Source organism: Chionomys nivalis, chromosome 17, assembly GCF_950005125.1.
Source record: "Chionomys nivalis chromosome 17, mChiNiv1.1, whole genome shotgun sequence".
Lineage (NCBI taxonomy): Eukaryota > Metazoa > Chordata > Mammalia > Rodentia > Cricetidae > Chionomys > Chionomys nivalis.
The window spans coordinates 16,117,486-16,239,056 of NC_080102.1; the positions used below are offsets into that span (position 1 = coordinate 16,117,486).

Below are 121,571 nucleotides of genomic sequence, written 5' to 3' on the forward strand. Positions count from 1 at the left end.
TAACTTCGGAGCTCACGTTCCTATCGTTGATGACAACATAATGCCGCCCTTCAATGAGCGTACCAAAAATCATCCAATTAGAAGAATTAATTGTATGAACCCACCCTGCAATGCTCTGAATAAACTGAGTAACACTCTACAAAAGCATGTCCGTGTACACACCCAAAGCCCAACCTGTATGAATACGCCGAGAATAATGTTTCCCCAAGATTGCGAATATAACTCAATCCAAACCATATTGCAGGGAACTTTCAGTCAGTAGAATTCTGGCTGTGTGAGCACAGGGATGCAAGAACTCACATAAAAAGCCAGGCATGGTGATGTGTACTTGTAACCCTGGTGATGAGGAGGCAGAGACAGAAGCATCCTTGCAGTTGGCTGGCCAGGCAGCATAGCCTGATAGGTGAGCCCCAGGTCAATGAGAGACACTGTCCGAAGAACAAGATAAATGATTCCTGAGGGGCAATGCCCGAGGTTGTCTTCTGGCTTCCATGTGAATATGCACATGTGTGTGCACGCATGTACACACGCACACAAAGATTGAGTGAGAGCAGAGAGAGAACATTCTGTGCCCAAACAGAGAAGGGTGTGCTGCGTTCTAAGTCATATCCAGGCAACATGCTCTAACCTGCAAAGGAAACTTGTGCTTCCTTTCTAAACAGGATGAATTCCAGGCCATTCATCCAAATTCGTGCTGGGCTTGAATTGACAGGAAAGTTGTTCCCTCCTGCAGCCATTGGACATCCACGCTCATGCTTGGTAAATCGGGGCTCCCAAGAGGCAGCATGCCCATGCACAAACTGATACCACGAGCCTCTGCTCAACCACATGGCAGAGTGAATGGGGGGACCTGAAGAAAATAATAGCTTCCTTTAAACATACTCCCTAAAGAGATCCCTGACTTAAAGCAAAACAGATGTTCTAAGAAACAGTAACAGGCTCAAGGGGAATCATGTGCCTTGCTAAAAAACCATCCCCTAAATCAAACCATCCCCTTGACCACTGCTCCATTTTGAATCTGCTTCTTCTTCACGCTTTAGAAACACATCCAGGCACATGCATGCGTTTGGGGACCAGTAGTGCTATGGGAACTTCCTTACCATAAAATCGTGGGATGACAAGAGTCTGCTGGTATGCAGCCAATTGTCCGTGCATGACACATCCAACTGAACACTAAATGCACAAACATCCTGGCCAAGTGGTTCTCAGAGGTGTGCAGCTGTGGAGATGGAGGACCACTGTTCTGGTTTCTGGTTAAAAATAATATTTTTTGACCAAATATTACTCGGGCGAGGAAAGGGTTTATTTCTTCTTATACTTCCAAGTGACTGTCCATCAATGAGGAGTCAGGGTAGGAGCTCAAGGCAGGAATCTGGATGGAGGAACTAAAATAGAGACCATGGAGGAACACTACTTACTAACTTGATCCCTTTCAGCTACTTTTCTTAGATAACCCAGGTCCCCATGCCCAAGGACAGAACCACCCACAGTGGGCCGGGCCCTTCTCCATCAATTAGCAATGAAGAAAATGTCTCCCAAAGACATACCCACAGGCCAATCTGATTGAGGTGATCCCACAACTGAGACTCCCTCAGATAATTCTGGATTGTGTCGAGTTGACAACTGGGGCCAACCAGGGGAACCACTCAAGTTGGTATGCTCAAGACCAGGCAATGGTGGCCCTATGACAAAACTAGGCTGTTGGACTCTAAATCCAAAGCTCTAAATGTCAAACTCAACAACCTCTCTAGGATCGTTTGACCAAAATGGCTAAATTTAGTCTAATGACTGAAACTTGGTAAGTTTCAGGCATAGAATACTTGGTTCCCTGGGTGGCTCTCTGGGGAGGACTAGGTGTAGCCTTGTTGGAGGAAGTATGTCACTGGGTGTAGGTTTTGAGGTTTAAAAGATTTGCACCATTTCACCTTAGCTCTGTTTTCTGCTTGCAGTTCAAAATGTGAGCACTCAGCTGTCCCTGCAAACATGTCTTCACTTTACGATTATGGTCTCCAGTTCTCTAGAACAGTGTTCCTAACCTTCCTAACGCTGCAACCCTTTAATACAGTCCCTCATGTTGTGGTGGCCCCAACCATAAAATTATTCTGTCACTACTTCATAAATGTACTTTGCTACTGTTACGAATCACACTGTAAATATCCGATGAGCAGGATATTTAATATGTTGGCCCCCAAAGGGGTTGCGACCCTCAGGTGGAGAATTGCTGCTCTAGAACCAAAGTCCAATTAAACGCTTCATTTTATATAAGTTGTCTTGGTTATGATGTTTCAGCACAGCAGCAGAAAAGCAACTAACACCACACAAATACTATCATGGCTCCTTTAAGATGTACAGCTGTAATGGGAATGGATGACAAGGTGGAGATTTCAGACGGTCAAGGGGAGAGCCCACAGCATTGTAAAATGTTTATGTATATTCTTGAGTTATGATAATTGTGTGCCGATTTGGCTGGTGTTTGGGCTTGTCTGCCTTTGTCCTCACTGTCTTCCCGCTTTAGACCTGCTCTCTTCCTACTCTTCTGTCCACGGGATCTCTGGAGGTGTTCCAGTTCCAACCCTTGAACGCTTTGAAAACATTTCTTTCATTGGCCTATAATCTCTGCAGTTGCGAAAGTAGGGCAGGAATAAAGTAGGAAAATCAAAGGGAGAAATGTGGAAGTTGATTGATGGCTGTGTGAAACCCTACCAGTGGGACTGCCATGAAGAATAGCTATTTATGCAAAGTACCAATTCAGAGCCTTGTTTAGTAGAAGAATGGGGTGGTGTGTGGAGAAGAATCCTGAGGCAACATCTTGACCCAGTAGAGGGAAGAAATGAGAATGATTCATGAGCTCAGTGGAAGACCTTGCCTAGCATGCACAGGGCCCTCGGTTTGCTGCCCAGCAACACAAAATAAAAATGATTGTATAATAATTTACAATAATTTACATTAATGTTTTAGCCTCTTTCTGTGAATCACAATTTATAAAGAGCCCCTGAGCAGGAAGGCGATCTGCAAAGCTGGGTTCCGACAGCATTATAAAGCAAGGGACAGTCATAAGCAGATGGGTAAAGAAGAGAACACATACAAGCACATGTGTAATATAAACCAGGAAGAAAAAGAAACATTGATAATTTGAGGGTAAAGTTGCTTCTCATTAGAAATAAACTAGTATTTCCTTTTTTTTACTTTTAGTGTGGAAATAGTGCAATGTTTATAGTAATAAAATGTGATGAATTTTTAAGAACAAGACAAACGTTTTGGAGTTAGTTGCTGTGGTTGAAACAGAGATGATGAAATGGAAACATCACCTGCCACATTGTTCTTTAATCTGCTGTAAACCCTGGCATTCCTCCAGAGAAATCTCTGGTTCCCGAGGAAATAATTTTAAATGATTGTCAAGTTCTTTGATACTTTGATTCTTAGAGAGGGCAAAAACCTTTCTAGACAATTAAACCCATCTCAAGGAAAATGAAATCCTTTGCTGAATGTTGCAGAGGGAGGGCTGATTGTTCATCCTGGCTGCCCACCTAGCTTAGCTCTGAAATAATCACACAGAAACTATATTCATTAAAACACTGCTTGGCCCATTAGCTCTAGTTTCTTACTGGCTAATTCTTACATCTTAATTTAACCCATTTCTATTAATCTTTATATTACCACGTGGCAGTGGCTTACCAGGAAAGATTCGGCATGTCTGTCTCTGACGGCTCCATGGCGTCTCCCTTACTCTGCCTTTCTTCCTCCCAGCACTCAGTTCTGTCCTCTCTGCCTACCTAAGTTCTGCCCTATCAGCTAGGCCAAGGCAGTTTCTTTAATAACCAATGAAAGCAACACAAAGACAGAAGGACCTCCTACACCAGCTGAAGTTTATTTAACCATCCTCACCCACAATTAACCCACCATAGGCCAAAACAGGCTTCCAATAGCATCATTTTTCTAGGAGCCTGTCCATCAAAACAGAGAGTTTCCTCTGCATCTTCTGTGGTCCAAGGTGCCTTCTCATCTCAGCTGATCCCTGATCCTTCATCCTTTCTTATCCACTCCAAACAGAACATAGCCCTACTAATGCTAGGTTAACTCCCTTTCCTGATGCAAATGCAGCTTCCCTTGGAAGGTATTTCATCCTCATCACAGCCTGTAAGTTCTCCTACTTCTATGATGCTCCAAGACAATGATTCTCAAACTACAATTGCTGATACACCTTCTGAGGTCTGGAAAGCCAAAATTGCTTAATTTCCTATTCGTTTTCTCATGGCATGAGTGGCTTATTTGTGGGACTTCAGATTCCACATTGTATCTCCCCTCTAAAAGGACGCCAGTGGTTGAGATCTGATGGAGCTTTAAAGGGTGACTATAAATATCTGAGAAGTCTATTAGAAGGCTGGTCCATTTTTGCAGCCACAGACCTGTATGTGGACAGCTTCTCCTCATATTGATGAGCCTGAGATGGGCGGGCAGGGTCACACACATCTGAGATCGGTACACAGACAATGCAAGAGAAGATCCAAGTCCAGAAGTTGCTAAGCTAGGAATCATGTCCACCAATCTGATTCTACAGTAAATTCTTTCTGTAATAGGTGGGAACAAGGCTGGCAAAGGCAAGCAGGTCTATTTGAATGTGGGAGACAGCATTTGAGTTCTCTGAAAGAATGGGACTTGCCTACAGCTACACCACTCTGAACCTCCTTATCTCATATAACTGAACCATACTTGAAGTTCAGAGATCCTGTACCGTCTCCAGTTTTGGCTTCAACTGTTTTTTTGTTTTGTTTTATTTCTGTTGGTGGTGGGGTTGCCCATCCGTTTGCTTTTTTGAACCTCAGCATTGCCATTTCAACTTCCTGGCCAAAGTGTTTACTACTGGTGTGTTTTCTTCAGAATGTGTTTGGGAGCATATATCATTAAGCAAAAATTAGATTCTGATATGAAAGGAAAGAATACATATACTTCTTTGACTGGAATAAGCACCTTTGAAGTCTGGGTTACCCTCTTAAAAAGCCCTTTCGCTAATCAATTTCCCCTCTTGCAGAAAATTCCTTTACACTGTGAAGATGCGTCACTGTGACTAGTTTAATAAAAGGCTGAAAGACCAATAGCTAGGCAAAAAGAGGTTGGGCAGGACATTGAGAACAGAGAGATCACAGGGAAGAAGAAAGATGGAGTCACCAGTCAGACTGGGGGGGCATGACCAGCACAGAGAGATGAGGTAATAAGCCATGTGACAAAAATATAAATTAAAATAAATGGGCTAATTTAAATTATAAGAGCTTGTGGTATGAGCCTAGGCTATAGACCAAGCTTTCATAATTAATAATAAGTCTCCTTGTCATTATTTGGGAGTTGGTGTTATAGAGGAGGACTCGTTATATCTCCACTCTTTCTGCCCACTCTGCCTGGTGGACTCCTCCCCTTCCGGAGCACAAAGGCTTCCTTCTAGCGCACTGCTTGGCATATTGATTTTCAAACATCCTGCTTCTACGACCACCTGTCCTTGTAGATTCCAGTCGTCTTGAGGACTAGGTCGGCACCACCCTTTCATCTTCGCTGAACCTCTACTGCTCTCACTGGTGCTGAGTGTATACAATAGTCATGTGAAACTCATTCAGGCAAATACACTCCCCAAAGGTCTAAGTGGCCCTTCCATTTCCTTTGGAACACAACAATCAAATACCAGGTCCCTTCATAGAAACTATAAAACCAAAGGGACAAATCACAGCACGATCACTGTTCAACTGACTAAATTACTTCGAATTCTCAAAAGCAGAATTGCTGAAAGTCTTTTTTTTAAGTCAAACCCTACATTAAAATAGCAACCCAATACTGTTAATTTTAAATAAATCTCAAACATGGTCAAATTATGTAATATATTTAGTAGATAAAATTTGATTTATAGCTATAAAATTTCATTATTCTGCATAAACGAAGAGCTTTTTTGTAAATATCAGATTCATTTTGCATAAAAATGGTTTGAGGCCAGTAAATTTCCAGTAGTTTCTCTCCTTGAGGTGAAAAGCAAGGCCTGGTGTAATCACAGAGCCCAAGCAACGAAGGCCTCCAACTGGCTGTGTTTCAGTGTCAAAAAATAAGCTTGCCTTCAGGGACACAAGCAGACAGACAATAAATCAAGGAGAAAATTTTCCACTTAGTGCAGAGGGAAACATGCAATTAAAATCACTGAGACTAGGTGAGAACACTGTGAGCCCTTCATTTTGTGTTCTCAGATCCCTAGCATTTAGAATTCCTCAAGTTATTCTAATAGGGAGCCCTGGATGTAGGGGAATTTCCAATCCCATTCCTTCTCCAGTGACATCCTATACATTACCAACCTTCTTCTAGGTGATGATCTCAGCTGGTGACGATACTCTCTCTGTTTTGAGGCAGGGGTCCAACTTCATTCTTTTGCAACAGTTATCCAGTTGTCCCAGTACCATTTATTAAATGCCGGGTGGTGGTGGTGCACGCCTTTAATCCCAGCACTTGGGAGGCAGAAGCAGGCAGATCTCTGAGTTTGAGGTCAGCCTGGGCTACAAGAACTAGTTCTAAGACAGGCTCCAAAACTACAGAGAAACCCTGTCTTGAAAAACAAAAAGCAAACACACATAAAAAGATGATTCTGCTGTCTAATACCAAGTAGTCAGCTCTGAGATCATATACATACAAGTAACTTCACAGACCAATTGTTTGTATTTGTATATGTAAGAGTATATACATATGTAACAATAATTAAATAGGGCCATAAATTTGAGAGAGAATAAGGGGGTGAATGAGGACAGCTGGAGGGAAAGAAGATAGAAAATGATATAATTATATTCCAATTTCAAAAACAAAAACTTTTTTAAATGAATATTCTTTTGTTGTAGGATAATCTTTTTGTACACTGTGTAAAGATGTGTCTGTCCTTCCTCACTAAGACACCTTCTGATTGGTTTAATAAAGAGCAGAATGGCCAATAGCTAGGCAGGAGAGGACAGGTGGGACTTCTGGGGAGAGAAAGGAACTCGGGGGTGGTGGGGGAGGCTAAGAAGAATCTGAGAGGTGGGGATTCACCAAGCTGACATAGAGGAAGTGGGATGTAATGTATTGAAGAGAGATAACAAACCACATGGCAGAGCATAGGTTAAAATAAACAGGTTAATTTAAGTTATAAGAGCTAGTTGGGAACAAGCCTAAGCTAAGGCCAAGCTTCCATAAATAACAGGAAGTCTCCGTGGCATTATTTGGGAGCTGGGAGTCCAGAGAAAGTCCTGCTACATTCTTTCCCAGTGAATGGTCTTGCCACCCTGTCAAAACAAACAAACGAACAAAAAACAATTGCTTGGAAAGGTAAGGTTTATGTTTGAACTCTTAATTTCATTCCAATGAACAATATGTCTCTGTTTTTGCTTGTATTACAGTGCTTTGGGGTTTTTTTGAGGCTTTGTGGTATGTTTTAAGAAGTAAGGGTCCTCTGCATTGTTTGTTTGTTTGTTTATGGCATGTCATGTTTGTAAAATCAGTTGGACTCTTGGTGGGGGTTTCTTACACCTGTAGATTAACTTGAAGGATGTGATCGTTTGGGCCAATTGTCAACCTGACAATCCAGAAAAATATGTCTATAGGCATGCCTATGGGGGATTGTCTTGATTACATTAATTGAAGTAGGCAAACACATCAGGATTGTGGACAGGGCAAGGAATCTTTTGGCTCTGCTTAGTAACTTGTGAATTTCTAAGAACTTGTCCATTTTACAGGCTCTTTAATTCCCTAGAATGTGGCTATTGTGGTGTCCTCTTACAATCCTTATTGTCTGTGGACTGTTGGTAGGGATGCGTCTCTCCACTTTCATGTCTGAGTTTAGAATTTCATTTTTATTGGCTTGGTCAACCTACTGAGTTGAGAATTTTTCTAATTTTCTCCAAGAATCAACTTCTGAATCCACTGATTTTTCTCTATTTTTCCATTCCAATAATCTCTACTGTAATCTTCATTTTCTTCTTTATGTTAATTTGGGTTTAGCTTGCTCTTGCTTTTCAGGTGTCATAAGTTGGAAGAGTAGGCCATTAATCCTTCTTCATTCCTATGTATTTACAGATATAAGTTGTCCTCTAGCGGGTGTCTCACTGTGCCACACAGGTTTCAGTGAGACTCCCACTGCTTTCAGTTGACAGCATTTCTTCTTTTCCCTGGGCCATTGTTCTTTGGTTGTTGGTTATTTTTGGTGTGTGAACCTAAGTGTCACCTATGTGGGAAAGTCCAGACTTCTTTCTGGTGTTGACTTCTGACTTTAGCTCCATTTCCAGAGGACATCTGTGGTACTGTTTAGTCCTTGGAAACTTCCGGTGCCTGTTTTATGGCCTTCCTTGTTGTTTCAAAGGAGTTATGTGTACAGCATTCGTTGGATGACATGTTCCAGAGATGTCTGTTAGCTCCAAGCAGTTCATAATTTTTATTGGTCAACTTTTTTTTTTGGGGGGGGGTGCTTTACTGATCTGCCTATTATATCAACTGTGTTTTTGATGACTCTAAAATTGTTTCTCTATTTATTTCCTTCTAAAAAAATATTTATTCTACTCTATGTGTATGAATGTGTTGCCTGTGTTATGCATAAACACCACATCCATGCCTGGTGGCTGAGGAGGTGAGAAAAGGGCACTGGATCCCCTACAACTGGAGTTACAGGTGGTTGTGGGTCACTATGTGGGTGCTGGGAGTTGAGCCTGGGTCTTCTGCAAGAGCAACAAGTACTCTAAATGGCTGAGCCATCTCTCCAGCCCCTCTATTTTTTTTTAAATGCTGGGGACTGAACTTAAGACTTCACGAATGCTAGGCCAGCATTCCATCACTGAATCACACTCCCAACCTTCAACCTTGCATGTATTTTGGATTTCTATTGCTGGATATATATGTTTTTATAATTATTCTTATAGGTTAACTTTTTTTTACAACAAATAAGAAGAGCTCTATCACTATAAGAGTAAAATTTGACATTTAGGCCCATTATTGGCCAGATGTGTTCCCCGTTTTCTATGTACGAGCCACACTGTAGCACCTGCTTGTATATTTACCTCTCTGCTACTTTTTCCCCCTTTTGCCACCCACTCCCCTTCCTTTTCCTTTTGGAGACAAGATGTTTTAAGTAAATTGGACTGCAAGAGAAATCCTAGACACTAAGCTCTCTTCCCTTTTGCGGCTTTTCCTCTCCTACCTGTTAACTGACTTGGCTCTGGTCTTAATGAAATCTTATCCTTGCTCTTACCCAGGGATGGCGGTGGCTTCAGCAGAGCTCTCTGTCTCCTCTTCCTACTCTGTGCTATTACATCACAGTCCAGCTGTTGGGCTCCACCAACAGCCTGATGACTGTTCTCTCCTTTCCAACAATTCCCTAGGACATAAATTGCACCACACTTTGACCTAATTCAATTCAAGCAAGGTATTTTTTTGAAGCCAACCCTTGAGAGGAGATTTTCTTCTCCCTCTTCAGGAACGTTCGTTCTTAGTTCGTTCTTCATTGTTATCTTTCCCCAGTTCTGACTAGTAGATTAGCTGGCCTGGGGTTTTAACGTGTCACTCGCATACAGATGGTCTCTTAATTTCTCACTAAGTCTCCATTGTTTTAGAGAAAGGCGTGAACTTTCCCTCACAGTGTGTCAAAGAAGTTCATTTTTCTAAGAGGAGACCATTGCATCCCCTGTCCCTCCTGGCTGCCTTTCCTCACTGACACTGAGGCTGCTGGATGGTGGCCTGTCTCTCTTGGAGGGACACCTGTGCTTTATGAGCAGAGATCCAAATAGTTCACTTGCTTATGAGTGGGGACTGGATCAAGGTGGGAACCCCAATCTCCTGTCTGCACTAACCAGGGAAATAGTGAGCCTCTGTGAAATGTGGTTGGAGGGAATTTGAAATGTCTCCCTCGGGAGATACTGCATCCCTGGACTGGAGCCCAGTGGTCTGGTCACTCTATGTCTTGGCCATATCCGCCTGTGTGGAGTTTCAACTAAGGACCACTGATGCTTGTTGATCTTCCATACATGGATTTTGTTGAATAAATATTTGTTAGGTTGCCGAATGCTCTTTGAACAATTTTCAGAAAGTTCAAGTGGTTGTGGTCTTACCCTTTCCAGTAGTTGTGGCTGTTTCACTGGCCATTGGGTCTACGAGTCTCTTGATACTGTCTAGGGACTCTAAAAGTTACACCATTACTATCGTCATTGTCGTCATCATCGTCTCCACCATACAGGGAAAGGCGAGGCATCAGGAGAATAAACTAGCTCCTTAACGTCACACAGTTCAACCAGTGGTGGAGGCTGGGTTTGAACCCAGGCATTTGAGTTTCCACTGAACCTCTGAAACATAAAATGTCAGCTTTCTCATCCAAAGTGCATAGGGAGCCAGGCATGAACATATAGGCCTATGATCTCAATTACATAGGAACCTGAGACAGACAGATCAAAGACATATGATGTCACTGAGGGGCAGTGAGATCAGCACTGATGGAAAAAGAATTTCAAAGGGACTATGATGTAGTTCACTGATACAGAGCTTGCCTAGCGTGAGCCCTATCTTCAATCCTCAGGACACACAGAGAAAGACAACAGACAGACAAACAGACACACACACACACAGAGATTCCTAAGAGTGATGCTTATGAAATTTTCCTTTTTTTTTTTAAAAAAAAAGCTAAGGATGGAACCTTGAGTCTTTTAAATTTTCATCTACTTGTTATTATTACTGTGTGTGTGTGTGTGTGTGTGTGTGTGTGCGCGTGTAGTAAGAGTAAAGAAATGGCCAGCTCTAGCACCCTGCTTAGTCTTCTTGGGCACCAAGCATCTACTTATATTGAAGTAAAGACATTGACATTTACAATAGAACTTTGTAGCTGAAGAAAAATAGGCATGAGACTCGATTGTTCAATTAAGCCCAGAAACCAAATACTGACCTTTTAGGATAATAGTTGGCTCTTCTCGGAATGGAAAATAACAGCGTGGGAATCAAAACCTGATGTGTGAACTATCCCCTCAAAGGAAGACATTCAAAAGATGCCGGGAGCTTTCGCCAGGCGGGAATAGAGACATCTCTGTTTTCCACTCCCAAGTTGCCATTACTAATGTGAAGCACAACTATCAGGGAGTGATGCTCTCCTCCATGCCCCCTACTGCACGGAAGGACAGCGTCCATACTTGCAAGGTGGAAGGGGCATGCAAAGTCTGGAAACTCCACACAAAACGACTCTGTGCAAAGAAGTATCTGGAGAGCAGGTTTTTAATCAGGGCCAGGACAAGCCTGTATTGCATTAATAATAATGTAGAACACATGCTTCCACGCCTGTTCACTCAACCACAAAAATTGAGCAGAGCGTTCGCTTCTGCAAGAGCAGGAAGACATGCTCCACGAAGAGACAGCTGTTCCTGTAACACTATGGCGGCATGGTGGCTAGACCTGGGAAACTCAGATTATCTATCAACTTGCACCTGGCCAAGAAGGAATATTAAAATAACAATTGAAATAACACCAACCAACCAGCAAACCACCCATGACCATGATCCCCATTTTACTAGAGGACACTAATGTAACAAGGAACAAATGGAATGGGCACATTTATTCTCAAAGTTAGAGACTGTGTTTAGGTGTCAGCAGGACTTCCTTGCCGTGAATGGATTTCCCTGGGAAGGGGAAATAGATGAGATCTTCTGGGTAAATTGGGGGTGGGTGGGAACATGATGGATTTGGTTGGGTGGGTTGGGAGCAGGATGGAGCGGGGAGAGTAATGAAAGGGATGTCCTGATAGGGGAGGGGACGCTTTGGGGTTAGGGAGAAACCTGGTTCCAGGGAAACGCCCAGGAATCCATAGGATGACCACAGCTAAGACTCCCAGCAATAGTGGAGAGGGTGCTGAACTATAATCAGATTGGTGAGTACTCTAATTGTCATCAGAGAGTCTTCAGCTAGTAACTGATGGAATCAGATGCAGAATTCCACAGTCAAGCTCTGGAAATCCTACTGAGAAGAGGGAGGATAGTAGTCAGAGACGGATTGTTCATTTCCTGGCTGCTCTGACCCGAATAATCACACAGAAACTGTATTAATTACAATACTCTTTGGCCAATAACTTAGGCCTATTTCTAGCTAACTCTTACATCTTAAATTAACCTATTTCTATTCATCTATCTATCTGCATGAGGTTGCGGCTTACTGGTAAGGATCCGGTGTCTCTTTCGGCAGCTGCATGGCATCTCTCTGACTCTGCTTTCTTTTCTCCTCTATTTCTGTTCAGATTTCCTGCCTGGCTATATTCTGCCCTGCCATAGACCCAAAGCAGCTTCTTTATTCATTAACCAATAAAAGCAACACATATACAGAGGACTTCCCACACCTGAGGAGGGATTGTATGAGCTGAGGGATCCAGGTCATTACAGGAGGAACCCACAGAAATAGCTGACCCTCTGAGCTTTTGGGAGCTCACTGACTCTGTACTGACAGTGAGGGAGCCAGCAAGGGACCGATATAGGCCCTCTGCATGTGTGTAACAGTTGTTAGCTTGCTCTGTTTGTGTGGTTCCTAGCAGTGGAATCAAGGACCTGTCCCTGGCATGTGAGCTGGCTATTGGAAACCCATGCTGGGTTGCCTCACCCAGCCTTGATGCAGGGGGGAGGAACTTGGTCCTGCCTCATCTTGATGTGTCATGCTTTGCTGACCCCCATGGGAGGTAAGCCCCTTTTTGAAGGGAAACAGAGGACAAGTGGATGGGAGGGGGATGGGAGAAGAGGAGGGAGGGGACACTGTAAAATAAATGAAAATTTTTTTTCTCATTTTTTTTATTCTTTTTTAATTAAAATTTCCAACTGCTCCGGGTTTCCCATTTCCCTCCCCCTCCTCCCACATATTGCCCCCTCCCCCCGCTCCCCTCCCCCATCCCCACTCCTCTTCTCCTCCCCCCAGTCCACTCCCCCTCCCTCTCGATACTGAAGAGCAGTCCAAATTCCCTGCTCTACAGGAAGACCAAGGTCCTCCCACTTCTATCTAGGTCCAGGAAGGTGAGCATCCAAACAGGCTACGCTCCCACAAAGCCAGTTCATGTATTAGGGTCGAAACCTAGTGCCATTGTCCTTGGCTTCTCATCAGCCTTCATTGTCCGCCTTGTTCAGAGAGTCCAGTTTCAACCCATGCTTATTCAGTCCCAGTCCAGCTGGCCTTGGAGAGTTCCCAATAGATCAGTTCCACTGTCACAGTGGGTGGGTGCACGCCTCGTGGTCTTTTCTCTGTGCTGTCCCGACTGTCTTGAAACTCACTTGAACTCACAGGACTCTGCCTGTGTCTGCTTCCTATGCGCTGGGATGAAAACTGTGCACGCCTCGTGGTCCTGATTTCCTTAATGAAAAAAAAAAGACTCCCTCGCGGTGTCTATAGAGTATAGGGTCAGTTACTGTTGTCTGCTTTCCACTTTCTGGGCACAGGACTTTTAAGAACAAGAGAGCTCTCTGGCATGGAAGGCAGGACTCAGAAGCTTTAAGATGTGGAGAGTTTAAAATCCACCCTGGCTGGGGAGGTTAAGGCACTACTTACAAGTCTGGTGACCTGACACCAACCCCTAGTTTCCACAGGGCGCAGGAGAGAAACAACACCCCAAAGCTGGCCTCTGACCTCCATGAGCATGCCTATACACCAACTCTCAAACACCAACTAAATGAATAAATAATACTTAAAAAAAATGATTGGCTACCTATAATCTCTGCAGGAGGGAGGCTAAGGAAGGAAGGGAACTGAGGCAGGGAGATCAAAGGACAAAAGTTCACTAAAGCCAGATATCGTGTCACTGACTGCAAGTCCAGTACGGCTGCTGCAGGAGGATTGCAATCACTGTGAAGCCAGCTTATTCTATACAGTGAATTGTCGGTCAGCTGGGGCTACGGGGGGGAGGGAGAAGGAGAGGGAGAGACAGACAGACAGACACAGAGACAGAGACAGAGACAGAAAGCGAGAGAGAGGAAAACAAATCTTCATTTGAAATTATCAGAGCACAAGTGCAACTGGGAAGAGAAATTAAGAAGGCATCTGTATACCTAACATGGCTGCCCTGATGTCTCACTAGTTTATGATCGGGTTCAGACACAGGGTCAAGCTCCAGTTACACACACACACACACACACACACACACACACACAGAGTCATCTACTACTAGGCCAAGGCTCCTTGAAAGCAGGGCCTATGGATGCCCCTTCACCGGCCATGGTTTGATGTCTACCAACTCTGAATTTTGACAACCATGAAGACTGAAAAAGATCTAAAACCAACTGACAGTACTGTGAGCTGGTCTTGGCAGCCAGGAGGGGAATAGACGTGCTCAAAAAGATAAGAAAACAGTTTACAGTAAGTCAAAAACTTACATATTCAACGCTACAATATCTCGTCCAGACGTCCAGAGTGTATGCAGATAGTCTTTCTCTATCTAATGATGTCTTTTTCAAAAATTGAAATAAAATCAATCAAGGCTTTATTTAAAACCCAAAGTAAAGATTTTACAATCCATCTCGATGGAATAGTTTTAGGAGTTTGGCAGCTGCCGAGACACCTTGAAACAATCTTATGATTTTTCCATTTTCCAAAGACTTGGGCCCCACTGAGGTTGGGTGATTTCTTTCAGGCCACTCACAAAACTAGGAAATAGAACCCAGGTTCCCCCATTTTACAGGACTCAATCTCTCTACAAGGCTGTTTGCTCTCGCTGGTAAAAAGAAAAAACCAGCTTCTACTTTCATATTCAATTCAATAAATACGGATACCATGGTAAGTGCAGTGACTCGCGGTGGCTAAATTGTTAAGGGAGCTCAAGCCTCATAAACAGGGTAGTGGTGTGGTCTCTGTGCTCAGTGACTCATGATCAAATGGGAAGGGCTCTCTACACACCCAAGTAACATGTTTTGGTGTAAAAGTTTATCTTGAGAAATAACAAAAGTTTTTGAAAATGTCTGACTCATCTAACTTGTGGGAAAACATCCCCTTCTCTGCTATGTTCATGTTACTGAACATGTGCAAGTACCAGGTTGTCTGGTACAGAATCACTACAGGACAGGTGAAACACTAAAAAAGCCCTCCATCCAGAGGATGCTTCTCAATGGCTGAGAGTGGGAAAAGGAACCAAAATCTTTTAGGTGGCACTCCTTCATGCAAAACCCAGCCCAGGAATGGTACACTGGCATAGGAACTTGCAATTATCAAACCAATCATGAAAAACTATCATTTAAGTAAATGCATATCTGTGTTAATTCACCAGTATATCTCATAATACCACCGTAACCAAAGGATAGACATATCGAAAAACTAGAGGGGGCATGTGCAATTGAAAGAGGAGAATGGAGTTAATGCTGACTAGCATTGCACTTGAGGATGAGAATCTGTCTTATTGACCACTAGAAAAGCGCAAGTTTTCAAAAATGCACAAAGGCTGGAGCCATGGCATAGCGGTTAAGAGCACTTACTGCTCTTGAAGAGGACCTGGGTTTCGATCCTAACACTCACACAGTGGCTCTGAAGGAACAGAAACAATTGAATGAATACATGTATTAAAGGGGGATTTATTGGGCTGGCTTACAGGATGTGGTCCAGCTAGTCCAATAAGAGCATTCTCACATTGCAGAGGCTGAGGATCTAGTAGCTCTCAGGGAGGCTGGACATGAGGCTGGATGTCCCAGCAATCCCAATCCGACCCTGAAGACCTGGAAGATCCCTGGAGAAGTCCTGGTCTCAGTTTACACCGGCAGCTGGAAGAAGTAACAACAGCAAACAATACTGCAGGAGAGAGGGACTTGCAGTGAGAACGAGGCCAACGAGGAGGCAAAGAGCCAAGTTTCCTTCTTCCATGTCCTCTCATCTGGGCTGCCGCCAGAAGGTGCTGTCCACACCGACGGCTGGTCCTCCTGCTTCAAATAATCTGATCAAGAAAATCTCTCCCTCCTAGGAGTGGGTTGAGTTGTAGTTGACTTCATTTCTGAGGATTCCAACACGCTCTTCTGGCCTTTCCAGGGACTTCACGCATGCGGTCCACATATCTACATACAGGCGAAGCCCTCATACACATCAAGTAAATAAATGAAAACTTTTTAAAAGACTCTGCATGAATGTGTGGAAGAGAGAAACAAGTGGAAGGAGGGAGGAAGAGAGAAGGAAGAAAGGAAGAGGAAGTAATCATGGTTTGTTGAACGCTGGAACGGCCACAGGAAAGCAGGTGTCTGAGTGGAGTCTGCACTCCAGGCCAAGTGCTAGCAAAGAGGAAAGCAGTCCAGCAAGAGCCCCGCTTCCTGCTCCTGTGAGGCCACATAGGCTGTGCACTAGAGCTGACAGTGCCACCGTTAGGGACTAGAGGGCGCTGTGCACATGGGCTCCAGCGGCCCCGAGGAGAAGAAAAACTGCATAAGTGATTGCATAGTATGGCTACCTTCAGAACACTCCCACAGTCTGCAAATTAGGCTTAATGTAGCTGACTGCATTGTTCTTCCTCATTATAAGCTATTCAGAAGTAGAAGGCAGTGTGCTCTTCTAGAAATACAATATTTGCATTAAAATTATTTAAAATATTTGATTTTTTTTTAACTGCCATTCTTGTGTAAAGGAGAGAGAGTCCGAGTACCACAGCTGTGTGTATGGAAGTCAGAGGACGACTTCTGGGGGTCGGTCCCCTCCTTCTACATCTAGATGGATTCTAGGGATTAAACTGGTGTCAACAGGCTAGCTCAGGAAAGGCTTTCACTGAGTCAACAGTCACTGGCTTATACTTTCTGACCTTTCTACTTCTTTAGTTTTGTAATCTCAAGTTCCTTGAAGAAAAAAAAACAAATTTGTGTCATTCATGAATTTATCTCGGTACCTACACATATAATGTAACTAATAAATACTGAATGGATTTTAAGTACACATTTTACACTCACAACAGACTTGTAACTCCAGTTCAAGGAGCTCTGCCATCATCCTCTGGCCTCCACAGTGCACATACGTGGCATACACACACACACACACAAATAAAAACAAAACTCTTAAGCAAGAACACTACACATAGAAAGACTATACACTATACTCTAAAGGCCCACAGCTAATGGTGGGAGAGACTAAAAAAATGTTGTTCTAAAAATAAAAAAAAATTAAAAAAAATGTTGTTCTAAGGACTAGAACAAGACAAGAATTCACAATCCATGCTGGAGGAACCAAGAAAGGGAAAGAAGGCACCAAGAAGAAAAGACAGAAGTGAAATGTCACTGCTGCTCACTAAAGCCTAGGTAGAGAAAGCTGTAATCAATATGCATTCATATGTACATACATGCAGGGACACATGCCTGCACACACACATGTGTACACTCATGCATAATTAGAACTAATAAGTGAACATGGTAAAAGTGGAGGCTACATATCAACAATTAGCATTGTTTCTTCACACTAGCCTTATGTATAAAGAAAAAAGAAATCAAAGGAAAAGTCTCATTTATAATTATTACAAAAATAAAACCCTCAGCAATAAATTTACCCAAGGAGATAATAAGACCTGGACACAGAAAACTATAAACCGTTGATGAAAGAAACCAAAGACACAAATAAATGGTGATATTTCATGTTCACAGATATGAAGAGCTAATCACTCAAATATTCACGCTACTAAGATTGCTCTACATATTTAGTACAATGACCATTAAAATTCTAATGCTACTTTTCAAAAAATACTCCCCAATCCTTAAATTTCATATGGAACCAACCACAAAAGAAACCCACCAGTCAAGGCAATCATGAGAAAAAAAAAACACCACCACAAAGTTGGGCATCACATTACCCTTTAAACTATATTGCAAAGCTATGAAGAATTAGTACATAACTTTGACACATCAACCAAGAAGCAGGACAGAGAATCCAGATATAAACGTATGCATGTGAGGTCCACAGATTTCCAACAAAGATGCCAAGAACACATACTGACAGTCTCTTCAATACACAGTAGTGAAAACTGGGTATCTACATGCAGAAGAATGAAAGAGGACCCTGATATCATCGTATATATCAAATTCAGTTGAAGATTCAGATAGGTCAGAAACTGAAAGACTATCAGAAAGCAGAGTGGGAAAACTCACACGACACTGGTGTGGGCAATGATTTGTTTTTTAACCAATATTTTATTCAATACAGTTCAAGAAACACAAAAACAAAAATAAAGCAAACTCAAATCCAAATAGACAAGAGGTATTAAACTGAAAAGTTTCTTCACAGAAAAGAAAATTTAAAGAAAGAACCTATGGACTGGGAGAAAAAATATTTTTTTAATTAATTAATTAATTTATTTATTTATTTATTTCTTAAAGATTTCTGCCTCTTCCCGCCACCGCCTCCCATTTCCCTCTCCCTCCCCCAATCAAGTCTTCCTCCCTCGTCAGCCCAAAGAGCAATCAGGGTTCCCTGCCCTGTGGGAGGTCCAAGGACCACCCACCTCCATCCAGGTCTAGTAAGGTGAGCATCCAAACTACCTGGGCTCCCACAAAGCCAGTACGTGCAGTAGGATCAAAAACCCATTGCCATTGTTCTTGAGTTCTCAGTAGTCCTCATTGTCCGCTATGTTCAGCGAGTCCGGTTTTGTCCCATGCTTTTTCAGACCCAGGCCAGCTGGCCTTGGTGAGTTCCCGATAGAACATCCCCATTGTCTCAGTGTATGGGTGCACCCCTCGCGGTCCTGAGTTCCTTGCTCGTGCTCTCTCTCCTTTTGCTCCTCCTTTGGATCATGAGACTTCAGTCCGGTGCTCCAATGTGGGTCTCTGTCTCTGTCTTCTTCTATCGCCTGATGAAGGTTAATATTCAGGAGGATGCTTATATGTTTTTCTTTGGGTTCACCTTCTTATTTAGCTGGGAGAAAATATTTTTAAGCCAGACGTCCGGTTCAGGGGAAATATCCAAGATATATAAAGAATTCAAACAATAATAGCAAGATAACAAATAAACAAAAACAAAATCACCAGATAATGGACCTTAGTAAATATTTGTCCATGTAAGATACACAAATGGTCAAAAGTTATATGAAAAGAAATGGTGTCATTAAGCGTTAAGAAAATGACATCATCTCACAGCTCCTAGGATGTCCTGGGATCAAAAGGACAAAGACAGCCGGGCGGTGGTGGTGGCGCATGCCTTTAATCCCCGCACTCGGGAGGCAGAGGCAGGTGGATCTCTGTGAGTTCGAGGCCAACCTGGTCTACAAGAGCTAGTTCCAGGACAGGCTCCAAAACCACAGAGAAACCTTAGGGAGTAGAGAGGGGCCAGGGAAATGACCTAGTGGGTAAAGTGCTCTCCATGCATACAAATCCCAGGACTCATATAAAAGGGACAGACAGCATGGCTGTGGGCACCTGCAACACCAGTGTTGATGGGCAGAGACCGGTAGGTCTTGGTTTTCATTGCTCAGCCAGTCTAACTAGGATGGTGAGCACCATGTTCAGTGAGAAACCCTGTTTTAAAAAAGTAAGTTGGAGAGCAATGGTCACCCTCAACCTCTGGCCAAAGTTCCCAAACACAGAAGCACACACATACACTGCCCCCCCCCCCCCCCCGGGCTGAGCCATCTACCAGCCCACAACAGTTTTAAGGATCGGTGACTCTTGCTTTATTTATGTTTCTGTTGTTACAACAAACATTCTGACCAAAAGTAACTTGGAAAGATTTAATTCAGCTTACAGTTTACAGTCCACAGAGAAGCCAGGGCAGGAACTCAAGCAGAAACTGAAGTAGAGATCAGGAAGGAACACTATACACTTCCTTGCCTTCCACGGCTTGTTCAGCCTGTTTACATAACCCATGACCACCTGCCCAGGGGTAGCACGGCCTAGCACGGCCTACAATGGGCCAGGCTCTCCGACACCAGTCATTAATCAAGAAAATGACTTACAGGCTTGCATATAAGCCGATCTGATGAAGGAATCTTCTCAGCTAATGTTCCCTCTTCCCAGGGGGCATAAGTTTGGGTCAAGTCGACAAAAACTAACCACAAACTCTTTGACAACTGTATTTCTTCTTTCAAAGTTCTTTTGATTTGTTCCTCACAGTTTCTATGCTTTAGATCAATCATTGCTATCTTTGATTTCTCTCCAAATATTCTTCTGCTAAGAGTAAATATTTCCCATAAAGTCCCGATGTGGACAATATAAATTATTGTCACACTTGAAGGAGCAAATAACTGGACTGGCGAGACGGCTCTGCTGCAGGACATTTGAGCACTCAGTGTGAAGATGTGTCTCTGTCCTTCCTCACCTGCCTAAGACACCTAATGATTGGTTTAATAAAGAGCTGAAAGGCCAGCGGTTAGGGAAGAGGACAGGTGGGACTTCTGGACAGAGACAGGAACTCTGGGAAGAATCTGAGGTGGTGGATTTTGCCAGCAAGACTTGAAGGAAGTCAGACGTAAGGTACTGAGGAGAGGTAACAAGTCACGTGGCAGAACATAGATTAATAGAAATGGGTTAGTTTAAGTTTGGGGTTTTTGTTTGTTTGTTTGTTTTTTGTTTTTTGAATACAGGGTAACAGTCCTGGCTGTCTTGGAACTCACTCTGTAGACCACACTAGCCTCAAACTCAGAGATCTGCCCACCTGTGCCTCCTGAGTGCTGGGACTAAAGGCATGTGTGTGCCACCACTGCCTGGCTAATTTTAGTTTTAAGAGCTAGTTGTGAACGAGCCTACCTAAGCTGAAGTTAAGCCTTCATACTTAATAAGAAGACTCCGTGTCATTATTTAGGTTCAAAGAAAGACCAGTTACGTTACGTTACATGGCTCTGCGGCTAAAGGGCTGTGTCACCAAGTCTTTGATCCCGAGGACCCACATGGTACAAGAGAAGCTGTAAGACATTCTCTAATTTCCACAGTGCATTCCTGTGCACGCACGCGCACACACACACACACATACCTTTTTTTTGTCCACACACAGGGTTTCTCTGTGTAGCCCTGTTTGTTCTGGTACTCTCTATAGACCAGGCTGTTCCTGAACTCAGAGATACACCCGTCTTTGTCTCGAGAGTGCTGGGATTAAAGACATAAACCACCACACAAGACTTTAAATAACCTTTAACCATTTTCCCCTATTGTTAACATCTTATATTACAACAGTACATTTATCAAACCTAAGGAACAAAATGACTTAGTCCACACAGGTAGCTACATCTACTACAAGGAGCTGGGTAACTTACAAACAACAACAACAAAACCCATACTATTTCCCATTGTGGAAACTGGGAGGCTCAAGTTCAAGGTGCATGCAGGATCTTTCTAGCTAATGGCTGGCCCTTCTTCCTCTGTTTCCATAATCAAAGACCAGGCTAGCTTTTGGGGTCTCTTAAGGGTTAATCTTGCCTTGCCCATACAGCGGCTTGAGATGCCTTGCTTTCTTGACAACTGCAGAAGCCTGCCCCTTTCTGAACAGAAACAGAGGAGTAGATGGGGGAGGGGCAGAGGGGAAGTAGAGGATGCCCGGGAATGGGAGGAGGAGAGGAAACATGGGGTCAGGATGTAAAATAAATAATAAATGAAATAAATTAAAAGATTCTAAAAGGCTGGGGAAAAAAAGGGTTAACCCCATGGAGATTCAATTCCCATGCCTTAATCACATCTCAAAGCTCCTCCTTTTAGAAACATCATCTGGGAGAAGGCAGGCTATAATATGCAAATTTTTAAGGGACCCCAGCACTGGGACCACAGCAGGCACGCTGGGACATCAAAGGAGCTCCTGAGTATACTTGAATTCCAGCTGTTTTCCCACCAGTCTTCTTCCTCTTGCAGGACCACGCGGGAGACATACCGCATTGCTCTTCTCTCCGGTGACCTGAATCTCCTCCTTTCCCCCTTCCTTCCTACCACTGTCTCAGCCTTGAGGATTAACCATTATCTACTTGGGTTTCCGTTTTCCTCATGACGACAGACTCCATAGACTGAGAACACGAGTTTTCATCCCAGAGTGCCTCTCACCGACAACACATTCCGGAAGACACATTTTTTTCTAAAGATTTATATATTTTTATGTGTACACGTATTTTGCCTGCAAGTATGTATGTGCTTCACACGTGTGCAGTGCCTGAGGAGGCCGGAACTGGAGTTACAGATAGGTGTGAGCCGCCATGTGGGGACACGTGGGTACTGGGAACTGCACCAAGGTCCTCACAGACATCCCTCCAGCCCCGTGAAAGGCACATCAGTACAGCTTATCACGGCTGTTTACCACGGACAGGCGAGGCAGGATCTGTCAGTAGGCTGGAGGGTAAACTTACGATTTTTCCTTTTCCATATTTTATTCTTTGGAAGCAAGCCACTAGGGCTACACTAAAAGCCGATGGTGCCAGCGCTGGAAAACAGCTCTGTGCTAGCGTACATTTAGCTGGGGGGATTTCGCTGACCGACAATAAAAACTGAAGACAGAAGGGATGAGGAGCAGGGAGTGGGGAACGAATTTTCCCCAGCAAGGATTTCAGTGTGGATTAGCACGGCCTTTTTAAGCAGTCCGTGAGACTCTGGTGGCAACAGCTAGCTTGTCTGCTCTTTGAAAAGTCATCCCCATAAGATCAAGAAACAGCTGCAAATGCCAGTTTCCCCAAAACAAAGGAAAATGTGAAACGCAAAGCCACAGCACACAAGAAAGGGCTGCCAAGTACAGAGAAGGTAAATGGCAAGCCGATGGCCAGCTCGGCTGCTCTCATTCAGCAACAGAAAGAAGTCACACAAAAAGAGAAAAGAGAAAATTACAAGTATAAAAAGCTGTAAGATTGCCATTATTTATAGAACAGTGGCTTTGAATGCTGCAAATGAGCAATCAGCACAGAAGCCAAGCACAAAATCAGTATAAAGGAAAGAATATTCAAATATTCATACAATAAGAAAGATGATTTATACAGTATAAATGAGTTCCATTAGAACCTTTCTGTTCTGTGGTCTAAAATGTCAGCAAACTTGCTCAGTAACCAAGAGTATCCTTAGGCTTCCTGCCCTATTTCCTAAGTGTGAGTTCACAGGCAAGTACAACGACTGCAGAACTGTAAATGATAAATTACCCTATCGTGACTCCTAAAATAACTGTATTAATAGTAACAGCAACATCCCTAATAAGAATAACCACATTAAGGCATTATAGATTACTGCTGAACATCAGCTAGAAAAACAATTTGACCTATGTAAGTGCCAGGTCAGACAGGGCTGAAGTACAGTGGTTCTCAACCTGTGGGTCATGGATCCTTTGAGGAAAAAAAAAACAAAACCTTTCTCAGGGGTCACCTAAGACCACTGAAAAACATAGATATTTGCATTATGATTCATAACAGTAGCAACATCACAGTTATGAAGTAGCAATAAAAGTAGTTTTATGGTTGGGGAGTCACCACAACATGAGAACTGTATTAAAGGGTTGACAGCCAGTGCTATAGTGAGAGTATGTTTTAAAAAAAAATTATTCAATACTTCCCAGAGAACCTAGAGAATAAAGAGAACCCTAAGAGGAACATACATGGATCTAATCTACATGGTAAGTAAAAAAAAAGACAAGATCTCCTGAGTAAATTGGGTGCATGGGGATCATGGGACAGGGTAGTACAGGAGGGAGAAGGGAGGAGGAAGCGAAGAAAAAATATACTTCAATAAGAACAACAACAACAAAAATCCAATACATATTAAAAGGTAGAATTATAGGATTAGAAAATTAATTAGTGGTAATTTATCAAAAAGTAAAATTATAAGAATAGAAAATTAATCAGTCATAATTTGAGGTGACGTGGGTTTTTCCCCCACTTCCTTTTGGTTTTTCAAGTCAGGATTTCTCTGTGCAGTCCTGGCTGTCTTGGAAATTGCTCTGCAGACCAGGCTGGCCTCAGACTCACAGAGTCACCCGCCTTCTTCTCCTGAGTGCTGGGTTAAAGGCATGCACCACCATGCCTGGCAGGGTGAAGGGTATTTTGAGGGTGGTGGGACTGTGATGGTGGAAACGCCATCTAAGTATCTGTTAAAGCTAAAGAGTACGTGCCAGGAGGTGGTGGTGTACACCTTTAATTCCAGCATTTGGGAGGCAGAGGAAAGTGTATCTCTGTGAGTTCAAGGCCAGCCTGGTCTACGGAGCAAGTCAAGATAGCCAAGATTACAAAGAGAAACCCTGTCTCAAAGAACAAACAAACAAATAACCCCCCAAAAAACAAACCAACAAACAAAAAAGCTAAGGAGTACAGACTACAATAAATTTATTCTACATATGTAAATTACAAGCTAAAAGAAATAGAAAAAAATCTATGAAGCCATTCTGAAAAGTAATAAAGATCAGCTCTAGTATATAAAATCCGTCACAGTGGACAGATTCACAAAGTCTAAAAGTAGACCAGAATTTATAAAGAAACTTAGTATGTAATAGTAGTGTTGAATACACTGTGTTGAGTAGCATTTGGGAAGCAAAGAAAAACTGAATCGCTATGCACCTTTCACTAGTAAGCTCCAGGTGAATTCTCTCTGGATGAAAGAAAAATCAAAAACATGTAAAAAGTATTCTAAACAACAACAAAAGGAGAATTCTTCTAGAATCAGAATTATAAACCTTCTTACTATGACAAAGTTTTGAAACCATAAAATAAATTAAAAAATTAAACAATTTCTGCAAGTATGGATCATCTGCTACCATGAGTTTAAAAAGCTACTGTGTGTGCACGCATGCACTCAAAAGAACAAAACACTTAAAAAATGCCTCTGGGGAAGGAGACAGAAACACTGAAGTTTATGTTGACCATGTATAATTAGCAATTCTCAAAGCCAGAAACCATTTTACTGTCTATTATGAACCAGCAGCGTAAGTAATTTGGAGTCACCACAAAATGTTCTTTTGGAGAAGCATCCGGCCTGACTATCTGGCTTACGATTTCAGGGATGAATCCAAGTCCCAGTTCTGTGCCTTATGGAGATAGCGATTGCCTAGTATTACTCTCTGCAGCCAGGACACAAAAAATTCTTTTGAAATGTCAAAGTTCCAAAATTTATATTATGGTGTACACCATGTTATTGTACACCATAATATAAAACTTCCATTTTTCAAAACAAATTGGAGTTGGCTAACATGCAATTAATTTGAATTAGTAAGGGTAATTTAGGTCCTTTAACACCTGATCACAGGCCTAAACATGACGGTACACGTCTCTAATCCAGCTCTTGGGAGGCACAGACAACAGTTCTATGAGTTCAAACCTTCCCTGGTCTATGCAGTGAGTTCCAAGGAGCCAGAGCTGCATGGTAAGACCTCAACTCAAACACACACCACTTGACCACACTCAGTCCAGGTCACGCTCACTGCTCTCTAAATCCTGTACACACCTGTTGTGGCAATTCCTTCAGCCCATAGCCTTTAAGATACCAGTCCACTTGGGCGTAGTCTCATATACTATAAATGGAGCCCTAAAGCTTACATACATGCTCTCTCTCTCTCTCTCTCTCTCTCTCTCTCTCTCTCTTTTCCGGCTGCTGGATTCGGTTCCAGTTCCCCGTCCAGGCAGAGAACTGTGATCTGTGAGTCTACCCCTAAATAAATACTTTATTATACTCAGTTCTGAGCTACTGTGGATTTCTTTTTAGCATTCATCTTCACACACCCTTGCTCTAAAGATACTGTTTCTTCTGCTGAGACCTTACCCTCATCTCCGTCTACTGAAATTACCCTGCTACTGGGGACAGTTCGAATCCCTCTCCGTTCAAAGCTCTTTGCAAATGTGCTCTGGCACATTATGTACATACACCTGCCAGGAAGTTAACAAAATGATAAAGTGATACAAAGGCAGAATATTCAACTTAAAAAAAGTTATTTATTATTTAAAAGTAAAGCATTATTGGATCCCTTTTGAAATACTTATTCCGAGCATAGGAATTTAGTCAAACATTTTAGTAACAAGGGAAACAATAAAAACTAGATATGAAAAAAAATTTACCAGAGAACTTGGTAAATTCGGAAAAACAAAAAAATAACAAAAACAAAACACACAACCATACAAACTGTTAAAATAAGAAACCAAAACACCGCACATGTATTTTTAAACTATTGCTGGTATTCTCCAATGTGGGTCAAATTATCTATGTCCAAGCCGATAAATAACAAATAAAACACACCTTCTTAAAGCATCATATTTTGTTATATATAGTAATTTTCATTACTTTGCTTTTTTGATACAGATTTTCATGTATCTCAGGCTGGTCTTGAACAATGCTCCTACCTCTACCCCTCCAATGCTCGGATTAAAGGCATGTAGTACCATGCCTGCCTTATATACAGGGTAATTTTAGAAAAAATACGAGTTATGTGTGTAAACTGTTCACATTCAGCAACACTTATTTTTACATATGAACACATTCCTTTATACTTAATAGAAGACAAAACAAAATGTAATTTAAACATCTTGATTTGAGCATAATGGAGAGTCTGACTGTTCTGTTAAATTGCAACATCAAAATCACCAAATGTACTATCAAAAGATAGTTACTTTAAATGCTTTTAAAAATAATTTCTTTCCAAACTTTTTGTAATTTAGGATAAAAGGAAATATACAATTCTTAGCTCATAAATGATGGTACTTATTTTCTATGGCTACACAGAAGAGCAGCCAAGAGGGTTGAGTCCTACAGAAAAGCCTGCCTTTCCAGCAACGCCAAGTGGTGTTATTCAGCATTTCATGGAAATGCTGGGTACCACAGATCTGGCAGTTCCTTCTGCTGATGCCCCTTTGCCCATGACATCCATCAGCGGCTTCCACACATACTTGACCTTACAGTCCACGGGAGACCACATGTGAATGGGTCTGCAGGAGACATGAAGGCTTTTGTAAAAAGAAGTCATTCTGTGTTTTCAGGAAGAAACAAGGGATGGACCAGTTCCTCCTTAGACCCCAGATATACAAAGAGCAGAAATTGAATGCCCAGAACTCCAGTGCACTCCAGCTTCTCTGTATTCCCCCTTGCACCATGCTCCACAGAGGACCAGACTTTAGTAACACCATCTTCTGGGCGGGACTCTGGAGAGGGCTCTGCAGAGGCTTCAGTCTGAGAGGGAAGGCGAGCGCACAGACCTGCCGCTGGCAGGGCTGGAGAAGGCAAAGGGCTCCTTGTCCTTATCCTTGCTGTCGTGCTTGTGTTTATGCTTATGCTTGTGCTTGTGCTTCTTCTTCTTCTTCTTGTGCTCGTGGTGATGATGATGATGGTGCTCACTGTGTCTAGAGGACGTAGACTCCTTAGCAAACACTGAAAGTGGAGCTGCTACCATGGAATGCACACCCATCTCCAAAGGCTGCTCTTTACCTTCAAGATTAAAACACCAAATGAATTTCTGTTGATAGTAAGAAAGGACAACTATCCTAGGAGGATGCTGAGGACAGTCTCATGCAGTATCCAAATACAACAGCCAATAAGTTCAACAGAATTGCCAGCATCTTGGCCATAAGTCAACTAATTTAGGTCCATCTAGCCTATAAAAAAATTGCTAGTGTATTAGCAAATCATCCTTTGAATGTAAATATTTTCCAAGTATTATGATTAAACAATAATAAATACCTGTGCACTATATACTAAAGTCTATACTGGCCAATGAAAATAAAATTCCTTCAAATACTGTTCTGCCCTAAACTATCATGGGGGAAGGCTGTACTTTACTGAGTCACTTAGACTTAGAAAATTCCTAATGCACAAATATACTACCTCAGTTACTGATAATGGTATCTTAGTGAAAATGAAACACCCATTTAGTTGTTCAGACAGTTTCGGGAATATATAGGTAAAGGGAACCTCTTCTGAAGACCCAGGAGAGTAGGGAGGCTGTGAAAGGAAATGTTCTTAAAGACAGGAGTTATGTCAGCACAGAAGACAAGAACTGAAAACCAGGATACCGTGTTCTAGATGAGACTGTCCTGTTAACCTAAGGATGTGCTGAATCTCATCTAAGAAGCAACTTGATGTCCTCAAATACCCCCTTCAGTTCTAATAATCTGTTGACCCAGGAAACTATTAACAGTCATGAGACTGTGCTATGACATGATCTTAATTTCAGTCTTAAAGAATTAAGTATAGTCCTCATGCTACAAGTACAGAAAAATGGACTCAGCTCACAAGACAAAGCCAGGTATCAGGGAATGGGACAACGCTCACGGCACACAAACAACTGGGCTCCCTGCTCATTGTGTGCCGTTCTCCATCAACTGAGTCTGGAAACTGTCTAAACTATCTGCGCTGCACAGGTTTCATCATCACTCCTAAACAGCGGCCAAGCTGCTTGGAATCAGAAAAGCCAACAGTTACCCTCGAAGTTGGGCTTCCCAGCAGAGGCAAAGGCTAAACGGATGTGTGCGCTTTACTATTTCCTAGGGAACACCTACAAAGATGAACTCACCTTTACCTGCAGGTCTCATAACTCACATTAGGGTATCTTGACTACAAATCTTGAATTTTTCTTGACACAGAGAACACAGAAGTTAACTAGCTTTAAGACTCTGGGTGACAGGATCGACGGCTCCTGTGACAAAGCGCTGGCTCCAGTTTGAGCAGAATACTTATAAGATGAGCCTGGAGCATTAGATCCAACAGCAAGGAACTTCAAGTTCTGCCCAACCTACTCAGAAGTCAACCTTAAAAGATGTCTAAAGATATAGCAATTTCAATACTGATTGTGGATACTAAATATGAACTGAAACTGATCACCATTAAAGGATGCTGGCCAATGCATTTATTGTTTTAAAATTATTAACTGTACAGAGAGAGAGAGAGGCATTTCCTATATGGCTCACACCACTGAGTAATAATGTAGACAAATTTAGCTTTATAGAACTAATCCATCCTATAAATAAAAATGGAAAGATTAACTAGAATAGCATTACTTTGTAATCTTCAATGAGTTAATACATTTAGATCCTGAACATCCACAATAGTTGACCTTGGAAAAGAGTCAACCAGATAGTGGGTATTTCCAAATGGAAACATACACCACTGATAAACCTGAATCTAATTACATGTCTAGATAGGACTGTAATTTTACAGAAATTACAAAGAACTCCATTATGTTAACTCTACCATAAATAAACAGAAAAATTATATACCTTAAAACTAGATAAAAATATAACTTCTTTACTAAATATACTGCAGGGTGGAGAGAGAAAAAGATGTGAACTAGAATATAAATTTAAAGGTATAAATGTTAAGAGGACTGCAATGTGTACTTTCAGTGGGCGCTGGCTTAAACAAATGCATTCTGAAAACAAAAACCAGAGCCGTGGAGATGGCTCAGCATGGCTCGGTGTCATTCACTCTAAAACTGACAAAACCCTAGGTGATGTGAAATGCCTTTTCTATTTCAGATAGTAGATATAGTAGAGGAAGAGATAACACATAATTCAAAACACCATAATTTCTCCATTTTGTGTTATACAAAAGATATTCTGAATTATTCTTTCCAACGTAAAATCTTCCCTAAGACCATATTTGAACAAACAAGAAAGCTGTAGTCAACTTAACATTTGTAAAACAAATAAAAGTACTTAATAAAAGCCCAACTTGTAAGCTTTGCAGTACATTTGATACGAATGCTTAAGAAACAGTGAACAATCTACTAATTGTATTAACTTCTTTCCCATTAGGGAGGTATATGATCATATTTAAGACAAAGTCTGTAGTAGTTTCTATTATGGAAGATAGGAATTCTGCTCTTTGATTCTTTAGATCAAATTTTTAAAAAAGCTGTTGAAATACATCATTGTAATTTATAGATTAAATTAGAAAAAAAAAATCAGTCTGTTTTTCATGTTGAGTTCCAAAAGAAAAATCTCTAGGGAAAGCATCCAAGCTTTTTAAAACAAATTGTTTTAATTTCAAAGTAAGATTTCAAGTACCAGAATTGTGTTTTCTGAATTATGCAAGAAAGCATTACATAATCCAGCAGCCCGGGTGAGACAGCTGCAGGACTCCCCTCTTCCCCACAGAAATCACTAGGGAATTCCTTCTGCTCCACGTTCACGCCCTTCCCCTCTGCTCTTCATCCCTGCCATCACTAAATAAGCTTAGGAGAAAGTCCTGCTGCCCCCTCTTGCAGTGGTGGAGAGGGAGCTCAGCACTGGGAGGGAGAGGCTATAGGATGCTCTATCTGTCACTCACAGAACCACACAGCCCTTCCTGCCAGTTCTCCTTCCCTTGGGAAAAGAGGAGGGAAAGGTAACGAAGGGAACCATGCTTACACCGCTCCTTTGTCACCCTATTGCTTGCTGGACCTATTGCCTCCACAAAATCAACTCTGAAATGTCTTTACCTGCCCACACCCTGCCCCCCGGAAGAGTGTGTGTGTGTGTGTGTGTGTGTGTGTGTGTGTAAAGGAAGAGGAGGTGGTTAAAAGCATTTTATCACTGTCCTCTACTAACAGAATATGCATGTCTTCTCCATCTTACTTAAAGCACTGTTTTGTTTCTATCCCTCCTAGACGAGGTCTGTAAGACATTTCCACTCCTGAGAATCATCTTGCTTCTTGGCTCTAAGTCCTTGAGAAGTCGCCTCGCCTCATGAGATAAAGAAAGCAAGGGACCTACATCAACAGCTCTCAACCTGGGGAGACAACATAAAGAAGGAACACCACTAAAAGGGCCTTTCACTTAGATATTTCGAGAAAAGCTGTAACTCGTTGGATTTTTATATGCTGTCTATTCATTCTTAGGCAACCAGGGCAAAAATTTTTCTAAGTTTTAGTAACAGTGAATAAAAGAGACCTCAACTAGATATGGCCCCAAACCCCACATGTGCTCTTCAATCTACAGTCTGTAGACCTGGAGACCGTCCCTTCTCTTTCCACTGTGCTCTTTCAGGAACCTAACTAATCCTGCACCCACACATCCCCAACTCTGATAGAAGGCAGAGAGGAACTCCACCTCACAACCAACTTATTTGATGTTTCTTGGTTTAGACTAACACTGACTCTCTGACACCCCAGAAGCTGGATCTGAAAATCCTGCTCCTACAGGACACTGTTACACCAGTCAGCAGAAGGGCTCAGCACTTAGTGCTTACCAACAAGCCTGACAACCTGAGTCTCATCCCAGACCACAAGTAATAGCAGGAGAGAACTGACACCTGCAAACTCAGCTACATGTGCACTGTAACATCATAGTATGCACGCACACACAAATAAATGTACAAATGAGAAAGGAAGTAGGTCGATACTTCTATTGCTTGTCATCTGTTAATAAAAGAGCTTTTTGTTGTGTTTAGAAAAGCTACTTCATCCAATGTAACGATGTGTTATGAAAAAGCTATATTTGAAATTCAAAATGCACACGCACACACACACACATGCACACAGAGACCCCATTAGAATACTACCATTTGTAAAACACACTCTTCTAAATTAATATTGCCAGTGTACTCTTGCTTCCTCACATTGTTAACAGCTAAACCTCAACTTCTAGGCTTCTTTATTTCCCACCTCTAGTCCTGTATTTAGCTTCATCTGATCTTCCCAAATGATGAGACTGGACAATACCATAAAGAAACTACAAAATAAAACTGAAAATGTATTTTTCAAAGTAATACTAGAACAATAAGTGTTAAATATTTGCTTTTTATACCATTGACGTGCCGCATCACTTAAAACATTCAAACACATGTATTCAAACTCGTTTTGGAACAGAAACTGACTTGACTCTAGGAACGCAGAGCTGACTTTTACATAGCTAAGGAAAAGGTCAAAGAATCATTTTCAGACTAATGTTAAGAAATCTGAAACTCCTTCAGCTATAACTTAGTTGAGTAGACAACTCCCCATTTGTAGTAAACATTTAATCGATATAATGAATTAGTGAAATCATACCAAACCAAAGTCACATGCACACAGAGGTTAGGGATGGAGTTTAGAACAGCATGTAGAAGCCCTGTGTTCAGTCTCCAGAGACACACACAGTTTAGAACACACACACACATGCACGAGAAGGAGAGAAGGAAAAGATCAAAATGAGAGATGAGAGAAGTGAGGAAGGAGGAAGTAGGAGGAGGAGCCAAAGAAACAATCGCCAATCCCCTCATTCCTGAAAATGCAAGCCAAAGTCCCAGCTGGATTCCCTCTGACACACATGGTGTGAGTCTATTACACAAATGCACACGCCTCACAAAAGGCTGTATCTGTGGTCTTAACACTAAAGCATTCTGAGCTGTTGCTTTTGGCTGAAGCCTACTATTAATCACAGTTGGTCCCCAAGTTCCTTCCTCAGATCAATAAACATTACTCTTCTGTTTATATCATACAAAAACATACATTATACAAGCAAAATCCACCCACTGAAACATAAGCAGAAATCCATAGATGTTTAAGGTTTACTAATGACTTTTGGAAAGTCCTCAGAAGTGACTTGCTTATGTGGCTTTTTTCTTACTCCTTTTCCTTTAACACTCAAATACTTAATCCTTCCTCCTGGTAGTTCACAGCATCTGACAGCTGCTGTTTATTTAGAGTATACTCTTTGCTTAGGAAGCAACAACGGACACAAGAAGCTGAAAACATGTAAAGGAGTAAACACATAATAAGTACAACTGAGCTGACCTTTCTTAGGAAAGTCCAATTATTAGGGGATAATTTAAACCTGTGTGTGTGTGTGTGTGTGTGTGGTGTGTGTTTATGTGTGGCTCAGAGAACAACTTTACTTCTCTCCTTCCATCATGTGGGTTCTGGGGATCAAGCTCAGGTTATCAGGCTTGGCAGCAGCTACCTTTACTACAGAGCCATCTTGCCAGTCCTGTATGGAATAACTTTAAATGTAAATTGTGTATGTCTGCACTGCGTTTTCATGAATGAAACAGCAATCCTGAGCATTGGGTGAAAAATAAGGGGCTAATCTGTGGGTTATATAAAGGCACAATGATAGCAATTCTAAGGGTTGTGTTGAAATTGACGTCTGACTGTAAGGCAAGAGCAAACAGTCACAGGTGTTACAATGAGTGTGGAAAAGCATAATGAAGAGCGATTTTCCATCGCATCCATTTTTCTTCTTGCTGTTACTTACAAATTTTCTGTAACAGAAACACAACTTCTGAAACAGATAAACACTAACCTGAAACAGTCTTTAGACTTACAAAATATAAAACCAATGTATTGCAAGAAAACTAAGTTTTCTATCTTTTCAGTATTTTTTAAATTGATAAATTAACTCTGAATTTAGATTTGCTTGAGACAAAATAACATAAAACAAAAAACAAGTAACTGTACCTATTCCCTTTCGGGAGAGTTCCATACTCCACGGGGGTTTTGTGGGTGGTATGATGTCACAGCCTAATGAATGCTGGGGCATTAAAGAAGATCTGGAGCTCGATGGTCGATATTTAGAAAGCCCTAAAAGATCAAGTGAAAGGGAAAATATATTTAGCAGAGAAAAAGCTTGACAGGTTTCACGTGTTAGCTTTAAAACCAGAAATAGTTTAATCCTAGCAAAACTCTAATCATAAATGAATACAATATTAAGGTTATTAAAGATCACAAGTAACACTTTGTTCAATTGCCTCCATCTGAGGAAATTCATAGTCGAGTGGCAATAAACTTGAAAGACTTGCCGAACACATAAACTAGACCCCATACTCTGTTGCAGAAGCCATTTCCCATATTTTATTACTTTTTGGCATTTGCATATAGCTTGTAAAATTTTCTAAAAACATTTTAATTATCAAACTTACTGAATATATCAAAATAACGTAGGGATTACAAATGCATTTAAAGAATTAGCTTAGTGTTATAACATGAATAGGATTGTAACAGAATTCAGGGGGGTCAAACTCTAGTCCCAAACTTATCAAATCAGAAATGTGTTCTTGTACAAGGGACCTTGGGACTGTTATTTAAGATGGAGAGTAAAGGCTGCCTACCGATGACCTGAGAAAAGGAAAGTCAATAATAATAAAATCTAAATCAGGCCTGATGGCTTATGCCCTTAATCCCAGCACTTGGGAGGCAGAGGCAGGTGGATTTCTATGAGTTCAAGGCCAGCCTGGTCTACAAAGTGAAATCCAGGACAGCCAGGGAACACAGAGAAACTGTCTTGAAAAAACAACAGAAAAAAAAGGGAGGGGGTTCGTTCTACAAGGCATGGGGCAGGAGGGATGGGAAATACACAAAGGTGGTAACAATAATACAAAAGTTTCCTATTTTCATTTCCAAGGTCATCAGTGATATCAGCAGGATTTAACAGATTTTACCTGTGCTCCTGTGATTTTTACAGTTTTTTCTTTTTTAATTTATTTACTTAATGTGCATTGGTATTTTTGCCTGCAGGTATGTATGAGGGTGTCAGGTCTTGGGAGTTACAGACAGCTGTGAGCTGCCATGTGGGTGCTGGGAATTGAACCCAGGTCCTCTGGATGAGGAGCTCTTAACCACTGACCCATCTCACCGGTCTGCATCTTTTACAGTTTGATGTTGACAGTTCAGCAGTTTGTCTTCTGTTCTGAGTGGCAATAGAGACTGAACCCTCAAGACTAGGCTGATGAATAATAAAACCAGAAGTGTCCAGACCAAAAGAGGTATAAATTGCAACACAGAAATTCAAGAAAAATGAAAAACAAGGCAACATGACTCCTCCAAAAGATCCTAAGTCCTCAACTACTGAATTCAAGACACCGAAATACTTAAAATTTTAACTAACAAAAATGAATGGCTTCAAACAGATCATGAAAAGTAGATGAAGAAACTCAACAACACAAAGAAAGTAAAACAGGAACTGAGTGATACGGATAAAAAAGTGTCTCTTCTACAGCATTGTAAAAGATTAATTCAGGTAGAAAATTAAGATTTGAGAAAATAATGTTAGAAATGAAAAAAATGAATTAAGTACAAACTACACTGAAGTCACTAACAACAGAAGAATGAGTGTCAGGAAGGAAGACTAGGTTGACGGAGGAAAAGGACCCTACTGCACAGCCTAAAATCCCGACTATAATTCCTGAGACCCATATGATGGAAGGGAGAGAACTGACTTCTTCAAATTGTCATACAACTTTCACCTGTGTACTGTGAAATGTATACACACACACGCACACATACACGCACTCACACATATACCAAAAGAAATGCTGAATTCAAATACCAATAAATAAGAATGGGAAAAAATCCAAACAGTATAACCGCAATGTCAAAGAACTCTGCATATGATCAAGAGATAAAACCTAAGAAAAATATCTATCCACAGACTAAAAATAAAAGGAAGAACTGAGATAAAATACTAAAGACAGAAACTATTCAATAACATTACAACAGAAAATACCTCAAATCTGGAGAAACAGACATCCAAACACAAGAGGTATTTACAATCCCAGCTAGACATGAGTGGAGAAGAAATCTTTCCACGATATGTAACAGTGAAAATTTAAAAAATACATAGCAAAGAAAGAACACCGAAAGCTGCAAAAACTGACTTCTACAAAGTAGATGTTTGGCAGCATGTTTGCTTAGTATGTATAGAGCCCTGCATTCAGTCCCCACCTAGTACAAAACCAGACATGGAAGCTGGGCATGGCAGTGCAGGCCTTTAATCCCAACACTCAGGAGGCAGAGCCCAGACAGATCTTTGTGAGTTTGAGGCCGCCCTGGTTTACAAAGTGAGTTCCAGGACAGCCAGGGCTGTTACACAGAGAAAACCTGTCATGAAGAACAATAAAAAAAATCAGACATGGGTAGTCAACATCTATAATTCTAGTACTTAGGAGGTAGAGGAAGGAGGATAAAAAATTCATCATTGTCTATACAGCAAGTTTAAGGCCAGTCAGTGATACCAAAGATCTAGCATTTAAAGAAAAAAAAGTAATACATATATTAAAAGCGACAAGGGAGATAGTAACACATTTACAAAGAAAAACACATCAGACTCTCATCAGCAACCCGAAGAGCCAGGAAACACGGAAAGACACACTAAGCCCTGAAATCAAACAGCTGCTAACTATGACTGCTAAAGTCAACAAGGATTTTTTTTTAATTGCTAGGAGAAATAGACACTTCAGAGCATGCCAAACTAAGATAACTCATGATGACCAAAGAACCACTACAAAGATCCTTAAAGGAAGAGCATATACAGAATTTTCATGGAAAGATAATGCTCTTCTAGAAGTCATGGGCAAAGGAGAACCCCAATGCCAGGTGCAGTGCATCCCCTATGAGTTGTTTGTCACAGAGGCTGCAGATAACCCCGAAAGAGTAAAGGCTATGGGAATGGAGGATGGCTCAGCAGTTAAAAGCATTTGCTGTGCTTCTGAAGGATGCGAGTTCAGTTCCAAGCACCCATATCAAGAGGCTTACAACTTTTCTAACTCCAACTCAGGGGAATCAGACATGATCTTCTACTTCGGAGGGTACTTGCATAAACACACACATACATAAACCTAAAAAGAAGAATGCAGGCTTTGTCGCTGTTCTAGGTGGCCAGCCAAACTTTTTTACTGAAGACACCATATGCTTTGGTTGCAGGAGACAAAGAAATATAGAAGTGAATTAAAAGCTCCCTCCCTGCTTAGAATTTATGATGCAGGAAGGTGCAATGTAGGCTGCTGGAGAGGGAACTCACTCCTAGTCTCACCCAGCTTTAGACCTTGTGGGCTACAAAACTGACCTGTGAGGAAAGTATGTCTACTGGGGTAACAAAAGCATGACTATTTGTGGGATAACCAACTGTTTTGCAATAATAATCACACCCGATACTATAAACCTGGTCATAACCTATGACTGGGAGGACATGGGCTCAAGCAGGGAACACATGACCACTGTTGAACATGTCAAACTGTCTTCTAAATATTTATGTTTAGTCGAAGACTTCTGTGGCTCTTAGCCGGTGAAGGTAAGTGTAGATTCATAACTGGTCAGTGCTAGGAATAAATGGCAGAAAAAAGCTCATCTTAAAATAGAGTGTCTGTATCCCTTCCTTCTCCAGAGACGCACAGACATGACAGAAAAGATGGCAGAAAGAATTTAAGATCAAGAGTAACCATGGCACACAACAGCAACAGATATCAACACATTCCCATCATAAAGGAGGTAAAGCCCCATCTCTTTCTGTGGTAATTATTGCTAACAGCTGCTTGAGGAGGAGTATCATCAGCTAATGGCACAGCCACCAAAAAACCAGGTAGGAAAAAATAAAAGGTTCAGAGGGAAAGGAAATGGTGTGTGTGTGTGTGTGTGTGTGTGTGTGTGTGAGAGAGAGAGAGAGAGAGAGAGAGAGAGAGAGAATATATATATATATATATATATATATATATATATAAAAAAAACTTTAAAGAGGAAGGGTAGATAACTGGACTAGAAAACTTAGAGTCAACAATTGTCTCCAAGAAGATAACTCACTATCAGACAATCCCAGACAGACAATCCCGGTGCAGAAGTCAGCCTATTAAGCACAGACCGAGAACAAGCTGCTACAGCTCTTGTGACATCTGATGATGCACACCTCCAACCAAAACACATGAAGACACAGGGGGCCAGTTTAGCATAATAATAAAGGAAACATAAAGACCATTACAAAAGTACAGACCAGGACTAGAGTTGACTTTTCCGTTTGTTTTTCTCAAGACAGAGTGTCTCTGTGTAGCCCTAGCTGTCCTGGAACTTGTTCTGTAGACCAGGCTGGTCTCGAACTCAAGAGATCAGCCTACATCTGCCTCCCAAATGTTGGGATTAAAAGCGTGTACAACTACCAGCTGGCTTAGGATTTTAAGTAATCAGAAAAAAGAGCAAAAGTATTCAAGAGGGTAAAAAAAGAAATCAAACTCATAATAGAAAAAATGTTAAAAAAATAAATCTAAGCTGAGGAGTGGCTCAATCAATAATATACTAGTTTCATAGGCATGAGGACCCGAGCTTGGACCACCAAGACTCACCGTTATAATACAACAAACTAAAAGAAGCAGCACTTGTAAGTTTATTATTGTGTGTGCATGTATGTACACATGCATTCACATATGCAAGCACAAACGCATGCCATAATATGCAGATGGAAGGCAGAGATTTATGAGGTCGGTTCTCTCCTTCCACGTTCACAGGGTTCCAAGTGCCTTTACCCACTGTGCCATCTGGTCAGACCTCCAAAAAGTACTTTCTACAATTTATTATTTTGTCAGTGTAAATTATACTGATATAGTCTAAGAATTTTATATTGCCTTCCTGTTTTTATTCTGCTCATTTAAAATAAATGAACAGATCTTAGAATGGATATATGTCAACAGTCTCTACCTCCCCTGGGACCATGGTACATTATCCTTACCTGGAGTAGATGGCCTTTCAAGCATGTTCAGATGATGGGAAATGAAGGCCTGACTATCATGAACAGTATCCATATCAACCTCCTCCTCATCTTGAGAACTTGAAAACTAGAGCACACACAACAAAAGAACAGAGAGCCATGGCATCACTTTATGTACAGACGTTATCTTTCAGGACAAGTGGAAGAAAGGCCGAAGAACAGACCCATTATAACCTTAAGAAAAATAGTCTCTTTTCTTCAAAAGGCACTGAAACAAATATTAGGGGACCAGCTCCCAAAGCAGCTGGTAAGATATTATTGTGAATAGTAACTAAGGCCCTTGCATGTATTGTGAGAAGAACTGGTGAGCTATGGTGGAACGTGCTTTCCCAAATGTCAAGAAATATGCAGTAAGTTAAATACCCGGATGGAATCTTTAGGAGACCTAAATTCTTTTGATTTGGTGTTTCTGACATGCTCCTGCTTAGGAAATCCTACAGACAGTCCTACATAGCTAACACAGTACCTCCATCTCTTACTCGGATGGCAAGCTTAACCTCACTGCTAGCCCCCTCTTCTTCTCCAGCATCTCACCAGGCTCTAGTGGGACCCCCAGGGGGCCAGCCTGCTCTTCATTCCTGCTCACAATATTGTTGCACGCTTAGTACATCGTGATCCTGTGGCAATACTTAAAATCGAAAATAGATTTCTGGAAACAAGTAGCTTGTAGTACACCCGAAAGCTGAACAGCTATGACAACCACAGAGTAGAGCATGCCCAGTGACCAAAAGAGAACAGGAACCGATGTAAAATGTTTAGCCCTTTCCTGTCTTTTATAGAGGCAGAAGTGCCTATCAACTTTTAGAGATTTTTCCCCCATCTCATGTTTTTTTTAAAGATGTATTTTTATCCTTTTTAATCACAATTACATGTTTGTATCTGTGTGTTTATGAGGGATATTCACATGTGTGCAGTAACGGGAGGTCAAAAGAGGGTACTGATTCCGTGGGGCTGCAGTCAGAGGCTGCTGTGAGCCACCCGACAGGGGTGATGGAAACTGAACTCAAGTCATTTGGAAGAGCAGTAAACACTTTTAGTGGCTTAGCCATGGGTCCAGCCCTAAAAGGCTGCATCCTCTGATGTCATTTTCTCCGTTACCTGAAGTGTGCTCGTGGATATATCAATGCACGTGGGAAAGGGTTCCCACCCGAGAGCTCTTCAGAAGGGGACTTCCTTCCTTCGCATAAGGATTTGTCTTAGTACTCCCCAACCCAAACCTTAAACACACTTTATATTCCAGATAACAGAGTGTCAAGTGTCAAGACACCAGGAAGCAGGGAACGGCCAAGAGAACAGTCTGGTCTGAGTACTGCTGAAAACGGAAGGCTGGAGCACGGCAGAGACTGTCATCTGTATGAAAGTCATTTCTGGAAAATCCTTTTATGGAGAAATGATTCATACATACTCTTCTTTACAGAGACTGGCAATCTACAATGCAGAGTTACATTTTCTAAAGGCAAAACCACAATTTTTAAATATTATAAAATGTAATGTACCATCTCTTCCCAAATCATCAGATTATCCATTCATTCAATATTTATTTTCTTTTCAAAACCATTTGCCAGGAGCTTGTCCTGTTTAGAACTGCCCCACAACTCTAACTGCGCAGCAAACAACAACTTACAGGCAGGATCTCAAATTCAACAGTTTGCCATTGATACAAACAGACAAGGCAGGCTGAAGTATAGCAGGCTCTGTGAGCTGACTCTACATGCAGTTTATGCTGTACTATGCAGAGAAGAAATCCTATGGTCCAAAAGACTTTCACATCACCACACAAGCAGACCAGAGCACATCTGTTACAGTTAGTCACATGATGACAGTGACATTTTATGAATTGTAAAATGCTAAGCAAACACAAGCTGGGGGTTAAAAGGCAGTGACCCGAGGCTAGAGAGCTGACTAGTTCAAAGAAGACACTGTCCTCCTCAGGTGGCGCTACATAGTGAGGTTCTGTCTTCTGTACTACCGTGACACTCACAGGGTTCTGGAATCCAGCAAGCTGTGCATGACAGCCGGCATTACTCGCAGATTCCTGGGCGCCTGCTCCAGTTTCTGGAATTATAGTAGGATTCAAGACAGCTTTTTTCTCCTTGAGATTAAGAACAAGCCCGAGCTCTGGCAAGGGTAAACAGGAAGGTCTACTGAGGCCAAACAAAGTGAAGTACAAATCCACAGCACCACACCGTAACCTCCAGTCATGGGCAGTACCTAAGAGGAGACAGAGAAAACTTTGTTACCACACTGTTCATCTTACAATCAAATGAGTGAGTGTGTTTTGAGCACGTATGTGCGCAGGTGCTGTGGTGAAGTGTAGAAGTCAGAGGAGAATCTACAGGAGTCAATTCCTTCTCTCCATCACGTGGATTCCAGAGGTCAAACTCAAACCATCAGACTTGGTGGCGAGTGCCTTCTACTGCCATGCCATCCCGCCAGCACAAGCGGAAATCTGCTATTCAATAAGCTGTTCTGACTGTAAATAGTTCTTTCCATCCTTCTTCCTCAACAATTACTCTACATGCAGTCATTCTCTGCCCACTTGCTAGAACAACAGTATTCAATTACTAAGATATTTATCCTAGGTAGATATATATCCTGTAAATTCACAAATTGAGGTTTTAAGTATGATAACGAAATGGACTGGGAAGGTGGTTAATAAGCAGGCAAAAGTGTTTGCCACTAAGCCTGACCACTGGAGGTTGATCCCTGGGACCTACAGAGCGGAAAAGGAGAAATTAACTCCCACAAGTTGTCCTCTGAATTCTACACATGCACACAACACACTCATTTGCAAAATCACAAATTAAATATAGTATAAAAATTAAGTATGGCACAAAAAATGCACAACTTCTTGATATAACGTAATTCTAAATGAGGTTTATTATGGAGGAAGAAAATATTTTGTTCAACATTTTCATATTGTTTCTGAAGTCAATTAAGCAAATCCTCCTACACTTAGTTATTTTTTCCTCAATGGCTATAATGTTCTCCTCTACATACTTTAAATGAAACCAATTTTAAAAGTCTCCACACTCAAACCATTGCCAGCTGGGTTTTTTGTTGTTGTTGTTGTTGTTTTGGGTTTTCGAGACAAGGTTTCTCTGTATAACAGCCCTAGATAATCTGAAACTCACTTTGTAGACCGGGCTGGTCTCAAACTCACAGAGATCTCGAGTACTGGGATTAGAGACATGTGCCACCACACCTGGCTGCCAGCTGCTATGTTTTTGACAATCTCATGCTGCCCAGGCTAGTCTGAGCTTGCTAAATACTGAGGGATTATTTTGATTATGATACAGCTTCTGAGTCCTAGGATTAGAGATGTACTAAGCTTTTTTTGGTGTCAGAGATAAAAATCAGGGCTGTGTGGCTGTGTGCATGCTGGGCAAACCTTCTATCAAATGAGTCACATTCCCAGTCCAGTGTATTTGTTCTTGATATGAATTTATATATTGCCCCCAGATAATCCAGGAGACCCAACAAGGCACACAGTATTCAGCAAGACTTTATGACACATCAATAATGATTTAACTTTTTTGCTTATATCCCCTTTCTTAAAAGAACAACCATTAAGACGATGATAGAGTAGGAAAATCCTTAATGTTGTCCTTGAGGTAATAAGAGAATTCTTTTTTTTTTAAATTTATTTATTTATTATGTATACAGCATTCTGCCTCCATGTATGTCCACACGCCAGAGGAGGGCGATGGTTGTGAGCCACCATGTGGTTGCTGGGAACTGAACTCAGGACCTCTAGAAGAGCAGCCAATGCTCTTAACCACTGAGCCATCTCTCCAGCCCCAATAAGAGAATTCTTTATAACTTGCTATGCCTTCCTCAATTTTTTGAGCTATTATAGTTAGTCACATACTCTTATTAATATTTGAGGGGGCACATTTTTGTACAAAAGATTTACTGCTGCATAATTCTTTAAAAGTTTCTGAAGTTTGTGCTCATTCCCTAGATCTAAATAAGAGATAATGACAGCTTCACAGTAACAAGTAAAGTAGTAAACTCTGTGCATATATGACAACCTTCCATGAAGAGGGAACACTAATCAAAACCAACTAACAGTATCCTAGCTCAGACTAGTTTACACACTATTTTCTGATATTCATTTTCTTTTTTAAAAACAAAGTCCATCCACTTTCATTTTATCATTTCTTCAAGAAAGTTCTACCGGCATACTTCCCATGGCTACTGCACTATGCGAGAGTGTAGAAGTTATACAGTGCTTAGCGTTTCAGAAAGAGTAAGATAGTAAAGAGTAAATTTGGAAAATTTAAATATTGGAATTTAGCATTTGTGATTCAACAAGTTACCAATGGCTAGCATGGCAAGCTATTTTACATATTCTAGACAGAAAAAAAGCATCAAACTCAAAAATTTTAAGTATTAGAAAATAAAAAAATTAAATTGCAATAAATACCCACTCGTCTTGTAAAAACCATTTAAGCAAAAATAATTTCAGCCTAGCTTTTGATTTAGCCTTTAATCAAAAGCAGTATTACAATTTCAGTCTATTAAGAGTAATAACAAAAACTGTTTATAGAGTTATTGTTGTCTGAGGTTTCTCTCCTGCCCAGTTCCTGCAGTTGTTAAGTCCCAAAGAAACACAAGGAGGTCTACATTAATTATAAACTGATTGGCCAGTAGCCAGGCAGGAAGTATAGGTGGGACAACCAGGCAGGAAGCAGAGGTGGGATGGCAAGAACAGGAGAATTCTGGGAAGAGGAAAGCTTATTCTGCAGTTGTGACCCAGACACAGAGGAAACAAGAAGTGACTGCCTCGCCGAATAAGGTAACGAGCCACATGGCTAATATAGACAAGAATAATGGGCTAAAATAAGTTATAAGAGTTAATAAGAAGCCTGAGCTAACAGGCCAATCAGTTTATAATTAATATAGACCTCTGTATTTCTTCGGGACTTAACGACTGCGGGAACTGGGCAGGACAGAAATCTCAGACAACAGAATGGTGCCCCACGTTGGGCATCAAATTGTAGAAGGAGGGCCTGCTTGTTTGTCCCGGTGGTCTGGCTAGCTTAGCCTTGAAATAAACATAGAAACTGTATTCATTAAATCACTGTTTGGCCCATTAGCTTTATTATTGGCTAACTCTTATATCTTAATTTAACACATTTCTATTAATCTGTGTATCACCACAAGGTCATGGCCTACCAGCAAAGTTTCAGCACACCTATCTTTGGTGGCAGATTAGGGAGTCTCTCTGGCTCCGCCCTTCTTTCTCTCAGCATTCAGTTCTGTCTTCCCTGCCTATCTAAGTTCTGCCCTATCAATGGGCTAAGGCAGTTTCCTTATTCACTAAAGGAAATGACAGCACACAGAGGGGTCTTCCACATCAAGTTATGAGATTTATAAATTCATAGATTTAATAACCCAATTAAATAAAAATGACTTACAAACTACCGAGGCTGCTGAAAGTATAGCCAACTAACCAAGATTCTGAGTTTGATTCCCCAACACATTAGGAGAGAAACCAACTACACACAAAGCTCAAATATATGAGAAGCACAGCACCAAGTATTTAATGTGAGGTAGACACCATGCTTTACAAACATCAAGTTGTTTATTTCTCAGTTTTCAGAAACAGGTTTCACTACCTGCATCATGTAAACATTAGAGTTTAAACCAGTTATACAGAGTAACAACTGAGCTGAGGTTTAACCTCAGCAAACCAATTCTAGCACTAGCGTTCCTATGCATCATGCCCTTCCATTCCTTGATCTCACTCAAAAGGATGGAAACTCATACTACAATAAGATGGCATGCTCTCTGAGATTGAGAACAGGGAACAGTAGTATGCAGTCTTTACAACTGCACATTTTCTCTTATTCTACACTCACTCACTGTCCTGGAAAAATAAAAATAAAATTAGTTATCTCTGAACAAGGTCTCTAGGGGGCTAAAGAAAAGAGGTGGAAAGACTATGAAGGTTTGTGTTTAATAGCCCTTTAACTACTTAAAAGACATGCAAAGTCTGCAGTTTTCATTTCTGCAACCACAGTATGGAACAAAGTAAACACATTCTAACAGATGTTCTAACTTTAATGTAAAGACATCCTATTTTAAAGGGTGGAGAGGGGAGGAGCTGGAGAGTGTGTCACAGAGTGAAGTACAGGCAACTGTGCATGATGCCCTGAGTGTGAACCCAGTACCCATGTAAAAGCCAGGAATGGTGACATACCCCTGGAATTCCTGCACACTAGGGAGTAAGAAACAGAAGTCATTGGGCTCTCTGGCCTGTCAGAACCAGGTTACACAGACACACAGACACACAAAGACACACAGTCTCTCTCTCTCTCTCTCTCTCTCTCTCTCTCTCTCTCTCTGTTTCTCTCTCTCATCTTTAAAAATCTGATGTAAAATGAAAACAAGTGACAATTTTGAAAGTCACTGCTCTCTTACCAGAATTCATTAATTTCCAGAGCTGGTCTACTAGGGCTTCATTACATAAGGGAGACTCCATGTTCTTTGTAAATGGTGGATTCTTAGTCAACATGTTTAGAATCTTATGCCTGCAAAAGTAAAAATTTTCTTAAAAAAAGGATTATTAAATGACCATCTGTTGATTCGTGCTATGAATAAGAAACACTATAGAAGATATAAAAACTATTTTTCTAGCCGGGTGTTAGAGGCACACACCTTGAATCCCAGCACTCAGGAGGCAGAGATTGGTGGATCTCTGTGAGTTCAAGGTCAGTCTAGTCAACAGAGCAAGTTCCAGGACAGCCAGGAGTACACAGAAAAAACCCTGTCTCTAAAAACAACAACAACAACAACAAAAAAAAAAAAACAAAAAACAAAACAAAAAAAAAAACCATACAATTTTTCTCCTTTCCTATTAGATCTAATTTTGTATTTAGTTCCATTTCTAAGTGCTTTATGTCAAACCTATATCTATCATGTTTTTTCACCAAAATATCTTGTGGATTTGCTTTCAAAGATTATCAGAACTTTTAAAGACTGCACAAAACAAGACTATTTTATTTTTAAAAGGGCAATATGTAGCTTTAGATACAATTGAAAATAGTTATATGAAAAGGAACATAAATCTTTATAAATAATTCATATACCCATTTTCATCTTTGGATAAACACAATCCTTCAAGGTCTCTTTCTCTATGAGTACATCAGGATTATGGGCAAATGGCATAAAGTATGGGTGAGTTTCTAGGCAGTCTCACTGTGTTGCCCAGCCTAGTCTTCAATTCCTAAACTTAAGTGATCCTCCTGCCTCAGCCTTTTGAATGTTAGGGAGTTTGTCCTGTAGAACATATTAACGTTGTATGCTTTCAATTTGCAGTAAGTTAAAAAGTAAGTTTCTGTCCAGCTACTTTAGACATAACCAAAATGAACCATAGAGACCAACCATTAAGGCTTTTGGACACCACAAATGTTTTCTAACCTGTCTAAGATTTGTAAACAGCACTCTGGGACATCTCTGAAATTACCACTAAACTTTGAACATTTTTTGGTCTTTAAAGTTCACATGCTAGGGACTGGAAACCATGGCTCGGTGGTTAAGAGTGCTTGTTCTTACAGAAAATGGGAGCTTGGTTCCCAGAACCCGTCAGCTGGCTCACAACTGCCTGCGTCTCCAGTTCCAGAGGATCTCTTGTCCTCCTCTGTCCTCCTTAGGTGCCTGAGGACTCACCGTGCACATAACAGATAGCATGCACACAGATATACACTTAAAATACCCAAGGATAAAAACACTAAAACTCATGTGTATGTACTCATACACAAGCACACACATCATTAAAAATAATGAGAATAAAGTTTCCTTGCTAGAAAAGTTTTTTAAACAGGAAAATATAAATGGCTAAATATACAAAATGTTGAAAGGAAGTAAGAGACGTAGCCCAGGCTTAATTTATCAGAGATTAAATGTCAAAGTGTTTAGATATCTGACACAGACTTCAAACCAGTCTCAGTCACAGGTTCACAGAGCCACAGCAGCCGAAGCTTCACACTATGTCTCCCGTCAGGAGGCAGTCTAATACCAATGCTGACCACTATAAAAAAGTAATAAATCAAAACCACCACAATCCAAACAAAAACAGCAAACCAGCCAACCAATAAAACAAATAAAAGTTGAAAGTCTGTCAAGAGAAAAAGCAGTGACCATAAATGTATCGCCTCAAAGAACTGGTACAGTCAGGTCATGATCATGCTTGCTTCCAAAACAGGAGAGCTTAAAGCTATCTTTATATTAACCTTACATAATCTAAACCAAAAGTAACTATACACATACATTAAACAAATCAACAAATCAAAATGGATAAGAACTATCATTTCTTGTTATACTAACTATAATATAGTGCATATTTTTCTCTTGGTGGGGTTTTGCTATTTTCCAAACTTTGTATGACTATTTTATTTTATTGTAACAAGGTTGCATTATCCAGCCCAGGCTGGTCTTGAACCTGCAATTCTCCTGTTTCAGCCTTCTAACACTGAAATTATAAGCATGTACCAGCCTGGCATTTGTATGCGTAGTTTAGCACCCCAAAACCCTTTTTTTGAAACAGAATTTTACTATGTCAACCTGGCTGGCCCAGGACTTCCTATGGAAACCAAACTATCCTTGAGCTCACACAGACCCACCTGCCCCTGCCTCCTGAGTTCAGGGGTTAAAGGCGTGCGTGACTACTCCTAGCAAGGGTCATTTTTATTGAAAGGAAGCTTCAATTTTGAGAATTTAGAATTTTAGTTTTAAAACAATACATATAAATTAAAAGATTTATTTAAGCCTATGCATTTAATTCCTTTTTTATTCTAACAAACACATAAAATTGGCAAAACACATAAACTTTAGAGCAAAAAAGATATTAGTATGCCAAGAGATACAGATGTTAATCAAAATGAATTTGCTTAGTTAAGTTCATAAACTATCTTAATGGCGAACAGACTTCAATCTGAAAATGCTCTGCTGAGAGATGACAATATAAGCAAAGTCTCTGATCAGCTCACAAGACAATGAGCTCCTAACATTCAAAGCTTCTTCCCAAACATCTCAATTACATCTTGAAATACTTTCTCTACCTACAATTGTCACAGGAGAAATAAAATCACTTTAATCTATTTAGTGATATTTCATTTGTATTTTAATAAATAAAGCTTGCCTGAAGATCAGAGAGCAAAACAGCCTCACTGATCAGCCTTACAGACCAGGCAGTGGTAAAACACACCTTTAATCCCAGTAGCCACACTAGTTTAATCCCAGTAAATAGCCACACTAGTTTGCCATAGAAACTGGGCAGTGCACGCCTTTAATCCCAGCCTTAGATAGGAATATAAAACAGGAGGAGACAACTCACAGACACTGTCTCATTCTGAGATTCCTGCAGGCAGGATCGCCATTTCAGACTGAGGTCGAGGTAAGAGCGAGTGGTTGGTTGTTTTACTTTTGTTACCTTCAGGCTGAACCCCAAATTCTATCTCTGGGTTTTAATTAATCATGCCACAAATCTATGAACTACATTAAATATATTCATATACACATGAGTGGAGGAAAAAGGAAAAATCCATTTAGCCATTTGTTTCGTATATACTTAGCTAACTTTTCTGAAATGCCATGGACTAGGCAATGGCAAAAGATCTGATCCTGGACGATCTAGGGCTACAGAGCAGTAGAGAAAACAGAAATGGCCAAGTAGTCAAACTATGACATTGATATTTATGCAAGTATTTATGTATTTAGTCACAATAGGACTGTGGGAGACTATGGGAGATTATGACTTGAGGGAATTGCACTAGTCCAGGGAAGCAAGGGGTAGCTCTATAGAGGTCACATTCAATTCTAAAGCGGAAGAATGAGTCATGTGAGTTTTCCTTGCGTCTGACTTCTGAGTAACCTTCACATCTTTACGCAAGCAAATTTTGAAGTATCCTGTGACAAAGACAGGAATGGAAAATCTACACCCTTCAGAAGTCTCCATTCTCAATGAGGGCCATTTTACCACACGTTTTGAAACCCACAAAGCTCATAAAAACAAAATGCTTATGTTTGGAACAAGACAGGAAAATGCCAATGATGGAAACAGAGATAGACACCTGAGTATCTAGGTCTTACCATGAGTTCTACAAGGCACAGCAGTCACGTGATGCTTACTCAAATAAGTTTTTTAAAGTGTGATAGCAATGAGAATGAAAAAGAAGACATACTATACAAAATAAATAAAAACAAGAAACACAAAACTCCTAAGAAACTAAAAACAATGTTTGCAAGGCATCATGGTACATACATGTAGTTCCAGTGCTCATGAGGACGAGGCAGGGCCAGCCTGGACTACATAATAAGACTGACTCAAGCAGAGCAAAACAAAATAAAAATGAATGAAATTAATTAAAACACAAAGAAGGGTGGTGTACCGGGAAGTCAGAGTCAGGTAGATCTCTGTGAGTTCGAGGCCAGTGTGGTCTACACAGTAAGATCTGGGACAGTCAAGACTATCATGAGACCCTATGTAAACACTGCTGAAAGAGCAATCACCGTGTGGAAACACTCTTATCCTGTGACTGCTCATTGCCATAATGATTTTCTACAAAATGTGTACTGAAAAACAAAACAAAACAAAAACCCCAAAACAACAAAAAAACCTTTGGTATTTATTTTGTGTGGTAGTAGGGGGGTGTGCGCACCATGGCATGTGTGGAGATGTTAGAAGACAGCGGGCAGAAGGGGTTCTGCCGTGACCTGCTGAGTCTTTTCACCAACTCTTAACTGCATTCTTGTGCAACTCCGTATGTTTTAATATAACCTATATGCTAGGGTGAGATTAAAGGAGAAGTTTCTCTAAATGGGACATAAAGAAAGTATGTCAACTAGGAAGAAAACATGCTAAACAAAGCATCCCACCTCTAAATGGGTTTTCAGTCCAGACTGTAAATAGGGCTCTTGACATTTGAATAAATGAAAACAGCCCCAAAACTACAATTCAAAAGCACTGAGTGCAGATACAATGTGTAATACAGTAACTTCAAATACCACAAACCCATGACAATCTACCTCAAGTACTTTCTGAAAAAGATCTTAAATATCTAGTCTTTAAAACAAGTTCTCAGAAATACAGACGGTAATTTTTTAATTATGCAAACTGAAAATAAATGAATACATGTTCAGCTTTGTTCATATTGCATTTATAGTCTCTCTTCCCAGTTGCTACCAAAGACTTACGAGCATGCAGCACTTCAGAGAAAGGAATGAGGCTGTATTCCGTGCTCTAAAATTTCATACTTTAAAATGGAAGCTATCAGACTTTTTCTCTGCATTTCAACTCTGTATCACGCACAAGTACAGATTATTCACAATAAAATATAGATCACAAATCATATAGTCTTATATAAAAATCTGTGTAACAAGCATTACTTAAAACATTGAAATCGAAGCCGGGCGGTGGTGGCGCACGCCTTTAATGCCAGCACTCGGGAGGCAGAGGCAGGCGGATCTCTTGTGAGTTCGAGGCCAGCCTGGTCTACAAGAGCTAGTTCCAGGACAGGAACCAAAAAGCTACGGAGAAACCCTGTCTCGAAAATCCAAAAAACAAACAAACAAAAAAAAAAAATTGAAATCTAGAGTTACTAACCAAGAAGTCACTGCTATAGAATGCCCGGGCTCTTGAGCAGACTGCTCACCCCGAGGTACTTCCGAGATGAGAAAGCAGAGTTACGTCATCTAAAAGAACACCATCTGCTAAGTGACGCAGAAAGTTGAACAATGCATTCAGGGCTCTGGGTCTAAGTCCCTGTCCCTAGCTGAATGGTTTTACTTCGGCTCTAAAATTCTGTTCTATGAAGTCCTAACATTAAATCAAATAAAACCTAAGTATCTACTACATGCAAAGAAAGGAAGACAGAAATGGTAAATTTAATTCTTAAATAAAAACCCCATTGTGTGAAAGAGAACAGCATGAATAACGCAGCTACTAGAGGTAAGCACAAATATAAAGGTAGACACCACATCAAGCCTGCAATTCTTCTAGTTTCTTAAGATTTTAAAAAAAATATCAACTCTAATAAAAATCACAGCTTTGAAAGAAATGAAGCAAAGAAATGGGAGCTGGTGATGTGGCTCCATGAGGAAAGACTTGACCTCTGGCCTCCACATACTGCTGTGGTACATGTGCATGCAGACATAGACAAAATAAATAAATGAATAAAACGATTTTAAATGAACAAAAGCAGGATGGCCTGAAATAAGTTCCCCAATGACATAAAGAGAGAAATCAATTATAAGCTGGGACACACAAGGCATCATAAACTCCACTTATTACAAACTATTAACAACGTATTTTGAAAATCTTTTTCTAAGATCAAATAAGAAAAAGTCTTTAAACTTGCTTTGTTGATACCCATGGGAGGCCTGCTCCTTTCTGAAGAAAAACAGAGGAGTAGTGGACTGGGGGATGAGAGGAGGGAATGGGAGAAGAGGACGGAAAGGAAACTGTGGTAGGGATGTAAAAGAAATAAATTAGTTTAATTTAAAAAGGGGGGGAGGGCAGGCAGTGGTGGCACTCCCTGTTAATACCAGCACTTGGGAAACAGAGGCAGTCAGATCTCTGAGTTCAAGGTCAGCCTGGTCTACAGAGTGAGTTCCAGGACAGTCAGGGCTACACAGAGAAACCTTGTCTCGAAAAAAGAAAACAAACAAACAAAAAAAAATGCTTTAAAAATGCACATAACACATTCCCAAATTTTAAAAAAAATCATAAACATCTTTCCCATGTATAATCTTCAGAAATGGTTCATGACTCATATTCAAGATATTAAATATATCCACTAACCTTACATAAGGTACAGGATCAGTCTGAATCATATTAAGTAGCCACTGAAGTTCTTCATAACTCCGGTCCACTGAAAATAAAAATGAGTAAATATATGTAGGGTTAATTATAACAAATAAAATAGTAAGTGATAAGCAGGGACATTAAAATAGTGCCCAGTATGTAGTTCACACTAAAATTCAACCAAACACCAATACAAGTTATAATTCATTAAAAGCCATAAGTTAGACAAAAATCTGTTGGACAAAATCTGCCTAACTTTGTAGATGCTTAAGTCCTAGAGAGGCCTGACATACAAAAGCATCATAAATATAAACATGTTTCTGTCTACATGGTTCCTTCCATTAAGACGCAAGCCAGTCAGAAAGGCAATTACAAATCTGTGTTATGACTGTAACTGACATAAAATGACACACTAACTATTGCCAATTGCCTTTTCAGGACATTTTTAAGAATTGGAAAACTTGCCGGGCGGTGGTGACGTACACGCCTTTAATCCCAGCACTCAAGAGGCAGAGGCAGGAGGATTTCTGTGAGTTTGAGACCAGCCTGGTCTATAAGAGCTAGTCCCAGGACAGGCACCAAAGCTACACAGAGAAACCCTGTCTCAAAAAACAAAAACAACAACAGCAGCAAAAAAGAATTGGAAAGCTTTATTTACAAAATTTTATGCATAACAGTTTTCCTTCTTTCCTCTTCTAATATGAGCACCAATATTTTAAGCTACAGAATTTATGGTTAGCACCTAAGCACCATTCAATATTTCAAGTTACACTTATTAGTTTTGTAGCTTTTTAATATTTATTTATTATGTATACAGTGTTCTGCCTACATGGGCAGGCCAGAAGAGGACGGCAGATCGCATTACAGGTGGTGGTGAGTAACTGTGTAGTTGCTGGGAATTGAACTCAGAACCTTTGGAAGAACAGTCAGTGTTCTTAACCGCTGAGCCATCTCTCCAGCCCCAGTTTTGTATTTTTTTTTAACATTTTAGTATTCTATTTCATTTTAAGTAGTATTAACTCATGAATTCTTCAGATTTCTGAGGCACATACCCTTCATCTATCTTAGAAAAGGTTAGGCACACTAACAAATTACATGATTTCAACAAGTCTAGATTTTAAGTTAGCAAAATATCAAAACATATACAGACACAGAATTATATATGTTCATTGCTTGTCAAATATTTCATTTAACAACAGCAAATCACATTTATATCATCTTTTAAATGAAAGGATATTAAAATGAGTTCTTTCTGAATCAAAGCAAACATATGTAAACAAAATATGGTTACTACTCTGTTTCCTGGCTGTAGGCATTTCTGTGGAAATTTATAAGAATTAAATAAAAAGTCTTAATTATACATGTTTCTGGTTTACACATGACTGTAACTCCCTGTAAAACTTCCCCTCTCCTTTTATTCTAAGCAGAGCTCGGTATATGTCAACTTCTTTGTTCTTTCATTATTTCTGTTACAAGGTTAACTTTTGGACAAATATTATACTTGTGCTTTTCTTTTACTTGCATATAACTATTAAACAATTATTTCTGAAATAAAGACTGAATTGCCACAAGTTTAGCAAGCATTTAAGCTTAATGCTATTATACAGAAATGACTGTTTTTCACCAGCTTCTTCATTTTACAGATTCATCTATCTTAATTATTATTTTGGTTTACATATATTCCATCTGAAAATTTCTTTTGCAAGTTTTGTCATTAAGAATGCTATACAACGGGACTGGAGAGATGGCTCAGCAGCTAAGAGCATTTACTGTTCTTGTAGAGAACTACAGGTCAGCCCCCAGCACCCTTATCGGGCGGCTCACAATAACCTTTAACTCCAACACCAGGGAATCTGAAAACATCTTTTGGCCTTTGTGGGAATATGTATGTTGTGTGTATGTGAACCACATACAAACAAACAAAAACCAAAACCAAAAGGATAAAACTTTTTTTTCTGAGATAGAACCTCACTATACAACCCTCATTGGCCTGGAACTTGTTATGTAGACCAGCCTGGTCTCTAACTCCCAGAGATCCTCCAACCTCTACCTCCCAAGAGTGAGAACTAAAAACATGTGCAACCATTCCTGGCCCAAAATAAAATCTTGGGGAAAAAAGAATGTTACTCAACAACTGTGTGGATGTCTAATTCCCAATGTAAATGAGAACCTGGCCACCTATAGGAGAGAATCTAAAACTCACGCAGCTGCCTTCTGGCTTCCGACTCTGAAGCTGGTGGCCACACTATGTTATACAGAATGCTGCTGCTCCTCCAGATGGACAGGGAGGTCTGAGTTAACTCAAAACAGACTCTGCTTTTGCATCAGATTCGGTCTCACAGTGATAACTTTGGGCGTAACAGAACAAGTACCAGCTGGATAGCATTACCTTTAGTGTAATCAACAACAGCTTCCAAAGCTGCTATCCTGATGTCCACAAAATGGCCATACTCAGCATAGGATTTGAAAAGAGATGAATCACTTGGCACATGTCCATTCTTCTGAAGCACCCTTATAGCTCTCAAACAGCTAGTGAGAAAAAAGTTATTACAACCTTTGAAGTATCTGAACTAAATTTATTACTATTACCTAGGTATTAGAGATTCATTTGTCAGTCAGTTAAAAATCTTTATTTCGGGGGCTGCAGACATGGCTCGGTAGTTAGGAGCATTGGCTGCTCTTCCAGAGGACTAGGATTCCATTCTCAGCCAGCACCTACAGGTGTGAGGTAGCTCACACCTGTCTCTACCAAATCTGATGCCCACACGCACAGACATACGAGCGGGCAAAATCCTCACACACATAAAATCAAATAGAAACAATTTTTAAAAATACTCATGATTTGCTGGACAGTGGTTGTTGAAAATATACTAAGCTTGGCAGTGGTAGTGTGCACCTTTAATCCCAGTACTCAGGAGGCAGAGGAAGGCAGATATCAGTTTGAGTTCAGTCTGGTCTACAGAGTTGCAGGACAACTATGGTTACAAAGAGAAAACCTGCCTCAAAAACTAAAACAAAACAAAACAACAAAAAAAAGACTTCAGGATTTGATTGCACATCAATTCTGTAATGTTCAATGTTTTGATAAAATTTTAATATTAATACTTAAATACCATAAAAACTAATTTCAACATGTTTGGAATCTTAGATCCACACATATGTCAACTAAGCACACTTCAGAAAAAAGTACTTATCAATAAAAATATAATAATTTTAAATAGAGTATGTTCTTCAGAAATCTATTATTTATTCACTATAAAAATGGAAAGCTAGCTGGGTGTTGTGCGCACACTTTGGTCCCAGCATTTGCTCAAGTGGGGGTCGGAGGTAAGATTGGTGTGGGGCAGAGGCAAGCAAATCTCTGAGGTCTACAGATCAGTCTCAAAGGCACAGTGAGATCTCAAAAAAAAAAAAAAAAAGAAAGAAAAAAAACTGAAATAAAATAAAGGAGCTAATTTTTTTTTTTATAATCAGTAATCAACTTTTAGCAAACTCAAATGAAAGCAGACAGTGATCTGCAGTTCTGAAAAGAAGGCTGCCGAGCTAGGCCTGGTCGCACACCAGCACTGAAAGTTGAAGGCAGGAGGATCAGGAGTCACCAAGGTAATCCGTGGCTAAATAGGCTGGGCTACATGAGACCTGTCTCAAAGACCCAAGTGGGGCTCTTTACACAATAGTGACTGTTATAAAACATCATCCCAAGAAAATAATTTCTTATGAAGAATTTCTAGGGTTGGTCAGACAGCTCAGCAAGTGAAGGCACTTGACATGTGTAAGCGTGGGAACCTGAGTTCCATCCAGAGTCCACGTAAAGGTGGAAAGAGAAAATCAAATCCACAAAGATGCTCTCTGACCATGACAAAAGCATCATAGCACGAGTGCCCCACAAACCATGTGCTTGCATGTGTGTATATGTGCATATGCACAAAAGGACAAAATAACATATGTTTTAGAAAATTAGAGAATACAAATAATGGAAATTGTATTATATAAATTTAAAACTAAATTACAAAGAGTAAAACTTTAAAGGCTACTTTCCAAATATCAATTTATCTGGAGATGACAGCAACAAAAAATTTAAATTTAAAAATTTCTTATTTTTAACTTTCCCCAATTTAATAGAATAGGAATAATAGTATAGTTGTGGAAGTAAGACACATTTAAAGAAGCAGCAAAAAACAGCACCTGACGGTGATAGTGTGTCTGTAACTTGGGAGAAGTTTTTCCATATTCAGAAACCGGGTTATTTCCTCAAGAATTAGCCGAACATCAGGATTTAAGTTATCCAAAGTTCTAACTTCATTATTCACACTGACAGCAGGTGTAACAGAATTTGCCAGAGCATCAATCATTTCTGCACGATAATAGTTATCTGAAAACTAAGCCAAAGAATAATTAAGAACAAATACAATTAAGCCTTTTCATGAGATATTAAAACAACACACACAACTTTAAATCATGTCAGGTCAGAAGTAAGCAGAGCACATCTCTTATATGCACAAAGCCCTGACTTCATCACCAGCAACACACACACAAACACACACACACAGTGAAAACATAATGCATCTATCACCAAGTTCTCTAGTAAATACCAACCTATCCTTTGTATAGACTTGTGATTTGGAAAAAAAGGGAAAATGCTACACTCATCAGTGAACTATTAGTATATTAAACACTATGTCTAAGATCCTCCTACAATCTCCTAACCAGATCACAAATTGTCCAAAAGAGAAAAACAAAGATTAGTAGTCTACTAGGAGCTGGTAAGATGGTTCAGTGGATAAGGAGCTTGAAATTGTTAAGTCTAAAATAAACGTGAAAATTTCGTTGCATCCCCCCAATTCCTTTATCAAGTACAAGGACTAGAGTTCAAGTCCCCGGTATTGACATAAACCCAGGTAGGATGAGAACCCACCTGAAAGTCCTGCACTCAGGAGATAGAGCAGAATCTCTAAAGCAAGCTGACCAGCTCAATTAGCCAAACTGGCAAGCTCTGGATTCCAGTGAGAGATAGCAATCAATAAGTCACCTGAGATGAATCCCAGTGTCTGGCTGCAGGGGCACACACAGAAACATGCAACCCCACACACAAACGTTCTTACACACACAGACCCATGTGCACACCACCAACAGACACACCTACGAATGAATAAAGCATTAGTCTACAAGTCCTGTTACCAATACGACCTTCTAATCACCTAGCATTCCACCTTAAAGTATAAGCATACCACATCTAAAGATCACCATATAACTGAGGAAATTATCAACAAAAGGAACAGGCAGATGCACTCAGAGGTCTGGAGAGGTGGCTTACTTAGCTCAGTGTTTAAGAGCATTTACTGCTCTAACAGAGGACTGCAATTTGGTTCCCAGCACTTACGTGGAGGCTCACAACTCCCTCTAACTCCAGGTCCAGGGGCTCTGTTACCCTCTTCTGGCCTCTATGAGCTCCTGTACACAGTGCATACACAGACAAGCTGAACACATGTATACATACACACTTTAAAAAAATAAAAGATAAACACACACACATAAACATATACACACATAATAAATGACTCACAAATGACTCTACAAACAAGTATTCTTCCTTCCTTTTATTGCAGTTCTAGAGACGAAGGCACCCACATAACACCCTAAAACAAGTATCACTAGTCATTGAGGAAAATGCCATACCTTATTTTTCCTGTTGTCATTGTACTTGATTAAGTCTAAAATAAACGTTAAAACTTCTTTGGGACAAAGATTATGCACATCTCTTAACAAAGCCATGGCAACTGGCATAGTCTACAAAAAAAAAAAAGAAAGAAAGAAAAAAGAGTTTTAAGGACACAACTCAACTTCATTACTATGGCAATTCGGCCTATGAAGAGCATTACTCTGGGAATAACACAGATATCCAGATGGAGCCTAATACCCCATCTCCCACTACACACCCATCTAAAAGCATCACTGCTGAAACGAGTAAGAAATCCAGGGATTATTTTCATGACTGGACATATTCTACAGGCTATGTGCCTTAGCCCTCACTTGCTGGAAGGAAGTATATATAATATAAATGGTCTTAATCCATTTCTAAGTGATACAGTGGAATGGGTATACGATTTTAGCACTGGTTCATTCTAACTGCCATCTTCACTATCCACTACTCTGCATATCTTTGGCTAGTTGCTTCCTCGTGATCATTTTTAAGGCTCAATGACACATGGGCAAGAGGGATTAAACAAACTACAGCTTAGCAGCCCTTGAACTAAGGGCAGATAGTAACCTAAAATTCAGCAAACCTTTCTTATTTCTAAAATTTTATAAGCAACTTTCTGTTAGTGGAAACAGGAGACACAAAATAGCAAGTTCTGCTAGTGAAATAAAGCTACTTAAGCCCTAGATAGAAGAGTAGATGCACAGAAATCTTGGTCCTCCTTAGAACATGGAAGAAATAAAGACTTTCCCTTGTAAACTGGACAATAAAAAATAAATGACTCATTTTCTTGTTTAAAAGAGAAGCAACAAGAATGGTGGTACATTCTTGTTAATGCCAGCATACTGGAGGTAGAGGAAGGAAGATTAGGAATTCCAGGCCAGCCTGAGCTACAGAGCAAGAAAACCTGTCTCAAGTAAAAAGGGGCAATATACAGAGGTAATAAATAGAATCAACTGTAGTGTGATAGTTAATCTTCACTGCCAGTGTGACTGATCTAGAGTCACCTAGGAGACACATGTGTCTGAGGGCATTTCCAGAGCTTTAGCTGGAAGGTAGGAAGATCCATCCTGTGGGTGGCACTATCCCACAGACTGGGATTCCAGAACAAATAAGGAGAAAGTAAGCTGAGAACCAGCGTTGATACTTCAATGCTTCCTGACTGTAGGTGCACTGTGACCAACCATGGCAGGCTGTCTCATGTTTCTCTGCCAGATGGACTACACCCTCTCCAGCTGTGCGCCACAACAAACCCGGCCTTCCTTCGGCTGCCTTTGTCACAGCAATGAGAACAGGTACTAACGCAGGGAAAGTTCCTTTTGCATACAGGAAAATCTGTTTTCTGCCTACTCTGCACCTTAACAAGGGAAATATAAGTGAGTTAAGCACTCGTTTCTTCTGCCAACTACAAGAGTTACATAAAAACGCATTATCTTTCCAAGTTTCCTCCTTCAACCCACAATAAGAAATAAACTTTACACTGCAACCTAAACACTTTTAATCCCAGCATTTGGGAAGCAGGGCCAGGCAAATCTCTGCGAGTTCAAGGCCAGCCTCCTCCTGATCTAGGACAGGCTCCAAAGCTACACAGAGAAACCCTGTCTCAAAAAAAGAAAAAGAAAAAAAAGGCCTTATAATTATCTTTATGACACACATATGTTCTTATCCTGTCCAGTCAATCTTCTTTTATTAGAAAAAAAGCCAGGCCAGTAGTGGTTATGCATGCCTTTAATTCCAGCACCGTGGAGACAGAGGCAGGCAGATCTCCGTGAGTTTCAAGTCAGCCTAGGGCTACACAGATAAACCCTGCCTCCTGAACACCCCTCCAAAAAAAGCAAACAAAATCTCTAACCTCCATATTACCTTTCTTTCATGTTTTTACCCCTCTAACCAGAGCCCCACCACCAGCTCCTGCTAATCCTACTTCTCTCTCCAGTCAGGACTGCCCCTCCAGTATCTTGTCTGTTTTTCTTTCTTTACTACTTTATTTCTGGGTGACCCACTGAGTTTAATTAGGGTCGCTTATGGGAACATGGCACCTTTCCAGTTGCTACACCACTGAAGAAAGCAACTCCCCCACTCTCAGTCATCAGCAGCCTTGATGCCCTAAGGGAGGGTGGGGGTCTAGTGAGTCCCCCTCCTTTGACAGAACCTTGAAGGTGCCAGCTTGAGAAGGTCTTGTGCTGATAATCTCTGCACTGCTCAAGGTCAAGAGTGTAACAGCCCTGCCCTGCCCTGCCCTAAAAGTGTCCCACAACAATCTCTGGGCTCTTTTATTGCTTCCACAAGAAACGGTTTCACTTCAAAGAAAATTTCCTTTCTAAAGGCTTGAGGAAAAAAATTGTGTTCATACCTTTTCTTCCATTTACCTCTTATGTCCTCCCTTCTGTTCAAAGCCTGGCCTGTGTTTTATATTAACTTTATCCTCTGGCTTCCGTTATATCAAATACGCCTGGAGGTTCCTAATCTTCCACATGGAACAAAACAAATCCCAGTGATTCTTTTCTCTGTTTAGTCCTCAGCAGCTGCCCACCTCTTCAACTAAGATCGAGACATCACTTTCACTTCTTTTCTCTTCTTTAACTCCACACTTCATTACTAGTTTGGGTTAGTTTATCTAACCTTAGTCTTCATTCTTCAGACTAACAAACTGTGTAAATGATTTCCAAACCACTCAACAACTAGTCACGTTCCCATACAACAACGTACCCACACTTCTACTCTCCCTCTAACTTCCTGCAAGTTTAACATTAAACACGCTCTATACACTTAGTCTAATTTCTTAATTCTAAAAAAATAAATGTGGCATCTAGCAGAGCTGTGGCTAGCACTGCCCTCCCTGTGCAGCACCTTGTAGGCGGCCAAGGCGACGTGACACCTGTCTCCAAGCAAGCAAGCAAAGCCTTGGTACTCTGAGCTGGGCTGCTTCTGATTCAGAATGTACTGTCCCCATTCTAGGAGGCCATCTATCAGAAGGTGTGCACATACTCCATACCTCAGCTCCACAGGTTACCAACCAAAGGGCATTCATTTCTCTTCATGTTACAAGTGATGTAGATATGATTTGTATAAAGTTGAAAAAAATTAGTAACCACTTAAAATTTTAGGAAACTTCGGAGCAGAGGTAGACTTATAAGAAATACACACCTATCATATGAATAATCTCCAAGTTAAATACATATACAAGAGTTTGTGGATAAAAAAAAAATCATACTAGGTGAGCATCACTACAGTTTGCTTATTATAAAAAACATCACTAAGAACAAAGAGCAGCAAGGAGTACCTTCTGTAGAAAATAACTCTGAAAACTCATGAAGTTGTTTGTTTTCACGATGTTTGGACAAGTTTTACAACAAAACATTCGAGTAAAGAGAGACTTCATGGCTGGTGGTCCCGTCCATGTGCTCACCATTGAGTTTGCAATCTGTAAAGAGTCAGAGGATGCAATGCTTTCCATCACCATTATAAATACACTTTGAAGACAAAATGGCTTTCTAAAAGCTAACACTACAGTTCTTGGAAATTAAAAGAAGTTGGTCTTTTACTACCCATTCCCAGGAAAATACACAAACTCCCCCACCAAAAAACCCAAAAAACAAACAAACTAACCCAAGATAAACCAAAAGCCCCACTCCTATGTGCACTTACAGCCACTGTGCACAAGTTAATGTCTAAATGCCAGCATCCTCTTGTGTTTAAGGAATGCATACTTGCAAAGGCTTCTCTGACCGGTTTGTCCCTATCCACTTAGGTAGATGTAAATCTGTTGTTTTAAGCTTCTAAGATAAAAACATTACTGTGAGCTTTAAATGTTTTTCAGTCTACTCAAGGTAAAATGAAGCTAAATATGATGCATTATTTATATGAAGATGAATACAGATGAATATAAGTTCCAGGCCAGTCTAGGGTGCATTTCCCTACCCCTACCCCAAGTCATGTACAAGGCCTTTAAGTGCTCCCATGTTGGATCTGTCCCCTACCCAAGAGCAGAAGCTAATGTTGAATGAATGGCTGTCTTCTCTTACTCAAGCCATGCACCCTACTCTTGCCAGTGAAAATCCCTGGCACTCTGTTGGCGACCACTAACTCAGAACAGTACACAGGCTTGAGTGTCCAGTGTCTCTCACTCCGAAGCTGATGAGGCCACAAGAGTACTGCAAGCCTGCCATGCTGTAGCAGCTGCCCAGAAAGCAGTGCCACTGCGATTCTAGCTATTTAAAACTGATCTGGGCACATGAAAAGAAGCCCAGGCTTCACAGATAAAGAATATCTGAATATCCCAAGATTACAAAAGACAAAAATAAAGGAAAAGAAACACTGAATTTCATGTACCAAGCAAATGCTATGTTTAAGCAAGGCTAGTACTAGATTACTTGATGCAAAACAACAACAAATTCATAAATTATTAAAATATGAAAACAAATTAACATAACAGACCCTGGGAAAAGGGCTTTCAGAAAAGTTCAAACTTTAAAACTCTTATAGCATTTCCTTCCCTTAACTATTAATGTGCAGGACAGTGGTGCACATGTTTAATCCCAGCACTCAGGAGGCAGAGGCAGGCAGACCTCTGTGAGTTCAAGAAAGCAAAAAACACAAAAAACTCTTGCTATTGAAATTTTAGGGCCTATAAAAAGTATCTGAAATAAAAGAAATTATGATTAAATACTTTAGCCTATAGCTTTATGGCTCTGCTAGGAATTTAACAAAAATCACAACTCTTCAGAGCACCAATGAAATATATTCCTAGTAAATAATCCCATTTTCTCTCTAACATCTGAGAGTCAGTGAGATGGAGCAAGACTGTCAACGGATGTGTTAAGCAGTTGGTAGACAACACTGCTCAGCTTTCTGTCTGTACTCTTCTGGGTTCAGATTTTATTTTTAAAGACTGTTCATTGATAGATTAACTTTTTGAGAATGTTAAATCATAGACAGTTATTATAGATTATTTACCACTAATTTCAATTCCTAAACCAAAATAAAGGAACTACCACAATGGAACAATAAAATGTGCTGGTTTTATGTATTCTCACGTGAAAACATAAGTCACTACAATCACAGACTCTCTTTTCTATTTTTTTTAAGATTTATTTATTTATGGTTATGAATGCTCTGTCCACATGTATGTCTGCATGCCCGAAGACAACACTGGATCACACTATAGATGGTTGTTAGACACCATGGGGCAGCTAGAAACTGAATTCAGAAACTCTGGAAGAGCAGCCAGTTCCCTTAACTGCTGAGTCATATCTCCAAGCCTCAGTTACAAAATTTAATTTTTTTTAAGATTTATGTATATGGGGCACTGCTTGCATGTATAATTGAATGCCAGAAGATAGCATCAGACCTTATTACAGATGGTTGTGAGCCACCATGTAGGAATTGAACTCAGGACCTCTGGAAGAGCAGCCAATACTCTTAACCACTGAGCTATCTCCCCAGTCCCAGAAAAAAATATGGTTGGCAATTTAAAAAGGAAAACATTCTCCTTGGTTTTCAGTTTAACAATTATACCATTTTTGTACATATCTATTTTATATCAAAGATTTTTTTTTTTTTTTTTGCCAGGCAGTGGTGGCACACGCCTTTAATCACAACATTCAGGAGGCAGAGGCATGTGGATCTCTGTGAGTTCGAGGCCACCCTGGTCTACAGAGCTAGTTCCAGGACAGGCTCCAAAGCTACAGAGAAACCCTGTCCCAAAAATACAAAAATAAAAGTTTGTTTTTTTTTTTTTAATCAATGCTGTTAGAAGCATTTGGTACAAGCTTTCCAAAGTACAGTTACCAAGAAAATGTTAAAGACTCAGGTGAGTTTGAGTTCATTCTCAGAGCCTCTGTAAAGTGCACAACAGTCAGAGGCAGTCTCCCGTGCGGCCTCACCTTTGCGAGACAGAAGCACGCCGCCATTCGGACTCGGTAGAAGCACTGCTCCTGCTCTAGGATGTCGGTGAGCGCCAGGCGCGATGCCGGGGTGGGGAACTTTTCCAGAGCCAGGATGGATTCCTGCTGAGCCACGACGTCTCTCTCATAGCGGAGTTCATACTGCCACATGAAATCAGCCTGCTCAAACTCCACCTTCCTCAGGACGGACATATCTGGGTCTATTCTTATCCACAGCAAAGGGGAATCAGCGCTAGAGAAAACACAATTTTACAACTTTAAAACTTACCTACGGAAACAAAAACAAAGCAGTCACAACTCAGCCTCTCCTCTAGACACAGTATTCTCAGGCTACTCAAAGTTTTACTATAGTCATATTTTAAAATTTTAACCAACTTTTCACTGTGTTAAGCTAACTTTCTCACAATCTTACTAACAAGATCTCTAAAGATATGAAGAGTTGCCACATAGAATACCAAATTTCAAATTTTCCACTGAAAATATTACTCTGGGAATTTTTATCTGCAATTATAAGATGTCAAAATATAAATGATACAAACTTTCTTTAACTTCCTATACCTGACAATAGCTATAAACATTACCCCTTATTAGAAATAAAAAAGGGAGCATTTATTTTATTTAATTAATTTTAGTTGACATTAGTATCTTTTAAAATGCTAGACTCTCCCAACAGTGGTGGCGCATGCCTTTAATCCCAGCACTCAGGAGGCAGAGGTGGGCAGATCTTTGTGAGTTTGAGGCCAGCCTGGTCTACAAAATGTGTTCCAGGACAGTCAGGACTGCATTGAAAAACAAACAAACAAACAAACAAAAAAACCCAAAACTAGGCTCATAACTATCTTTCTCAAGAAAGTTCTGAAATCATAATTTGAAGGCCCATCACTTTATTCTTATCTATTTTTCAAGTAATATGTAAAGTAAAAATCAAGTTTATGTCAATAGTTTAGTAAAAAGAATGCCACTTTGTAATACTAATTCAGTTCAGTACTGAGTGCTCATGACATACTCAGTATAAAATTATACTTAAGAAATATTAATCAATATCACAATCAGCTTATAATCCTAGCAAGTGGGGAGTTAGAAACAGGAATATCAAGAATTCAAGTCCAGGGACTGGAGAGATGGCTCAGTGGTTAAGAATACTTGTTGTTTTTACAAAAGACCCAAGTTCAAGTCCTAGTCCCCACACGGTAGCTCACGGCTGTCTACAACTCCAGTTCCAGGGGATCTGGCACCCTCTTTTGACTTCCACAGGCACCAGACAGCATGTCATCCATAGACATGTAAGCACAACACACTTGTGCATGTAAAATAAAGTTAAAACAAAAAGGCCAGGCTCAGTAAAAAACCACCTGGACTACAACAAACTAACAGTAAACATAAATGTAGAAGAGTGGTACTCACACAGCTTGCAAGCACAGAGGTGGCTCACCATGCTCTGCAGCACTGCCCCAAACACAGTCAGTATCACCCTGGGCTCACCGGAAATCTAAACCTCGGCCCACAAGGAACATACTGAGTCGGAACTGGCACTTTAAGATCTCTGCAGTGAGTCACATGCACATTGGTTTGAGAGCACTGAGTAGGGAAGCACCAGCAAGAGAGGCCAGAGGCTGTGCAGTGAGGCTGTGCCCGAGCCTACACTACCGCATCGCTTCTTATCTGAGCATGTTCTTTCTTCAATGAGTTAATGGGACTGAATTTCTTTCTAACAGTTTTGCTTGACTTTAAATGGTTTTAAAAACACGCCTTTCAAAGATAATTACATACTTTTAGGTAACTTACTCCATTGCAGAAAGATCCATGTCAACTTCTTCCCCATTCATCAGTGGGATTTTTTTCTTCTTATTCCTATATTTAAGGAAAAAACAATTGAAAACCGTGGAATTTCCAAATCAGATTGGAGCTACCGAGCAGCCAAAGTTCAAATAAAGGACTTTATGAATCGCTAAAAGATATGTCAAACAAGAGTAAATATACAATGAAACGGAGTATAAAAACAAGAAAATCTACCTTGAAGTTGGAGAAAGTGGGTGTTGAAAGCAAATCAGTCTGAAATACATAAGACTGCCCCCCCTCCCATAAACAACAACAAAAAAAGCAAATGAAAAATTTATTTAAGGCCAGACGTGATAGCAGAAGTCTATAATGGTAGCACTTGGGCAGCCGAGGCACAAGAATTGCATTAGTATAGTGTACCTAGTGGGTTCTAGGCCAGCCTGAACTATAGACACAGTGATACTATGTCCTAAAAATAAAATAAATACATATATTAAAAAATCATTCCAAAGATAGAAATGTTTCCACAACAGAAAGCAGAGCTGGGTGTGTAGGGCGCAAGCCTGCGATTCTAATATTTGGGAGGGAGAAATAAGACAAACGCTAGTAGGGCTACATGAGCTCCTGTCTCAAAAGCACCAAAATCAGATGCAAACAAAGTATGTGTGGTAATGCTAACATGAAGGACCACAGCTAGCAGGTAAGACGCTCTTCCTGTAAACAGGTGCTGTACAACTAGAATTTTAGTCAGGCACTTTTACATGGGGATTTTCAGTTTCATCTCCAGCTTATAGGTCTGACTCACTACCTACCTTCTGCTCTTAGAGTGGCAGGGTATATCGTGCTTGAGACTGTTTTCTTCAATCTGCAAGGTATGGTTGAAGGATCCATCTAGCTCTTGAACTGTCACTTTAAGTGGTCCCTTTAAAAAACCAACAGCAACAACATGCCATTAAGTGTAATGATGTTTTATTTATGTTTTAATAGATAAAGCTTGCCTAAAAGCCAGAAGGGTAAAGCTAAGCCACTAGAAGTCAGGTAGTGGTGGCACACACCTTCAATCTCTGGATTTGGGAGACAGAGGCAGATGGAGCTCTGTGAGTTCAAGGCCACCCAGGGCTACACAAGATCAGATCAATGCAGAAACAAATCCAGATGGTAGTTAGAGACTCACCCTTAATGGCAGCACCAAAGGGAATATAAAATGGGAGAGAGACAGTCTGCTTAGCTGCGGTCGCACAGCCTTGGTAGAGGTAAGACTTCACCAGTGACTGGCTGCTTTGCTTTTCTGGTTTTCGGGTTGAACCCCAATATCTGTCTCAGGGTTTTTATTATTCGTGCTACAATTAAAACTGCTAGAAAATGGCCAATGCACATCCTTACATTTAAAGGCAAGCAAGTCACGATATAAAATTCTGCTCTATGAAGTACATGGTGACGGAGAGGGCTGGCAGTTGGTGCCAAGGACGGGAAGCTGAGGAGCGTGCTCTGCAATCTCTGCAGCCTCTGCCCTTCAAAGACTCACTGCAAATTCATCATTCACCCCAGCCTGAAAGCCCTTCCTCTACTGCAACCGCAATCAACGGGCACCACACTCTTCTAGGAAAACACTTACCACGTACTTCTGAGTTCCAGGAGATGTGTAATCTTGTTTTATTTCTAGTTCTAAAACGTTTCGCTTTCTATTAAATGCAAAACTTCCGTAAAATTTTACTACTCCACTCTGGTCTCTGAAGAATTGTAAAGGAATTTTTACATACTAAAATGAAAATGTTCTTTTTTAAAAAAAGCTTATTATATTAACAATTTTCAAATGCATTTCCACTAGATCAAAGTACACTTCATTATATCCCAGGTGGCAAACTATTCAAAATTCTTGTGAAAAATGTTTCCCAGATTAAATAAAATTTCTGAAACATTGACAAGCCCGTGTTTTTAAAGTAACGCCACTCCACTGGATTATTAATAGTACCTTGAAGTGAAAAATGCAAAAATTGTCAAGTTCCAAGATACCATTCAAGTTGAGCCAAGCTCCAAGCAGATGTAAAAGTCGCCAGACCATTTCATCTTACAAGTACTGCTATAGGCTGCCTGCTAGAGTACTTACCGCATTACCACACAACCTACCTCTCTGTTCATATGGAATAGCACAAACTAAGCCAAATTTTATAAACATAAACATCCATGTTTATATATGAATCAAACTCAGTTTTTGGAAGGAACTTTAGAAGATGCGAGTCATAGGCCAGTTATTTCTAATTTTAAGAAATAGCAATGGATCACCTCCCTCTTTTCCATCTTTCACACAGCGCATTCCCTTCCCTGCTTTGCTGAGCCCCTACTAAAAAGGATACACCCACTGCTTTATTAAGGGCTGGATGTCTTTGCCAGAGACGTTGGAAATTGACTTCAAAAATCCATAGGTGGAAACCAGCATCTGGCTCCACATGTGTGACTGGAACTTCTGAGACGAAGCAGTGCTAGCCAGACTTAGTAGTTTATTGAAAACCTGCAAGGACAGAAGGCCACATAGTAGAGTTTCCAACTGGATACTGCACCTAGTCTGCACTGGATCTTTGTGGGATCATTTACAGAAGACAGCAATTACATAACATGCTTTTTTTTTTGAGTTAAATACTAAAAGCAAAAGAAACATACAAATATTTAAACAGGACATAAGAATACTGTTCATAGAAACATTACTGAATGCTAAAAATTTGCACACAAAATATAATTTATTAAGAATTAGAAACACAATATATAATACCTGTCAAATTTTATAAAGAAATTCAAAACTAGGAATATTCATTAGGAGCCTAGTACTCTTATGTTAGGCATGTCATAAATCATCTTGTGTGTTATTCTGTTTTAAAAAAACAGAATATAGCCAGGCAGTGGTGGTATATACCTTTAATCATAGTACTCGAGAGGCAGAGGCAGGTGGGTGTCTGTGAGTTCGAGGCCAGCCTGATCTACAGAGTGAGTTCCAGGACAGCCAGGAATGTTTCACGGAGAAACGCTGTTTTGGGGAAATAAATAGATAGATAAAGTAATTAACTTAAATTTAACAGGAATGTGGAAGAGGGGTGGAGCTACGGCTCAGTGGGATGGCATTTTCCTAGCGCACGTGAGGGCGTCACAGCACAAAAGGAAGTTCATAATGAGAATACTAGTTAATATCTACATTCTAAAAACTATAAATGCCCTTTTTTATGGCACATTTTTCTTCAACCTTTACAGAAAATGTATGTTTCCATTTTTATGATACCGGGAGTTAAACCCAGGGCTCCATTCACATTAAGCAGGCATTCCACTGTACTACTTTCCCAGCAAAAATGATTTCTTAAAAGTTTTTCTTTTAAGCCAGCCTTTAAGAATTTTATCAATCAGGGAAAGTCAGTTGTTACTATTTAATGCATCTATCTGTTTGAGAATGTACCTCAGTGGGACCTATTGGCCTAGTATGTGCAAGACCATGTACTTGATCCTCAGTATTTCAAAGAGAAAAAGAAAATTAAAGAAAAAGGAAAAAGAAGAATGGAATGGGGAGTGAGAGAAGAGGAAAAAAAAACCAAAAGCATATATATTTACACAAGTGATCCACTATCTTGTCTCTACTACTTCATCTCCTATATTGTAACCACTTGTACTAAAACTTTAAAACATGGCAAAACCTAAGGATACCAACAAAGTAACTAGTTGTGGAATCTTTCTCTGGTGGTAAGGAGAACAGCTAAGGTTAGGGGTGTGGCCTTCAGAGGCCACTGCATGAAGCTAAAAATGTGAAACCTGAGTTGTGCTGGAGACCCCAAAAATTTGTAGATGCTGGAGTCACAGACATCTGCCAAGGAGAGGTACAAACAGGGACAGAAGTGTGCTGCAGGCAGCAAAGCAGGAAGGACGGAGCCACCTAAACCCCTTACATTCCTCCTTTGTGAATGTCTATTACGTACCATTATCTGTTAGAAATATGCAATTTGCTTTTCTTTGAGACAGGGTTTCTCTGTGTAGCTGTGGCTATCCTGGAAATTTGCTGGGTAGACCAGGTTTCCCTCAGAGATCCCCCTGCCTCTGCCCCCCAAATGCTGGGATTAAAGGCATGTGCCACCACTATCCAGTGTAATTTGCTTTTGAGTTTACAGAGAATTATAATGAAGAGAGTGCCTGGAGTCTCTGAAGAAATCTGACTTTGAAACAGTGTCTTGACTATAAGAGACTGTAGGGACTTCTGAAGTTGGACTAGATGTACTTTGCATGATGATATGGCCACAAAACTGAGAGACAAGGAGAAGAATGTGGTGATTTAAACGAAATGTCCTCCACAAGTCTCAGGCATCTGAATACTTGGTCACTAGTTGGTAGCTGTCTGAAGACTAGGAAGTTTGGCGTTTCTGGAGGAAGTGTGTCATGTGAGCAGGCTTTTAGGGTTCAAAGCCTCCACTCTCAGTGTGCTCCCTGCCTCCTGTTTTTAGATGAAAACACGAGTCTTCACTGCTGTTCCAGCTGTTTGTCCCCTTGTCTTCACTCCAGCGCCACAAACTCTAATCCCCTGGAACTTTAAACTCAAACACTTTTTTAATAAGTTGCCTTGGTCACCAGGTGGCGGCACGCATGCCTTTAATTCCAGCACTTGGGAGGCAAACACAGGTGGATCTCTGAGTTCAAGAACGGCCAGGACTACACAGAGAAACCCTACTTCAAAATATAAGTGATAAATAAATAAATAAGTTGCTTAGTCATGGTGTTTTATCTCAGCAATAGAACAGTAACTAACAGATGCACACACACAGCTACTGCTTTAATGTTAGGACTTACTTGGAGCATAAATTCCATGCTGATTCTGTTTTCAATCAGTCTCATCACGAGGTGGGCTTTGCACTGAAACATAGTGTAGTATTCCCAGGACAGGGTATGCGGATGCTTTATTGAAAAGTGAAGGTGAGAAGCTGGGCTGGAAAAAATCATAAATTTACTCAATATAACAAATCTGACTACTAAAGAAAACAAACAAGTAGAGGATGGACTTTAGGTCTAACTTTCCATTATTCCAAAATGCTACAGTAAATTTTTATGCAAATACTTTTTTACACCAAATATCTACAAGCAGAATTTTTTATGATCCTATACACAGAGCGGACTTGCTATCATCTTAACACAACCCACTCTGAAACTGTTGGGCTCTAACTAATTACCTTTCAAAGATGTGTCAAATTATATCTCACAATCAATGTATGTGTGGTGTTCCCTCCAAAAAACTTCATTCATATACATAAATTGAAATAATAACTTTTAAAAAAGAAAAATCCAAGGGCAAGGCTGTAGTGCAGCTCAGCTGGTAATGCATTTGAGAATCCTTGGGTCTGACACAGTATCAACAATATATTTGAGAAGTATGTGGATTTATGACTTTCTTTGCTCAGTTAACAAAACTGCTGCCACACAGGAATTTGGGGTTCGGGGAAACCTGCATCGACTTGTGTCCATCGGCCACAATCATCCTTACCTGGCTCTGGAATAAACTATCTCTTTTATTCCCTTTTGAGGTCAGAGATGTGTTTCTGTGTCAACACCCTTAGGATACAACAGCTGAGCAAACATTCTTATTCCTTCGCAGAGGCACAGGAGAACAGAAGGACAGGACCAAAGTAAACTAGAGCACAGCAGAGCAAAGCTTAAGACGCTAGAGTTCCGCGTCCAGCATCTAGGACTTATTGTAGGATCCAGGTACAGATCCCAAAGTTCTGCTGCTCCCTGGCACTTGTTGCCTCACTTTGGTAGCACATGGCCTCTGTCTGGGCTGTTTTGGCTGCTTGAAGCTGTTCCTTGCAGGTTCTCACAACTCCAGCTTCCTGAAGTCTTGGCTCCACCTCTGGCTTCATTCTCATATCTTTATGCACTGCCATCTCAGAGGCTACCCAAGGGATCCTGACCTCAGCCTCCCAGGTCTTCCACTGAAATCTGGGTTCAGGCCTCTAACCTCTTAACTTGTGTTCTATGTACCGCAAAGCCATCACCCAACTGATACCAAGGTCTGTACGGCCTGTCAGTATCCCTATGGCTGAACTCAGGAAATGTCTGGAAAGCCAGACATTCCGGGAGCTCCAGAGCTTTCTTCTCATCTTTTTCCTTACACCATGACAGGTGAAGTTTAGGCAGTTCCTGAGATGGCCTCAAGGGGCCTTGTTTGTCCCACTGCAAACTACTTTGCTTCTTCTAATCATCTTAATCTCTTCAGCTGTCAGCTCCCATGGCCCTGGGTTTATGTGTTTCCTTTCTGGGCAAACAAAGTTTCCTGCTCACAATTTTCACAGTAAATCTGTCTAAAAGAAGCCAACAAAATCTACACAAAAGCGACCTTGAAATCTCAGGGTTCACAAACATCGACCTGTTCTTTGCTGTCATTTGGCATACATGGCCTCTAGCCCAGCTCCTCATAGAGTTCTTAGTCCTAGCATAAAGTTCTCACATTGGCCTTTACTGTCCATATTTCTCTTGGCATTTGGTCTTCTGAGCTCCAAACAGAATTGTCCACTAAACAGAAAGCAGTCTTAGGGATACCAAAACCCATGCCTCCAAACTGTTCCAAATTTCCTTTCAAAACTCAGCTACAAAGGCTTAAGAACCACAGTTTAGAGAGAGTACAAACTTCCTGTGCTAATAAACTTCTTGTCTGTAACAAAAACCTGAACAAAACGGCTGAAAAGTAAAAGGATTTACTGCAGCACAGATTTAACACACTTGGTAGAAAGGACATGACGGAGCACAGCTACTGTCTCTTGGAAGCCAGGAAGCAGAGAAAAAAGGCTTGCAGGCTTCATCCACTGTCCCTTTCATTTCATCTGGCTATGGGCCTCCTAAGGCTACACGACAGTGCACCCACATTAAAGTAGCTTTTCGTCTGCATAATCCTCCCTGGAAACAGCCTCACACACACTTGGAAGTGTGCTTTACTAACAGTCTTCTGGGCATTTCTCAACTGAATCAGGTTGACAATTAAGATTAACCATCAAATTAAGCAAAATAACTATTTTCACAGATTTTAAGTTTAAACAAGAGTAGTATGATGAAGTTGAATTAGAAAAGTTAGCATGTTGAATTCACTTGCAGCCATCTCATATGACACAACAGTAATGAGGAGGCCCCAACCATGCGACCAGTCTGTGGTATCACACCATCATTATGGTTCTGGCCTCAAGAAACACACAAGTGATCGTAAGAGGTAGCCTACGAAATGAGGTTTATAATATCATCTCAGAACAAAACATACTTATCCTTTTCTTTCCCACCACCAAATATGGGATGTAATAAAACTCCTCCAGTTTTCAGTTCATATGCCACTATCTTATCCAGCTCCTAAAAAAGATAAAAATTCAGAGTCAGTGAAAACTTCTTCACATAACAATCTTCAGTACTAGACCACAAATTTCCTTTTGTGGAATCAGATGTAAATGTAATAGAAGCAAACTATAGCTGGAGACTACTTCTTGTTTTTATAAGTAGAGCAAGCTACTCAAGCTAGCTGGATAGTAAGATCCAAAAATTTCTCTGTATTTTGTGACTTCAGGGCTCAACAGCAGGTCAGCAACTTTTCCTTACAGCTCTTCTGCTCCTCTGAATTGTCTTCTAAACTGACTTAGTCCCTCTCAGTATTTTGAATCTGAGGACTAAAGCAGTTAAGAAGTGAGACTGAATAATGTTGGTAATCTATCAATTTAAAACTCCTCTGTTCTTTTCTAACATATAATACCTATTTTTAAAAAAATAAGAAAAAAAAAGCTTGAAAAAGACAACATCATAACTATGCTGGATATTCGTGAATGGTTTAAATAATATAAGACAGCAGAGAAGTGGTAAACAGCATCATAAGATGATTAGAAGCCAACTGGATCCTGGCAATACAGCTGATTAGCCATGCACTTTACTAAATAATTTAACCTCTATGTGTCTTAGTTTCTTCATATGTACAGTGTGGCGAGTAAGAGAATTAAGATAGACTGTTTCTATCCAAGTACTATTTTTATTATAATACTATCTTATTATGCACTGTTAAGTGATGCTATTCCTTCCACATGAAGAATGGCACTCCCAGTGCTAAGTGTGTCATCTCTCCAACAAGTTTTTGAATAGAACGTTAATTTAATGAGGATATTAATTAATTAATTAATGAGGATATTAAAGTGGGGCTTTTTCTGCCTAAAAATACTGAATTTAAGGATCTAATCAAATCTAATGAAACCAATGAAGTATCTATGTACTTAAGAAAAGATATATAAGGGGGCTGGAGAGATGGCTCAGAGGTTAAGAGCATTGCCTCTGAGTTCAATTCCCAACAACCACATGGTGGCTCACAACCATCTGTAATGGGATCTGGTGCCCTCTTCTGGCCTGCAGACAGAATATTGTATACATAATAAATAAATAAATATATATATAAAAAAAAGAAAAGATATATAAGCCGGGTGGTGGTGGCACACGCCTTTAATCCCAGCACTCGGGAGGCAGAGGCAGGTGGATCTCTGTGAGTTCGAGGCCAGCATGGTCTACAAGAGCTAGTTTCAGGACAGGAACCAAAAGAGCTATGGAGAAACCCTGTCTCGAAAATTCAAAAAAAAAAAAGAAAAAAAAAAGAAAAAAAAGAAAGAAAGAAAAGATATATATTCTTTTCATTTTCCCTTCATCTTTAAATACCAGGAAGCTATGTGGTGATGACAAAGCATGTGAAGGTGGGTACTGAAGACTGCACCAGGCACACTGCAGGAGTCATGAGCCTCCACCCGAGTGGACCAGGCACCGCCACTATACCATCCTTACTCAGCTAGGACTTGGAAACAAATGTAGGAAGCAGCTATAATCTTTTTTTGGTAATTTAATTTTATTTGAAAAGCACTATTTTTCAAATAACATTTAGAAGCATTTTGCAATCACTGTAGGACAAGAGGGCTGGCAAGAAGGCCCAGTGGGTAAAAGAGTTTGCAAAAAGCCTGAGCATCTGAGCTTGAGCCCAGGACTCACAGCGGAAGGAGAGAAACAATTCTAGTAAATATCTTCTGACCACACATGCGCCCAACACACAAAATAAATAAATAGAAAATAAAGGACAGGAGACTAGGAAATCAGGAAAACACTCACATACATTACTGACTTACAAGTGGAAAACAAATCTAGCTCCTGTTTACCTCTTTAATCCAATGGCGATATTCGTTAACACCGAAAGTTTTTTTCATCCAGAGTCCATAAATATAGCCTGAAATTCCTTTCAGGACCCATTCATCAGACCTAAGGAAAAGTCAATAAAATTTAATCATTAAAACCTGTTAAAGCAAGGTCAAAGAGAGTAATGGAATAAGTGGCCATCCAACCTTTTCACATCTGACTGTCTCTTTAAGTTTAAGACTGCTTAGAATCAAATGCTTACTTATTGCACAGGCTGACACACTAAAGGGCACCTGTCTTCTGCAGAACTCAAGAATGGGCTCCACTAGTACTAAGTGTATGAATCCCTTAACCAGCTGTCTTCCGGACAGTTTATGCCTGGAGGGCTGGAACAGCGTAGCTCAGTAGTAGCGATTTCCCAGCAGTCTTGCAGTTCTGGGTTTGATCTTTAGTACATAAGAAAATGAAAAGCCCAGTGCTTTACTGTCTACTCTAAAGTTGAATTTAGCAAAGTCCCTCTGTTAGTGGGACCACTGTTCAGAATGTCTGCCACTAAAGAAGTCCTCGTCCAAAGTCAGTACTGCTCAAGTCTAAAGTTCACATTGCTAGGTGTGAGAGCACATTCTCCACACTTGGAGGTTGAGGCAGAATGGTCAAGAGTTCAAAGATACCATCAGGTACAAAGTTGAGTTCAAGGATATCTTAGACTAGTTAAGATGCTATCTCAAAAGATCAAAACAAAATCCAAATTCTTGAACTGAGACTATGTGACAGAGTACTTACCTAGCATGTAAAATACCCTGAATTTAAATTCTCATATGCTGGCCGGGGTCTGAAAAAGCATGGGACAAAACCGGACTCGCTGAACATAGCGGACAATGAGGACTACTGAGAATTCAAGAACAATGGCAATGGGATTTTGATCCTACTGCACGTATTGGCTTTGTGGGAGCCTAGGCAATTTGGATGCTCACCTTACTAGATCGGGATGGAGGTGGGTGGTCCTTGGACTTCCCACAGGGCAGGGAACCCTGATTGCTCTTAGGGTTGACGAGGGAGGGGGACTTTATTGGGGGAGGGGGAGAGAAATGGGAGGTGGTGGTGGGGAGGAGGCAGAAATCTATAATAAATAAATAAATAAATTTAAAAAATAAATAAATTCTCATATAGGAAACTACGATCCTATGTTGTTTTTTGGGGTGGGAGAGGTGGTTTCAAGACAGGGTTCCTCTGTAGCTTTGGAGTCTGTCCTGGAACTAACTGTTGTAGACCAGGCTGGCCTCAAATTCACAAAGATCTGCCTGCCTCTGATTCCCGAGTGCTGGGATTAAAGGCATGTGCCACCACCACCCGGCTAATCTTACTACATTCTTTATTGTAACACATAGACATAATTTTTACCACCCACGTTTTACAATATCCTTAAACTGTTTAATGTTTGTACTTTCTCTAGAGAAAAGGCAAGTGGTCCCAACCACTCATCTGTTCACATATATCCATCAACCACATACAACAGTAACATTATATTTGTAAAAAGTAAGACAGAACTGGAATCCTACGCTATTAAAATACAAAGGAAATTAGATGGTGACTTCTATCTGTAATCCTAGCACTCAGAAGGCAGAGTTTGAGGCCAACCTGGTCCACATTCTAAATTCTAAGCCAACAAGAGCCTCAGTGCTAAGAATCCCCCCCCCCCAAAATACAAAATTCATCTCAAGATGAACAAAAGAAAGATTATCTCATTTTTTTTCAGTGTTGGGGCTCAAACTGAGGGTCCAGCACTACAGAGAGCCCTGCACCTCTGGGCTGTACCCAAGCTACAAAAGTGTTTCTCCTTCCCCTCTTTCCAGAAAACTAGCAAAAATCTAAAAACTAAAAGGCAAATTCTCTACAACATTATCACTACTGTTGAAGATAATTACTTTGCTTTAAAAATCATCTCAAACATATTTTCCAACTGATCTGAACACTGACATTTAAATTCTAATTAATTTTCTATACATTCAAATCAGCATTTTATACATCTATTATTTTTCAGAATTCTTATTTTATGGTAAATTATGTAAGCAACTCTACTGCTTTGTTTTTTTCTTTTTTGAAACATGGTCTCAGCACATAGTGAGTACTTCTCTGAACTTGCTACATAGATCAGACTGGCCTCAAACACATAAAGATTCACCTGCCTGTTGAGTGCCGAAGTTAAAAGCATGTGACATCATGCCCCACTAATTAAATTCTGATTCATAAAGCTGATTTTAAATAGTTAAGATAAAATTTTACTAATTGTTTTCTTTTTTGAGACAATCTCTCAAAATAACTCCCCATTTGTAGATTATGGGCAATAACCGGTTTACAACACAGGAGAAGAAGGAACGTGGAGTGAAGCTCAGCTGCACATTCCCTTCGTCCCCTTCAGTGGTAGAGGCAGGGGCATCACTGTCAGTTCAAGCCAGACTCAGCTACATAGTAAGCTTGGGGGTAATATGGACCACATGAAAATCTGTCAGAGAACAAGAGGGGAGAGGAGGGAGGCCAACTTTCCTGACCCTCAGCTGTGCCTGCAGTTCTGACACACTCACCAGGACATCCTGGATATGAAGCAGCCGAAGAACTGCTGTGCTAAGGACTGCGCTAGGCACCGTCTGGTCAGTGGGGTCTCATCGATAATCATGGCACTGTGCAGAAGGTTTGTGCTGGAAGCCAAGGACGCAGTCAGTCAGTCAAAATACAACACCTCTACTCCTAAAGCAATATAGTTTTAAGTTCAAGCTCAAAAAAAAAAAAAAAAAAAGGAAAAAGGCAAGAATATTCACCCGAGAGTTTTTCTATATTTTCAGAGTTTATCTGAAATTCACAATCTGTCTAAAGCAAGGAACACAATGACAATGTTTTCTATTGATTTTACAAAATTATAAATCACTATTTTGGGGAGTGAAGAAGAAACTAGTGTGTTAATCAGATATGAATACAAATAAAATGGGGTTACTTAATTTCAAAAATCCTTGCACAGGCTGGATGTAGAGGCACACTCCAGTGAACCAGCATTCTGTCCAGTGCACAGACAGCCTGAACACATAGTGTGGAGATACTTCTCCCCAAACCAGAAAACCAATAACAAAAATGAAACCCTTCTTCTAATGTCTAGTAAATTTTGGTCCTCTGTTGTTTACTTCTAAGTACATTGCTCCATTCAATTTTTCCAACTGTGTTCTGGAGAATACATAAGATTGGTATCTCATATGACACATGAGAACTTTTAGGGACAGGAAAGTAAAACAACTTCCCTGACACATAAAACTTACAAATTTTGAACCTCGTGTCCTCCCCTCAAAAAAAAAAAGAGGGGGGGCGCAGAAAAGAAGGGCTAAAACAAAGAAAAAAAATCTGTTTTGTTTTTTAACAACAAATTGAGGATGCCAGTACATTTGTACAGTGCTACCAAAAAGACACACTAATGATGCATAAATGTGTAAGCTAAAATTTATAAACATTCAGAAGTAAGCCAGAAATGGAAATGTGAATTATCATTCTGGGGGCAGGCACTGGGGCGTGCCACTTCCTTATGGAGGAAGCTACATTGAAACATTTTCAAAGACACCTGGTTACCTACAAACTCGGTCACACCAGAAGTTCAAAGCCAATCTGAAAATTGATCATACAGTCAATTAGCTTTTTTTAAATCACTACCCTAATTTAGGTAGTCCCCACCTGAAGAGACACTAACCTAAAAATACTCATAGAAGCATAAGCGGCCACTTCAACGTAAGCCTCATCAATGAAGACAGTCTTAAAACAGGAGTACGGATAGCGACAAGTCAAAATTTCTTCATAAAATTCAAAAACTTCATGAAGGTACGACGTGGTATGTTTAAGCAATGGAAGAAGTTGGGGTAAACAAAAATGCGTAACCTGCAAATAAAAGGACAATCATCTCAAAAAAGGACATAGTTCGTTTTTAATACATTTCATAATGTTGAAAATAGCTGTTGCAAAATTATTCAGCTTTTCAGGTCAGGTTTATAAAATAAATGTTCATTGTACTAAAAATTAAATTTAAAATGGATTATAAAGTTTATTAAAAGCTTAAACACAATGAGAATAAAACTGGTTACAAACAAGAAAAATTAAAATTTAAGGCTTAGTATAATCTCTTACTCATGTGTCTAAACTTAGCAAATACTGCATATTTTATAGTAATATTTTAGTAAGTGTGTGTGTGTGTGTGTGTGTGTGTGTGTGTATAAAATGTTGAAGATTGAACCCAATACTTTTCACATGCCTGGCAAGTATCACCAAATCTCAGTGCCTGAATCTAAGAATTAATCGTTTGTTGCCTGGTGTGGTGGTTCATAACAGTAATTCTAACTCTTGTGAGGCTGAAGCCAGTCTGGGCTACACAGTGAGGCCTAGTAGAAAGGAGTTCATGCTCATCAGAACTGCCTGCATCCCAGGATCAGCCACTCCAGCCACGCTAGTCCTTCAGTGTGCCAGCTACACATTGAATACCGGGGAGACACACTGGCAGTAAGATATCCACAGCAGAAATAATAATCATGCTTTTCATATTCGCTAAATACAAAACCACTATCATAGACTGTCTCATGAAACAATTCTATGCCAAATGAATGAAGACGCCAGGAATAGTGGCACAAATCTGTAATCCCAGCTCTAGAGAGTCTGTCCACGTTCCAAGAATGGAGTTGTGTGAGGAGAATACTGAGTGCTTGTGAGAAAACCTCAAGAAGCCAAAGCAAGAGTCTTATGATCTCAATTTCTTCAAAAACATGGAACTGTTCTTGGAATGTGCTTTCGTGCCCCTCCCCAGTGCAGCAGACAGGAGTTTCCTTCAGATTACTCATTACAACTGCTACTGCTGTTTACGTCTCTACGGAAAAATGTGCTGTGCCATGTGCGGCCACATGCAGCTTGTCCTTGCGCATGTACACTTTACTCACATGACTCTACTTAACCAGGATATAAACTGTCTGGTGCTCTGAATAAAGTTGGTTGTTATGTGATACTAGTCAGCCTCATTCATCAGCTCTGTTCTCCCAGGTTGCATCACCTCCAGAAGAATAAAGAGAGCATCGCAAGTTTAAAGCCAGCCAAAGCGACATAGTGAGACTGTCTCAAAACAAACAAAAACCCAGGAAGGTTTCATCTAGAAGATGGTATCATGCCGAGTGGTGGCGCATGCCTTTAATCCCAGCACTTGGGAGGCAGAGGCAGGCGGATCTCTGTGAGTTCTAGGCCAGCCTGGTCTACAAGAGCTAGTTCCAGGACAGGATTCAAAGCTACAGTCAAACCCTGTCTCGAAAAACCCAAATAAATAAATAAAATAAAATAAAAAATGTGGTATCATAGACAATTATTCCATGGTAGACAGTTTAACAGATGAAAGCCAGATGTAGTGGTCCATGCCTCAGTACTCAGGAAGTTGAAGCAGGAAGATATTGTCATGAGTTTAAGGAAAACCTTGGCTATGTAGTAAGACTGTCTCAGAAAAACAAACAAACAATAAAACAAAACTCAAAAAAAAAAACAAAAACAGAAAAAAAAACAAACCTAAAATAGTCTGAAAGGTCAAGATTAAAAAAGTAGACACCCCAAATAGAGTCAACACCATTTTATTAGTGCCTTCTTTTCATAAGGAGTGAAAGTGCAGAGGAGAAGAAGACACGTGAAACGCCTTACCTCATGCATATATGGATCTACGAGGATTTCAAAAGGCCCAATGGCCAAGGAGATATTGGATGCTGCTGTCGGAATAGTAAGCGTATAGTGGAAGGTCTTCTTCCTCATGTCATGGGTGTACACCGTCTCCACCAAATCCCCGTTGGACACGGCGACCATTGCAGCGTCTACTGTAAATTCTAACTTCCATGTGCACAGCTCAGAGTACGAATCAACACATGGGAACCAAAATCTACAAACACATTAACAGTACAGAAGATACTTTACACTTAAAATCTCAGGTCAGGTCTTACTATATGATAGAGTCAGTGTAAGATACCAAAATACAAATAAATCTAAAACACAATCTTTGACTTCAAAGAATTATTCATCTGAGAAATGCGCTTACATTATAAAATATTTCAATAACATGTAGTGAGCTACAGGCCAAGAGAATGAATGGATTATGATTTCAGATAAAGATGTAGGTAAACCTATTATCATTAAACAACAAAAAAGCTAGCTATAAAGAACAAAAGCACGAATGAGTCCATTTACATAAAGTTCAAAAGCAAGCAGAACCAATGGTATTTCAGAAACACAGTAACTAGACAGAATGCCAAGTGGGAATGCTGAATGGAAGCAGAGGAAACTCCGCCAAGTGCTGACGCTGTTTGTGTTGATCTGAGTGTGAGCTCAATAGGTTGGTTCGTTGGTGAAAAATTATGTTTTTGCATTAAAATGTATACAGTTTTCTGCATGTATGCTGAACTTCACTATACAGTTAAAGAATCAAGCTGACGGATTATTTCAGGATAATTCCCTAAAGGAAAAGATGATGAAAGAAATAATAAGACTGAGGAAGAATAATCAGTACAGCATGATTCAGAAGCAGTTTGGAGGGGGCGGAATCAAGCTTATACTTGTCACTCTAAATGAATAAACACACTGCATATTTAATACATAAAAGTGCAGTTACAAAAATAAAGTTAATTGAAATATATGAATTTATAATCTACCTTGTAGAATTTTGATACCCACAAGAGAAGACATGAGCACCTCTCTCTGCCATACTGCCCTCTACACTGGGTACCACAAAATGAAGACCTCCTTTTGGCTGATCCAAAGAGAAATTAATATGTATCTTCAGAACCTTTAACTCTGCAACAAATAAATACATACATTCACTGACATGCAAATAAGCTACAGTAACCTATACAGTGAAGCTACTACAATGAGAACCACAGTCTGAGCATTCTATTAAGAATCTAGGAGCTGCTTGGGATGAAGCTCCACTGGTGGGACACTTGCATAGATGCTAGAGGCCCGGGTCAAATCCCACTATATAAAAACAAAGAAGCCACAGCACTTGCCACAGTGCAGGCTTTTATTGTTTCCACTTACACCGGCTGACAGTGTGCCTCCAATCAATCTAACTGCCGCTGGAGGTTTCTAACAGAGCACAACACCAGGCATATCATATTCTCTTCTCAACATTTTTGACATGTCATGTTTTCAGAAAAAAATTCACAACCCCTAACGTAGATGCTGTAAAGCCTTTCAAATCCAATAGCAATTCTACTTCTCAAGATTTCCCCCTTTTGTATTTTCTCCCAAACTGTTAACTATATTTTTGGCTTTAGAGGATAAAGGGCAGAGTGTAGATGGAGGGTATTGATTACTCATGAAACTACATCATCTATATGTTTCCAAATTATATTTTATTTCTGTGTAGTAAAAAAGCCTTGTTAGCATTAGGCTAAAAGTAAATTTAATCCCCCTGTGAATAAGTAATGAGCTTCTACATGAGCCCTACACTAAGTAATCCCACTACTTTCTCACCGGCTCCCAAGCACAATGAAAACAAAGTGCTTTTTTTCTTTCCTTGACTTTTGAGACTAAATAAAGGTAGAAAGAAGTTTTCAGACAATAATCACAATGGCTAAATTTTAAAGGAACGAGAATGAAACTTTAAAGAGGACAAACTGAGAGCACACAGGACATGTGGCAAGAGCCAGAGCCCCAGCTTCTGCTCATCCACAGATTAGCTCAGCGAACTTACGTTGTGGGAGCTGAGAATGCTTTTCAGAAATAAGAAGAAAATGAACCAGAAGATTTTTAGGACCATTAGAGCGGCAAAAATGATACATTCCAAATGGATCTCACAATGCTCCCATACGATTTCTAAAGTACTTTTCATTAAAAAACAAAACAAGCAAAAAACAATGAAAGGAGCCAGTGGCACAACCTAGTAACATGCCAAGCATCTACAAAGGCCTGGTTCCCAGCACTATAGGAAACAGAGAAACCAGCTTTTTTTTTTTTTTTTTTTTTTTTTTTGGTTTTTCGAGACAGGGTTTCTCTGTGGTTTTGGAGCCTGTCCTGGAACTAGCTCTTGTAGACCAGGCTGGTCTCGAATTCACAGAGATCCACCTGCCTCTGCCTCCCGAGTGCTGGGATTAAAGGCGTGCGCCACCACTGCCCGGCCTGAAACCAGCTATTTTTGTAAGAGCCTGTACTTAACACATTCCTATCAATCCATGACCCTAAAGAAGGAAACACTTTTCTAACCCCTTTTGTGCATTTCCAGCAGTGGTTTACAGTTTAGGCATCACTAACTCTCTGGCCTCTACACCTAATAGGCTTCACTTTGCCGTGCAGTAATACATTCCTGGTGTTTTACCATCGACATGCTTCCAGAGCTCTGATGGAACCTTAATGCAGAGCTCTCCATTCCCCGCATCAGGATCCACAGCACTAACCGCAGCTGCGTACGCATTGGAAAAATAGTTGAGATTTCTCCTGGGGAGAGAAAAAGACAACTTGTAATAACAATTAGCCATACAGTTCACCAACATCTTTCTAAACATCAAAGGACATCTATTATTTCTAAGTACTATGTCTTCTTACACAATTCGCTAAGAATTCTTTTTAGCCAAGCTAACTACTACTAACGCTGTTCCCCATGTTAAGAACTAATAATGTGATGGACACAGTGGAGCATGCCTTTGACCCCAGCGTACTGGAGGCAGAGGCAGGAGGATTCTGTGAAGGTCAAGGACAGCTTGTGCTCACAACAAAAAGGAATGGAGGGGTGGGGGAGGGAGGAAAGGGAGGAGAAAGGGAGGGAAAAGAAAAAAGAGAAAAACAAAAAATCCAACAGCCAAAAAAAACCCATTAAAATGATCATTGTGTTCACATCCTTCATGAACTCTGGAATGCCAAAATCACTACTTTTCTAATGTCAGTTTTTCTAATATAAACGTAAAGACTGCACAGGGTATGTACCTGCATGCATGTGCATACAGACATTTGCATACATCAAAGACCAATATTTCAAAATACTGATATAGTTAAAGCATTTTATAATTTATTATAAATAAAATGTTATTTTTATAAAAAATTAATTTTTATAAAGAATAATTTCATAAAAATAAAAATTAAAGTAATTTTCATATAAGTAAAATAGTTTCTTTGGAATAACTGAGGTTTCTGTGCTTTGAGCCTACAAACTACAGTGTTGCCAGGCACACAGGAGTATTAGCTAGGGCACAGCTGGAGCTGCTTCAGCACTAGGTAGGTAAGAAGGTCAGAAGTTCAAAGTCACCCTTAGCTACAAAGTGAGTCTGAAGCCATCTAGGGCTACATAAGATCCTTTTCAACACCAAAATATATAAACAAACATCTTCCTCTGCTATGAGAACCAGGAATACCAGAAGCAAGTCCTCTAAAGAACTGGACAGTAACTAAGTAACAATGTATTAAATGCATCTCTTTACCCTCTGCACCAACTAATCAGCTACTTTTAGAGCCTTTTCTCTCTAAAGCCAACTACAATCCCATTTTGAACAAATCAGAGAATAAAGACAAGGAAAAACAACAACAAATACAGGCTATCTGTGAAGGCTTAAGGCTATAATTCTAGTAGTTGAGAGATTGAGACCGGGAATTACCTCAAATTCAAGCCCAGCCTAGTCAACACAGTGAGTTCCAGAGCAGCCTGGGATATACTAAGTATATTCTGTATCTATCAACTGCCTAAAGGTTGAAAAGATTTTCCATTATAACTCCTTCCTCACACTGAAAGGGATGATTCCTTGTCCACCAGAGAAAACATTAAGGTTATCTTAGTACTTTAGGTTGCACATATGCTAAAAGATGAGGTTATCTTCAAATACAGAGCAAAGCGAAGCCTTCTTAACAGACAAGGATGCCCACAGCTCCTGTGGTACACTATCCCAGATCCTAGGCCATTCTCTTTTGAGTGCTGGGTACTCCCAACAAATTGCTGGATAAAAACAGATGTATTCTGTGATTAGCCTCTTACTCTATCTTGAATGCAGAGTTCAAGGCTGAACAGGGTAGGTACTCTATCCTCTGGCAAGACAGTGGGTTTTTACAGGCCTGTCTTCCATTCACTAGTGATAATATAGTTGACTACTCTGAGCAGATTTTATTTTCTTCAGCAGAACAGGATCTGCAGATAGTTTTGTAATGAGTCTTTTTCTGTTGGTATAAGCATTGTGATTTTAGCAACTCACCTTCATGGAAAGGAAACTTAAAGGAATTATTATTCAGAGGTCCCTGGATTTTTCCAACACCATTTTTCTATCTCGTTCCTGAGCTTGAAAGATTCTAAACCAATGATTATTGGCATCACAATTGTGTCTAAGGATAAGACCCAGGTCCCCAAGTCTTCTAACCCCTGGCTGAAGTATTCTCAAGTTTTAGACCTTATCAGAATTATCCAGAAGGTTTGCTAAGCTCAACTTGAAGAACTCTATGCTGTCTGACTCAGTGTGTTTGGGCAATACCTGAGATTTGACAGATCTTAAAAGTTCATAGGTGATGGTGTACTGCTTTTCTGAGAATACACTTTGAGAACTGCTGTTTTAAGGCAATATGACACTATCCTAGGCCAGTTAAAATACAATCCTGACTAAAATTTAAAGCTGAGTTTGGCATCCCACTACAGCACACTAAAAAGCACAGAAAGAATATGACCTAGGGCTACCAAGACTTTTCAAAAATGCTCTCAAATTCAGCTGACAGTGGATATAGCATCTCCTAAGATACTCTAAAATAGTATAAACATTTAATAGACTATTTTAAAATGTCTCTGGTCAAAAGATGATGGTGACTATCCAAGTCATTGAAACAATTTTTTGGTATTTATGAAGTAAACACTTACATAACATTAAAACAGAAAACTGGTTAAGACAATTCACCAAAAATAAATGTACTGAAACTTTCCAGATAATACTTCTTTAAAGCTGCAGTAAGAGGAAGAGAAATTTAATAACTTACTACGCTGGGCACAGTGAGAAAATCCCTAAGACAAATGTTCAGTGCAGTAAAAGCAACAGAAATTATATAACACATAGATATCTATTAGATATAGTGGCAAATTTGCTGAAAAACATTAACCCGGCAATCACTAAAAACAATTGATAGAATGTCTTAGCAACATAAACTTAAGGTGTACAACTTACTGTTTTGATTCACTGTGACAAACTTCTAAGGTTGGATCATTATAAATAAAAGCAGCCTCCAAGTCATTGATCCTGACTCGGTATATTCTACACTGTTTACTGTTCAATTTGATTCTATTCAAGTTTGCAACTGTAGGAAATATAGTCAACTCCACGAATCCCTGTAAAGATAAAGAACAGCTATTACAAATGCGGGAAAGTTTACAGCACATTCCCCCACCCCAGCATATTTCTTTAGCATATTTATTTATGCTTCCTCCAAAGATAAAATCCCAAATAGCTACATACACACGATTGCGCCCCAAGAATCTGTTTCAAACATTAATTGTACCAGTAGATGAATGAGTATAATTTATCTAGACTTTCCCACCCTGGTGCTTCCTTCATCTGTGTAACTTGTGATAAGTAAGCCACTGACTAGAAAAGTAAAAATACTCCCTAGTCTGAAACACAAGAAGTTCTAGGCAGACTGTAACCAAAATAGGCTAAAGGAACAGAAATGGTAAAATTGGTCACAACCAGGAGGCTGATGTAAAAGAATCTGATGGCACAAAGAATGTGGGCTTAAAAAACTACACTACTGAAGCCAACAAGTGTGAGTCTCTTCACGGGAGATAAATGATATATATCTGCAAGTACTGCCAGAGGAAGCAAAAGCAGGTAGAAGCAGCAGTACTTCCAAATGCTGACCGATTTCCTGCCAAGCAGTCCCATGTGCTGTACACTTCTGCCACGTTACCTGAGGGGCATGCAGGTCATCTAGAGAAACCACCTATAATACAACCAACTGCTAAAGACTCTTACCAACATTCTTCATTGACTCAATGGGAAAGGCTGGTTGAAATATGGACTGCATGGCCAATGCTTTTCATATTCCTGAGTGGAGACTGTTAGGATTACACATGAACTATGGCATGTTTCAGAGGTAGTAAGTACAAAAAGTTCAGAGGTTCCAACAGGAGTGTCTACGCGCAATCAAGCACAGAGGACTGGACCTAATGGCCAGAACTACATGTCAGATGCCACACTACCTTCTGAGGTGTCTTCTAATTCTGATACCAGCTCTGAGGCAAAGAGTGCTACTTGAAACATTTACACTGACGCCCTAAGAAGTATGTACTAGTGGAAAGTATTTTAACTGTTAACTTCTATACATAATCCAAAAGAAAGAAAGGAAGGAAGGAAGGAAGGAAGGAAGGAAGGAAGGAAGGAAGGAAGGAAGGAAGGAAGGAAGGAAGGAAGGAAGAAAGATGTTAGCTAGATCTAGACCTATCTGTTCCTACTAGTCTATAATGCTCTGGGCACAAGGGATTTAAATAAAGTTCATGAATATTTTCTATGTATCCTTTAGACCAATTCCTCATGCTCCCAGATCTCAAATAAGAGTTGCCACTTACTGTATGTAAGTTGCCCTTACTGTATGTAAGAGTTGTCTTACATACAGTAAGGGTTCACCTAACATTCACTATGATTCGGTCATACTGACTCTACTCCTCTTTAATAGTGCTAGGCTTGAGAGCTCAGTCGTCTCTTCCCTATACTGCTGGAGTAACATCTTAAAAACACTCCCTAGGGGCTGGAGAGATGGCTCAGAGGTTAAGAGCATTGCCTGCTCTTCCAAAGGTCCTGAGTTCAATTCCCAGCAACCATATGGTGGCTCACAACCATCTGTAATGGGGTTTGGTGTCCACTTCTGGCCTTCAGCCATACAGACAGAATATTGTATACATAATAAATATTTTTAAAAAAAAAACACTCCCTAATTCTTCTGTGTTCTCTACATAATCCGCCTAACGTGTCCTACCCCCAAAACTCAAGATAAACAGCAATCTGTGACAAACACAACCAGAGACCGTCCATAAGTGAACAGCTGCCTCTAATAACATTTTTTGAGGATCTTTACAAATCTAGAATTCTAAGACTGCTTTGAAAGTTTTATTTTCTTATCTTTACAGCTATTCCTAAACTTTCACTTATAGAAACATAAGTCAAGTCTAACGGGGAAGCTGATACAATCTTTCAAAGAAAAGCAACTCTAAGATCTAGTCCATTTAATTCATACAGGTTCTTCTGAGAAAGCACAATAAAGTACTTGGGTTTTCAATGATTTCCCCCTGTATTAGGTTTTACCAGTTAACCATAAATCAAAAAAATAAATAAATAAAGCGCTTTTCAAAACCTCACCACAAAGCAGTACTACCTAAACCATATCAGTGAAGAATGAGAAAGAGCAGGTCCCTTAGACGCCAAGTCAGGTCAATGTGTGTACATTTTACTTTGTTCCTGGGATAAACCTTACTAGAGGTTTATTGTTGTCTAACGCACACAATGTAAAAGTGCTTGTCAATAACGACTTTGTACAATATGATATGCTTCACGTATTAAACATTTTAATCTGGAAAGGAGGTGGGGAGAACTGAGGCAATACAATTAGCAAAAGGATATAATAATCAAACAAACTTGAATTCTAGTTTCTCATTCTTGAGGCACCATCATCTGGAAGATTACAGAATCTCTAGGAACTGCGAAAGGCTGACTTATACTGTTTACGGGGACTGGGAATGAGCTTACCACAACAGATTTTCTCTGGAAGTTTATGTTGTTGATACAGACGACCTGATGGGTTGTATATCAAAAAAGAAAGAAAACGACTATTATTAAATAAAAGCATAACTGTATCCATGTACAAATAAGATCTAAGTTCTAAACAGCTAACTTGCTAAGTTTCTATCTTCAAAGCCTACTAGGTGAGTAATCTTATTTTAAATCTAGCAAGAGCCACGGAAAAAATTTGTATTGATAAAAATATAGCGGTGATTTAAAAAGGGTTTATGAGCCTGCAAGGGGGGGGGGCTAAGCTGAATATTATTATACAGTCATTCAAAACATTTTCACGCTGCAGACACCCGGTCCACTGGAGTGAACTCTTAGTTTCCCACTAGTCTCCCAGACCCATCAAACCTTTCATAGAAACAACGGAAACAAAATTAAAGAAGGGCGAGAAACTGGGGTGGGAGGGTGTACTTATAATTTGTACGGCCGTGGGCTCTCGAAGCCCTTGTCTCCTTTCTTCCTGTTCATCCTGGAGGTCTCTATGCCGGTGGGCGGCATGAAGCTCTCCCGCGCGGCTCGCCTTCCCGGCTGCTCGGGGGGCTGTGGCGCATTCCGGGGAGCCACCCGTGCACCCTGAGTGCCGGGTCCCCCGTCCTCGACCTCGCGTCCCCTCCTCGATCACTCCCAGCCGCCTCCGCCCGGCTCCTGTCACACAAATGAGCCGCTCTACAGACGCTCAGGGGTGCCGACAGCCGACATCTTGCCGGTCACCTCTGACCCGCTACGTCAGAGGAAGTGGGACCGGGCGAAGGCGGGATTCGGAAGTCTGGTCCTGGTGTCTGTAGGCGGGACTTGTGAGGTGGGAGGTTTGGCTGTTTTCTCGCTCGAGTCTAAAAACTCTAAAATTTAGGAGATTAGCGGAAGGGTTTACTGGGTGAGAAGAGAGAATGGGAAGAGAGGGAGAGGACATTAAGTGTGGAGGGCTAGGAGCTAGAAATGTTCCCCAAACCAAGACGTTGTGCTGTCTCAATAGCAAACTCAACCCATTTGTACCCTGTAATTTAATGTAATTAGACTGCAGTAGACTCTCAAGTCCCGAAGTCCCAAAACCTACAGATATAAATCAAATCACACCCACAAATACAGAAAATATTATTTAAAGACATCTTGAAAGCCATTGTATTTGCATTTCATGTTCTTGAGGGTCAAAGTAGCAAACGAGCATCTGTTAATTGCCTATTAATTGTGGATTGTCCATTAACAGTTCTTGCCACCTTCATGGAGTTAACTTCTCTTACCCTTTCTAATGGTCCTGTTGACAAGTTCACTAGCTGATTTTAAATTATTTGAACTTTGATGTAAACCAAAACTAATTAGGAAAATAAAGCCATAGCTTTAACATACGTTCCAAAACTAGAATTTGTCCCCAATGAGCATTTATTAAACCCACACACGGGAAAAGCAGCGCTCATAAATGCCTGCCACAGCGAGCTTCATGCAGGAGCTCTTCCTCGCTCTTTCTCATTTGCTGGGAGCATCCTCAGACTTAGATTATTTTCTACAAGTATATGAGACCCAGAAGATAAATGCTGGGCTTGTTCGGAAAGTGGAAGAGAGTGCAGTGCTAATGGAAACTTTCTGTTTTAAAGATACACTGAGGTGAACTCACTTCTTTCTATGGAGGTGCCAGTCTGCTAAATATCTTTGCTCAGAAAGCTGTCATATGAGCATCTGTGGGCTCCCTGGCTTCCGGAAAGCTGGAGGCAACTGTCTCAACTTTTGTACAGGAAACAAAAGTCTGTGTTTTTGTGATACACATACATGTAGTTGAAATGAGGTCTGTGGTCTGGTCAAGGTCAGTGGTTGAATCCATGTTGCTGTCAACCTTTATACCAGTGGTTCTCAACCTTCCTAATGCTGTGACCTTTTAATACAATTCCTCATGTTGTAGTGACCCCAACCATAAAAAATGTTGCTACTTCATAACTAATTTTTCTGTTATGAATCCATATTGATTTATAACCACCAGAGGAGTCATGACTCACAGGTTGAGAACCACTGCTCTAGACCAACAGTTAACACTATCTCATTTGATTCCAATCGGTCACTGGTTGAGTTTAGTAGGTCAGTGGTTGAATCTAGTAGGCCTTCACTGATTGGAAATAGTAGGTATATTAGTCAGGGTTCTCTGTAGTCACTGAACTTATGGAATAAATCTCTTTCCATAAATATGTATTTATATATATGCATGTATGTGTGTGTGTGTGTGTGTGTATATATATATATATATATATATATATATATATATATATATATATATATATTTGAACTTATTGGAATGACTTACAGGCTGCAGTCCAGTAATACTAGCTGTGAATGTAAAGTCCAAGAATTTAGCCACGAGGCAGGGTGTCTCAGCTGGTCTTCTGCATATGCTGGAATCCTGAAGACGTGGGCTCCAGTGCCAGTGAAGGAGTGGATGTGGTGGCAAGGCGAGGGCAAGCAAATGAAGGACGAACCCTTCCTTCTTCCATAGTCCTTAATTCGGCTTCCAGCAGAAGGCGTGACCCATATTAAAGGTGTGCCTTCCAGCGTCAAAGTTTGGATTAAAGGCAGATGTCTTCTAGCCTCAAGATCCAGATGACAAATGTGCCCTCCATTTCTGGAGTTCACTCCATTCCAGATACAGTCCAGCTGCCAGAGGACAGCCACCACAGGAGCTCATAGCTGAACCTCGCAGGTCTTCACTGGTCAGGTCTAGTAAGTCATCACTGATGGCTTCTATGTGTAGACTGGGGGAATCCGCAGCCAGAGCACACAAGACAGAGAGTGCTGGGATTTTACAGAGCATGGGGCCTCGATAAGTGGGGGCAACCAGGGAACAAAAGGGCTGACCAAAACCAGAAGTGATTTACAGTTCTCTGGTGAATAAACCTGTGGGGGTGGGGGACTGGACTGCTCCTCTGGTGTCCTTCACAGAAGATGCAGGATTAAGCACACTTTGTCCACAGTGCAGTTAAGTAAACAGAGGCCAGTGTCACACCAATGTCAACAACTAATCCAAAGGCTGACGGCTGTTCTTGTTAGTCAACCTGACCACATGTGAAACTGACTACAATCCAAGCAAATTGGTACACCCCTGAGAGATTTTCCTTAGTTAATGTCTAAAGTCAGAAGACCCAACTTTAATCTGGATCTTTTGAGGTGGGAGGATCCACCTTTAGTGTGGGCCACACCTGGTGGCAGCCAGTATAAGGGCACGGAAGAAGGAAGCTTTTGTTCTTTGCCTGCTCTCGCTCTTGCTGGCAAGTTCTTTCCTTCACTGGCATTAGAACCTACTTCTTTCAGACTCTGAAGGATACTGAAGACCAGTTGCGACGTCCAACCTCACGGACTGAACAACTACTGAATTCTTAGACTTTTCATTGGTAGATAGCCATTGTTGAACTAACTGAACCACAGCCTCTGAGCCAGTTGAATCCTGACTAATGTATAAATATACCACTTAATTTAGAAATACCTTTTAACAGACTAAAACTTTGTATGAGACTATTACTGATAGTTATTTAGAAAACTTTTAAAGTATATTAATAACTAGAACACCAAATCTTAATTAAAGATATGGAATTCATATGTGAAAAGCAGAACTTTCTACATATAGAATCGTACAGACTTCAAGATATAAGTACAGATTTTTTCCCCCTGAGACAGAGTTTCTCTGTGTAACCCTGACTGTCTTGGACTTCTTCTGTAGACCAGGCTGACCTGAAATTCATAGATTCACCTGCCTCTTCCTCCTGAGTGCTGGGATTAAAAGAATGTGCCACCACCATGAAGTTTTTATTTTTCATCCTTGTATTTAGTGAGTATTATAAAAATGTAACCTGAAGTATATGGAAATATATTATTGCACCAGAGAAACAAAAGACTACAAGGAAGTCCTCTGATCTCTACATGCATGTTGTGGTATATGTGCCCATGCACACATCATGTACATATACAAGAAAGCCCTCTGATCTCTACACGCATGTTGTAGTATATGTGCCCATGCACACATCATATGCATATATAATAATCATAAGTAAAATTTAATCTTTAAAAAAGTCAGGGATAAAAATAGGCAAGAGAATCTTCTTTTATTATATCCAGCAACTTTATGAAGCAATTTAGAAAGAAAGTGCCCCATTCTTTCTTTGTTTCTTGAGACAGGGTTTCTCTGTAGCTTTGGAGCCTGTCCTGGAGCTCACTCTGTAGACCAGGCTGGCCCCGAATTCACATAGATTCACCTGTCTCTGCCTCCGGAGTGCTGGGACTAAAAGCATGTGCCACCACCATCGGGTATGTGCCATTCTTTTAAGAAATGAGTCTTCTTGAATTATAAACTTTCACACCATTTTGCATTGAAGAACGAGAATATTTAGTAAGTAACGCACCTACAGTTTGCTTCTCTCCGCACAAATCTCTGTGGGAATAAAAATAAATAAATTCCATGAATATTTTAGGGAACATAAAATGATAACAGTACTGCTTGGTTTATCTCTACCTCCTAAGGCCATTTTGTTGTTGTTGTTGTTTTTTGTTTTTGTTTTTTTTTTTTTTTTGAGACAGCGTTTTTCTGTATATCCCTAGCTGTCTTGGAACTCTCTTTGTAGGGTTCAGCAAGATGATTCAGCAGATAAAGGTGCTTGCTGAACAAACCTGGCAATCTGTGTTTGATCCCTGAACTTGCAAGGTGAGAGGAGAAAAAAAGGCTACAAGAATGCCCTCTGATCTGTACATGCGTGTTGTGGCATATGTGCTCATTCACACATCATGTCCATACACAATAATCATAAGTAAAATTTAATCTCAGGCTGGCCTCGAATTCAGAGATGCACCTACCTCTGCCTCCCGAATGCGGGACTAAAGGTGGGTGCTACCAAACCTGGCTTAAAACCATCGTTCTAATAGCCCTATGAGAAGAACAGTGAAAACTCTGTTGTGGGATAGTTGTACACTGTGAAGACGTATTTGCTGTGATTGGTGGACTAAAAAGCTGAACGACCAATAGCTAGGCAGGAGGTATAGGCGAGAGTTCCAGGCAGAGAAAGAGGAAGGAGATGAAGCTAGGTCCAGAGTCGGAAGCCGAGGAGGAAATTGGACATACAGAAGGAAAGAAAGGTAAAAAGCCACAAGGCAAAACATAGGTTAATATTAATGAGTTCTTTTAAGTTATAAGAGCTAGTGGGACAAGCCTAAGCTAAAGCCAAGCTTTCATAATTAGTAAGTCTCCATGTCATTATTTGTGAGCTGGTGGACGACAACAAAGCTTGCTACACCATTGCTATGTCTTAATTGAACTAGATAGATTACATATATCATTTCTTTTAACCCTTACAATAGACGTTATGAGTTATTCAACTCTGTTAGATATTAGGAAACAAACGGAGGAGGCAGTAAATAAGAGTCAAATTTTGCCATCATGTGTGTATGGCTTCAAATTCCCATGCTATTTCCATTATATCATGTAACCTTTAAATTAGAAATAGAAGCAATGGGATATGGAGGCATCTAGAGTCAGGGTTGCCAAGTATGGGCTTGTCTAGACTGCCTGCCCTTCTTGGACTTGAGTTGATGTACCTCAGAAAGAAGACTGCCAGAAGCATAATTTGAGGAGAGAGAAGATAGCATGACGGGAAAGAGGGCCATAAAGTACACAGAAAGGGCTTGCAATTTAATTGTAAATACAATGCCAAAGCTAATAGTAGTATTTTAAACAGTAGAAAAAACATAATATGATCTGAGGTTTATTTTTTGTTTGTTTCTTTTGGTTTGGTTTTTTTGGTTTTTCGAGACAGGGTTTCTCCATAGCTTTGGAGCCTGTCCTGGAACTAGCTCCTGTAGACCAGGCTGGCCTCGAACTCCCAGAGATCCGCCTGCCTCTGCCACCCGAGTGCTGGGATTAAAGGCGTGCGCCACCACCACCCAGTCTGATCTGAGGTATAAATGATGGAGGAAATGAGTTGATTATGGAATCTTGGCACCAAGAACATGGAAGATTCATTATATTGATAATTTTCAATGTTTAACAAGGTCATGGTAAACATCAACATTGAAAATAGAATAAGGAAGTCACTATATTTATTCAGGCCTGGATGAAGGTACCCATGGAAACATGAGCAAAAAAGAAAATGCAGCTGAGCCTATTGGCACAGGTTTGTAATCCTGTAATCTTTGCCTCTGGAGGGTAAAACAATCACAGACTGAGGTCCTGACTGAAATATGAGTAAGTTCCAGGCCTACCCAAGCAATCTAGTAAGAACCTATCTCAACAAAGGAGGAAGAGGAGAGGGAGAAGGAAGGAGGGAGGAAGGAAAACTTAAGAAGGATGAGGATCAATGAATGGTTCAGCAGATGAAGGCATTTACTAGCTGATGGCCTGAGATCATTGAAAACATAGAAGGAACCAACTCTTAAAAGTTGTCTGATTTCTACACATGAGCTGTGACACACGCTCCTCCCTCTCCCTCGTACAAATAAATGAATAAATAGGGCTGAAGATACAGCTCAGTGGTAGAGCACTTGGCTAGCTCAATCAGGCAGTTTCTTATGAAGGAAAGAAAAGGACATGGGGTCAGTAGGTTGCTTTGTGGTCTGGTGACGCGATAGGACATGTGTGATGGGGAGGATCTAGTGTGGGAGAAAAGATAACTCAAGAAGCCAGGTCTTGGAAAGGACCAAAAGAGATAGTTCAATCTGGGCGGTGGTGGTGCACGCCTTTAATCCCAGCACTCGGGAGGCAGAGGCAGGCGGATCTCTGTGAGTTCGAGACCAGCCTGGTCTACAGAGCTAGTTCCAGGACAGGCTCCAAAACCACAGAGAAACCCTGTCTCAAAAAAAAAAAAAAAAAAAACAACAACAACAACAAAAAAAAAAAACAAGAGATAGTTCAAATATGGCTGTTATGAGTGGGGGTGGAGCACCTGCCTTCACCACCCCACACATACACACACAAGAATGTGCATGTGCACACTCCCACATAAACAAAGATTAGTAGATAAATATAAATATAAAAGAAGAAAAGAACAATGCTACAAGCAATGACGTAGGCAGCAGGGAAGACAGGAGTTGGCAATCAATACCCTTTGGGACACGGGTATATCCCCCCCCACACCTGGAGAACTGTGGTCTTGTAGGGAGGAGAGCAGAGAAATCCAGAAGGAATGTTAAGGAAGAAAGAGAGCACATATTCTACCTTTAGGATGAGTAATCAGACGATGGGAGGATGCTGTCTGAGGGAGTTTCAAGGGACACAGTATCCTCAGGGACTACACAGCAATGTCGCGTTCGGGTCTAAATCTGAAACCCCATGCCACATTTTAAGGAACACCGTAGCCCACAGTGAATGAATTACTTACTGGATATACGGAGCGATGTCTTCTTCTGTCCACTTTTCCCTGAGAGAGAATAGACTATTGAAGCGCTCCTGTGTTCCCTCAGGCAAATCGTCCACTTTGAGCAGGAATATGATTTCCGGTCTTGAGTTTCTATCCACCAGTGCTAAACCCTACAAGAGACAAGAAGGACAAAAGGCAGTTAAAGTAAAGACCTCATATTTAAATATGACTCATTTCTTTTGTCATTAGATTTAGCCCAAGGAATTTAAAATACCAGCAACATGAAACTTCACAGAAAGTCTATCCAGAGCCTTACAGGCTGCCATTTCATAAAAGCGTTCCTTTACGCTGTGATTTCTTTACCCTCTGCAACCTGGCTGCCACAGTCAACAGTTTACCACGAGAGCTTTAGTGACAATTGTCGCCAGTGATCAGTCATTGCCAAATGCCCCTTCCTCGGCTTCTTCACTTCACCTCACCAGCTCCATCCCCTTGTTAATGCCCAGGACACTTTCCCTCTCATCTCTCCCCCTCTGACACCACCGCCTTCTTCTCAGTCTTACTGCCCATGTTGATTCCCAGACCTCCACCCCATCCCATTACCTCTTTCTCCGCCTGTCCCGGGGACCTCATCCTACCCCACAGCCTGAAGTGCCCTTGCTCAGGACTGTAATGTTTGTATTCTCTACTCAGATACCTCTTCTGAGCCCGAGAGCCACATGTCGAGATCACAGAGGATACCTGCTCCACTCCCACTGCCTTGGGGAAACAGGAAGTCTAGAGAACCTAAATTCTGGTATCCAAATCCCATACCTGAGTGGTCAGGAGTCGCTATAAGACTTCTCTATCCATCACCCAGTATCTATTTCTGTTTGTTTCTTACATTTTTAAAGTGTGCATGTGTGTGTAGTACAGTACAGAGGAAAGGTGTGTCCTCAAAAGCACACATGTAGAAATCAGAGGATACATTAAGAGTCATTTTTCTCTTTCCATCATGTGAGTCCTAAAGATTAAACTCGGCCTGTCGGGTTTGGTGGCAAGCACTCTTAGCTATGGAGTGCCATTTCTTGCTTTCCACTGTTACCTATTTGGCCAGCATTGTTTAGGGGAGGAAGTTATTTGCTTGCTTATTTGTCCCCATTCGCCCCCCCCCCCCCCCCCCCGTTTTTGAAGCAGGGTCTTCTCTAGCCCAGATTGACATAACCTCATTGTGTAGCCAGGATGATCTTGAACTCCTGATTCTCTGGCATCTACCCTAAATGCTGGGGATTAAAAGCATACACCACCATGCTTGATTCTTTATGGGGTGCTGAGGATTGAACTCAGGGCTTTGTGGGGTGGGTAGTAGGCAAGTGTTCTGTTCTACCAACTATGTCACACCTGCAGCCCCAACAGCCGTCTATAAGCACTAGGGGAGTTAAAGGACTTTGTGATGGGGCAGACAAAGACTGTACTCTGTACCCTGATGGGTGTCGAGGAAAATAAAGTATCTCCCAGTTGAGCTCCAGGACACGAGTGACATCACCTAGTCAGACGTCACTTGGGGAATCCCAGGTACAGCCCCCATCAGCCTAACCTTGAGCTGATCAAGCCGGGTCGTCATTCCCTCGGGGACACTCTGCTGCCACACTTCCTGAAACTCGGCGAGGTTAAACTTCACGGCATTCTGCAGGAGCATCTCCGCTGTCACTCGGCATATTTTGTCTGCATTCAATTCAAAATAAACTTCATCTAAGGAAACAACATCAGATAAGGTCACAACCTTGTTTACAAAATGGCATTTGTTTATTTACTTTCTTTGTGTGTGTGTGCATGTATCCATGTGGGCTCATGCATGCCACAACATGAACGTGAGGATCAGATGACAACTTTCAGGGAGTCTGTTCTCATCCTATACTGGGGATAAAACTCAGGTCATCGGGCCTGGCTCGGCCATCTCACTGACACCGTACTACCTTATTATTCAATACAATATTAGCACCTCCTTCACCTCAGCAGAGTGGCTTGAAGGGATCCTGTACCTCTGTTCACCTCCCACAGAGGTTCTTATTAACACCAACACCCCTATTTATCATACAAGTTAAAGTCTCGATGAGAATACTTTCCAGTCTTTACCTTCATCCACATATTTCTTTCCATAGCATTTAAGACAGTGTTCAATCATTTCCCTGAAAGTTTAAAACACACAAGAAAACTTCTCAGCATTTTATAAACACTTTAGACCCAGTTGCTAACTATAAACTCAGATATAAACTAACGATTTGAAATAATAAATTAGTTGGATGATAAATAATACTTAAGAACTAATTTAAATATTCTGGGAAATGCTACATGCCAGGCCTGTGCTACACATTTTGCATGAATTATGTAGTCTACTTTCGATGTTATACAGTAGCTCAAATACCACCACCAATCTTTTTTATATTTTTATATTTATCTTTGATTCTTTTTTTTAAATTTATTTATTTATTTATTTATTAAAGATTTCTGCCTTCTCCCCGCCACCACCTCCCATTTCCCTCCCCCTCCCCCATCAAGTCCCCCTCCCTCATCCTCCCTAAGAGCACCACCAATTTTTTTGTGACCAAAATAAAAGTAGGAAAGATGAAGCAGATTTATTCACCCCAGTGACCCAAAGTCTCAAATCCTTTCTGGTCTTCCATTTTAATTTTCTCCCCCCTCTGGGTTACAGAGCAGCTCAGAGGTTAAGAGCAAGGTTCACTTTTAAGCACCCAGCTGGTGGCTCAGAACCACCAGTTAACTCCCGTTCCAGGGAACTGGTACCCTCATCTGACGTCTGTAGGCCGCAGCCTTGTACCTGATGCACATACAGAAATGCAGGCAAAAACTCATATGCATAAAATAAAATTAAAATACTTTTCCATGTCAGAATGTAAATGCTATATCCCAGTTCCCATCTAGTGTGGAAAAGAATTTTCATTGTCCTAAAGAAACCAGCAAGTGGTAAGAAGAGAAATACTCACTCTGGCTCCAAAGGCCCAAGTTCCTGCAGGCACACAGCCAAGGGGACTTTACTAAAAGACCAGGATTCGGAATCCACAAGCTGAGTTACATGATTCAGAAGTCTGATCTCATAATCAAATTCAAGAATTCTCCAATAACCTACAAATTCCAAATGGCAAACTTACCAAAGAACATTTTAAGTGAAGTGATTAGATAATCAATAAATAAAGCAAGAACACCCTCTTACCCATAAGGCATGGTGGTGGCTACTGTTAATTGTCAACTGGACACAATCGAGAGTGGCCTGGGAAGAGACTCTCAGTGAGGGATAGCCTGGGGTAATCTGTGCTGCATGATGCTGCTGATCATGTCTGAAAATGTGTTCTCACAGCACAAAGGAAGAAGCCCAGCTCACTGAATGACAGATTCTGGTAGGGAGTGGACAAGAAAAATAACCACTGGGGGACCAAGATGCCTTTCCCTATTTCTACAGATACTGCCTACATATATACACAATGGAATCTCCTTCAGCAGTAAAGAATTAAATGAAGACATTTGAAGGAAAATGGATGGACATGGAGAACATTATGTTAAGAGAAATGAACTAGACTGGGAAAGACAAATACCATGTTTTCTCAAATACGTAGAATTTAGATTTAAAATTGTGTGTGTGCGTGTGTGTGTGTGTGTGTGTGTGTGTGTGAGAGAGAGAGAGAGAGAGAGAGAGAGAGGCGAGAGAGAGAGAGACTTATATGTACAGTATGAAGGAAGAAACAGGATTATAAGGAAGACTTTTAATGGGAGAGGGGAAGGAAGAAAAATTAAGGGAATATCCATGTCATTAAGCCAAAAGGGGACCTATTCGCTGGGAAGAATGTCATTACCAGAGAAGGCAGACAGGTGATGGAGGGGCAGTGGGAGGTGGCTAAGAACAAAGCAGAAAGATACACACATGAAAATGTCACAGTGGGCTAGGCGGTGGTGGGGTGGTGGTACACACCTTTAATCCTAGCACTCAGGAAGCAGAGACAGGCGAATCTCTAAATTCAAGGCCAGCTTGGTCTACAGAGTTCTAGGCAGCCAGGGTTACAGAGAGAAACCCTGCCTTTGTTCTTTTTTGATTTTTCAAGACAGGATTTCTCTGTGTATCTCTGGTTGTCCAGAACTCACTTTGTAAGACCAGGGTGGCCTTAAACTTACAGAGATCCGCCTGCTTCTGCCTCCCTAAATGCTGCGATTAAAGGCTTGCGCCACCACTGCCCAGATGAGAAACCCTGTCTTGAAAAAAAAAACAACAAATGTCACCATGGAATATGTCTCTTCATATGCTAACCATAAAATTAACTTGAAAGGCACCTGTCCCTACTTCTGTGAAAGGATTTGACATGCCCCTGGATGCGGTAGTGTATCCCTATGCCCCTAGCACTCTGGAAGCTGAGGCAGAAAGAACTTCAAAAGTTCACTGCAGCTGGCTGCGTAGCAAGTTCCAGTTCCACGCCAGCCGGCGCTACAGAGCGACACCCTCTAAGGATTTAATAGCCATTTTAAAACTGATGGCACAGATACCACTTGCAAGCTCACAGCTATCATTTTGCAAGAAAAATAATTCAGTCCATATTCTGGGAAGTTGAAAGTATCATTAAGCACCAGGAGGTGTGCCAGGCGGTGGTGGCGCACCCCTTTAATCCCAGCACTGGGGAGGCAGAGGCAGGAGGATCTCTGTGGGTTCGAGGCCAGCCTGGTCTACAAGAGCGAGTTCCAGGACAGGCTCCAAAAGCTAAAGAGAAACCCTGTCTCAAAAAACCAGGAAAAAAAAAGCACCAGGAGGTGGCAGCACATGCCTTTAATCTCAGCACTCGGGAGACAGAGGCAGGCAGATCTGAGTTCGAGGCCAGCCTGGTCCACAGAGAGAATTTCAGGATGGCCAAGGCCAGCCAGAGAAACCCTATCTAAATAAAAAGTGGGGGGAGTAGGGGGTGTTTGCAGTTTTTATTTAAAGAATTTTCCATATTTAAGGGACAAGGCACACAAAAGCTAACCTTGTTTGGAAGATTATGAGAAAAATGAATAGAATATCCACAAAACCATACTAATTTCTTTCTTCCTAATAGGTGAACAATCAAGTTGTTTCTCTAGGCAAGTTAAGAGTGCATTTTTAGCCAGGCATAGTGGCATATGCCTTTAGCACCAGTACTCGGGAAGCAGAGACAGAAGGATTTTCATAAGTTCTAAACTAGCCTGATCTATCTAGTGCAGTGGTCCTCAGCCTTCCTACTTCCTTTAATACAGTTCCTCATGCTGTGCTGACCCCAAACTATAAGTATCCTCGTTGCTACTTCATAATCATAATTTTGCTACTGTAATGAGTTGTGATATAAAAATCTGATATGTAGGATATATGGTAGCCGATCCCTGTGAAAGGGTCATTTGACTCCCAAAGGGGTTGAGAACTGTTGATTTAGTGACTTCCAGGCCAGACAGACAGACAGATAGATGATGGATGGATAGGTAGATAGGTAAGTAGATAGATAGATAGATAGATAGATAGATAGATAGATAGATAGACAGACAGACAAACAGGTGGTTCACAGGTGCATACAAACATGGACTCAGTGATGACTCTAGATTCAGATGCTGACAAAAATGCTATACTCCAGAGCAGAAGTCAATCAAACCCTTAAAGGACAGAACAACTTCTCCATCATCTCTGAGCTCAACATACCTGGATCTTTCCCATGTGCTTAAATTATAAATAATGTATGGTCATTATCGAACTGGCAACCTCAGATGAAGAAGCACAACACACATTCTGAGCTACCTGAAAATTAAATGAAGCTGTTGAACTCATTCTGATCCAAAGATCTAGCGCTGATGCCACGACTGTCACTAACACAATCCCAGACCCTTGCTAGGCCTTCATATTTTACCTATTTAAAAGTTGATTTAAGCCAGGCAGTGTTGGGGCACGCCTTTAATCCAGGAGGATCTCTGTGGGTTCAAGGCCAGCCTAGTCTACAAGAGCTAGTTTCAGGACAGGCTCCAAAGCTACAGAGAAACCCTGTCTCAAAAAAAAAAAAAAAAATCAAAAAACAAAATGAAAAATGTTTTATGGTGGCACACTCGAGAAGTAGAGGCAGGTAGATCTCTGAGTTGAGGCCAGCATGGTCCATAGAGTGAGTTCTAGGACAGCCGAGACTACAAAGAGAAACCCTGTCTCGAAAAACCAAAATAAATAAATAAAATAAAAATTGATACAAATGAAAATATCTACTTGATATTTAAGGACTTTTAAAGGGAAATATCTGCAGCGAGTAATTAAAATGTCACTGTACACAGAGTGACAGATTGACCTCATGTAAAGATCATCTTATAGGCTAGTCCAAGACAAACATCAGCATCGTGTGTGTGTGTGTGTGTATGCACACACGCGCATGTATGGTCTCACACATATTCAAGAAATACTCTTCCACTCCTGATATCATTACCTTTGAAGTTAAAAGGAAATTAAATAAGCATGCAACATGGTTAAGGTGCCCCAAAGCTTCTTGCTTGCTTATGATACAATTTCACTATTATGAATGGGAAGAGTTACACTACCTCCAATCTCACAGGCATTTAGGACTTGCAACTGGGCCATTAGTTCTTCCTCACTTGCCTGAATTTGATCAAGCAAATCTTCAGTTGTATACTGAAACAAACAAGCAAAATAGATAAATATCTAAATGGTTTGAGAAATATTACCTTCTTAGTTTTCTTATTGAGTTTTGTAGAGTCAGTAAATACAGCTGGTTGAAACACTAATAGTTTCCTTTGTTAACGCATAAATGATTGTAATACAAAATCAAAATATGTCTGAAAACAGGAGCAAATCTTGATGTCATTGCACTTGGCAATGGTTTATTGAGTAGGACACTAAAAATACAAATGATAAAAAAACAAAAGACATAGCCAGGTGTGATGGCACATACCTGTAATCCTAGCACGTGGAAAGCTGAAGGAAGAAAATTTTGAGTTAGCCTACTGCGATTCTATCTAAAAACAAAAACAAAAACAACGAACAAGAAAAGCAGGGGGAGCCGGGCAGTGGTGGCGCACGCCTTTAATCCCAGCACTCGGGAGGCAGAGACAGGCGGATCTCTGTGAGTTCGAGACCAGCCTGGTCTACAAGAGCTAGTTCCAGGACAGGCTCCAAAACCACAGAGAAACCCTGTCTCGAAAAACCAAAAAAAAAAAAAGAAAAGCAGGGGGAAGAGGAGGAGGAAGAAAAGGAGGAGGAGGGTGACTAGAGTCATCAACCAGACTTTATAAAAAGGATTAAGTTTTGTACTCTAGAACACTATTTGCTGGTCATGGTGCGGGACACCTGTGATCGATGTCCTCTGGAGGTGGAGGCAGGGGATCTCAAGATCTGGTCTAAGAGCTGGGAAGATGTCTCAACAGCTAATGGTTTTAATAGGTAAAATGCTTGCCGTTGCAAGCCTGATACCTGAGTTTCATTCCTGGAACCCACATAAAGGTAAGAGAGAACTGACACCATAAAGCTGTCCTCTGACCTCCACATTCATGCCATAGGATGTACACCCACCTCTCACATACATATTCAACAGACGCCAATCTCAAAAACAAAAAAACAAACAAACAAACAAAAACCCAGGGCTGCTGAAATGGCTCTGTAGGTAAAGGTGGTTCCCACCAAAGTCTGATGACTTAGGTTCAATGTCCAGAATCCACAAGGTGGGAGAGAGAACGTGATCCTGCAAATTGACCTCTGACCTCCATACTCACCACCACCACCTACACACCACACATACCAAATAAATAAATAAATAAATAAATAAATGTAAAACACCTATCTGTACAAAGGACAAATAAATATATGTTTGTACTTTCATGCTGTGTTAATAGTGAAATTCATAAAGACAAGAAGTAGTGAGTTGTTGCCATTTCCGGGGGGGGGGGGAGTTATTAATTATTTAATTAGTAGGGAGTTTATAAAGATAAAATGTTGTAGAGATGGATGGTGTTGATGATGACACATTACCATGAACATACTAAATGCTACTGAACTTACTAAAATGGTAAACGCTGTGTGATGTGTATTTTTTAAAGATTTATTTATTTATGATATATAGAATATTCTGCCTGCATGTATCCCTGTGGGACAGAAGAGGGCGCCAGATCTCATTACAGACGGTTGTGAGCCACCATGTGGTTGCTGGGAATGGAACTCAGGACCTCTGGAAGATCAGCCAGTTATGAGAAAACGGACCCCACAATGGAATATCAGTTTACATCCTTAACTAAAGCCCGAAGCACACACCGGTCCCATGTCTCCTGTGTAGTCTCCCATCCAAGTACTAACTCAGCCCAATCCTGCTTTTCCTCTTGTTTTGATTCCGCAAAGTCTAACCCAACCAAGGAAATATTGGGAGTCTGGGATGACAAGGGCCCATGACACCAGGCAGGATCCTTGCTTAGCTTCCTAGGTCACGTGAAATCAAGCACATTTAGATGGCAGAGTCTTGACAGCATGCCACTCTGTGTCTACCCAGATTGCTTTATGTATGAAACCTTTTTTCTTTTTTTTTTCCTTTTTTTTTTTTTTTTTTTTTTGGTTTTTTCGAGACAGGGTTTCTCTGTGGTTTTGGAGCCTGTCCTGGAACTAGCTCTTGTAGACCAGGCTGGCCTCGAACTCACAGAGATCCGCCTGCCTCTGCCTCCCGAGTGCTGGGATTAAAGGCGTGCGCCACCACCGCCTGGCTGTATGAAACCTTTTGTGTTTGCTTGCTTGCTTATTTTTGAGACAGTATTTGGAACTACTAGCTCTGTAGACCAGGCTGGCCTCAAACTCACAGAGATCTGCCAGCCTCTATCTCCGAGTACTGAGATTAAAAGTGTGCACTGAGAGTAAAAGTGTGCGCCATCACTGACTGGCTAATGTTTGAAACTTTTATAAAAACACAAATTTCAAAAATAAGACTATCACCAGTAATAGATGTTGACACACACACACAACCCCAGTATGTGAGGAAATAGGCAGGGAGGCAACTGCAAGTTCCAGGCCAGCTAAAACAATTTTTTTTAATAACCATTACATTTTAAAATTTCAAATAAAACCAGGAAATAATAGTCTTACTTTTGAGCGGCTTGGGTCGTCTTCTTTTTGAGTGCCAGGGCCTTCATAGGTATTTTCCATCAGAAGTCTCTTTAGCTTTTTTAATTTAGGTCTGCATCTTCTTAACTCCCAATAATTATTAGAGAAACCAAAGATCTAGAAATCACAATGCAGCAATAAGTCTTTGCGGCCTTTCTAAAGGATAAAACATTCCCACAAAGCCACCTTTGCTCCGTGGTACCTTTCCAGTCATCTCAACTACTTTGCAAAGCCCATTAAGAAAAGCACTCCTGGGACCAGGACCTATCCTGGATGTATGAACTGACTCTTTGGAGCCCATTCCCTATAGTGGGATCCTTTGCTCAGTCTTGATGCAGGGGTGATGGGCTTGGTCCTGCCTCAACTTGGTTTGCCTGACTTTGTTGACTCCCCAAGAACACCTTATCCCCTCTGAGAAGTGAAGGGGGGTAGGTAGAGTGGCAGGAGAAGGGGAGGGAGGGGGAACTGGGGTTGGTATGTAAAATGAAAACATTTTTAAAAAGAAAAAGAAAGCACTACCACCGAGCGGTGGTGGAGAATACCTTTGATCCCAGCACTCAGTAGGCAGAGGCAAGTAGATCTCTTGAGTTCAAGGCCAGCCTAGTCTACACAAAGGAACACTGTCTCAGAAAAAACAAACAAATAAACAAAAAAAGGAAAAACTCTGCCAATAAAATGATCATCCATACTTGAGCATCCCATCTCAGGAATACTCTAGAAACACTCTGGAAGGAGTGAATCGGTGGCAATTCTACCAACCAGATGGGAACAACTGAAAATAGAAAATAAATAAGAAAACTGCCAAGCACGGTGGTGCATAGGATACATGCAGGCCAAACACTCATACATATAAAATAAAAATAAATAAAGCATTCAAAACAAAACACAGGGTCTGGCATGGCAGCACATGCTTTAATCACAGCACTCAGGAGTCAGAGGGAGGTGGATCTCTATGAGTTTCAGACCAGTCAGGGGTACACAATGAGACCCTGTCTCTCTCTCTCTCTCTCTCTCTCTATATATATATATATATATATATATATATATATATATCTCACATACATGGCAGCTGACAACCGTCTGGAACTCCAGTTCCAGGGCTATTTGATGCCCTCTTCTGGCCTCAAAGTGTACTGCATGCACATGGTTTAGACATAAAACTTCTACAAAATAAAATGAATTTTTAAAAAACAAAGGTTGTCTAATAGCATACAGACCACATTAAGAGAAATACTGCATGTGTCTGAGGCAAAAAGGAAACTAAAGAGAATTTACAAATTCAAAAAGAACTAAAATAATATTGAAAAACTTTAATAAAGAATTTTTTAGATTCCCTATGATAACACGTATCTTACACCAAAAGTTTTTAACCAAAGGCAAACTTAGAACACAGACTTCCTTCTCAAACATGCGCATAGGACAAAACAGTACCTCACTGTGAACGATGTTACTCTGGGCTTCCTCCCCCTTCAGCTGGTCAGGAGTTTTGCAGCCAGGGATGACGAGCAGCATATTGGACGTGTCTGCTATCTTCAGGTCATAGGTTTTGTCTTGACTGCACAGCACGGCTTGTTCATCTTTGTCCCCTCGAATCACAAAACTACAGGAACGTTGGGGGGGGGGGACAGAAAAACATGGCTCCCTGAGACATTAGCGGATAGCTCATTTCAAATACTGCCCAAATCCTCTGACTTCCAGATTTCAAATTAAGCCCTGGGGCTGTACCTGTGGTACTTCGAAAAACAAATCCACTCCCTCACCCTATCCCCAGGTTCAGGCATTTGAACACTTGGTCCCCAGCTGGTACACTATTTGGGGAGATTTAGGAGGTATAGTCTTGCTGGAGGAAGTATGTCACTGAGAGCAAGTTTTCTAAGTATAGAGCCTTGCCTTCTTCCAGTTCCCTCTCTCAGCTTTGTGCTTGCTGCACAGCAAGCCTGTGGCTTGATACCACACTGTCTCATCACGATGGACCCTTAACTCTTTGGAACCATAAGCCCAAATAAACTTTTCCTTCTAGAAGCTGCCATGGTCAAGGTAGGGATTTTTGTTTGTTTTGATTTTCTTTATCACAGAAACAGCAAAGGAATTGATATAGTGCCCTGTGGTACGATAATGGAGTCCACAGCGGGGAGAAAAGAAAACCACTGGGACTTTTGAGAGCTAGCTATCTGTCTGGTACCTAACCAAAGAAAAATAACTAAATACAGCAACACTCAAAGAGACCAGAAGGCCAAATGTCACCAGAGACATGCTAAGAAAATCAGAAGATACTGCATCCAGATACTTTAGTCAAGAGGCAGTGGCCTTCCGCTAGCTGAAGGGTCAATGGTGACACTCCCTTGTGACTCTAGCAAGTGGGAGGTGGAGGCAAGAGGGTCAGAAAATTCAAGGCCATCCTCAGCCACATAGTGGGTTTGAGGTCAGCCTGATCTACTTGAGATCCTTTCTAAAAACAAAACAACACCACAACCAAAACACCAAACAGAAAAGCAAAAGGAAAGAGAATGATTCAGCATCTTCTAAAACAGGCTTTACTGTAAAGTGGTGCTTTACTTCTCAGACATACAGAGACATCTTGGAGAAGACCAGCAGATTGGGATATGATAAGTCTAGGATGAGACAGAGGATTCTGCATCTCTAAACAGTTCCCAGATGATGAGTATGCAGCTGGTACCCACTCAAGTCTTCCTCGGTTCACGGCATAGCCTAATCATCGGCTACATGGCACAGAAACGGGACCCTGGCAACAGAAGGCTGGAGCGCAGCATGAGAGCTTTGTTTACAAACTAAAGACTGGAGTTCGAGTGAGGATGATGGTCAGGAGGGGGGAGAAGAAAGGCAAAGACAACAGACATGGTAAGGTGTTGGTTCTGTGTTCATCACCTATGACCAACTTTCCTTAAATAAACAACAATAAATAACCTAAAAAAGGAGACTGGAATTTTCTAAAACTAAACCTTTAGTTTAGTATAAAGAATAGAAAGGGCATTGGTTTTTGTTTTTGTTCTGACTCTTGGTGCCGATAAGGTTTAATGCAGTGGTTCTCAACCTGTGGGTTGATACCCTTTGGGGGTCACATATCAAATATCCTATATATCAAATATTACATTACGATTCACAACATAGAAAAATTACAGTTTTGAAGTAGCAAAGAAATAGTTTTATGGCTGGGAATCACTACAACGTGAGGAGGTACATTAAGGGGTCGCGCATTAGGACAGTTGAGAATTGCTGGCTTAATGGTGTAGGAATTTACTCCTTAACAGTCATTTCTACAACCTATTACTCCCACTCCAAAACACTTTTGTTAGGAGTAGAAAAGTAAGATCAGGAGTTCAAGGTCACCCTCAGCTACAAGACCAGCCGAGATTAGTCTAGGATACGTGAGACCCAGTTTCATAAAAACCAAAACCAATGTGCAATCATACCACAAGGATACTTGCTCAGCTATGTTCATAGCAGCATTATTCGTAATAGCCAGAACCTGCAGACAACAGAGATGTCCCTCAACCGAAGAATGGATAAGGAAAATGTGGTACATTTACACAATGGAGTACTACACAGCTGTAAAGAATGATGACCTCATGAAATCTGCAGGCAAATGGTGGAACTAGAACAAAATTATTCTGAGTGAGGTAACCCAGACCCAGAAAGACAAACATGGTATGTACTCCCTCATAGGTGGCTATTAGGAGTAAAGGGTAGAGGTAGAATAACCAACCTACAATCCACAGTTCCAGAGAAGCTAGATAGTAAGGAGGGCCTAAAGAGAGATGCATGGATTTCCCTGGGAAGGGGAAGTAGAAAAGACTACTGAGTAAATGGGGGTGGAGGGTGGGGGGACAGATACAAACTAGAGGGAATGGGTTGGGCAGGCTGGGTGCAGGAGGTGGGTTGGAGGTATGATGGAGGGAAGAGGAACAAAAGAGATAGCTTGATGGGGGTGATGTTCGGAGTTAGGGAGAAACCTGGTCCCAGGGAAACCCCCAGAAACCCACAAGGATAGCAGTGGTGGGCCATCTACTGAAGCAGATAGGTGACTTCCCTAATTGTCATCAGAGATACTCTACTCAGATGGAAGCAGAGGCAGAGACCCACAGACAAGCACTGTGCTGAGCTCCAAGAGTCTTGCAGAGGAAAGGGAGGAGGGATTGCACCCATCAGGAGATCATCATGGGGGAACCCACAGAGGCAGCTAGCCTGAGCTCGCAGGAGCTCATGGACGTTGGACCAACAGTCAGGAGGTCTGCATGGCACCAACTTAGGCCCTTCGCCTGTGCGTAACAATCGTTTAGCTTGGTCTCTTAGTAAGGCTTCTAACAGTGAGAGCAGACCTCTCCCTGGCATTTAGCTGGCTTTTGGTAACCTGTTCCCCATGCTGGATTACCTGGGGAGGAGCTTGGTCCTGCCTCAACTTGATGTGCCATGCTTTGTGCAACCCATGGGAGGCCTGTCCCTTTCTAAATGGAGATGGAGAAGGAGTGGATGGGGGGATGGGAAAGGGGAGGGGAGGGAAGGAGAGGAGGAGGGAAACTGGTTGGTATGTAAAATAAATGAAAAAAATGTTATTTAAATCAAAAACAAATAAATAAATGTTCCACAAAGTTCTGCAAAAGAAAAAAAGTGAGGGGTACATTTTGTTCCAATTCTTGTTCAAAAACTAAATAAGAAGGTCAAGGTGACAGTTCATCAAGTAAAAGCCTACATGAAAGGTCAGATGCACTCATGGGCATCTGTAACCCAGAACAGTAGGCAGATGAGGGGATGGAGACAGGAGACTCGGTCAGGGTACACCGCGAAGCCATAGAAACAAGACATTCTACCTCCCTCAAAGGGAGGAGAGAGCTAACTCCTGATACACACAGAGAAAGAGAGAGCTAGGGGCTATAGCTCACTCCATTGGTAGAAGGCTTGCCTAGTGTGCACTGCACAAAGCCCCGAGCTCACTCTCCAGCACTGCATAAGGCCAGTGGTAGTGCACACCTATAATCCCAGCGCTGCAGAGTCGGGACGATTAGAAGTTAAAGGTCTTTTTTGGCTACAGAGTGAGTTTACAGCCAGCCTGGCTAGAGACTCTACCTGGTGGAGGAGGTTAAAAGACATGTTTTAATAGATTAGCTTTGCCAACTAAATTAAATAATTACTATAAACGAACTGAACAAAGAAAAGATCCTTCACACCTTAAGTCCTTCTTAGTCTCCAATTCAGCCAGATGGAAACAGCTAAACGGAGTTTTTGGGCAATTCTCTCAAAGAGAACCTAAATGGTCTGACTCACATGAATCTAGCGGAGGAATCAAAGCTTAGTAAATACGAGAAGGAATTGACTTGGAGGAGTCAGGTCTGCACAAAATAAACGGACCCAAAACAAGTTGAGGAGAATGACAGAATGGCTCATTCGGTAAAGGGGCTTGCCTCTGGAAGAGCCGCAAATACCCTTAACCATGCCCCATCTCCAGCCAGTCCCCCCTCCCCCCACCCCTCGCCTCCGCACCGGACTGGGGATCCATCTATGGTCTGAAATCTATAACATAAGCACTTCACCACTAAACCCAAACCAGTCCCAGCCAGGGCTCCTAGGTTTTAAAATCAAAGGTCTTGGCAGCAAACTTATAGTTGACCTGGAATTAAAAACGGCTCTGGATCTTCTGTCAGTGACCCCCAACCATATCTGCCTTCGGCTTTAAACGTTTGCCTCATCTGTCCCACCTACAGAGAAGTAAAAGAAGCCCGAGTGAAAGGCAACAATACTATATAGATACTGACGCTGTGGTTTGAGACAAAACAACTGTGTTCTATAGAGTCCTCAGCATCACTGGCGAAGCCTTCAAAACTCTCTGGAGCTCTCTTCCTGACATTCTCCCACTGGCATCTGTCTAAGTTCAGCTGAGTCCCCTAACTAAGACGTCAGTCTAGCAGTGGCATGGATGCCTCCTGGCAGATGACAGCAAGCTGGGGATCCGCCCACCAGCCTGTATTGGTCCAATCAAAGCAACCCTCTGGACCATTCCTCATTCAGAGTTTCCGCACTACGAAACGCGGCAGGTGGGCTGGGATAGCGTGCCCGTGGTCCCCATCCCGGCTCACCTCTGGCCGGCCTCCAGCTGCTGGCACAGTGCGGGCTCCAGCTCCAGCAGGCTGAAGTCGCCGGCAGCCGCGCCGCAGGTGCCGGGGCCGAAGCTCAGGCAGTGCACGGTGGGCAGCAGCTCGGCGGTGTTCAGCTTGGCGACTTGCAGCGTCGCGTCCACCTCCTCGCGGGTCCTCCGCGAAGTGGGCGGCTGAGGCATGTCGCGGCACCGAGAGGGGCGTGTCGCCAGCCGCGGAGATCCGAGCGCCCGAGACTTCAAAAGCGCGCCAAATCCTCCGGAGCGGGCTTCCGGGGAGGAGCGGGGCGTGTCCGGGGAAAGTCGGAAAGCTTCCCGGCGCGCGAGTCACAGGGCTGCGGGTCACCTCGTGCAAGTCTCGGATTGCTGAATGGAAGCACGCGTTTCCTCTGAGGACTCCTGGCAGGAGTTAGCCGTTCTGCTTCCCATCGGGGCCAAGCACAGCGCTTGCATCCACCCCTTCCGCCGCCCTGTGCCCGCCCCCTTCTTTCCCGCCAAAGCTCCCTTTTCTCCCCCGCTGTCCTGGTGACGAGCTATTTGCGTGCAAAGTTTCTTTAACCGGTTACTACGACCCAGTAAGGCAGGATCCTGGTGATCCCTTCATGAAAACGGAAGCAGGATGCCTGGAGACGGCAAAGTCTGAATCCAGCCTGTTCTGTGGTGGCTCCAAAATCGCCCTGCCCAGATTTGTGCAAATAGCCCAGGACCAGGAGGAAACCAGCAGGCTCCAGAGAGAATACAGCTAAAATTCAGCATTTGCAGGGTGCGATGTTTTCTTGACCAAAGTTCGCAATGACCTCAAACTGTTTTCTGATGAAAACCCATGAACTTGTAACCGCTTGATTGTGAGGGATGCCAGCAGACTCCCACAGATCTGGCTGCCCATCAAGTTTTCCTACGTTTACTGTTGTAGATTAGTACTACTCTTAGCTTTTACCAGAGAAGCTTCTTCTTGCTGTGGCCAGAGGTGACTGCAGAGATTCATAACGGGTCTCAGTGCTGAGAATAGTGACTTTTGAGTGTTGGGCCATAAATATGGCACCTCGCAAGACTCAGCGAAAGGAAGCAGAAAGAACGTCAAACCCAGAGGATAGGGTGGGTGTTGAGGAATGCTGTCTTCTGTGCATGGCGCGGCCGTGACAGTCTTGAACTCACAACAGCCATGATTCCTGCAATACCTGTACAAGACTGGGCTCATCAACATCTTGTCATAGAGGGAGGGGGCTCAGGAGGTCTCTACTGTTCTCTGAAGATTTATAGGTAGCTGAAAAGTTTCTTCACTCCGTCAAAGCAACAATCCAAATCAGACCAAATCAAACCGAATTAGAAAAAGCCCAGGTTGAATGGATAAAACACTCCTGGATGATTTCCCAGTCCTCCAGAAAGGAGATGGGAAAGGAAGACCGGAAAACCATGCATCTGCTGGGGGGTGGGGGGGGGCAGTTTAAGTAATCTGTGGGGTCTTGAGCATCTCTGGGGGAGGGGGTCATCATTTGACAGACTTTCTGAGATGCAGCAGGGTTTGGAGAGAGATGGGAGAGGGGCTTGGGATGGAGCTTCCACCTGAACATTCCAGACTCTTTGGGTATATGGATGTCAGGGGCTGGGATGAAGCTTCCACCCGAACAGTAGCTAATGGTTGCTTGGGGAAGAAGAGACCTTTTCTTTAGTGGTGTAGTCACTGGTATATTGCTCATGCTCATGTAAGTAACCACTTGCCCATACTCCTATAAGCAACTCTAATGAAGTTCATTGGGTCACGGGGAGATAGAAAAGAATCTAGCTAGGAAGAGGGAGGAGATCCATGAGAGTGGGTAAGGGACAAGAGGGCATTCGTTACTTTTCTGTTCCATGACAAAACAGGATGATCAAGGCATCTTAAAGAAGAAAGGGTCTGTTTGTGTTGAGGATCCCAGGGGGCTAATAGTCCATGACGGCAGGGATAGCAGTGAGGCAAGAGGCACCTGGGACAGGAAACTAAGAGCTCACATTTTGAAGCAGAGTGATCAAAATTCAGGTAAGCAAGGCTTTTTACTCTCAAAGCTCTCCTCCAGTGACATATTTCCTCCAGTACCTCCCAAACCTCTCCAAACGATGCAGCTAACTATGAAAATGCTCAAGACGATGGGAAACTTCTGTAATTCAACCACCACAGGAGGTAAGGGGAAGGGTTAACTGTGATCAAACTGCATTATGTTCATGTGTGAAAATGTCAAAACCCATTATTATCTATGGTTAATATATGCTAATAAAATACAATTTAAAAAATAAAGGATGATAGGGTTGGGGGTAGAGCTCTATGATGGACAGATTTCTTAGCATGGAAGGCTCTGTCTGGAATCCCCATCACAGAGAAAAGATGTCAATGGCAAGGATAGCAGGCCCTGGGAAAAATAGAACCAAGGAGTGCTCTAGTGTCCTGGAATCTGCTCCGCCTTGTGTTGACACTGAATAACTTCAGATGAGTTCCAGTTTACAACAAGATTAATTGTTTATGGACAATGCAATAGCTTACACTACATCTTCTGAAAAATTCCACTCATCCAATATGGAGGCAGGGTGGTCTGGGGGATGTGCTGCAGTCAGGATGTAAACTCAATTAATTAATTAAAATAATAATTAGATAAAAGCTTATAGGATGATACAGGTTTCATATTATTAAAATGTGTTCACATATAAAAATTTTGCTTGTCTTGAAAAAAAAAATAAAACCTAAAAAATGAATTTTGCTTACAAAACAGTTAAGATTCTCCCCACTAGAGGGTGCGATTGCTTCATGTTCCACAGACAGATCTGCTTCATTTGTTCTCTAGGGTCATTAAAAAAATGAAGCCAAGGGCTGGAGAGAAGGCTCAGAGGTTAAGAACACTGACTGTTCTTCCAGAGGTCCTGAGTTCAATTCCCAGCAACCACATGGTGGCTCACAACCATCTAAAATGAGATCCAACCATCTAAAATGAGATCCGGTGCCCTCTTCTGGCATGCAGGCATATATGGAGGCAGAACACTGTATTGTATATGTAATAAATAAAATCTTAAAAAAAAAAAATAAAGCCAAGGTCAATGCTGAGATTAGTCTCTGATTTAGTGACTGATACTAAAGAAGACATCTCTATCACTTGCTCCAAATCACGGAGTCCCAGAAGATGGAGGGAAAGACCATCAGAGCTGGAGGATGAACAGGAGTGTTACGGAATGCTGCCTTTTGGATATACCTGCAAAAGCCTGAACCACCCCGCAAACAAAGATATGGGGGTAAGATGAGGGGTATTAGAGTTGTGTTTCCAGGTTTTATGATTGGCTTTGGAAGAAAGGGGTCTTGGTTTCCATGATATGCCTTGGAGAGGAGGAATTCTGGTCTCCAAGGTTTGCTTTGAAGGAAAATGAAGAAAACTCAACAGGAGGGAAAAAGAAGGTCAGAGAGAAATTTACTTCTGAGCCCATCACTTCGAGTTATTTTCTGCCATGTTTGTTTTGTTTTTGAGTGAACGTTGAACCCAAAATGTTACACATGCTAGCAGCTATTCTACCACTGAGATATATCCCCAGTCCAAGACTGTTTTACTGAAATAATTTAACCAATTAATCAAATAAAGCACATGTAGTAGGATTTCATAAGGGTTTGATAAAATAAAAGCACTATCACTTTCAGCTGCTACATCTATGATACTGGTTGTGTACTTGTTTTGTTTTAAATATTAGGACAGGGTCTCGTGGAGCCCGGGCTCTATATATAGCTAAGGATTGCCATGGACAATTGATCCTTCTGCCTCCACCTCCCAAGTGCTAGGATATGTGGAATTCCTGTCTGTACGCTGTGAATACCATTGATTAATAAAAAACTGTATTAGGCCTGCACAGGGCAAAATAGAGCTAGGTTGGGGGGGGGGGCACTAAACTGAATGCCGAGAGAAAGAAGGTGGAGTCAGTGAGAAACTATGGAGCCTCCAGAGTAGAAAGACTCAAGCTGCCAGCTGGAACCTTGCTGGTAGGCCACGAGCCTTGTGGTAAAATATAAAATAATAGAAATGGGTTAATTTAATATGTAAGAGCTTGCTAGGAACACACTAGTTACTGGCCAAGCATTTGTTTTAAATAATAGAATTTCTGTGTGATTATTTCAGGTCTGAACCGCTGGGAATAAACAAGTGACCTCCAACATCAGCCTCCTATTACACTAGGACCATAGGCATGGGTACCATGTTGGAACGCTAGGGATCAAAGTATCAGTTCAGGGCTTCATTCATTCTAGGACAACACTAACAACTGGGTTACCTTGCCAGCCCTTAAATATGACGATTTTTCTACTGTCAACTGAAAGGTCTCCATACCCCATTCCTCTGCCAATGCAGTAAAGTCAGATCAGTTTACTTTTTTTTAAAAAAAAGTAAAAAACCTTCCAGAGAACCTAAACAGCAATGAGGACCCTAAGAGAGACATATGTGGATTTAATCTACATGGGAAGTAGAAAAAGACAAGATCTCCTGAGTAAATTGGGAGCATGCGGACCATGGGAGAGGGTTGAAAGGGAGGGGAGAGAAAAAGAGGGGAGCAAAGAAAAATGTAGAGCTCAATAAAATCAATTTTTTTAAAAAGTAAGAGACTAGGTTTATTGGGCAAAGCATGCCCAAATGAGTCCTCCAACTCCCAGCGATGGGGGGTGGGGCGGAGGCTGGAGAGAAATCACGTGACCAGTCTAGAGAAAGGGGACTTAAATACCCTACAGGTGTGGAGTGAAGACTCCTCCTCCTCAAGCTGGGTTTGGTAGGTCTTTGGAGCAGCTAGCAGCCTCAGGGGAAAAGCCACTCCAGGAATGCAGAACTGGACTCCCCTGGGCTTTTCTGAGAGGGTAGGATTTGGAGAGAGCGAGCTGGGGCCCCGCTGGAGATTCCAGCCAACCACCAATAACCTGTAAAGTTCTGAGCTTCCTTTTGCTCAACATATTTATTGAGAGAGCTCTTCTGCATACAGCAGAACCTTATAGTGCACGTGCTTATATCAAAATGCAACAATTTCCCGGTCCATCTCTCATAATCAACGAAGGTAGAGATATCTAGTGACTTTTTTTTTTTTTTTTTTTTTGGTTTTTCGAGACAGGGTTTCTCTGTGGTTTTGGAGCCTGTCCTGGAACTAGCTCTGTAGACCAGGCTGGTCTCGAACTCACAGAGATCCGCCTGCCTCTGCCTCCCAAGTGCTGGGATTAAAGGCGTGCGCCACCACCGCCCGGCAAAATATTTATTTATTTATTATGTATACATTGTTCTGTCTGCATGCCTGCAGGCCAGAAGAAGGCACCAGACCTCATTACAGATGGTTGTGAGCCACCATGTGGTTCCTGGGAATTGAACTCAGGACCTTTTGAAGAGCAGGCAGTGCTCTTAACCGTTGAGCCATCTCTCTAGCCCCTCTAGTGACTTCTTAATCTATGCCATTTTCCACATGGAAATCAAAATTTAATATGCATTTTCTGGGCCTTGAACTTGGGTTAAGAAACTCTGCAATGGAGAAGGAGGAAGATGCTGGGCTCACTTATAATGTAGATGGACTGCAAAGACACAGACAGGAAAAACTGGTTTCATACTGGGATACACTAGGCCATTAACAGGACCTTAACTTGCTGCGTAGAGTGACTCACTTCCCAGCACTCAAAGGTGAGGCTGGAGGACCAACACAAGTTTGAATAGCCTGATCTACAGAATAATTTCGAGGCCAGCCTGGACACAGTAAAGCCTTGTCTCAAAGGAAACACACACAAAAATAGAAACAAAACTAAGCATGACAACAACTTGGAGGACCAGCACATCTTCCTTTTTTCTGGTGTGTGTGTGTGTGTGTGTGTGTGTGTGTGTGTGTGTGTTACTGTGGATCAGACCTAGGGCGTTTCAAACCCTCAGAAAGTACTTTACAACTAAGCTGGCTTGAACTCACGGAGTCCAGGGGGTTTCTCTGTGTAACTACCTAGCTGTCCTGGAACTCACTCTGTAGATCAGACTGGCCTCGAACTCACAGAGATCTGCCTGCCTCTGCCTCCCAAGTGCTGGGATTAAAGGGACTTGCCACCACTGCCCTATTACTTTTAATGATTTAACCTAATTAGTTAGATTAAGAAAATGAAAATCGTATTTTTCCAACATAATATTTTTATTGATTATTTGTAAATTTCACATCCTGTACTTCGATCACACTCACTTCCCAATCCACCTAGTTGTAGCCCCCAACCTTTCTGACCTCCAGAAGAAGAAGAGGAAGAGGAGGAAGAGGGGAGTAACAACAACAGCAGCAACAACAACCAAATGAAAACCCCACATATCCAATCCATGCTACCCATATATACACTGGAGCATGATTACACTCCCAATAGCCAGCCCCTTATAGAAAACTGAGTCCTTTCTCACCCAACCCCCCACGAGAAGCCCTCAGTCGTAGAGAGCTACACTTCAGCATCCTCATCACCATTTTTAAGAGTTCTTTTTGATGTTTTCCTGTCTGGGCTGTTACTTTTGGGGGGATGGTAAGGGTTGTCACAGAAGCCTTCTATTTCTCAACTGGGCGTCCACAGTCATCTACAACGCTGCAAAAGTAGCTTCCTTGGTCTTTATACCCAGGTCATCAGGCTTGGTAATAAGTGGCTTTACCAATTGAGTATTTCCAGACCAATATATTTATATACTTTTAATACATTGCATTTTTTAAAAATATGTGTGTCTATTTGTGTGTCTTTGTGTGGATATGTGCAAGTGAGTGCAGGTGCTTGCAGAAGTCAAGAGACAGAAAGGGATCCCCTGGAACGAGAGTTAGAGGTGGGTGCTGGGAATAAGACTGGTCCTCTGCAAGAGCAATGCTTTCTCTTAGCCACTGAGCCAATTCTCTAGCCCTTATTTATACATCTGCTTTAGCATACACATAATCTTGCTGCACGCTACAGCTACCATATGCAGACTGAAGTGTTATTTGTGTGTATACCACACAGATGGCAAATAGAGTCGTTTTATCCCAAGGCAAACCTTTTATTTTATTCTTAAGACCCGAACAAGCTGGGCGCATCTCTTTAATCCCAGCGCTTGGGAGGCAAAGGCAGGCAGATTTCTGTGAGTTCAAGGATAGCCTGGTCTACAGAGCAAGTTCCAGGATAGGCTCCAAAGCTACAAAGAGAAACCCTGTCTTGAAAAACCATAAAAAAGACTGGAACAGGGGGCTGGAGAGATGGCTCAGCGGTTAAGAGCATTGCCTGCTCTTCCAAAGGTCCTGAGTTCAATTCCCAGCAACCACATGGTGGCTCACAACCATCTGTAATGAGGTCTGGTGCCCTCTTCTGGCCTTCGGGCATACACACAGAAAGAATATTGTATACATAATAAATAAATTTTAAAAAAAAGACTGGAACAGCACAAGGTACAATTCTTTGTCAATACATACATCAATCACATTCCTGACCATTCTGTATTAGGTTAAAAATCATGCAAAAACTACCTTCTAAGAAAGACAATTGAGATTTGGGCCAATTCAATTCTTTGTGAGTTTATTGCCCTAAGTACATATCATATCTAGTATCTGTTCACTAAAGCCAGCACCACCCCATAAATGGAACAGACTGTAAACTTCCCAATAAACTTCCCAATAGAACTCTGGGAGGTGGCCATTTCTCCATAGGAAGTTTACAATTGTTCAGTGTCATTGCAAAAGTAATCAGTAGATGGCAGCACCACCTACCAATATATTAAAAGATCTGGCGTGGTAAGGAGGGCTGAATTCTATTGTAATGTTTTCTTACAAAAAGATGAACCCATACAATAATATATGAAGGTGGGTGTGAATTATGAAGACATGGATGTCTTATTTTTTCTCTATCTTTATTTGCTGTCATTTCTCTTTTGTTTGTTGTTAAATATTGGTTCTCAGGTCTCACCTATTTGCTTTTGACAGGGCTGGGGATAAAACCCAAGTCCTTGGCCACGCTAGGCAAGTGCTCTTTCTGTCACTAAGATACAGTCCTAGACCTTACAATCATTTTGTTAAAGACTGGCCCCTGTCTCAACATATCTAGCAACAAAAATATTTAGATATAACACTCAGCCCTCAGAGGATGTCTCCAACAATGCCTCAAATCCTTCCCTTCAGAACTCAGAGAACCCTGAGAAAGAGGAGTGTTAGAGCCAGATGGGATGGAGGGCATCAAGAAAACAAGACCCTCTAAATCCGTATGAGCAAAGCTCCTATGAACTCACGGAGTCTGGGGCAACATGTACCAGGTCCTTTGCAGATATATTAGAGAAGATATTCTAAACCATCAGGTTCTTCTCCTCACAAAACCAATAACAAATGTGGTTACTAAAGAATCAGGTCTTCCATGGGGCGATGGTGATGCACGCCTTTAATCCCAGCACTGGGGAGGCAGGTGGAACTTTGTGAGTTCGAGGCCAGCATGGTTACAGAGCTAGTTTCAGGACAGCCAGGGCTACACACATAGAAATCCTGTCTTGAAAAAAATCAAAGTGGGGGTGCCGGAAGAGAATCAGGACTTCCATTAATGTTTGACTCTAATCCTCTTATAATAAGATGTAAATTCAGGGGGTGGGGAGATGACTTAAATGGTACAAGTATGGGATGCCAAGCCTGAGAACCTGAGTTCAGTCTCCAGGACCAACATGGTGGAGGGAAATAACCAACTCCATCCAGCTGTCATCTCATACCCATCTGTGTGCATGCACACATATCCACTAAAATATAATGAAACTTTTTTTTTATTTGATTTTTTGAGACAGGGTTTCTCTGTAGCTTTGGAACCTGTCCTGGAACTAGCTTTTGTAGACCAGGCTGGCCTCGAACTCACAAAGATCTGCCTCCTGAGTGCTGGGATTAAAGACCTGCGCCACCACCACCCAACTCGAAACTTTTTTTTTAAAGAAAATATAAATTCATACAGAAGTATAACTTGTTGGGAAGGAGAGCCCAGGAAGATGACAGACAGAAGGCATCTCATTAACATCAAGTAGGACTGAGACAGATGGACTCTTAGAAGCAACAGCCATAGTTTTTGATAGTTTGTTTTCACGTTCTAGGCTAGTCTTGAACTTGCTAGGTGTGTAAGATTGACCTTGAACTACTGACCTTCCTTCTACCTTCCAAAGGTTGGGAATTGGGTGTGCTTCACCAAGTCCAGATAACATCTAACCTATCACTCAGCTTGACTGCCAACATTATCTAGACTTTTGCATTTTTAGTAATTCCAGCTTGTCACTTCACTTTCTGACTCACCTTTAGGAAGAGTTCATTACACCAGCACTGCTCAAAGTACGATTGACCAGAGAGGCCACTAACCTAAATGAAAAACGGAGATGTACTGTTTGTTATTGAGAGAATCCACTCAGAAGCATTCTAATTACCCACATAATTTTGTGTGTGTGTGTGTGTTTATTTTTTTTTTTATTTTTTGGTTTTTCATGACAGGGTTTCTCTGTGGCTTTGGAGCCTGTCCTGGAACTACCTCTTGTGGACCAGACTGGCCTTGAACTCACAAAGATCCACCTGCCTCTGCCTTCTGAGTGCTGGGATTGCTATGTGTTAAGCATGCTTTTTTACATTTCACCAAAATATCACACTTAGATCACTTCAACACACACACACAGCATCGCCACCGAACACACACTACACACAAAGAGAGAGACAGAGAGAGAGACAGAGAGAGAAATGGGAGGGGTTTTCAAGAAAAATATCCAGGCCCAGCAGCACTTGAGAAGTGGAAGTGGAAGCAGAAAAATCAGGAGTTCAAGGCCAGCCTTGGCTACGCGAGATTCTGACTAAAAATAATTGAATCTAAAAATAAAATTAAAAGCTACTTTTCCTTCCAGGTCAGATATTTTCCTGACCTGAAAATTGTTAGCCTTAAATTACGGTGATTTTTTTTGTCATAAATCTACAAAATTTTGTTATTAAAATGGATCTTCAAAATTTATTTAATTAAGCCATTATTTGATGAATGTCAAAGACCATAGTTAGAAACTAAGAATTATTATTCCTATTTTATCAATAGGAAATTGAGAACCAAAGAGACTTAGTGACCAGTATAAGATTGTAAAGTTAGACAGTGATAGAACAAGGATCAAGATTGCATGATTGAGGGCTGGAGAGATGGCTCAGAGGTTGAGAGCATTGCCTGCTCTTCCAAAGGTCCTGAGTTCAATTCCCAGCAACCACATGGTGGCTCACAACCATCTGTAATGAGGTCTGGTGCCCTCTTCTGGCCTGCAGGCATATACACAGACAGAATATTGTATACATAATAAAAAAAATAAATATTTAAAAAAAAAAAAAAGATTGCATGATTGAGTGAAATACCCATGCCAAAAAAAAATCTGTTTTCTGTGTACTAAGTATAAAATTTAAAACACAAGAAACAATAGCTGGACATGGTGGTGCACACTTTTAATTCCAGCACTCTGGCGGCAAAGACAGGCAGACCTCTGAGTTCCAGGATAGTCAGTCTATACAGAGAAACAAAAAAACAAAAATCATGAGAAACAGACAGCTGTTACCCTCGTTAACTCTAGGCCATCTACCTCTGTTACTGGTACCGGTGTTTATACTATTAGAATGGGACTCTTAGAATCAAGTGTAGCTGAGAGCTTTCTCTCTTGGTACACCTTTAAAAATATTGTGTGTTATTATAAGTTAATAAGCATAAATAATTTCTTTTGGCAGAGGATTTGCCTAAGATATTCTGTTAAAGAGAATTATTTCCTTTCTGGAATGTGGCTGATCATAGTCTTGAAAATCTATAGAGAAAGCATTGAAGGGCTGCCTAACTTTCTAGTTGTGAAACTTAAGCTATTTCTCCTTTCAAGTTTATATTTGAAGCACTAAGACCTAACAGGACTTCGTGAGGATAAATTAAACAATATACAAAAGGTCCATGGTGTCTGGTAAAGCAGAAACATAAAGAAAAGCTCAGCAAACTGTTGCAACCCTCCAGTAAGCCGTGAGGACTGGTCTAGAGCCCTAGGAAAGACTAATGTGAGTTTTTCCTTTGGAAAAAACAGAGAAGGGCTCGATGCTCATGTTTGTAATCCCAGCCCTTGGGAGGCTAAGACAAGTGAACCATGAGTTTGATGTCAACCTGGGCTATAAAGCAAGATTCTATCTGAAACAACATATTTTTATCTGTCTCTTAAAATGAGACTACAATGGTTTTATTTACTAATAATTGGACTTTGCGAAGTGCTAAATGTTCCATTTTTATTGTGCCCAGTAAGGGTCAGTACCCAGTCTTCAGGAAGCTCAGGTAATATTCATATTCATAGCAGCAAGTGTTGTGGTCTGTACTGACACTTCCTGCGTGTTGCTACAGTTATTGTTGTCCTGGTACTTGGGTCGAGGTACACAGACACGAGTGCCTGTATGTTACAGAGGGGAAACTCAAAGAGACTTCAAAATATCTAGTCGACCAAGAAAGACACAACCTCTGAATTGCAGTTACGCGGACGTTTACAAACTAAAAATGAGAAGGGATGACGATGATCATTTTTTTTTTTTTTTTTTTTTTTTTTTTTGGTTTTTCGAGACAGGGTTTCTCTGTGGTTTTGGAGCCTGTCCTGGAACTAGCTCTTGTAGACCAGGCTGGTCTCGAACTCA

At 41.1% G+C, this 121,571-nt stretch overlaps 2 protein-coding genes across 2 annotated transcripts; both read right to left on the bottom strand.

The window, feature by feature from the left end:
* Positions 1 to 25,672: 25,672 nt before the first annotated feature.
* Positions 25,673 to 88,112, bottom strand: Taf2 (TATA-box binding protein associated factor 2). Its single transcript, XM_057791754.1, has 26 exons — positions 87,818 to 88,112; positions 87,362 to 87,415; positions 84,791 to 84,951; positions 81,982 to 82,100; positions 80,318 to 80,459; positions 79,320 to 79,551; positions 77,350 to 77,534; positions 76,205 to 76,318; positions 73,646 to 73,745; positions 71,737 to 71,822; positions 69,285 to 69,420; positions 66,824 to 66,978; positions 66,085 to 66,199; positions 65,282 to 65,391; positions 64,476 to 64,541; positions 62,670 to 62,922; positions 60,068 to 60,208; positions 56,763 to 56,873; positions 55,272 to 55,465; positions 53,476 to 53,615; positions 51,084 to 51,153; positions 44,705 to 44,814; positions 40,257 to 40,486; positions 38,237 to 38,342; positions 33,208 to 33,330; positions 25,673 to 27,281 (listed from the first exon to the last, which is right to left on the bottom strand). The coding sequence occupies exons 1-26, from the start codon at positions 87,899 to 87,901 to the stop codon at positions 27,022 to 27,024; spliced, it is 3,597 nt and encodes a 1,198-aa protein (XP_057647737.1). The 5' UTR covers positions 87,902 to 88,112; the 3' UTR covers positions 25,673 to 27,021.
* A 3,417-nt stretch (positions 88,113 to 91,529) lies between these two features.
* Dscc1 (DNA replication and sister chromatid cohesion 1) lies at positions 91,530 to 110,206 on the bottom strand. The gene is made up of 9 exons (XM_057792415.1): positions 109,927 to 110,206; positions 105,269 to 105,437; positions 103,820 to 103,954; positions 101,281 to 101,371; positions 97,704 to 97,842; positions 96,835 to 96,887; positions 96,296 to 96,450; positions 94,741 to 94,889; positions 91,530 to 91,805 (listed from the first exon to the last, which is right to left on the bottom strand). Exons 1-9 carry the CDS (start codon positions 110,124 to 110,126, stop codon positions 91,697 to 91,699), a joined length of 1,200 nt encoding a protein of 399 aa, XP_057648398.1. The 5' UTR covers positions 110,127 to 110,206; the 3' UTR covers positions 91,530 to 91,696.
* Between the last annotated feature and the right edge of the window lie 11,365 nt (positions 110,207 to 121,571).

Excerpts from the sequence above, each read along its gene's own strand:
- Taf2 (XM_057791754.1), bottom strand. The coding sequence starts at position 87,901 with ATGCCGCCCACCGGCATAGAGACCTCCAGGATGAACAGGAAGAAAGGA. Across the intron at positions 71,823-73,645 it reads ATCGCCATTGGATTAAAGAG|GAGCTGGATAAGATAGTGGC; the intron begins GTAAACAGGAGC and ends TATCTTTTTTAG. Across the intron at positions 27,282-33,207 it reads ACTCTCCCGAAAGGGAATAG|GTAAAGAGCAGCCTTTGGAG; the intron begins GTACAGTTACTT and ends TTAATCTTGAAG.
- Dscc1 (XM_057792415.1), bottom strand. The coding sequence starts at position 110,126 with ATGCCTCAGCCGCCCACTTCGCGGAGGACCCGCGAGGAGGTGGACGCG. Across the intron at positions 97,843-101,280 it reads AAATGCCTGTGAGATTGGAG|GTTATTGGAGAATTCTTGAA; the intron begins GTAGTGTAACTC and ends TGGAATTTGTAG. Across the intron at positions 96,888-97,703 it reads CTTGGGCCTTTGGAGCCAGA|GGAAATGATTGAACACTGTC; the intron begins GTGAGTATTTCT and ends TTAAACTTTCAG.